Source organism: Triturus cristatus, chromosome 1_1 (genome assembly GCF_964204655.1).
Source record: "Triturus cristatus chromosome 1_1, aTriCri1.1, whole genome shotgun sequence".
Lineage (NCBI taxonomy): Eukaryota > Metazoa > Chordata > Amphibia > Caudata > Salamandridae > Triturus > Triturus cristatus.
Genome location: NC_140579.1, coordinates 514,493,620 through 514,636,140, shown reverse-complemented (window position 1 = coordinate 514,636,140; position 142,521 = coordinate 514,493,620).

Sequence of the window (142,521 nt, the reverse complement as noted above, 5' to 3'; positions counted from 1 at the left end):
CATTGTCCCTAAGGACAAAGATAGGGTCTTTGATAATAGGAACCTGTCTAAGGTTGTGCCCCCTACAAAAGTGGGGATGATATCCACAAATGGATAACTGCTCTTGAGAGAGCCTGCAAAGTGCAGCAGGTTCCTGAAGACCAGTGGGCAGCAATCCTCTGGCTCTCCTTTGAAGGAAGAGGCAGAGACAGACTCCTCACTGTTAGGGAGGAGGATGTCAGAAACTACAGAGTCCTGAAGAGTGTCCTAGTTGATGGGTTAGGCTTAACCACTGAACAGTACAGGTTAATGTTCAGAGACACCCAGAAGACACAGACTCAGGACTGGTCTGAATATGTTGAATGTGCCACTAAGGCTTTGGAGGGTTGGTTGCTGGGAAGTAAGGTATCTGATTATACAGGATTGTACAATTTGATGATGAGAGAACAGATTTTAAGTAACTGTCAAAACCAGCTCCTCCATCAACACCTGGTAGACTCAGATTTGACCTCTCCCCAAGAATTGGGAAAGAGGGCAGATAAATGGGTCAGGACCAGGACCAGGCCTAAGAATCAGGGTGGTGACCAAAAGAAAGATACCACCAAACCTCAAGAGAAGGGTGGGGATAAAGCAAAAGAGAAATCTTCCTCAGGGCCCCAAAACTCCACACAGGGTGGTGGGTCCCAAGCTCCCTCCTCTACCACAGTTAAAAAGCCTTACTGCCATGAGTGTAAAACTCCTGGGCATTGGAAAACTGACAGCAGTTGCCCAAGGGCTACAAACAAAACTGTTCCTCCAATTACTCCTGTCACACCACCTATTACTGTCAGCAGTAATCCCCCAGGTGGTGGGAGTGCCCCCAAAAATTTGGGTGGGTTTACTTGGGGAACTCAGGGGGACCCTGGCTTAGCCAATTCCCCTGCAGCAGATACTCTTGTCTGTGATGGTGGCATGGGGTTTGCCAACTTCACTGCCTGTCCCAACACTTTGGGTAGGTACAGACAGGAGCCCTACATCAATGGTACAAAAGCTGAGGCCTACAGAGACACTGGAGCTAGCATCACAATGGTGGCCCATTGGCTAGTTCCCTCTGAGCAGCTTTTGCCTGGTTTCTCCTACCAGGTGACCAACATTGATGGCAAACAGAACAGTCATCCCATGGCAGAGGTATGTCTCAGCTGGGGAGGTGTCACTGGCCCTAAAAGGGTGGCAGTGTCCCCAACCTTGCCTGTAGACTGCTTACTGGGGAATGACTTAGAACTCTCAGCTTGGGCTGGAGTTGAACAAGACACCCATTCTAAAATGGTAGGCCTTTCACAAAAGGGTAGTGGGGTTGTGCCATTCACAACCCCTGTCCAAATAGATTTCCTCCCTGGAAAGGTTGGAAGGGCAGTGGTAGCCACAGCCCAGGCGCAGACAGACTTCCCTGTAGAGACTGGCAGAGCTGTGACAGTCACAGCTCAAACACAAACTGAGTGCCCCCCTGAAAAGGTTGGCAAGGCTGTAATGGTCTCAGCCTAAACTCAGACTGACATAGGTGTAGTGAAGCCTGAAACTATGGATCACTCCACACAAACAGAGAGTAGTGGGGAGGAAGAAAAGTCTCCCTCTCCCCAGACATTAGGAAAAAGTCAGCCTCCTCAGGGAGCTGACCTCACCCCTTGTGAAGGAACTGCCCCAGAGGTAGCCAGGCCTGGCCTGGCAGAGCCTCTGATGTCAGTGGCCCCTTCCAAGGTGGGACCCAGTCTGGTGCAGGTAGCCTGCCTCTCTCTACCCTGCCTCAGTCAGCCCAGGGCTGCAGAGGTCAGGGAGGCCAGTGGACCCCCAGAGGGCCCCTGTCCACAAGAACCCCCCCATCAAAAGAATGAGGATTGCCTGGCTAGTAGCCCTAGTCAGGTGATGGGTAAAAACATTCCTGAGGGATCTCCTTTACAGGTAGTTAGGGACCTCCCCCAGAGGGATTCTGTTGGGCACGGGCAAACATGGGACCTTAGGGCCCCAAACCTGAACTGTCCCTCCAGTAAGCCCACAAAAGGGACCCAGCCTCCAGCTTTAGGTAGCCAGAGGCTGACCCTGAGAGCACAGTGCAACTCAGTTAAGGAAAGAAAGGCATCCATGGTGGAGAATGATTGGAGGAAGCTGAGGCCTCACTTTGAGGACACTCACTTCAGTACTCCATCTCAACACCAGCCTTTTACTTTGCCAAGACACACCAAAGGTAGAGATTCCCTATGGTGGAGACCCTCTGATACCCTTAGGGTGAGGGATTGCTTAGTGGACCATGAGACAGGGGGTAATCATGCCAGTGCTGGTTCCTCCTTATATGGCCACTTGGGCAATATAGGCTTACCTGGTCAAGGTCAGCCTTATCTCCCTTCGTCTGGGGGTGGGGGGGGGGGGTTGTGTAGGAAGGTGGATATCTGACTATGGTTACCCCCAAATTTTTGCCTAGTGTCTAGCTGGTTTTTCGACTTAGTTGGCCTGAGATCCTGCTATTCAGGATCTCAGCCTGGCTGTTCTCTCTTTACAATGGACTCCATGTACCCTAGGTACATACCCAATTGGTTGCATCACCCTGTCAGCCCCTGTACCAGTGTACACTAGGTACCCAGGGCATTGGTGTACCCAAGGCCTGCCAGGGGCTGAAGCATGTATTATGCCACCCCAGGCTTGGCCTAACAATTTGACACAACTGGCTGATCACTCAGCTGGGGTAAGTTGGTGTAATCACCTCTTACTTAGGTGTAGTATACCTATACCTAACCTTAAATGGGACACATGTTAACCTATAAGTCACTCCTATGGCAGGCCTTAACAATCCTGAAGGCAGAGTGCTTGGTTCCATGTGAGATGGTGCTCTGGCATGAGCTGAGCCTGTCTGCAGTGGTCGGAACAACTTCCTTCTACTGTTTCCAGATATCGTCATACCATATACTCTTAAGTGCATTATGAACCTCGCGGTTAAATGCTATCTTTGGTTTGGCTTTATCAAAACATGTCGAGTAAGGTGTCATACGAATTGGAATACTAACCCCTCGCCAATTCTGGCGATGGGGTTAGCATTCCACCCTTCTAGAGGGACACGACATGTACAGTACCTGAAACCCGGGTAAAATCAGACATAGCCTCAGCTCCACAAAATGGATGCTGCCACCACAGACACAAGTCTGCCCTCCTGCTGCTGGGAGTCCTTCCAGCTTGGGAGGTGTGGACAAAGGGTTTCCTGCCAGGGGAGGTGCATGCACCACCCCAGACAGGATTTTGTGTATTGGTCAGGTAGGGCTTGAAAGAAACCAGACATGCCTGTGGCTCACAAGGAGCCTCGGTGCATATGCCAGTTCAAACCGGTCCTGGGGCACACCAATCCCGGGCCTGGGGTGAGCTGGACAAAGGATTGGGGGTGTAACCACCCCCCTTCCTGGTCCCACCCATAGGGAGGGACCTAGCAGGTAGTCCGGCACCTAGAATCCGCTTAAAGGTAGGAGCTGTGTCCTAAGACTTCAGACATCCTGGAATCAACTTGAAACTAAGAAGAAGACGGGAACTTCGACATTCTGCTGCACAGAAGACTGAAGGAAATCTCCCCTGTGGTCAGGGAGTGACCACCTTGCTAACGCAAGCACCATCCAGCGAATCAACGTCTGCTTTGCCACCGCCTCCCGCCGGAGCCGGAGCCCAGAGACTGACAAGACCTGGACCTCCAGACCTCTCACCGCCCGATCCACAGTCCCTGAAAAGAGGAGACCCGTGGAGGCAACGAGACACGTGGAGCCAGCCATCTTGGAACGACGACCACAAGCTGCAAGCGCAACAACCGAGGCTCCCTCCAAGTTGTGCTTTGGGATCTGAGAAGCCCAACCCTCGAGCAGCATCTGCACCAAAGGTGAGCCCTCCAGCATCTCCACGATCTGCGTGGGGCCCTTCTGCATTTTGCCACTCCACGCGCCTAACCGGTTGCTGGCCCGCTGGCTAGTGGCCATCTTGGCAACGAACTTCAAGAAATACACCGCTGGTCTGATTGCTCCAGACTGGCCCTTGCTCCCCTCCAAAGGAGCAGTCCCTCTGACCTTGCTGGTCAGAACAATCAGCTTATCTTGTTCTCCACAACAATTGCTTTTGCCAAGGCTTGTTTGCTTCGATCAAGTCGCCAACACCGCCAACAGCGAGAGCCTGCGTGGGACAGCTCGTGAACCGACTCCTGGGCGTCGTCAACCTCCAGGGACCACGTGGCTGCAGAGACAAGCTACACCTTTCTTCCTGTTTGCACCCGACATTACCTGGTACCCACCTGGTGCCACGCTGGTCACTGGCTAGTGACTGTGAACACTGTCCCCTCTGCTTACAGGTCTTCAACATCTCCGATCCACTCTTGGATCCACCGCATCTCTCCCGGACCGACCGCCTGCAGCATCTTTGTCTTCAGGCTCCACGGAACAGATAGAAGAAACCCGACGCACTTCGAGGCCTATGCACCCGCTTCCTGTGGGTGAGGTAAAGCTGGCACTCCTGTGCCCAAGTGTAGTATTACATCTCTAGTGCCTGTGTTCCAAATCTTGAGTTCCTAGTCCATCCGGAAGATCCTCTTTGCAGTAACTTTGTACTTTTTACGCACCCATTGAAACCCATGGGAGCACGCGTGTGACTATTTGCTCTGCACACGCCACCCGTGGACCTCCTGGTCACTAACTGAAGTTAGCTCCTTGTAGGCCCAGCGATTCTAGAGGCCCTAGGCCTTTTCCCTTTTCTGTTCGTGGTACTTATACCACTATTTTAGTATATGGTTCGAGCGGCCACCAGGGCCTATCCATATAAAGTGCAACTTCTGTGTATTCTACTGTAATCTTGTTTGACGATTTGTGCTCCTGTGCTCATAAAGAGACTAGGAGTTACTTTGAGAAATAAATACATATATATTTTGAATATATATCTGTGTGGTGTCCTTTCATTGGTATAAAAGGGGGTTACGTTTGGTAAAACAGCTGGCTTAACACGCTTCACGAGTTTAGCCTCAAAGACTGCTTAGCCTACGCTACCACTAGGGCAGCTAGTCCGAAAAGGTTGACTTACAACCACACCATAAGGGTTGCTTGGCATGGTACAAGGTGGTCACTTTAACTAGTGAACATCATATACCAGGCCAACTTCTCACACTGGGTGTGAGTGTTTGATTGGTTCTGATGCTCCGTCCATCGCCACCCCCTTTTGTACCGCTTTGTTCGCCATAAGTTGGCAGGGTATGCTCAGACGTGAGTCCCTTGCTCACTTTGCCACTGGATTCAAGCAAGCCTGGCTGAAGATGGCTGAAATGCCAGAAACCGGTCCTAGGAAGCTTGTTTCCGGTCCAGGGAAGGCATGGCTCGGCAATTTGGGCTGGACTGTTCCCATGAGGCACAGGGTCAGACTGATTTGCATATGGCCATGTCTGAACTGGGGTGGCAGAGTGGGCTAAAGAACGGTGATGGATCAAACCCAGATCTGTTGACTGGGTGTGAGTGTTTGATTGGTTCTGATGCTCCGTCCATCACCACCCCCTTTTGTACCGCTTTGTTTGCCATAAGTTGGCAGGGTATGCTCAGACGTGAGACCCTTGCTCACTTTGCCACTGGATTCAAGCAAGCCTGGCTGAAGACGGCTGAAATGCCAGAAACCGGTCCTAGGAAGCTTGTTTCCGGTCCAGGGAAGGCATGGCTTGGTAGTTCGAGCTGTGTCCTGTTCCCATGAGGCACAGGGTCAGACTGATTTGCATATGGCCATGTCTGAACTGGGGTGGCAGAGTGGGCTAAAGAATGGTGATTGATCAAATCCAGATCTGTTGACTGGGTGTGAGTGTTTGATTGGTTCTGATGCTCCGTCCATCGCCACCCCCTTTTTTAACGCTTTGCTCGCCATAAGTTGGCAGGGTATGCTCAGACGTGAGTCCCTTGCTCACTTTGCCACTGGATTCAAGCAAGCCTGGCTGAAGATGGCTGAAATGCCAGAAACCGGTCCTAGGAAGCTTGTTTCCGGTCCAGGGAAGGCATGGCTTGGCAGTTCTAGCTGTGTACTGTTCCCATGAGGCACAGGGTCAGACTGATTTGCATATGGCTATGTCTGAACTGGGGTGGCAGAGTGGGCTAAAGAACGGTGATGGATCAAACCCAGATCTGTTGACTGGGTGTGAGTGTTTGATTGGTTCTGATGCTCCGTCCATCGCCACCCCCTTTTTTAACGCTTTGCTCGCCATAAGTTGGCAGGGTATGCTCAGACGTGAGTCCCTTGCTCACTTTGCCACTGGATTCAAGCAAGCCTGGCTGAAGATGGCTGAAATGCCAGAAACCGGTCCTAGGAAGCTTGTTTCCGGTCCAGGGAAGGCATGGCTTGGCAGTTCTAGCTGTGTACTGTTCCCATGAGGCACAGGGTCAGACTGATTTGCATATGGCTATGTCTGAACTGGGGTGGCAGAGTGGGCTAAAGAACGGTGATGGATCAAACCCAGATCTGTTGACTGGGTGTGAGTGTATGATTGGTTCTGATGCTCCGTCCATCGCCGCCCCTTTTGAACCGCTTTGTTCGCCATAAGTTGGCAGGGTATGCTCAGACGTGAGTCCCTTGCTCACTTTGCCACTGGATTCAAGCAAGCCTGGCTGTAGACGGCTGAAATGCCAGAAACCAGTCCTAGGAAGCTTGTTTCCGGTCCAGGGAAGGCATGGCTTGGCAGTTCGGGCTGGACTGTTCCCATGAGGCACAGGGTCAGACTGATTTGCATATGGCCATGTCTGAACTGGGGTGGCAGAGTGGGCTAAAGAACGGTGATGGATCAAACCCGGATCTGTTGACTGGGTGTGAGTGTTTGATTGGTTCTGATGCTCCGTCCATCGCCACCCCCTTTTGTACCGCTTTGTTCGCCATAAGTTGGCAGGGTATGCTCAGACGTGAGTCCCTTGCTCACTTTGCCACTGGATTCAAGCAAGCCTGGCTGAAGACAGCTGAATTGCCAGAAACCGGTCCTAGGAAGATGGTTTCCGGTCCAGGGAAGGCATGGCTTGGCAGTTCGGGCTGGACTGTTCCCATGAGGCACAGGGTCAGACTGATATGCATATGGCCATGTCTGAACTGGGATGGCAGAGTGGGCTAAAGAACGGTGATGGATCAAACCCAGATCTGTTGACTGGGTGTGAGTGTTTGATTGGTTCTGCTGCTCCGTCCATCGCCACCCCCTTTTGTACCGCTTTGTTCGCCATAAGTTGGCAGCGTATGCTCAGACGTGAGTCCCTTGCTCACTTTGCCACTGGATTCAAGCAAGCCTGGCTGAAGACGGCTGAAATGCTAGAAACCGGTCCTAGGAAGCTTGTTTCCGGTCCAGGGAAGGCATGGCTTGGCAGTTTGAGCTGTGTACTGTTCCCATGAGGCACAGGGTCAGACTGATTTGCATATGGCTATGTCTGAACTGAGGTGGCAGAGTGGGCTAAAGAACGGTGATGGATCAAACCCAGATCTGTTGACTGGGTGTGAGTGTTTGATTGGTTCTGATGCTTCGTCCATCGCCACCCCCTTTTGTACCGCTTTGTTCGCCATAAGTTGGCAGCGTATGCTCAGACGTGAGTCCCTTGCTCACTTTGCCACTGGATTCAAGCAAGCCTGGCTGAAGATGGCTGAAATGCCAGAAACCGGTCCTAGGAAGCTTGTTTCCGGTCCAGGGAAGGCATGGCTTGGCAGTTCTAGCTGTGTACTGTTCCCATGAGGCACAGGGTCAGACTGATTTGCATATGGCTATGTCTGAACTGGGGTGGCAGAGTGGGCTAAAGAACGGTGATGGATCAAACCCAGATCTGTTGACTGGGTGTGAGTGTATGATTGGTTCTGATGCTCCGTCCATCGCCGCCCCTTTTGAACCGCTTTGTTCGCCATAAGTTGGCAGGGTATGCTCAGACGTGAGTCCCTTGCTCACTTTGCCACTGGATTCAAGCAAGCCTGGCTGTAGACGGCTGAAATGCCAGAAACCAGTCCTAGGAAGCTTGTTTCCGGTCCAGGGAAGGCATGGCTTGGCAGTTCGGGCTGGACTGTTCCCATGAGGCACAGGGTCAGACTGATTTGCATATGGCCATGTCTGAACTGGGGTGGCAGAGTGGGCTAAAGAACGGTGATGGATCAAACCCAGATCTGTTGACTGGGTGTGAGTGTTTGATTGGTTCTGATGCTCCGTCCATCGCCACCCCCTTTTTTAACGCTTTGCTCGCCATAAGTTGGCAGGGTATGCTCAGACGTGAGTCCCTTGCTCACTTTGCCACTGGATTCAAGCAAGCCTGGCTGAAGATGGCTGAAATGCCAGAAACCGGTCCTAGGAAGCTTGTTTCCGGTCCAGGGAAGGCATGGCTTGGCAGTTCTAGCTGTGTACTGTTCCCATGAGGCACAGGGTCAGACTGATTTGCATATGGCTATGTCTGAACTGGGGTGGCAGAGTGGGCTAAAGAACGGTGATGGATCAAACCCAGATCTGTTGACTGGGTGTGAGTGTATGATTGGTTCTGATGCTCCGTCCATCGCCGCCCCTTTTGAACCGCTTTGTTCGCCATAAGTTGGCAGGGTATGCTCAGACGTGAGTCCCTTGCTCACTTTGCCACTGGATTCAAGCAAGCCTGGCTGTAGACGGCTGAAATGCCAGAAACCAGTCCTAGGAAGCTTGTTTCCGGTCCAGGGAAGGCATGGCTTGGCAGTTCGGGCTGGACTGTTCCCATGAGGCACAGGGTCAGACTGATTTGCATATGGCCATGTCTGAACTGGGGTGGCAGAGTGGGCTAAAGAACGGTGATGGATCAAACCCGGATCTGTTGACTGGGTGTGAGTGTTTGATTGGTTCTGATGCTCCGTCCATCGCCACCCCCTTTTGTACCGCTTTGTTCGCCATAAGTTGGCAGGGTATGCTCAGACGTGAGTCCCTTGCTCACTTTGCCACTGGATTCAAGCAAGCCTGGCTGAAGACAGCTGAATTGCCAGAAACCGGTCCTAGGAAGATGGTTTCCGGTCCAGGGAAGGCATGGCTTGGCAGTTCGGGCTGGACTCTTCCCATGAGGCACAGGGTCAGACTGATTTGCATATGGCCATGTCTGAACTGGGATGGCAGAGTGGGCTAAAGAACGGTGATGGATCAAACCCAGATCTGTTGACTGGGTGTGAGTGTTTGATTGGTTCTGCTGCTCCGTCCATCGCCACCCCCTTTTGTACCGCTTTGTTCGCCATAAGTTGGCAGCGTATGCTCAGACGTGAGTCCCTTGCTCACTTTGCCACTGGATTCAAGCAAGCCTGGCTGAAGACGGCTGAAATGCTAGAAACCGGTCCTAGGAAGCTTGTTTCCGGTCCAGGGAAGGCATGGCTTGGCAGTTCGAGCTGTGTACTGTTCCCATGAGGCACAGGGTCAGACTGATTTGCATATGGCTATGTCTGAACTGAGGTGGCAGAGTGGGCTAAAGAACGGTGATGGATCAAACCCAGATCTGTTGACTGGGTGTGAGTGTTTGATTGGTTCTGATGCTTCGTCCATCGCCACCCCCTTTTGTACCGCTTTGTTCGCCATAAGTTGGCAGCGTATGCTCAGACGTGAGTCCCTTGCTCACTTTGCCACTGGATTCAAGCAAGCCTGGCTGAAGACGGCTGAAATGCCAGAAACCGGTACTGGGTAGCTTGTTTCCAGTCCAGGGAAGGCATGGCTTGGCAGTTCGGGCTGGACTGTTCCCATGAGGCACAGGGTCAGACTGATTTGCATATGGCCATGTCTGAACTGGGGTGGCAGAGTGAGCTAAAGAACGGTGATGGATCAAACCCAGATCTGTTGACTGGGTGTGAGTGTTTGATTGGTTCTGATGCTCCGTCCATCGCCACCCCCTTTTGTACCGCTTTGTTCGTCATAAGTTGGCAGGGTATGCTCAGACGTGAGTCCCTTGCTCACTTTGCCACTGGATTCAAGCAAGCCTGGCTGAAGACGGCTGAAATGCCAGAAAGTGGTCCTAGGAAGCTTGTTTCCGGTCCAGGGAAGGCATGGCTTGACAGTTCGGGCTGGACTGTTCCCATGAGGCACAGGGTCAGACTGATTTGCATATGGCCATGTCTGAACTGGGGTGGCAGAGTGGGCTAAAGAAGGTGATGGATCAAACCCAGATCTGTTGACTGGGTGTGAGTGTTTGATTGGTTCTGATGCTCCGTCCATCGCCACCCCCTTTTGTACCGCTTTGTTCGCCATAAGTTGGCAGGGTATGCTCAGACGTGAGTCCCTTGCTCACTTTGCCACTTGATTCAAGCAAGCCTCGCTGAAGACGGCTCAAATGCCAGAAACCGGTCCTAGGAAGCTTGTTTCCGGTCCAGGGAAGGCATGGCTTGGCAGTTCGAGCTGTGTACTGTTCCCATGAGGCACAGGGTCAGACTGATTTGCATATGGCTATGTCCGAACTGGGGTGGCAGAGTGGGCTAAAGAACGGTGATGGATCAAACCCAGATCTGTTGACTGGGTGTGAGTGTTTGATTGGTTCTGATGCTCTGTCCATCGCCACCCCCTTTTGTACCGCTTTGTTCGCCATAAGTTGGCAGGGTATGCTCAGACATGAGTCCCTTGCTCACTTTGCCACTGGATTCAAGCAAGCCTGGCTGAAGACGGCTGAAATGCCAGAAACCGGTCCTAGGAAGCTTGTTTCCGGTCCTTGGAAGGCATGGCTTGGCAGTTCGGGCTGGACTGTTCCCATGAGGCACAGGGTCAGACTGATTTGCATATGGCCATGTCTGAACTGGGGTGGCAGAGTGGGCTAAAGAACGGTGATGGATCAAACCCAGATCTGTTGACTGGGTGTGAGTGTTTGATTGGTTCTGATGCTCCGTCCATCGCCACCCCCTTTTGAACCGCTTTTTTCGCCATAAGTTGGCAGGGTATGCTCAGACGTGAGTCCCTTGCTCACTTTGCCACTGGATTCAAGCAAGCCTGGCTGTAGACGGCTGAAATGCCAGAAACCAGTCCTAGGAAGCTTGTTTCCGGTCCAGGGAAGGCATGGCTTGGCAGTTCAGGCTGGACTGTTCCCATGAGGCACAGGGTCAGCTGATTTGCATATGGCCATGTCTGAACTGGGGTGGCAGAGTGGGCTAAAGAATGGTGATGGATCAAACCCAGATCTGTTGACTGGGTGTGAGTGTTTGATTGGTTCTGATGCTCCGTCCATCGCCACCCCCTTTTGTACCGCTTTGTTTGCCATAAGTTGGCAGGTTATGCTCAGACGTGAGTCCCTTGCTCACTTCGCCACTGGATTCAAGCAAGCCTGGTTGAAGACGGCTGAAATGCCAGAAACCGGTCCTAGGAAGCATGTTTCCGGTCCAGGGAAGGCATGGATTGGCAGTTCGGGCTGGACTGTTCCCATGAGGCACAGGGTCAGACTGATGTGCATATGGCCGTGTCTGAACTGGGGTGGCAGAGTGGGCTAAAGAACGGTGATGAATCAAACCCAGATCTGTTGACTGGGTGTGAGTGTTTGATTGGTTCTGATGCTCCGTCCAGCGCCACCCCCTTTTGTACCACTTTGTTCGCCATAAGTTGGCAGGGTATGCTCAGACGTGAGTCCCTTGCTCACTTTGCCACTGGATTCAAGCAAGCCTGGCTGAAGACGGCTGAAATGCCAGAAACCGGTCCTAGGAAGCTTGTTTCCGGTACAGGGAAGGCATGGCTTCGCAGTTCGGGCTGGACTGTTCCCATGAAGCACAGGGTCAGACTGATTTGCATATGGTGATATATGGCTATGTCTGAACTGGGGAGGCAGAGTGGGCTAAAGAACGGTGATGGAGCAAACCCAGATCTGTTGACGGGGTGTGAGTGTTTGATTGGTTCTGATGCTCCGTCCATCGCCACCCCCTTTTGTACCACTTTGTTCGCCATAAGTTGGCAGGGTATGCTCAGACGTGAGTCCCTTGCTCACTTTGCCAATGGATTCAAGCAAGCCTGGCTGAAGACGGCTGAAATGCCAGAAACCGATCCTAGGAAGCTTGTTTCCGGTCCAGGGAAGGCATGGCTTGGCAGTTCGGGCTGGGCTGTTCCCATGAGGCACAGGGTCAGACTGATTTGCATATGGCCATGTCTGAACTGGGGTGGCAGAGTGGGCAAAAGAACAGTGATGGATCAAACCCAGATCTGTTGACTGGGTGTGAGTGTTTGATTGGTTCTGATGCTCCGTCCATCGCCACCCCCTTTTGTACCGCTTGGTTCGCCATAAGTTGGCAGGTTATGCTCAGACGTGAGTCTCTTGCTCACTTTGCCACTGGATTCAAGCAAGCCTGGCTGAAGACGGCTGAAATGCCAGAAACCGGTCCTAGGAAGCTTGTTTCCGGTCCAGGGAAGGCATGGCTTGGCAGTTCGGCCTGGACTGCTCCCATGAGGCACAGGGTCAGACTGTTTTGCATATGGCCATGTCTGAACTGGGGTGGCATTGTGGGCTAAAGAACGGTGATGGATCAAACCCAGATCTGTTGACTGGGTGTGAGTGTTTGATTGGTTCTGATTCTCCGTCCATCGCCACCCCCTTTTGTACAGCTTTGTTTGCCATAAGTTGGCAGGGTATGCTCAGACGTGAGTCCCTTGTTCACTTTGCCACTGGATTCAAGCAAGCCTGGCTGAAGACGGCTGAAATGCCAGAAACCGGTCCTAGGAAGCTTGTTTCCGGTCCAGGGAAGGCATGGCTTGGTAGTTCAAGCCGTGTACTGTTCCCATGAGGCACAGGGTCAGACTGATTTGCATATGGCAATGTCTGAACTGGGTTGGCAGAGTGGGCTAAAGAAAAGTGATGGATCAAACCCAGATCTGTGAACTGGGTGTGAGTGTTTGATTGGTTCTGATGCTCCGTCCATCGCCACCCCCTTTTGAACCGCTTTTTTCGCCATAAGTTGGCAGGGTATGCTCAGACGTGAGTCCCTTGCTCACTTTGCCACTGGATTCAAGCAAGCCTGGCTGTAGACGGCTGAAATGCCAGAAACCAGTCCTAGGAAGCTTGTTTCCGGTCAAGGGAAGGCATGGCTTGGCAGTTCAGGCTGGACTGTTCCCATGAGGCACAGGGTGAGACTGATTTGCATATGGCCATGTCTGAACTGGGGTGGCAGAGTGGGCTAAAGAATGGTGATGGATCAAACCCAGATCTGTTGACTCGGTGTGAGTGTTTGATTGGTTCTGATGCTCCGTCCATCGCCACCCCCTTTTGTACCGCTTTGTTCGCCATAAGTTGGCAGGGTATGCTCAGACGTGAGTCCCTTGCTCACTTTGCCACTGGATTCAAGCAAGCCTGGCTGAAGATGGCTGAAATGCCAGAAACCGGTCCTAGGAAGCTTGTTTCTGGTCCAGGGAAGGCATGGCTTGGCAATTTGGGCTGGACTGTTCCCATGAAGCACAGGGTCAGACTGATTTGCCTATGGCTATGTCTGAACTGGGGTGGCAGAGTGGGCTAAAGAACGGTGATGGATCAAACCCAGATCTGTTGACTGGGTGTGAGTGTTTGATTGGTTCTGATGCTCCGTCCATCGCCACCCCCTTTTGTACCGCTTTGTTCGCCATAAGTTGGCAGGGTATGCTCAGACGTGAGTCCCTTGCTCACTTTCCCACTGGATTCAAGCAAGCCTGGCTGAAGACGGCTGAAATGCCAGAAACCGGTCCTAGGAAGCTTGTTTCCGGTCCAGGGAAGGCATGGCTTGGCAGTTCGGGCTGAGCTGTTCCCATGAGGCACAGGGTCAGACTGATTTGCATATGGCCATGTCTGAACTGGGGTGGCAGAGTGCGCTAAAGAACGGTGATGGATCAAACCCAGATCTGTTGACTGGGTGTGAGTGTTTGATTGGTTCTGATGCTCCGTCAATTGCCACCCCCTTTTGTACTGCTTTGTTCTCCATAAGTTGGCAGGGTATGCTCAGACGTGAGTCCCTTGCTCACTTTGCCACTGGATTCAAGCAAGCCTGGCTGAAGACGGCTGAAATGCCAGAAACTGGTCCTAGGTAGCCTGTTTCCGGTCCAGGGAAGGCATGGCTTGGCAGTTCGGGCTAGACTGTTCCCATGAGGCACAGGGTCAGACTGATTTGCATATAGCCATGTCTGAACTGGGGTGGCAGAGTGGGCTAAAGAACGGTGATGGATCAAACCCAGATCTGTTGACTGGGTGTGAGTGTTTGATTGGTTCTGATGCTCCGTCCATCGCCACCCCCTTTTGTACCGCTTTGTTCGCCATAAGTTGGCAGGGTATGCTCAGACGTGAGTCCCTTGCTCACTTTGCCACTGGATTCAAGCAAGCCTGGCTGAAGATGGCTGAAATGCCAGAAACCGGTCCTAGGAAGCTTGTTTCCGGTCCAGGGAAGGCATGGCTCGGCAATTTGGGCTGGACTGTTCCCATGAGGCACAGGGTCAGACTGATTTGCATGTGGCCATGTCTGAACTGGGGTGGCAGAGTGGGCTAAAGAACTGTGATGGATCAAACCCAGATCTGTTGACTGGGTGTGAGTGTTTGATTGGTTCTGATGCTCCGTCCATCGCCACCCCCTTTTTTTACCGCTTTGCTCGCCATAAGCTGGCAGGGTATGCTCAGACGTGAGTCCCTTGCTCACTTTGCCACTGGATTCAAGCAAGCCTGGCTGAAATGCCAGAAACCAGTCCTAGGAAGCTTGTTTCCGGTCCAGGGAAGGCATGGCTTGGCAATTCGGGCTGGACTGTTCCCATGAGGCACAGGGTCAGACTGATTTGCATATGGCCATGTCTGAACTGGGGTGGCAGAGTGGGCTAAAGAACGGTGATGGATCAAACCCGGATCTGTTGACTGGGTGTGAGTGTTTGATTGGTTCTGATGCTCCGTCCATCGCCACCCCCTTTTGTACCGCTTTGTTCGCCATAAGTTGGCAGGGTATGCTCAGACGTGAGTCCCTTGCTCACTTTGCCACTGGATTCGAGCAAGCCTGGCTGAAGACAGCTGAATTGCCAGAAACCGTTCCTAGGAAGATTGTTTCCGGTCCAGGGAAGGCATGGCTTGGCAGTTCGGGCTGGACTGTTCCCATGAGGCACAGGGTCAGACTGATTTGCATATGGCCATGTCTGAACTGGAATGGCAGAGTGGGCTAAAGAACGGTGATGGATCAAACCCAGATCTGTTGACTGGGTGTGAGTGTTTGATTGGTTCTGATGCTCCGTCCATCGCCACCCCCTTTTGTACCGCTTTGTTCGCCATAAGTTGGCAGCGTATGCTCAGACGTGAGTCCCTTGCTCACTTTGCCACTGGATTCAAGCAAGCCTGGCTGAAGACGGCTGAAATGCCGGAAACCGGTCCTAGGAAGCTTGTTTCCGGTCCAGGGAAGGCATGGCTTGGCAGTTCGAGCTGTGTACTGTTCCCATGAGGCACAGGGTCAGACTGATTTGCATATGGCTATGTCTGAACTGAGGTGGCAGAGTGGGCTAAAGAACGGTGATGGATCAAACCCAGATCTGTTGACTGGGTGTGAGTGTTTGATTGGTTCTGATGCTCCGTCCATCGCCACCCCCTTTTGTACCGCTTTGTTCGCCATAAGTTGGCAGCGTATGCTCAGACGTGAGTCCCTTGCTCACTTTGCCACTGGATTCAAGCAAGCCTGGCTGAAGACGGCTGAAATGCCAGAAACCGGTACTAGGTAGCTTGTTTCTGGTCCAGGGAAGGCATGGCTTGGCAGTTCGGGCTGGACTGTTCCCATGAGGCACAGGGTCAGACTGATTTGCATATGGCCATGTCTGAACTGGGGTGGCAGAGTGGGCTAAAGAACGGTGATGGATCAAACCCAGATCTGTTGACTGGGTGTGAGTGTTTGATTGGTTCTGATGCTCCGTCCATCGCCACCCCCTTTTATACCGCTTTGTTCGTCATAAGTTGGCAGGGTATGCTCAGACGTGAGTCCCTTGCTCACTTTGCCACTGGATTCAAGCAAGCCTGGCTGAAGACGGCTGAAATGCCAGAAAGTGGTCCTAGGAAGCTTGTTTCCGGTCCAGGGAAGGCATGGCTTGACAGTTCGGGCTGGACTGTTCCCATGAGGCACAGGGTCAGACTGATTTGCATATGGCCATGTCTGAACTGGGGTGGCAGAGTGGGCTAAAGAACGGTGATGGATCAAACCCAGATCTGTTGACTGGGTGTGAGTGTTTGATTGGTTCTGATGCTCCGTCCATCGCCACCCCCTTTTGTACCGCTTTGTTCGCCATAAGTTGGCAGGGTATGCTCAGACGTGAGTCCCTTGCTCACTTTGCCACTGGATTCAAGCAAGCCTGGCTGAAGATGGCTGAAATGCCAGAAACCGGTCCTAGGAAGCTTGTTTCCGGTCCAGGGAAGGCATGGCTCGGCAGTTTGGGCTGGACTGTTCCCATGAGGCACAGGGTCAGACTGATTTGCATATGGCCATGTCTGAACTGGGGTGGCAGAGTGGGCTAAAGAACGGTGATGGATCAAACCCAGATCTGTTGACTGGGTGTGAGTGTTTGATTGGTTCTGATGCTCCGTCCATCGCCACCCCCTTTTTTACCGCTTTGCTCGCCATAAGCTGGCAGGGTATGCTCAGACGTGAGTCCCTTGTTCACTTTGCCACTGGATTCAAGCAAGCCTGGCTGAAGATGGCTGAAATGCCAGAAACCGGTCCTAGGAAGCTTGTTTCCGGTCCAGGGAAGGCATGGCTTGGCAGTTCGGGCTGGACTGTTCCCATGAGGCACAGGGTCTGACTGATTTGCATATGGCCATGTCTGAACTGGGGTGGCAGAGTGGGCTAAAGAACGGTGATGGATCAAACCCAGATCTGTTGACTGGGTGTGAGTGTTTGATTGGTTCTGATGCTCCGTCCATCGCCACCCCCTTTTTTAACGCTTTGCTCGCCATAAGTTGGCAGGGTATGCTCAGACGTGAGTCCCTTGCTCACTTTGCCACTGGATTCAAGCAAGCCTGGCTGAAGATGGCTGAAATGCCAGAAACCGGTCCTAGGAAGCTTGTTTCCGTTCCAGGGAAGGCATGGCTTGGCAGTTCTAGCTGTGTACTGTTCCCATGAGGCACAGGGTCAGACTGATTTGCATATGGCTAAGTCTGAACTGGGGTGGCAGAGTGGGCTAAAGAACGGTGATGGATCAAACCCAGATCTGTTGACTGGGTGTGAGTGTTTGATTGGTTCTGATGCTCCGTCCATCGCCACCCCCTTTTGAACCGCTTTGTTCGCCATAAGTTGGCAGGGTATGCTCAGACGTGAGTCCCTTGCTCACTTTGCCACTGGATTCAAGCAAGCCTGGCTGTAGACGGCTGAAATGCCAGAAACCAGTCCTAGGAAGCTTGTTTCCGGTCCAGGGAAGGCATGGCTTGGCAGTTCGGGCTGGACTGTTCCCATGAGGCACAGGGTCAGACTGATTTGCATGTGGCCATGTCTGAACTGGGGTGGCAGAGTGGGCTAAAGAACGGTGATGGATCAAACCCGGATCTGTTGACTGGGTGTGAGTGTTTGATTGGTTCTGATGCTCCGTCCATCGCCACCCCCTTTTGTACCGCTTTGTTCGCCATAAGTTCGCAGGGTATGCTCAGACGTGAGTCCCTTGCTCACTTTGCCACTGGATTCAAGCAAGCCTGGCTGAAGACAGCTGAATTGCCAGAAACCGGTCCTAGGAAGATTGTTTCCGGTCCAGGGAAGGCATGGCTTGGCAGTTCGGGCTGGACTGTTCCCATGAGGCACAGGGTCAGACTGATTTGCATATGGCCATGTCTGAACTAGGATGGCAGAGTGGGCTAAAGAACGGTGATGGATCAAACCCAGATCTGTTGACTGGGTGTGAGTGTTTGATTGGTTCTGATGCTCCGTCCATCGCCACCCCCTTTTGTACCGCTTTGTTCGCCATAAGTTGGCAGCGTATGCTCAGACGTGAGTCCCTTGCTCACTTTGCCACTGGATTCAAGCAAGCCTGGCTGAAGACGGCTGAAATGCCAGAAACCGGTCCTAGGAAGCTTGTTTCCGGTCCAGGGAAGGCATGGCTTGGCAGTTCGAGCTGTGTACTGTTCCCATGAGGCACAGGGTCAGACTGATTTGCATATGGCTATGTCTGAACTGAGGTGGCAGAGTGGGCTAAAGAACGGTGATGGATCAAACCCAGATCTGTTGACTGGGTGTGAGTGTTTGATTGGTTCTGATGCTCCGTCCATCGCCACCCCCTTTTGTACCGCTTTGTTCGCCATAAGTTGGCAGCGTATGCTCAGACGTGAGTCCCTTGCTCACTTTGCCATTGGATTCAAGCAAGCCTGGCTGAAGACGGCTGAAATGCCAGAAACCGGTACTAGGTAGCTTGTTTCCGGTCCAGGGAAGGCATGGCTTGGCAGTTCGGGCTGGACTGTTCCCATGAGGCACAGGGTCAGACTGATTTGCATATGGCCATGTCTGAACTGGGGTGGCAGAGTGGGCTAAAGAACGGTGATGGATCAAACCCAGATCTGTTGACTGGGTGTGAGTGTTTGATTGGTTCTGATGCTCCGTCCATCGCCACCCCCTTTTGTACCGCTTTGTTCGTCATAAGTTGGCAGGGTATGCTCAGACGTGAGTCCCTTGCTCACTTTGCCACTGGATTCAAGCAAGCCTGGCTGAAGACGGCTGAAATGCCAGAAAGTGGTCCTAGGAAGCTTGTTTCCGGTCCAGGGAAGGCATGGCTTGACAGTCCGGGCTGGACTGTTCCCATGAGGCACAGGGTCAGACTGATTTGCATATGCCATGTCTGAACTGGGGTGGCAGAGTGGGCTAAAGAAGGTGATGGATCAAACCCAGATCTGTTGACTGGGTGTGAGTGTTTGATTGGTTCTGATGCTCCGTCCATCGCCACCCCCTTTTGTACCGCTTTGTTCGCCATAAGTTGGCAGGGTATGCTCAGACGTGAGTCCCTTGCTCACTTTGCCACTTGATTCAAGCAAGCCTCGCTGAAGACGGCTCAAATGCCAGAAACCGGTCCTAGGAAGCTTGTTTCCGGTCCAGGGAAGGCATGGCTTGGCAGTTCGAGCTGTGTACTGTTCCCATGAGGCACAGGGTCAGACTGATTTGCATATGGCTATGTCCGAACTGGGGTGGCAGAGTGGGCTAAAGAACGGTGATGGATCAAACCCAGATCTGTTGACTGGGTGTGAGTGTTTGATTGTTTCTGATGCTCTGTCCATCGCCACCCCCTTTTGTACCGCTTTGTTCGCCATAAGTTGGCAGGGTATGCTCAGACATGAGTCCCTTGCTCACTTTGCCACTGGATTCAAGCAAGCCTGGCTGAAGACGGCTGAAATGCCAGAAACCGGTCCTAGGAAGCTTGTTTCCGGTCCACGGAAGGCATGGCTTGGCAGTTCGGGCTGGACTGTTCCCATGAGGCACAGGGTCAGACTGATTTGCATATGGCCATGTCTGAACTGGGGTGGCAGAGTGGGCTAAAGAACGGTGATGGATCAAACCCAGATCTGTTGACTGGGTGTGAGTGTTTGATTGGTTCTGATGCTCCGTCCATCGCCACCCCCTTTTGTACCGCTTTGTTCGTCATAAGTTGGCAGGGTATGCTCAGACGTGAGTCCCTTGCTCACTTTGCCACTGGATTCAAGCAAGCCTGGCTGAAGACGGCTGAAATGCCAGAAAGTGGTCCTAGGAAGCTTGTTTCCGGTCCAGGGAAGGCATGGCTTGACAGTTCGGGCTGGACTGTTCCCATGAGGCACAGGGTCAGACTGATTTGCATATGGCCATGTCTGAACTGGGGTGGCAGAGTGGGCTAAAGAAGGTGATGGATCAAACCCAGATCTGTTGACTGGGTGTGAGTGTTTGATTGGTTCTGATGCTCCGTCAATTGCCACCCCCTTTTGTACTGCTTTGTTCTCCATAAGTTGGCAGGGTATGCTCAGACGTGAGTCCCTTGCTCACTTTGCCACTGGATTCAAGCAAGCCTGGCTGAAGACGGCTGAAATGCCAGAAACCGGTCCTAGGTAGCTTGTTTCCGGTCCAGGGAAGGCATGGCTTGGCAGTTCGGGCTGGACTGTTCCCATGAGGCACAGGGTCAGACTGATTTGCATATAGCCATGTCTGAACTGGGGTGGCAGAGTGGGCTAAAGAACGGTGATGGATCAAACCCAGATCTGTTGACTGGGTGTGAGTGTTTGATTGGTTCTGATGCTCCGTCCATCGCCACCCCCTTTTGTACCGCTTTGTTCGCCATAAGTTGGCAGGGTATGCTCAGACGTGAGTCCCTTGCTCACTTTGCCACTGGATTCAAGCAAGCCTGGCTGAAGATGGCTGAAATGCCAGAAACCGGTCCTAGGAAGCTTGTTTCCGGTCCAGGGAAGGCATGGCTCGGCAATTTGGGCTGGACTGTTCCCATGAGGCACAGGGTCAGACTGATTTGCATATGGCCATGTCTGAACTGGGGTGGCAGAGTGGGCTAAAGAACGGTGATGGATCAAACCCAGATCTGTTGACTGGGTGTGAGTGTTTGATTGGTTCTGATGCTCCGTCCATCGCCACCCCCTTTTTTACCGCTTTGCTCGCCATAAGCTGGCAGGGTATGCTCAGACGTGAGTCCCTTGTTCACTTTGCCACTGGATTCAAGCAAGCCTGGCTGAAGATGGCTGAAATGCCAGAAACCGGACCTAGGAAGCTTGTTTCCGGTCCAGGGAAGGCATGGCTTTGCAGTTCGGGCTGGACTGTTCCCATGAGGCACAGGGTCTGACTGATTTGCATATGGCCATGTCTGAACTGGGGTGGCAGAGTGGGCTAAAGAACGGTGATGGATCAAACCCAGATCTGTTGACTGGGTGTGAGTGTTTGATTGGTTCTGATGCTCCGTCCATCGCCACCCCCTTTTTTAATGCTTTGCTCGCCATAAGTTGGCAGGGTATGCTCAGACGTGAGTCCCTTGCTCACTTTGCCACTGGATTCAAGCAAGCCTGGCTGAAGATGGCTGAAATGCCAGAAACTGGTCCTAGGAAGCTTGTTTCCGTTACAGGGAAGGCATGGCTTGGCAGTTCTAGCTGTGTACTGTTCCCATGAGGCACAGGGTCAGACTGATTTGCATATGGCTATGTCTGAACTGGGGTGGCAGAGTGGGCTAAAGAACGGTGATGGATCAAACCCAGATCTGTTGACTGGGTGTGAGTGTTTGATTGGTTCTGATGCTCCGTCCATCGCCACCCCCTTTTGAACCGCTTTGTTCGCCATAAGTTGGCAGGGTATGCTCAGACGTGAGTCCCTTGCTCACTTTGCCACTGGATTCAAGCAAGCCTGGCTGTAGACGGCTGAAATGCCAGAAACCAGTCCTAGGAAGCTTGTTTCCGGTCCAGGGAAGGCATGGCTTGGCAATTCGGGCTGGACTGTTCCCATGAGGCACAGGGTCAGACTGATTTGCATATGGCCATGTCTGAACTGGGGTGGCAGAGTGGGCTAAAGAACGGTGATGGATCAAACCCGGATCTGTTGACTGGGTGTGAGTGTTTGATTGGTTCTGATGCTCCGTCCATCGCCACCCCCTTTTGTACCGCTTTGTTCGCCATAAGTTGGCAGGGTATGCTCAGACGTGAGTCCCTTGCTCACTTTGCCACTGGATTCGAGCAAGCCTGGCTGAAGACAGTTGAATTGCCAGAAACCGTTCCTAGGAAGATTGTTTCCGGTCCAGGGAAGGCATGGCTTGGCAGTTCGGGCTGGACTGTTCCCATGAGGCACAGGGTCAGACTGATTTGCATATAGCCATGTCTGAACTGGGGTGGCAGAGTGGGCTAAAGAACGGTGATGGATCAAACCCAGATCTGTTGACTGGGTGTGAGTGTTTGATTGGTTCTGATGCTCCGTCCATCGCCACCCCCTTTTGAACCGCTTTTTTCACCATAAGTTGGCAGGGTATGCTCAGACGTGAGTCCCTTGCTCACTTTGCCACTGGATTCAAGCAAGCCTGGCTGTAGACGGCTGAAATGGCAGAAACCAGTCCTATGAAGCTTGTTTCCGGTCCAGGGAAGGCATGGCTTGGCAGTTCAGGCTGGACTGTTCCCATGAGGCACAGGGTGAGACTGATTTGCATATGGCCATGTCTGAACTGGGGTGGCAGAGTGGGCTAAAGAATGGTGATGGATCAAACCCAGATCTGTTGACTGGGTGTGAGTGTTTGATTGGTTCTGATGCTCCGTCCATCGCCACCCCCTTTTGTACCGCTTTGTTTGCCATAAGTTGGCAGGTTATGCTCAGACGTGAGTCCCTTGCTCACTTCGCCACTGGATTCAAGCAAGCCTGGTTGAAGACGGCTGAAATGCCAGAAACCGGTCCTAGGAAGCATGTTTCCGGTCCAGGGAAGGCATGGATTGGCAGTTCGGGCTGGACTGTTCCCATGAGGCACAGGGTCAGACTGATGTGCATATGGCCATGTCTGAACTGGGGTGGCAGAGTGGGCTAAAGAACGGTGATGAATCAAACCCAGATCTGTTGACTGGGTGTGAGTGTTTGATTGGTTCTGATGCTCCGTCCAGCGCCACACCCTTTTGTACCACTTTGTTCGCCATAAGTTGGCAGGGTATGCTCAGACGTGAGTCCCTTGCTCACTTTGCCACTGGATTCAAGCAAGCCTGGCTGAAGACGGCTGAAATGCCAGAAACCGGTCCTAGGAAGCTTGTTTCCGGTACAGGGAAGGCATGGCTTCGCAGTTCGGGCTGGACTGTTCCCATGAAGCACAGGGTCAGACTGATTTGCATATGGCGATATATGGCTATGTCTGAACTGGGGAGGCAGAGTGGGCTAAAGAACGGTGATGGAGCAAACCCAGATCTGTTGACGGGATGTGAGTGTTTGATTGGTTCTGATGCTCCGTCCATCGCCACCCCCTTTTTTACCGCTTTGCTCGCCATAAGCTGGCAGGGTATGCTCAGACGTGAGTCCCTTGTTCACTTTGCCACTGGATTCAAGCAAGCCTGGCTGAAGATGGCTGAAATGCCAGAAACCGGTCCTAGGAAGCTTGTTTCCGGTCCAGGGAAGGCATGGCTTGGCAGTTCGGGCTGGACTGTTCCTATGAGGCACAGGGTCAGACTGATTTGCATATGGCCATGTCTGAACTGGGGTGGCAGAGTGGGCTAAAGAACGGTGATGGATCAAACCCGGATCTGTTGACTGGGTGTGAGTGTTTGATTGGTTCTGATGCTCCGTCCATCGCCACCCCCTTTTGTACCGCTTTGTTCGCCATAAGTTGGCAAGGTATGCTCAGACGTGAGTCCCTTGCTCACTTTGCCACTGGATTCGAGCAAGCCTGGCTGAAAACAGTTGAATTGCCAGAAACCGTTCCTAGGAAGATTGTTTCCGGTCCAGGGAAGGCATGGCTTGGCAGTTCGGGCTGGACTGTTCCCATGAGGCACAGGGTCAGACTGATTTGCATATGGCCATGTCTGAACTGGGGTGGCAGAGTGGGCTAAAGAACGGTGATGGATCAAACCCAGATCTGTTGACTGGGTGTGAGTGTTTGATTGGTTCTGATGCTCCGTCCATCGCCACCCCCTTTTGAACCGCTTTTTTCGCCATAAGTTGGCAGGGTATGCTCAGACGTGAGTCCCTTGCTCACTTTGCCACTGGATTCAAGCAAGCCTGGCTGTAGACGGCTGAAATGCCAGAAACCAGTCCTAGGAAGCTTGTTTCCGGTCCAGGGAAGGCATGGCTTGGCAGTTCAGGCTGGACTGTTCCCATGAGGCACAGGGTGAGACTGATTTGCATATGGCCATGTCTGAACTGGGGTGGCAGAGTGGGCTAAAGAATGGTGATGGATCAAACCCAGATCTGTTGACTGGGTGTGAGTGTTTGATTGGTTCTGATGCTCCGTCCATCGCCACCCCCTTTTGTACCGCTTTGTTTGCCATAAGTTGGCAGGTTATGCTCAGACGTGAGTCCCTTGCTCACTTCGCCACTGGATTCAAGCAAGCCTGGTTGAAGACGGCTGAAATGCCAGAAACCGGTCCTAGGAAGCATGTTTCCGGTCCAGGGAAGGCATGGATTGGCAGTTCGGGCTGGACTGTTCCCATGAGGCACAGGGTCAGACTGATGTGCATATGGCCATGTCTGAACTGGGGTGGCAGAGTGGGCTAAAGAACGGTGATGAATCAAACCCAGATCTGTTGACTGGGTGTGAGTGTTTGATTGGTTCTGATGCTCCGTCCAGCGCCACCCCCTTTTGTACCACTTTGTTCGCCATAAGTTGGCAGGGTATGCTCAGACGTGAGTCCCTTGCTCACTTTGCCACTGGATTCAAGCAAGCCTGGCTGAAGACGGCTGAAATGCCAGAAACCGGTCCTAGGAAGCTTGTTTCCGGTACAGGGAAGGCATGGCTTCGCAGTTCGGGCTGGACTGTTCCCATGAAGCACAGGGTCAGACTGATTTGCATATGGCGATATATGGCTATGTCTGAACTGGGGAGGCAGAGTGGGCTAAAGAACGGTGATGGAGCAAACCCAGATCTGTTGACGGGGTGTGAGTGTTTGATTGGTTCTGATGCTCCGTCCATCGCCACCCCCTTTTGTACCACTTTGTTCGCCATAAGTTGGCAGGGTATGCTCAGACGTGAGTCCCTTGCTCACTTTGCCAATGGATTCAAGCAAGCCTGGCTGAAGACGGCTGAAATGCCAGAAACCGATCCTAGGAAGCTTGTTTCCGGTCCAGGGAAGGCATGGCTTGGCAGTTCGGGCTGGGCTGTTCCCATGAGGCCAGAGAAAAGAAAGTGATTCCCTTAACTAGTCAATATGACAGTTCAGTGGATATTTGTGATTTGATAGAAAGACTGAATACTAAATCAATAGTTCTATATTATTACAACATTTTATTAAAAGATATATATATATATATACATTGTATTTAGTCATATACTAAACACATACAATAAAATACAATCACATAAAAATTAATCACAATATTAAAAAACAATCGTTTACACTAATTTACATTTCGTATTCCACAACCATATAAGTGTATAATACATCACAATTATGACCAAAAAAAAGAAAAAAAAATTTAAAAAAAAATATATAGAGACAGACATATACGTAAGACACAAAGAAAGTTACTATTCTTTACGAATACACATCCGATTTGGACTTCAAAACATAGTTCCTTGATCCATTGTATCAAGGAACTATGTTTTGAAGTCCAAATCGGATGTGTATTCGTAAAGAATAGTAACTTTCTTTGTGTCTTACGTATATGTCTGTCTCTATATATTTTTTTAAAAAATTTTTTTTCTTTTTTTTGGTCATAATTGTGATGTATTATACACTTATATGGTTGTGGAATACGAAATGTAAATTAGTGTAAACGATTGTTTTTTAATATTGTGATTAATTTTTATGTGATTGTATTTTATTGTATGTGTTTAGTATATGACTAAATACAATGTATATATATATATATATCTTTTAATAAAATGTTGTAATAATATAGAACTATTGATTTAGTATTCAGTCTTTCTATCAAATCACAAATATCCACTGAACTGTCATATTGACTAGTTAAGGGAATCACTTTCTTTTCTCTGGTTGCAAGAACCTCATTTCCCTTGACATTTTAAGGGGTCCCTCTTATTTTCCTTTGCTGTTCCCATGAGGCACAGGGTCAGACTGATTTGCATATGGCCATGTCTGAACTGGGGTGGCAGAGTGGGCAAAAGAACAGTGATGGATCAAACCCAGATCTGTTGACTGGGTGTGAGTGTTTGATTGGTTCTGATGCTCCGTCCATCGCCACCCCCTTTTGTACCGCTTGGTTCGCCATAAGTTGGCAGGGTATGCTCAGACGTGAGTCCCTTGCTCACTTTGCCACTGGATTCAAGCAAGCCTGGCTGAAGACGGCTGAAATGCCAGAAACCGGTCCTAGGAAGCTTGTTTCCGGTCCAGGGAAGGCATGGCTTGGCAGTTCGGCCTGGACTGCTCCCATGAGGCACAGGGTCAGACTGTTTTGCATATGGCCGTGTCTGAACTGGGGTGGCATTGTGGGCTAAAGAACGGTGATGGATCAAACCCAGATCTGTTGACTGGGTGTGAGTGTTTGATTGGTTCTGATTCTCCGTCCATCGCCACCCCCTTTTGTACAGCTTTGTTTGCCATAAGTTGGCAGGGTATGCTCAGCCGTGAGTCCCTTGTTCACTTTGCCACTGGATTCAAGCAAGCCTGGCTGAAGACGGCTGAAATGTCAGAAACCGGTCCTAGGAAGCTTGTTTCCGGTCCAGGGAAGGCATGGCTTGGTAGTTCGAGCCGTGTACTGTTCCCATGAGGCACAGGGTCAGACTGATTTGCATATGGCAATGTCTGAACTGGGTTGGCAGAGTGGGCTAAAGAACGGTGATGGATCAAACCCAGATCTGTTAACTGGGTGTGAGTGTTTGATTGGTTCTGATGCTCCGTCCATCGCCACCCCCTTTTGAACCGCTTTTTTCACCATAAGTTGGCAGGGTATGCTCAGACGTGAGTCCCTTGCTCACTTTGCCACTGGATTCAAGCAAGCCTGGCTGTAGACGGCTGAAATGCCAGAAACCAGTCCTAGGAAGCTTGTTTCCGGTCAAGGGAAGGCATGGCTTGGCAGTTCAGGCTGGACTGTTCCCATGAGGCACAGGGTGAGACTGATTTGCATATGGCCATGTCTGAACTGGGGTGGCAGAGTGGGCTAAAGAATGGTGATGGATCAAACCCAGATCTGTTGACTGGGTGTGAGTGTTTGATTGGTTCTGATGCTCCGTCCATCGCCACCCCCTTTTGTACCGCTTTGTTCGCCATAAGTTGGCAGGGTATGCTCAGACGTGAGTCCCTTGCTCACTTTGCCACTGGATTCAAGCAAGCCTGGCTGAAGATGGCTGAAATGCCAGAAACCGGTCCTAGGAAGCTTGTTTCTGGTCCAGGGAAGGCATGGCTTGGCAATTTGGGCTGGACTGTTCCCATGAAGCACAGGGTCAGACTGATTTGCCTATGGCTATGTCTGAACTGGGGTGGCAGAGTGCGCTAAAGAACGGTGATGGATTCAAACCTAGATCTGTTGACTGGGTGTGAGTGTTTGATTGGTTCTGATGCTCCGTCCATCGCCACCCCCTTTTGTACCGCTTTGTTCGCCATAAGTTGGCAGGGTATGCTCAGACGTGAGTCCCTTGCTCACTTTGCCACTGGATTCAAGCAAGCCTGGCTGAAGATGGCTGAAATGCCAGAAACCGGTCCTAGGAAGCTTGTTTCCGGTCCAGGGAAGGCATGGCTCGGCAATTTGGGCTGGACTGTTCCCATGAGGCACAGGGTCAGACTGATTTGCATATGGCCATGTCTGAACTGGGGTGGCAGAGTGGGCTAAAGAACTGTGATGGATCAAACCCAGATCTGTTGACTGGGTGTGAGTGTTTGATTGGTTCTGATGCTCCGTCCATCGCCACCCCCTTTTTTACCGCTTTGCTCGCCATAAGCTGGCAGGGTATGCTCAGACGTGAGTCCCTTGCTCACTTTGCCACTGGATTCAAGCAAGCCTGGCTGAAGATGGCTGAAATGCCAGAAACCGGTCCTAGGAAGCTTGTTTCCGGTCCAGGGAAGGCATGGCTTGGCAGTTCGGGCTGGACTGTTCCCATGAGGCACAGGGTCTGACTGATTTGCATATGGCCATGTCTGAACTGGGGTGGCAGAGTGGGCTAAAGAACGGTGATGGATCAAACCCAGATCTGTTGACTGGGTGTGAGTGTTTGATTGGTTCTGATGCTCCGTCCATCGCCACCCCCTTTTTTAACGCTTTGCTCGCCATAAGTTGGCAGGGTATGCTCAGACGTGAGTCCCTTGCTCACTTTGCCACTGGATTCAAGCAAGCCTGGCTGAAGATGGCTGAAATGCCAGAAACCGGTCCTAGGAAGCTTGTTTCCGTTCCAGGGAAGGCATGGCTTGGCAGTTCTAGCTGTGTACTGTTCCCATGAGGCACAGGGTCAGACTGATTTGCATATGGCTATGTCTGAACTGGGGTGGCAGAGTGGGCTAAAGAACGGTGATGGATTAAACCCAGATCTGTTGACTGGGTGTGAGTGTTTGATTGGTTCTGATGCTCCGTCCATCGCCACCCCCTTTTGAACCGCTTTGTTCGCCATAAGTTGGCAGGGTATGCTCAGACGTGAGTCCCTTGCTCACTTTGCCACTGGATTCAAGCAAGCCTGGCTGTAGACGGCTGAAATGCCAGAAACCAGTCCTAGGAAGCTTGTTTCCGGTCCAGGGAAGGCATGGCTTGGCAATTCGGGCTGGACTGTTCCCATGAGGCACAGGGTCAGACTGATTTGCATATGGCCATGTCTGAACTGGGGTGGCAGAGTGGGCTAAAGAACGGTGATGGATCAAACCCGGATCTGTTGACTGGGTGTGAGTGTTTGATTGGTTCTGATGCTCCGTCCATCGCCACCCCCTTTTGTACCGCTTTGTTCGCCATAAGTTGGCAGGGTATGCTCAGACGTGAGTCCCTTGCTCACTTTGCCACTGGATTCGAGCAAGCCTGGCTGAAGACAGCTGAATTGCCAGAAACCGTTCCTAGGAAGATTGTTTCCGGTCCAGGGAAGGCATGGCTTGGTAGTTCGGGCTGGACTGTTCCCATGAGGCACAGGGTCAGACTGATTTGCATATGGCCATGTCTGAACTGGGATGGCAGAGTGGGCTAAAGAACGGTGATGGATCAAACCCAGATCTGTTGACTGGGTGTGAGTGTTTGATTGGTTCTGATGCTCCGTCCATCGCCACCCCCTTTTGTACCGCTTTGTTCGCCATAAGTTGGCAGCGTATGCTCAGACGTGAGTCCCTTGCTCACTTTGCCACTGGATTCAAGCAAGCCTGGCTGAAGACGGCTGAAATGCCAGAAACCGGTCCTAGGAAGCTTGTTTCCGGTCCAGGGAAGGCATGGCTTGGCAGTTCGAGCTGTGTACTGTTCCCATAAGGCACAGGGTCAGACTGATTTGCATATGGCTATGTCTGAACTGAGGTGGCAGAGTGGGCTAAAGAACGGTGATGGATCAAACCCAGATCTGTTGACTGGGTGTGAGTGTTTGATTGGTTCTGATGCTCCGTCCATCGCCACCCCCTTTTGTACCGCTTTGTTCGCCATAAGTTGGCAGCGTATGCTCAGACGTGAGTCCCTTGCTCACTTTGCCACTGGATTCAAGCAAGCCTGGCTGAAGACGGCTGAAATGCCAGAAACCGGTACTAGGTAGCTTGTTTCCGGTCCAGGGAAGGCATGGCTTGGCAGTTCGGGCTGGACTGTTCCCATGAGGCACAGGGTCAGACTGATTTGCATATGGCCATGTCTGAACTGGGGTGGCAGAGTGGGCTAAAGAACGGTGATGGATCAAACCCAGATCTGTTGACTGGGTGTGAGTGTTTGATTGGTTCTGATGCTCCGTCCATCGCCACCCCCTTTTGTACCGCTTTGTTCGTCATAAGTTGGCAGGGTATGCTCAGACGTGAGTCCCTTGCTCACTTTGCCACTGGATTCAAGCAAGCCTGGCTGAAGACGGCTGAAATGCCAGAAACCGGTCCTAGGTAGCTTGTTTCCGGTCCAGGGAAGGCATGGCTTGGCAGTTTGGGCTGGACTGTTCCCATGAGGCACAGGGTCAGACTGATTTGCATATAGCCATGTCTGAACTGGGGTGGCAGAGTGGGCTAAAGAACGGTGATGGATCAAACCCAGATCTGTTGACTGGGTGTGAGTGTTTGATTGGTTCTGATGCTCCGTCCATCGCCACCCCCTTTTGTACCGCTTTGTTCACCATAAGTTGGCAGGGTATGCTCAGACGTGAGTCCCTTGCTCACTTTGCCACTGGATTCAAGCAAGCCTGGCTGAAGATGGCTGAAATGCCAGAAACCGGTCCTAGGAAGCTTGTTTCCGGTCCAGGGAAGGCATGGCTCGGCAATTTGGGCTGGACTGTTCCCATGAGGCACAGGGTCAGACTGATTTGCATATGGCCATGTCTGAACTGGGGTGGCAGAGTGGGCTAAACAACGGTAATGGATCAAACCCAGATCTGTTGACTGGGTGTGAGTGTTTGATTGGTTCTGATGCTCCGTCCATCGCCACCCCCTTTTTTACCGCTTTGCTCGCCATAAGCTGGCAGGGTATGCTCAGACGTGAGTCCCTTGTTCACTTTGCCACTGGATTCAAGCAAGCCTGGCTGAAGATGGCTGAAATGCCAGAAACCGGTCCTAGGAAGCTTGTTTCCGGTCCAGGGAAGGCATGGCTTGGCAGTTCGGGCTGGACTGTTCCCATGAGGCACAGGGTCTGACTGATTTGCATATGGCCATGTCTGAACTGGGGTGGCAGAGTGGGCTAAAGAACGGTGATGGATCAAACCCAGATCTGTTGACTGGGTGTGAGTGTTTGATTGGTTCTGATGCTCCGTCCATCGCCACCCCCTTTTTTAACGCTTTGCTGGCCATAAGTTGGCAGGGTATGCTCAGACGTGAGTCCCTTGCTCACTTTGCCACTGGATTCAAGCAAGCCTGGCTGAAGATGGCTGAAATGCCAGAAACCGGTCCTAGGAAGCTTGTTTCCGTTCCAGGGAAGGCATGGCTTGGCAGTTCTAGCTGTGTACTGTTCCCATGAGGCACAGGGTCAGACTGATTTGCATATGGCCATGTCTGAACTGGGGTGGCAGAGTGGGCTAAAGAACGGTGATGGATCAAACCCGGATCTGTTGACTGGGTGTGAGTGTTTGATTGGTTCTGATGCTCCGTCCATCGCCACCCCCTTTTGTACCGCTTTGTTCGCCATAAGTTGGCAGCGTATGCTCAGACGTGAGTCCCTTGCTCACTTTGCCACTGGATTCAAGCAAGCCTGGCTGAAGACGGCTGAAATGCCAGAAACCGGTCCTAGGAAGCTTGTTTCCGGTCCAGGGAAGGCATGGCTTGGCAGTTCGAGCTGTGTACTGTTCCCATGAGGCACAGGGTCAGACTGATTTGCATATGGCTATGTCTGAACTGAGGTGGCAGAGTGGGCTAAAGAACGGTGATGGATCAAACCCAGATCTGTTGACTGGGTGTGAGTGTTTGATTGGTTCTGATGCTCCGTCCATCGCCACCCCCTTTTGTACCGCTTTGTTCGCCATAAGTTGGCAGCGTATGCTCAGACGAGAGTCCCTTGCTTACTTTGCCACTGGATTCAAGCAAGCCTGGCTGAAGACGGCTGAAATGCCAGAAACCGGTACTAGGTAGCTTGTTTCCGGTCCAGGGAAGGCATGGCTTGGCAGTTCGGGCTGGACTGTTCCCATGAGGCACAGGGTCAGACTGATTTGCATATGGCCATGTCTGAACTGGGGTGGCAGAGTGGGCTAAAGAACGGTGATGGATCAAACCCAGATCTGTTGACTGGGTGTGAGTGTTTGATTGGTTCTGATGCTCCGTCCATCGCCACCCCCTTTTGTACCGCTTTGTTCGTCATAAGTTGGCAGGGTATGCTCAGACGTGAGTCCCTTGCTCACTTTGCCACTGGATTCAAGCAAGCCTGGCTGAAGACGGCTGAAATGCCAGAAAGTGGTCCTAGGAAGCTTGTTTCCGGTCCATGGAAGGCATGGCTTGACAGTTCGGGCTGGACTGTTCCCATGAGGCACAGGGTCAGACTGATTTGCATATGGCCATGTCTGAACTGGGGTGGCAGAGTGGGCTAAAGAAGGTGATGGATCAAACCCAGATCCGTTGACTGGGTGTGAGTGTTTGATTGGTTCTGATGCTCCGTCCATCGCCACCCCCTTTTGTACCGCTTTGTTAGCCATAAGTTGGCAGGGTATGCTCAGACGTGAGTCCCTTGCTCACTTTGCCACTTGATTCAAGCAAGCCTCGCTGAAGACGGCTCAAATGCCAGAAACCGGTCCTAGGAAGCTTGTTTCCGGTCCAGGGAAGGCATGGCTTGGCAGTTCGAGCTGTGTACTGTTCCCATGAGGCACAGGGTCAGACTGATTTGCATATGGCTATGTCCGAACTGGGGTGGCAGAGTGGGCTAAAGAACGGTGATGGATCAAACCCAGATCTGTTGACTGGGTGTGAGTGTTTGATTGGTTCTGATGCTCTGTCCATCGCCACCCCCTTTTGTACCGCTTTGTTCGCCATAAGTTGGCAGGGTATGCTCAGACATGAGTCCCTTGCTCACTTTGCCACTGGATTCAAGCAAGCCTGGCTGAAGACGGCTGAAATGCCAGAAACCGGTCCTAGGAAGCTTGTTTCCGGTCCACGGAAGGCATGGCTTGGCAGTTCGGGCTGGACTGTTCCCATGAGGCACAGGATCAGACTGATTTGCATATGGCCATGTCTGAACTGGGGTGGCAGAGTGGGCTAAAGAACGGTGATGGATCAAACCCAGATCTGTTGACTGGGTGTGAGTGTTTGATTGGTTCTGATGCTCCGTCCATCGCCACCCCCTTTTGTACCGCTTTGTTCGTCATAAGTTGGCAGGGTATGCTCAGACGTGAGTCCCTTGCTCACTTTGCCACTGGATTCAAGCAAGCCTGGCTGAAGACGGCTGAAATGCCAGAAAGTGGTCCTAGGAAGCTTGTTTCCGGTCCAGGGAAGGCATGGCTTGACAGTTCGGGCTGGACTGTTCCCATGAGGCACAGGGTCAGACTGATTTGCATATGGCCATGTCTGAACTGGGGTGGCAGAGTGGGCTAAAGAAGGTGATGGATCAAACCCAGATCTGTTGACTGGGTGTGAGTGTTTGATTGGTTCTGATGCTCCGTCAATTGCCACCCCCTTTTGTACTGCTTTGTTCTCCATAAGTTGGCAGGGTATGCTCAGACGTGAGTCCCTTGCTCACTTTGCCACTGGATTCAAGCAAGCCTGGCTGAAGACGGCTGAAATGCCAGAAACCGGTCCTAGGTAGCTTGTTTCCGGTCCAGGGAAGGCATGGCTTGGCAGTTCGGGCTGGACTGTTCCCATGAGGCACAGGGTCAGACTGATTTGCATATAGCCATGTCTGAACTGGGGTGGCAGAGTGGGCTAAAGAACGGTGATGGATCAAACCCAGATCTGTTGACTGGGTGTGAGTGTTTGATTGGTTCTGATGCTCCGTCCAGCGCCACCCCCTTTTGTACCACTTTGTTCGCCATAAGTTGGCAGGGTATGCTCAGACGTGAGTCCCTTGCTCACTTTGCCACTGGATTCAAGCAAGCCTGGCTGAAGACGGCTGAAATGCCAGAAACCGGTCCTAGGAAGCTTGTTTCCGGTACAGGGAAGGCATGGCTTCGCAGTTCGGGCTGCACTGTTCCCATGAAGCACAGGGTCAGACTGATTTGCATATGGCGATATATGGCTATGTCTGAACTGGGGAGGCAGAGTGGGCTAAAGAACGGTGATGGAGCAAACCCAGATCTGTTGACGGGGTGTGAGTGTTTGATTGGTTCTGATGCTCCGTCCATCGCCACCCCCTTTTGTACCACTTTGTTCGCCATAAGTTGGCAGGGTATGCTCAGACGTGAGTCCCTTGCTCACTTTGCCAATGGATTCAAGCAAGCCTGGCTGAAGACGGCTGAAATGCCAGAAACCGATCCTAGGAAGCTTGTTTCCGGTCCAGGGAAGGCATGGCTTGGCAGTTCGGGCTGGGCTGTTCCCATGAGGCACAGGGTCAGACTGATTTGCATATGGCCATGTCTGAACTGGGGTGGCAGAGTGGGCAAAAGAACAGTGATGGATCAAACCCAGATCTGTTGACTGGGTGTGAGTGTTTGATTGGTTCTGATGCTCCGTCCATCGCCACCCCCTTTTGTACCGCTTGGTTCGCCATAAGTTGGCAGGGTATGCTCAGACGTGAGTCCCTTGCTCACTTTGCCACTGGATTCAAGCAAGCCTGGCTGAAGACGGCTGAAATGCCAGAAACCGGTCCTAGGAAGCTTGTTTCCGGTCCAGGGAAGGCATGGCTTGGCAGTTCGGCCTGGACTGCTCCCATGAGGCACAGGGTCAGACTGTTTTGCATATGGCCGTGTCTGAACTGGGGTGGCATTGTGGGCTAAAGAACGGTGATGGATCAAACCCAGATCTGTTGACTGGGTGTGAGTGTTTGATTGGTTCTGATTCTCCGTCCATCGCCACCCCCTTTTGTACAGCTTTGTTTGCCATAAGTTGGCAGGGTATGCTCAGACGTGAGTCCCTTGTTCACTTTGCCACTGGATTCAAGCAAGCCTGGCTGAAGACGGCTGAAATGTCAGAAACCGGTCCTAGGAAGCTTGTTTCCGGTCCAGGGAAGGCATGGCTTGGTAGTTCGAGCCGTGTACTGTTCCCATGAGGCACAGGGTCAGACTGATTTGCATATGGCAATGTCTGAACTGGGTTGGCAGAGTGGGCTAAAGAACGGTGATGGATCAAACCCAGATCTGTTAACTGGGTGTGAGTGTTTGATTGGTTCTGATGCTCCGTCCATCGCCACCCCCTTTTGAACCGCTTTTTTCGCCATAAGTTGGCAGGGTATGCTCAGACGTGAGTCCCTTGCTCACTTTGCCACTGGATTCAAGCAAGCCTGGCTGTAGACGGCTGAAATGCCAGAAACCAGTCCTAGGAAGCTTGTTTCCGGTCAAGGGAAGGCATGGCTTGGCAGTTCAGGCTGGACTGTTCCCATGAGGCACAGGGTGAGACTGATTTGCATATGGCCATGTCTGAACTGGGGTGGCAGAGTGGGCTAAAGAATGGTGATGGATCAAACCCAGATCTGTTGACTGGGTGTGAGTGTTTGATTGGTTCTGATGCTCCGTCCATCGCCACCCCCTTTTGTACCGCTTTGTTCGCCATAAGTTGGCAGGGTATGCTCAGACGTGAGTCCCTTGCTCACTTTGCCACTGGATTCAAGCAAGCCTGGCTGAAGATGGCTGAAATGCCAGAAACCGGTCCTAGGAAGCTTGTTTCTGGTCCAGGGAAGGCATGGCTTGGCAATTTGGGCTGGACTGTTCCCATGAAGCACAGGGTCAGACTGATTTGCCTATGGCTATGTCTGAACTGGGGTGGCAGAGTGCGCTAAAGAACGGTGATGGATCAAACCCAGATCTGTTGACTGGGTGTGAGTGTTTGATTGGTTCTGATGCTCCGTCAATTGCCACCCCCTTTTGTACTGCTTTGTTCTCCATAAGTTGGCAGGGTATGCTCAGACGTGAGTCCCTTGCTCACTTTGCCACTGGATTCAAGCAAGCCTGGCTGAAGACGGCTGAAATGCCAGAAACCGGTCCTAGGTAGCCTGTTTCCGGTCCAGGGAAGGCATGGCTTGGCAGTTCGGGCTAGACTGTTCCCATGAGGCACAGGGTCAGACTGATTTGCATATAGCCATGTCTGAACTGGGGTGGCAGAGTGGGCTGAAGAACGGTGATGGATTCAAACCCAGATCTGTTGACTGGGTGTGAGTGTTTGATTGGTTCTGATGCTCCGTCCATCGCCACCCCCTTTTGTACCGCTTTGTTCGCCATAAGTTGGCAGGGTATGCTCAGACGTGAGTCCCTTGCTCACTTTGCCACTGGATTCAAGCAAGCCTGGCTGAAGATGGCTGAAATGCCAGAAACCGGTCCTAGGAAGCTTGTTTCCGGTCCAGGGAAGGCATGGCTTGGCAATTTGGGCTGGACTGTTCCCATGAGGCACAGGGTCAGACTGATTTGCATATGGCCATGTCTGAACTGGGGTGGCAGAGTGGGCTAAAGAACTGTGATGGATCAAACCCAGATCTGTTGACTGGGTGTGAGTGTTTGATTGGTTCTGATGCTCCGTCCATCGCCACCCCCTTTTTTACCGCTTTGCTCGCCATAAGCTGGCAGGGTATGCTCAGACGTGAGTCCCTTGCTCACTTTGCCACTGGATTCAAGCAAGCCTGGCTGAAGATGGCTGAAATGCCAGAAACCGGTCCTAGGAAGCTTGTTTCCGGTCCAGGGAAGGCATGGCTTGGCAGTTCGGGCTGGACTGTTCCCATGAGGCACAGGGTCTGACTGATTTGCATATGTCCATGTCTGAACTGGGGTGGCAGAGTGGGCTAAAGAACGGTGATGGATCAAACCCAGATCTGTTGACTGGGTGTGAGTGTTTGATTGGTTCTGATGCTCCGTCCATCGCCACCCCCTTTTTTAACGCTTTGCTCGCCATAAGTTGGCAGGGTATGCTCAGACGTGAGTCCCTTGCTCACTTTGCCACTGGATTCAAGCAAGCTTGGCTGAAGATGGCTGAAATGCCAGAAACCGGTCCTAGGAAGCTTGTTTCCGTTCTAGGGAAGGCATGGCTTGGCAGTTCTAGCTGTGTACTGTTCCCATGAGGCACAGGGTCAGACTGATTTGCATATGGCTATGTCTGAACTGGGGTGGCAGAGTGGGCTAAAGAACGGTGATGGATTAAACCCAGATCTGTTGACTGGGTGTGAGTGTTTGATTGGTTCTGATGCTCCGTCCATCGCCACCCCCTTTTGAACCGCTTTGTTCGCCATAAGTTGGCAGGGTATGCTCAGACGTGAGTCCCTTGCTCACTTTGCCACTGGATTCAAGCAAGCCTGGCTGTAGACGGCTGAAATGCCAGAAACCAGTCCTAGGAAGCTTGTTTGCGGTCCAGGGAAGGCATGGCTTGGCAATTCGGGCTGGACTGTTCCCATGAGGCACAGGGTCAGACTGATTTGCATATGGCCATGTCTGAACTGGGGTGGCAGAGTGGGCTAAAGAACGGTGATGGATCAAACCCGGATCTGTTGACTGGGTGTGAGTGTTTGATTGGTTCTGATGCTCCGTCCATCGCCACCCCCTTTTGTACCGCTTTGTTCGCCATAAGTTGGCAGGGTATGCTCAGACGTGAGTCCCTTGCTCACTTTGCCACTGGATTCGAGCAAGTCTGGCTGAAGACAGCTGAATTGCCAGAAACCGTTCCTAGGAAGATTGTTTCCGGTCCAGGGAAGGCATGGCTTGGCAGTTCGGGCTGGACTGTTCCCATGAGGCACAGGGTCAGACTGATTTGCATATGGCCATGTCTGAACTGGGATGGCAGAGTGGGCTAAAGAACGGTGATGGATCAAACCCAGATCTGTTGACTGGGTGTGAGTGTTTGATTGGTTCTGATGCTCCGTCCATCGCCACCCCCTTTTGTATCGCTTTGTTCGCCATAAGGTGGCAGCGTATGCTCAGACGTGAGTCCCTTGCTCACTTTGCCACTGGATTCAAGCAAGCCTGGCTGAAGACGGCTGAAATGCCAGAAACCGGTCCTAGGAAGCTTGTTTCCGGTCCAGGGAAGGCATGGCTTGGCAGTTCGAGCTGTGTACTGTTCCCATGAGGCACAGGGTCAGACTGATTTGCATATGGCTATGTCTGAACTGAGGTGGCAGAGTGGGCTAAAGAACGGTGATGGATCAAACCCAGATCTGTTGACTGGGTGTGAGTGTTTGATTGGTTCTGATGCTCCGTCCATCGCCACCCCCTTTTGTACCGCTTTGTTCGCCATAAGTTGGCAGCGTATGCTCAGACGTGAGTCCCTTGCTCACTTTGCCACTGGATTCAAGCAAGCCTGGCTGAAGACAGCTGAAATGCCAGAAACCGGTACTAGGTAGCTTGTTTCCGGTCCAGGGAAGGCATTGCTTGGCAGTTCGGGCTGGACTGTTCCCATGAGGCACAGGGTCAGACTGATTTGCATATGGCCATGTCTGAACTGGGGTGGCAGAGTGGGCTAAAGAACGGTGATGGATCAAACCCAGATCTGTTGACTGGGTGTGAGTGTTTGATTGGTTCTGATGCTCCGTCCATCGCCACCCCCTTTTGTACCGCTTTGTTCGTCATAAGTTGGCAGGGTATGCTCAGACGTGAGTCCCTTGCTCACTTTGCCACTGGATTCAAGCAAGCCTGGCTGAAGACGGCTGAAATGCCAGAAAGTGGTCCTAGGAAGCTTGTTTCCGGTCCAGGGAAGGCATGGCTTGACAGTTCGGGCTGGACTGTTCCCATGAGGCACAGGGTCAGACTGATTTGCATATGGCCATGTCTGAACTGGGGTGGCAGAGTGGGCTAAAGAAGGTGATGGATCAAACCCAGATCTGTTGACTGGGTGTGAGTGTTTGATTGGTTCTGATGCTCCGTCAATTGCCACCCCCTTTTGTACTGCTTTGTTCTCCATAAGTTGGCAGGGTATGCTCAGACGTGAGTCCCTTGCTCACTTTGCCACTGGATTCAAGCAAGCCTGGCTGAAGACGGCTGAAATGCCAGAAACCGGTCCTAGGTAGCTTGTTTCCGGTCCAGGGAAGGCATGGCTTGGCAGTTTGGGCTGGACTGTTCCCATGAGGCACAGGGTCAGACTGATTTGCATGTAGCCATGTCTGAACTGGGGTGGCAGAGTGGGCTAAAGAACGGTGATGGATCAAACCCAGATCTGTTGACTGGGTGTGAGTGTTTGATTGGTTCTGATGCTCCGTCCATCGCCACCCCCTTTTGTACCGCTTTGTTCGCCATAAGTTGGCAGGGTATGCTCAGACGTGAGTCCCTTGCTCACTTTGCCACTGGATTCAAGCAAGCCTGGCTGAAGATGGCTGAAATGCCAGAAACCGGTCCTAGGAAGCTTGTTTCCGGTCCAGGGAAGGCATGGCTCGGCAATTTGGGCTGGACTGTTCCCATGAGGCACAGGGTCAGACTGATTTGCATATGGCCATGTCTGAACTGGGGTGGCAGAGTGGGCTAAACAACGGTGATGGATCAAACCCAGATCTGTTGACTGGGTGTGAGTGTTTGATTGGTTCTGATGCTCCGTCCATCGCCACCCCCTTTTTTACCGCTTTGCTCGCCATAAGCTGGCAGGGTATGCTCAGACGTGAGTCCCTTGTTCACTTTGTCACTGGATTCAAGCAAGCCTGGCTGAAGATGGCTGAAATGCCAGAAACCGGTCCTAGGAAGCTTGTTTCCGGTCCAGGGAAGGCATGGCTTGGCAGTTCGGGCTGGACTGTTCCCATGAGGCACAGGGTCTGACTGATTTGCATATGGCCATGTCTGAACTGGGGTGGCAGAGTGGGCTAAAGAACGGTGATGGATCAAACCCAGATCTGTTGACTGGGTGTGAGTGTTTGATTGGTTCTGATGCTCCGTCCATCGCCACCCCCTTTTTTAACGCTTTGCTGGCCATAAGTTGGCAGGGTATGCTCAGACGTGAGTCCCTTGCTCACTTTGCCACTGGATTCAAGCAAGCCTGGCTGAAGATGGCTGAAATGCCAGAAACCGGTCCTAGGAAGCTTGTTTCCGTTCCAGGGAAGGCATGGCTTGGCAGTTCTAGCTGTGTACTGTTCCCATGAGGCACAGGGTCAGACTGATTTGCATATGGCCATGTCTGAACTGAGGTGGCAGAGTGGGCTAAAGAACGGTGATGGATCAAACCCAGATCTGTTGACTGGGTGTGAGTGTTTGATTGGTTCTGATGCTCCGTCCATCGCCACCCCCTTTTGTACCGCTTTGTTCGCCATAAGTTGGCAGCGTATGCTCAGACGTGAGTCCCTTGCTTACTTTGCCACTGGATTCAAGCAAGCCTGGCTGAAGACGGCTGAAATGCCAGAAACCGGTACTAGGTAGCTTGTTTCCGGTCCAGGGAAGGCATGGCTTGGCAGTTCGGGCTGGACTGTTCCCATGAGGCACAGGGTCAGACTGATTTGCATATGGCCATGTCTGAACTGGGGTGGCAGAGTGGGCTAAAGAACGGTGATGGATCAAACCCAGATCTGTTGACTGGGTGTGAGTGTTTGATTGGTTCTGATGCTCCGTCCATCGCCACCCCCTTTTGTACCGCTTTGTTCGTCATAAGTTGGCAGGGTATGCTCAGACGTGAGTCCCTTGCTCACTTTGCCACTGGATTCAAGCAAGCCTGGCTGAAGACGGCTGAAATGCCAGAAAGTGGTCCTAGGAAGCTTGTTTCCGGTCCATGGAAGGCATGGCTTGACAGTTCGGGCTGGACTGTTCCCATGAGGCACAGGGTCAGACTGATTTGCATATGGCCATGTCTGAACTGGGGTGGCAGAGTGGGCTAAAGAAGGTGATGGATCAAACCCAGATCTGTTGACTGGGTGTGAGTGTTTGATTGGTTCTGATGCTCCGTCCATCGCCACCCCCTTTTGTACCGCTTTGTTAGCCATAAGTTGGCAGGGTATGCTCAGACGTGAGTCCCTTGCTCACTTTGCCACTTGATTCAAGCAAGCCTCGCTGAAGACGGCTCAAATGCCAGAAACCGGTCCTAGGAAGCTTGTTTCCGGTCCAGGGAAGGCATGGCTTGGCAGTTCGAGCTGTGTACTGTTCCCATGAGGCACAGGGTCAGACTGATTTGCATATGGCTATGTCCGAACTGGGGTGGCAGAGTGGGCTAAAGAACGGTGATGGATCAAACCCAGATCTGTTGACTGGGTGTGAGTGTTTGATTGGTTCTGATGCTCTGTCCATCGCCAACCCCTTTTGTACCGCTTTGTTCGCCATAAGTTGGCAGGGTATGCTCAGACATGAGTCCCTTGCTCACTTTGCCACTGGATTCAAGCAAGCCTGGCTGAAGACGGCTGAAATGCCAGAAACCAGTCCTAGGAAGCTTGTTTCCGGTCCACGGAAGGCATGGCTTGGCAGTTCGGGCTGGACTGTTCCCATGAGGCACAGGATCAGACTGATTTGCATATGGCCATGTCTGAACTGGGGTGGCAGAGTGGGCTAAAGAACGGTGATGGATCAAACCCAGATCTGTTGACTGGGTGTGAGTGTTTGATTGGTTCTGATGCTCCGTCCATCGCCACCCCCTTTTGTACCGCTTTGTTCGTCATAAGTTGGCAGGGTATGCTCAGACGTGAGTCCCTTGCTCACTTTGCCACTGGATTCAAGCAAGCCTGGCTGAAGACGGCTGAAATGCCAGAAAGTGGTCCTAGGAAGCTTGTTTCCGGTCCAGGGAAGGCATGGCTTGACAGTTCGGGCTGGACTGTTCCCATGAGGCACAGGGTCAGACTGATTTGCATATGGCCATGTCTGAACTGGGGTGGCAGAGTGGGCTAAAGAAGGTGATGGATCAAACCCAGATCTTTTGACTGGGTGTGAGTGTTTGATTTGGTTCTGATGCTCCGTCCATCGCCACCCCCTTTTTTACCGCTTTGCTCGCCATAAGCTGGCAGGGTATGCTCAGACGTGAGTCCCTTGGTCACTTTGCCACTGGATTCAAGCAAGCCTGGCTGAAGATGGCTGAAATGCCAGAAACCGGTCCTAGGAAGCTTGTTTCCGGTCCAGGGAAGGCATGGCTTGGCAGTTCGGGCTGGACTGTTCCCATGAGGCACAGGGTCTGACTGATTTGCATATGGCCATGTCTGAACTGGGGTGGCAGAGTGGGCTAAAGAACGGTGATGGATCAAACCCAGATCTGTTGACTGGGTGTGAGTGTTTGATTGGTTCTGATGCTCCGTCCATCGCCACCCCCTTTTTTAATGCTTTGCTCGCCATAAGTTGGCAGGGTATGCTCAGACGTGAGTCCCTTGCTCACTTTGCCACTGGATTCAAGCAAGCCTGGCTGAAGATGGCTGAAATGCCAGAAACCGGTCCTAGGAAGCTTGTTTCCGTTCCAGGGAAGGCATGGTTTGACAGTTCTAGCTGTGTACTGTTCCCATGAGGCACAGGGTCAGACTGATTTGCATATGGCTATGTCTGAACTGGGGTGGCAGAGTGGGCTAAAGAACGGTGATGGATCAAACCCAGATCTGTTGACTGGGTGTGAGTGTTTGATTGGTTCTGATGCTCCGTCCATCGCCACCCCCTTTTGAACCGCTTTGTTCGCCATAAGTTGGCAGGGTATGCTCAGATGTGAGTCCCTTGCTCACTTTGCCACTGGATTCAAGCAAGCCTGGCTGTAGACGGCTGAAATGCCAGAAACCAGTCCTAGGAAGCTTGTTTCCCGTCCAGGGAAGGCATGGCTTGGCAGTTCGGGCTGGACTGTTCCCATGAGGCACAGGGTCAGACTGATTTGCATATGGCCATGTCCGAACTGGGGTGGCAGAGTGGGCTAAAGAACGGTGATGGATCAAACCCGGATCTGTTGACTGGGTGTGAGTGTTTGATTGGTTCTGATGCTCCGTCCATCGCCACCCCCTTTTGTACCGCTTTGTTCGCCATAAGTTCGCAGGGTATGCTCAGACGTGAGTCCCTTGCTCACTTTGCCACTGGATTCAAGCAAGCCTGGCTGAAGACAGCTGAATTGCCAGAAACCGGTCCTAGGAAGATTGTTTCCGGTCCAGGGAAGGCATGGCTTGGCAGTTCGGGCTGGACTGTTCCCTAGAGGCACAGGGTCAGACTGATTTGCATATGGCCATGTCTGAACTAGGATGGCAGAGTGGGCTAAAGAACGGTGATGGATCAAACCCAGATCTGTTGACTGGGTGTGAGTGTTTGATTGGTTCTGATGCTCCGTCCATCGCCACCCCCTTTTGTACCACTTTGTTCGCCATAAGTTGGCAGCGTATGCTCAGACGTGAGTCCCTTGCTCACTTTGCCACTGGATTCAAGCAAGCCTGGCTGAAGACGGCTGAAATGCCAGAAACCGGTCCTAGGAAGCTTGTTTCCGGTCCAGGGAAGGCATGGCTTGGCAGTTCGAGCTGTGTACTGTTCCCATGAGGCACAGGGTCAGACTGATTTGCATATGGCTATGTCTGAACTGAGGTGGCAGAGTGGGCTAAAGAACGGTGATGGATCAAACCCAGATCTGTTGACTGGGTGTGAGTGTTTGATTGGTTCTGATGCTCCGTCCATCGCCACCCCCTTTTGTACCGCTTTGTTCGCCATAAGTTGGCAGCGTATGCTCAGACGTGAGTCCCTTGCTCACTTTGCCACTGGATTCAAGCAAGCCTGGCTGAAGACGGCTGAAATGCCAGAAACCGGTACTAGGTAGCTTGTTTCCGGTCCAGGGAAGGCATGGCTTGGCAGTTCGGGCTGGACTGTTCCCACGAGGCACAGGGTCAGACTGATTTGCATATGGCCATGTCTGAACTGGGGTGGCAGAGTGGGCTAAAGAACGGTGATGGATCAAACCCAGATCTGTTGACTGGGTGTGAGTGTTTGATTGGTTCTGATGCTCCGTCCATCGCCACCCCCTTTTGTACCGCTTTGTTCATCATAAGTTGGCAGGGTATGCTCAGACGTGAGTCCCTTGCTCACTTTGCCACTGGATTCAAGCAAGCCTGGCTGAAGACGGCTGAAATGCCAGAAAGTGGTCCTAGGAAGCTTGTTTCCGGTCCAGGGAAGGCATGGCTTGGCAGTTCGAGCTGTGTACTGTTCCCATGAGGCACAGGGTCAGACTGATTTGCATATGGCTACGTCCGAACTGGGGTGGCAGAGTGGGCTAAAGAACGGTGATGGATCAAACCCAGATCTGTTGACTGGGTGTGAGTGTTTGATTGGTTCTGATGCTCTGTCCATCGCCACCCCCTTTTGTACCGCTTTGTTCGCCATAAGTTGGCAGGGTATGCTCAGACATGAGTCCCTTGCTCACTTTGCCACTGGATTCAAGCAAGCCTGGCTGAAGACGGCTGAAATGCCAGAAACCGGTCCTAGGAAGCTTGTTTCCGGTCCACGGAAGGCATGGCTTGGCAGTTCGGGCTGGACTGTTCCCATGAGGCACAGGGTCAGACTGATTTGCATATGGCCATGTCTGAACTGGGGTGGCAGAGTGGGCTAAACAACGGTGATGGATCAAACCCAGATCTGTTGACTGGGTGTGAGTGTTTGATTGGTTCTGATGCTCCGTTCATCGCCACCCCCTTTTGTACCGCTTTGTTCGCCATAAGTTGGCAGGGTATGCTCAGACGTGAGTCCCTTGCTCACTTTGCCACTGGATTCAAGCAAGCCTGGCTGAAGAAGGATGAAATGCCAGAAACCGGTCCTAGGAAGCTTGTTTCCGGTCCAGGGAAGGCATGGCTTGGCAGTTCGGGCTGGACTGTTCCCATGAGGCACAGGGTCAGACTGATTTGCATATGGCCATGTCTGAACTGGGGTGGCAGAGTGGGCTAAAGAACGGTGATGGATCAAACCCAGATCTGTTGACTGGGTGTGAGTGTTTGATTGGTTCTGATTCTCCGTCCATCGCCACCCCCTTTTGTACCGCTTTGTTCGCCATAAGTTGGCAGGGTATGCTCAGACGTGAGTCCCTTGCTCACTTTGCCACTGGGTTCAAGCAAGCCTGGCTGAAGACAGCTGAAATGCCAGAAACCGGTCCTAGGAAGCTTGTTTCCAGTCCAGGGAAGGCATGGCTTGGCAGTTCGGGCTGGACTGTTCCCATGAGGCACAGGGTCAGACTGATGTGCATATGGCCATGTCTGAACTGGGGAGGCAGAGTGGGCTAAAGAACGGTGATGGAGCAAACCCAGATCTGTTGACTGGGGTGTGAGTGTTTGATTGGTTCTGATGCTCCGTCCATCGCCACCCCCTTTTGTACCACTTTGTTCGCCATAAGTTGGCAGGGTATGCTCAGACGTGAGTCCCTTGCTCACTTTGCCAATGGATTCAAGCAAGCCTGGCTGAAGACGGCTGAAATGCCAGAAACCGATCCTAGGAAGCTTGTTTCCGGTCCAGGGAAGGCATGGCTTGGCAGTTCGGGCTGGGCTGTTCCCATGAGGCACAGGGTCAGACTGATTTGCATATGGCGATATATGGCTATGTCTGAACTGGGGAGGCAGAGTGGGCTAAAGAACGGTGATGGAGCAAACCCAGATCTGTTGACGGGGTGTGAGTGTTTGATTGGTTCTGATGCTCCGTCCATCGCCACCCTCTTTTGTACCACTTTGTTCGCCATAAGTTGGCAGGGTATGCTCAGACGTGAGTCCCTTGCTCACTTTGCCAATGGATTCAAGCAAGCCTGGCTGAAGACGGCTGAAATGCCAGAAACCGATCCTAGGAAGCTTGTTTCCGGTCCAGGGAAGGCATGGCTTGGCAGTTCGGGCTGGGCTGTTCCCATGAGGCACAGGGTCAGACTGATTTGCATATGGCCATGTCTGAACTGGGGTGGCAGAGTGGGCAAAAGAACAGTGATGGATCAAACCCAGATCTGTTGACTGGTGTGAGTGTTTGATTGGTTCTGATGCTCCATCCATCGCCACCCCCTTTTGTACCGCTTTGTTCGCCATAAGTTGGCAGGGTATGCTCAGACGTGAGTCCCTTGCTCACTTTGCCACTGGGTTCAAGCAAGCCTGGCTGAAGACAGCTGAAATGCCAGAAACCGGTCCTAGGAAGCTTGTTTCCAGTCCAGGGAAGGCATGGCTTGGCAGTTCGGGCTGGACTGTTCCCATGAGGCACAGGGTCAGACTGATGTGCATATGGCCATGTCTGAACTGGGGTGGCAGAGTGGGCTAAAGAACGGTGATGAATCAAACCCAGATCTGTTGACTGGGTGTGAGTGTTTGATTGGTTCTGATGCTCCGTCCAGCGCCACCCCCTTTTGTACCACTTTGTTCGCCATAAGTTGGCAGGGTATGCTCAGACGTGAGTCCCTTGCTCACTTTGCCACTGGATTCAAGCAAGCCTGGCTGAAGACGGCTGAAATGCCAGAAACCGGTCCTAGGAAGCTTGTTTCCGGTACAGGGAAGGCATGGCTTGGCAGTTCGGGCTGGACTGTTCCCATGAAGCACAGGGTCAGACTGATTTGCATATGGCGATATATGGCTATGTCTGAACTGGGGAGGCAGAGTGGGCTAAAGAACGGTGATGGAGCAAACCCAGATATGTTGACTGGGGTGTGAGTGTTTGATTGGTTCTGATGCTCCGTCCATCGCCACCCCCTTTTGTACCACTTTGTTCGCCATAAGTTGGCAGGGTATGCTCAGACGTGAGTCCCTTGCTCACTTTGCCAATGGATTCAAGCAAGCCTGGCTGAAGACGGCTGAAATGCCAGAAACCGATCCTAGGAAGCTTGTTTCCGGTCCAGGGAAGGCATGGCTTGGCAGTTCGGGCTGGGCTGTTCCCATGAGGCACAGGGTCAGACTGATTTGCATATGGCCATGTCTGAACTGGGGTGGCAGAGTGGGCAAAAGAACAGTGATGGATCAAACCCAGATCTGTTGACTGGTGTGAGTGTTTGATTGGTTCTGATGCTCCGTCCATCGCCACCCCCTTTTGTACCGCTTGGTTCGCCATAAGTTGGCAGGGTATGCTCAGACGTGAGTCCCTTGCTCACTTTGCCACTGGATTCAAGCAAGCCTGGCTGAAGACGGCTGAAATGCCAGAAACCGGTCCTAGGAAGCTTGTTTCCGGTCCAGGGAAGGCATGGCTTGGCAGTTCGGCCTGGACTGCTCCCATGAGGCACAGGGTCAGACTGTTTTGCATATGGCCATGTCTGAACTGGGGTGGCATTGTGGGCTAAAGAACGGTGATGGATCAAACCCAGATCTGTTGACTGGGTGTGAGTGTTTGATTGGTTCTGATTCTCCGTCCATCGCCACCCCCTTTTGTACAGCTTTGTTTGCCATAAGTTGGCAGGGTATGCTCAGACGTGAGTCCCTTGCTGACTTTGCCACTGGATTCAAGCAAGCCTGGCTGAAGACGGCTGAAATGCCAGAAACCGGTCCTAGGAAGCTTGTTTCCAGTCCAGGGAAGGCATGGCTTGGTAGTTCGAGCTGTGTACTGTTCCCATGAGGCACAGGGTCAGACTGATTTGCATATGGCAATGTCTGAACTGGGTTGGCAGAGTGGGCTAAAGAACGGTGATGGATCAAACCCAGATCTGTTGACTGGGTGTGAGTGTTTGATTGGTTCTGATGCTCCGTCCATCGCCACCCCCTTTTGAACCGCTTTTTTCGCCATAAGTTGGCAGGGTATGCTCAGACGTGAGTCCCTTGCTCACTTTGCCACTGGATTCAAGCAAGCCTGGCTGTAGACGGCTGAAATGCCAGAAACCAGTCCTAGGAAGCTTGTTTCCGGTCCAGGGAAGGCATGGCTTGGCAGTTCAGGCTGGACTGTTCCCATGAGGCACAGGGTGAGACTGATTTGCATATGGCCATGTCTGAACTGGGGTGGCAGAGTGGGCTAAAGAATGGTGATGGATCAAACCCAGATCTGTTGACTGGGTGTGAGTGTTTGATTGGTTCTGATGCTCCGTCCATCGCCACCCCCTTTTGTACCGCTTTGTTTGCCATAAGTTGGCAGGTTATGCTCAGACGTGAGTCCCTTGCTCACTTTGCCACTGGATTCAAGCAAGCCTGGTTGAAGACGGCTGAAATGCCAGAAACCGGTCCTAGGAAGCATGTTTCCGGTCCAGGGAAGGCATGGCTTGGCAGTTCGGGCTGGACTGTTCCCATGAGGCACAGGGTCAGACTGATTTGCATATGGCCATGTCTGAACTGGGGTGGCAGAGTGGGCTAAAGAACGGTGATGGATCAATCCCAGATCTGTTGACTGGGTATGAGTGTTTGATTGGTTCTGATGCTCCGTCCATCGCCACCCCCTTTTGTACCGCTTTGTTCGCCATAAGTTGGCAGGGTATGCTCAGGCGTGAGTCCCTTGCTCACTTTGCCACTGGATTCAAGCAAGCCTGGCTGAAGATGGCTGAAATGCCAGAAACCGGTCCTAGGAAGCTTGTTTCTGGTCCAGGGAAGGCATGGCTTGGCAATTTGGGCTGGACTGTTCCCATGAAGCACAGGGTCAGACTGATTTGCCTATGGCCATGTCTGAACTGGGGTGGCAGAGTGGGCTAAAGAACGGTGATGGATCAAACCCAGATCTGTTGACTGGGTGTGAGTGTTTGATTGGTTCTGATGCTCCGTCCATCGCCACCCCCTTTTGTACCGCTTTGTTCGCCATAAGTTGGCAGGGTATGCTCAGACGTGAGTCCCTTGCTCACTTTCCCACTGGATTCAAGCAAGCCTGGCTGAAGGCGGCTGAAATGCCAGAAACCGGTCCTAGGAAGCTTGTTTCCGGTCCAGGGAAGGCATGGCTTGGCAGTTCGGGCTGAGCTGTTCCCATGAGGCACAGGGTCAGACTGATTTGCATATGGCCATGTCTGAACTGGGGTGGCAGAGTGCGCTAAAGAACGGTGATGGATCAAACCCAGATCTGTTGACTGGGTGTGAGTGTTTGATTGGTTCTGATGCTCCGTCAATTGCCACCCCCTTTTGTACTGCTTTGTTCTCCATAAGTTGGCAGGGTATGCTCAGACGTGAGTCCCTTGCTCACTTTGCCACTGGATTCAAGCAAGCCTGGCTGAAGACGGCTGAAATGCCAGAAACCGGTCCTAGGAGCTTGTTTCCGGTCCAGGGAAGGCATGGCTTGGCAGTTCGGGCTGGACTGTTCCCAGGAGGCACAGGGTCAGACTGATTTGCATATAGCCATGTCTGAACTGGGGTGGCAGAGTGGGCTAAAGAACGGTGATGGATCAAACCCAGATCTGTTGACTGGGTGTGAGTGTTTGATTGGTTCTGATGCTCCGTCCATCGCCACCCCCTTTTGTACCGCTTTGTTCGCCATAAGTTGGCAGGGTATGCTCAGACGTGAGTCCCTTGCTCACTTTGCCACTGGATTCAAGCAAGCCTGGCTGAAGATGGATGAAATGCCAGAAACCGGTCCTAGGAAGCTTGTTTCTGGTCCAGGGAAGGCATGGCTTGGCAGTTCGGGCTGAGCTGTTCCCATGAGGCACAGGGTCAGACTGATTTGCATATGGTCATGTCTGAACTGGGGTGGCAGAGTGCGCTAAAGAACGGTGATGTATCAAACCCAGATCTGTTGACTGGGTGTGAGTGTTTGATTGGTTCTGATGCTCCGTCCATCGCCACCCCCTTTTGTACCGCTTTGTTCGCCATAAGTTGGCAGGGTATGCTCAGACGTGAGTCCCTTGCTCACTTTGCCACTGGATTCAAGCAAGCCTGGCTGAAGATGGCTGAAATGCCAGAAACCGGTCCTAGGAAGCTTGTTTCCGGTCCAGGGAAGGCATGGCTCGGCAAGTTGGGCTGGACTGTTCCCATGAGGCACAGGGTCAGACTGATTTGCATATGGCCATGTCTGAACTGGGGTGGCAGAGTGGGCTAAAGAACGGTGATGGATCAAACCCAGATCTGTTGACTGGGTGTGAGTGTTTGATTGGTTCTGATGCTCCGTCACTCACCACCCCCTTTTGTACCGCTTTGTTTGCCATAAGTTGGCAGGGTATGCTCAGACGTGAGACCCTTGCTCACTTTGCCACTGGATTCAAGCAAGCCTGGCTGAAGACGGCTGAAATGCCAGAAACCGGTCCTAGGAAGCTTGTTTCCGGACCAGGGAAGGCATGGCTTGGTAGTTCGAGCTGTGTACTGTTCCCATGAGGCACAGGGTCAGACCGATTTGCATATGGCCATGTCTGAACTGGGGTGGCAGAGTGGGCTAAAGAATGGTGATTGATCAAATCCAGATCTGTTGACTGGGTGTGAGTGTTTGATTGGTTCTGATGCTCCGTCCATCGCCACCCCCTTTTGTACCGCTTTGTTTGCCATAAGTTGGCAGGTTATGCTCAGACGTGAGTTCTTTGCTCACTTTGCCACTGGATTCAAGCAAGCCTGGCTGAAGACGGCTGAAATGCCAGAAACCGGTCCTAGGAAGCTTGTTTCCGGTCCAGGGAAGGCATGGCTTGGCAGTTTGGGCTGGACTGTTCCCATGAGGCACAGGGTCAGACTGATTTGCATATGGCCATGTCTGAACTGGGGTGGCAGAGTGGGCTAAAGAACGGTGATGGATCAAACCCAGATCTGTTGACTGGGTGTGAGTGTTTGATTGGTTCTGATGCTCCGTCCATCGCCACCCCCTTTTGTACCGCTTTGTTCGCCATAAGTTGGCAGGGTATGCTCAGACGTGAGTCCCTTGCTCACTTTGCCACTGGATTCAAGCAAGTCTGGCTGAAGACGGCTGAAATGCCAGAAACCGGTCCTAGGAAGCTTGTTTCCGGTCCAGGGAAGGCATGGCTTGGCAGTTCGGGCTGGACTGTTCCCATGAGGCACAGGGTCAGACTGATTTGCATATGGCCATTTCTGAACTGTGGTGGCAGAGTGGGCTAAAGAATGGTGATGGATCAAACCCAGATTTGTTGACTGGGTGTGAGTGTTTGATTGGTTCTGATGCTCCGTCCATCGCCACCCCCTTTTGTACCGCTTTGTTTGCCATAAGTGGGCAGGTTATGCTCAGACGTGAGTCCCTTGCTCACTTTGCCACTGGATTCAAGCAAGCCTGGTTGAAGACGGCTGAAATGCCAGAAACCGGTCCTAGGAAGCATGTTTCCGGTCCAGGGAAGGCATGGATTGGCAGTTCGGGCTGGACTGTTCCCATGAGGCACAGGGTCAGACTGATTTGCAAATGGCCATGTCTGAACTGGGGTGGCAGAGTGGGCTAAAGAACGGTGATGGATCAAACCCAGATCTGTTGACTGGGTGTGAGTGTTTGATTGGTACTGATGCTCCGTCCATCACCACCCCCTTTTGTACCGCTTTGTTTGCCATAAGTTCGCAGGGTATGCTCAGACGTGAGTCCCTTGCTCACTTTGCCACTGGATTCAAGCAAGCCTGGCTGAAGACGGCTAAAATGCCAGAAACCGGTCCTAGGAAGCTTGTTTCCGGTCCAGGGAAGGCATGGCTTGGTAGTTCGAGCTGTGTACTGTTCCCATGAGGCACAGGGTCAGACTGATTTGCATATGGCCATGTCTGAACTGGGGTGGCAGAGTGGGCTAAAGAATGGTGATGGATCAAACCCAGATCTGTTGACTGGGTGTGAGTGTTTGATTGGTTCTGATGCTCCGTCCATCGCCACCCCCTTTTGTACCGCTTTGTTTGCCATAAGTTGGCAGGTTATGCTCAGACGTGAGTCGCTTGCTCACTTTGCCACTGGATTCAAGCAAGCCTGGCTGAAGACGGCTGAAATGCCAGAAACCAGTCCTAGGAAGCTTGTTTCCTGTCCAGGGAAGGCATGGCTTGGCAGTTTGGGCTGGACTGTTCCCATGAGGCACAGGGTCAGACTGATTTGCATATGGCCATGTCTGAACTGGGGTGGCAGAGTGGGCTAAAGAACGGTGATGGATCAAACCCAGATCTGTTGACTGGGTGTGAGTGTTTGATTGGTTCTGATGCTCCGTCCATCGCCACCCCCTTTTGTACCGCTTTGTTTGCCATAAGTTGGCAGGTTATGCTCAGACGTGAGTCCCTTGCTCACTTTGCCACTGGATTCAAGCAAGCCTGGCTGAAGACGGCTGAAATGCCAGAAACCGGTCCTAGGAAGCTTGTTTCCGGTCCAGGGAAGGCATGGCTTGGCAGTTTGGGCTGGACTGTTCCCATGAGGCACAGGGTCAGACTGATTTGCATATGGCCATGTCTGAACTGGGGTGGCAGAGTGGGCTAAAGAACGGTGATGGATCAAACCCAGATCTGTTGACTGGGTGTGAGTGTTTGATTGGTTCTGATGCTCCGTCCATCGCCACCCCCTTTTGTACCGCTTTGTTCGCCATAAGTTGGCAGGGTATGCTCAGACGTGAGTCCCTTGCTCACTTTGCCACTGGATTCAAGCAAGCCTGGCTGAAGACGGCTGAAATGCCAGAAACCGGTCCTAGGAAGCTTGTTTACGGTCCAGGGAAGGCATGGCTTGGTAGTTCGAGCTGTGTACTGTTCCCATGAGGCACAGGGTCAGACTGATTTGCATATGGCCATGTCTGAACTGGGTTGGCAGAGTGGGCTAAAGAACGGTGATGGATCAAACCCAGATCTGTTGACTGGGTGTGAGTGTTTGATTGGTTCTGATGCTCCGTCCATCGCCACCCCCTTTTGAACCGCTTTTTTCGCCATAAGTTGGCAGGGTATGCTCAGACGTGAGTCCCTTGCTCACTTTGCCACTGGATTCAAGCAAGCCTGGCTGAAGACGGCTGAAATGCCAGAAACCAGTCCTAGGAAGCTTGTTTCCGGTCCTGGGAAGGCATGGCTTGGCAGTTCGGGCTGGACTGTTCCCATGAGGCACAGGGTCAGACTGATTTGCATATGGCCATGTCTGAACTGGGGTGGCAGAGTGGGCTAAAGAACGGTGATGGATCAAACCCAGATCTGTTGACTGGGTGTGAGTGTTTGATTGGTTCTGATGCTCCGTCCATCGCCACCCCCTTTTGTACCGCTTTGTTCGCCATAAGTTGGCAGGGTATGCTCAGACGTGAGTCCCTTGCTCACTTTGCCACTGGATTCAAGTAAGCCTGGCTGAAGATGGCTGAAATGCCAGAAACCGGTCCTAGGAAGCTTGTTTCTGGTCCAGGGAAGGCATGGCTTGGCAATTTGGGCTAGACTGTTCCCATGAGGCACAGGGTCAGACTGATTTGCCTATGGCCATGTCTGAACTGGGGTGGCAGAGTGGGCTAAAGAACGGTGATGGATCAAACCCAGATCTGTTGACTGGGTGTGAGTGTTTGATTGGTACTGATGCTCCGTCCATCGCCACCCCCTTTTGTACCGCTTTGTTCGCCATAAGTTGGCAGGGTATGCTCAGACGTGAGTCTCTTGCTCACTTTCCCACTGGATTCAAGCAAGCCTGGCTGAAGACGGCTGAAATGCCAGAAACCGGTCCTAGGAAGCTTGTTTCCAGTCCAGGGAAGGCATGGCTTGGCAGTTCGGGCTGAGCTGTTCCCATGAGGCACAGGGTCAGACTGATTTGCATGTGGCCATGTCTGAACTGGGGTGGCAGAGTGCGCTAAAGAACGGTGATGGATCAAACCCAGATCTGTTGACTGGGTGTGAGTGTTTGATTGGTTCTGATGCTCCGTCCATCGCCACCCCCTTTTGTACCGCTTTGTTCGCCATAAGTTGGCAGGGTATGCTCAGACGTGAGTCCCTTGCTCACTTTGCCACTGGATTCAAGCAAGCCTGGCTGAAGACGGTTGAAATGCCAGAAACCGGTCCTAGGAAGCTTGTTTCCGGTCCAGGGAAGGCATGGCTTGGCAGTTCGGGCTGGACTGTTCCCATGAGGCACAGGGTCAGACTGATTTGCATATGGCCATGTCTGAACTGGGGTGGCAGAGTGGACTGAAGAACGGTGATGGATCAAACCCAGATCTGTTGACTGGGTGCGAGTGTTTGATTGGTTCTGATGCTCCGTCCATCGCCACCCCCTTTTGAACCGCTTTGTTCGCCATAAGTTGGCAGGGTATGCTCAGACGTGAGTCCCTTGCTCACTTTGCCACTGGATTCAAGCAAGCCTGGCTGAAGACGGCTGAAATGCCAGAAACCGGCCCTAGGAAACTTGTTTCCGGTCCAGGGAAGGCGTGGCTTGGCAGTTCGAGCTGTGTACTGTTCCCATGAGGCACAGGGTCAGACTGATTTGCATATGGCCATGTCTGAACTGGGGTGGCAGAGTGGGCTAAAGAACGGTGATGGATCAAACCCAGATCTGTTGACTGAGTGTGAGTGTTTGATTGGTTCTGATGCTCCGTCCATCGCCACCCCCTTTTGTACCGCTTTGTTCGCCATAAGTTGGCAGGGTATGCTCAGACGTGAGTCCCTTGCTCACTTTGCCACTGGATTCAAGCAAGCCTGGCTGAAGACTCCTGAAATGCCAAAAAACGGTCCTAGGAAGCTTGTTTCCGGTCCAGGGAAGGCATGGCTTGGCAGTTCGGGCTGGACTGTTCCCATGAGGCACAGGGTCAGACTGATTTGCATATGGCCATGTCTGAACTGGGGTGGCAGAGTGGGCTGAAGAACGGTGATGGATCAAACCCAGATCTGTTGACTGGGTGTGAGTGTTTGATTGGTTCTGATGCTTCGTCCATCGCCACCCCCTTTTGTACCGCTTTGTTCGCCATAAGTTGGCAGGGTATGCTCAGACGTGTGTCCCTTGCTCATTTTGCCACTGGATTCAAGAAAGCCTGGCTGAAGACGGCTGAAATGCCAGAAACCGGTCCTAGGAAGCTTGTTTCCGGTCCAGGGAAGGCATGGCTTGGCAGTTCGGGCTGGACTGGTCCCATGAGGCACAGGGTCAGACTGATTTGCATATGGCTATGTCTGAACTGGGATGGCAGAGTGGGCTAAAGAACGGTGATGGATCAAACCCAGATCTGTTGACTGGGTGTGAGTGTTTGATTGGTTCTGATGCTCCGTCCATCGCCACCCCCTTTTGTACCGCTTTGTTCGCCATAAGTTGGCAGCGTATGCTCAGACGTGAGTCCCTTGCTCACTTTGCCACTGGATTCAAGCAAGCCTGGCTGAAGACGGCTGAAATGCCAGAAACCGGTCCTAGGAAGCTTGTTTCCGGTCCAGGGAAGGCATGGCTTGGCAGTTCGAGCTGTGTACTGTTCCCTTGAGGCACAGGGTCAGACTGATTTGCATATGGCTATGTCTGAACTGAGGTGGCAGAGTGGGCTAAAGAACCGTGATGGATCAAACCCAGATCTGTTGACTGGGTGTGAGTGTTTGATTGGTTCTGATGCTCCGTCCATCGCCACCCCCTTTTGTACCGCTTTGTTCGCCATAAGTTGGCAGCGTATGCTCAGACGTGAGTCCCTTGCACACTTTGCCACTGGATTCAAGCAAGCCTGGCTGAAGACGGCTGAAATGCCAGAAACCGGTACTAGGTAGCTTGTTTCCGGTCCAGGGAAGGCATGGCTTGGCAGTTCGGGCTGGAATGTTCCCATGAGGCACAGGGTCAGACTGATTTGCATATGGCCATGTCTGAACTGGTGTGGCAGAGTGGGCTAAAGAACGGTGATGGATCAAACCCAGATCTGTTGACTGGGTGTGAGTGTTTGATTGTTTCTGATGCTCCGTCCATCGCCACCCCCTTTTGTACCGCTTTGTTCGTCATAAGTTGGCAGGGTATGCTCAGACGTGAGTCCCTTGCTCACTTTGCCACTGGATTCAAGCAAGCCTGGCTGAAGACGGCTGAAATGCCAGAAAGTGGTCTTAGGAAGCTTGTTTCCGGTCCAGGGAAGGCATGGCTTGACAGTTCGGGCTGGACTGTTCCCATGAGGCACAGGGTCAGACTGATTTGCATAGGGCCATGTCTGAACTGGGGTGGCAGAGTGGGCTAAAGAAGGTGATGGATCAAACCCAGATCTGTTGACTGGGTGTGAGTGTTTGATTGGTTCTGATGCTCCGTCCATCGCCACCACCTTTTGTACCGCTTTGTTCGCCATAAGTTGGCAGGGTATGCTCAGACATGAGTCCCTTGCTCACTTTGCCACTGGATTCAAACAAGCCTGGCTGAAGACGGCTGAAATGCCAGAAACCGGTCCTAGGAAGCTTGTTTCCGGTCCACGGAAGGCATGGCTTGGCAGTTCGGGCTGGACTGTTCCCATGAGGCACAGGGTCAGACTGATTTGCATATGGCCATGTCTGAACTGGGGTGGCAGAGTGGGCTAAACAACGGTGATGGATCAAACCCAGATCTGTTGACTGGGTGTGAGTGTTTGATTGGTTCTGATGCTCCGTTCATCGCCACCCCCTTTTGTACCGCTTTGTTTGCCATAAGTTGGCAGGGTATGCTCAGACGTGAGTCCCTTGCTCACTTTGCCACTGGATTCAAGCAAGCCTGGCTAAAGAAGGATGAAATGCCAGAAACCGGTCCTAGGAAGCTTGTTTCCGGTCCAGGGAAGGCATGGCTTGGCAGTTCGGGCTGGACTGTTCCCATGAGGCCCAGGGTCAGACTGATTTGCATATGGCCATGTCTGAACTGGGGTGGCAGAGTGGGCTAAAGAACGGTGATGGATCAAACCCAGATCTGTTGACTGGGTGTGAGTGTTTGATTGGTTCTGATGCTCCGTCCATCGCCACCCCCTTTTGTACCGCTTTGTTCGCCATAAGTTGGCAGGGTATGCTCAGACGTGAGTCCCTTGCTCACTTTGCCACTGGGTTCAAGCAAGCCTGGCTGAAGACAGCTGAAATGCCAGAAACCGGTCCTAGGAAGCTTGTTTCCAGTCCAGGGAAGGCATGGCTTGGCAGTTTGGGCTGGACTGTTCCCATGAGGCACAGGGTCAGACTGATGTGCATATGGCCATGTCTGAACTGGGGTGGCAGAGTGGGCTAAAGAACGGTGATGAATCAAACCCAGATCTGTTGACTGGGTGTGAGTGTTTGATTGGTTCTGATGCTCCGTCCAGCGCCACCCCCTTTTGTACCACTTTGTTCGCCATAAGTTGGCAGGGTATGCTCAGACGTGAGTCCCTTGCTCACTTTGCCACTGGATTCAAGCAAGCCTGGCTGAAGACGGCTGAAATGCCAGAAACCGGTCCTAGGAAGCTTGTTTCCGGTACAGGGAAGGCATGGCTTGGCAGTTCGGGCTGGACTGTTCCCATGAAGCACAGGGTCAGACTGATTTGCATATGGCGATATATGGCTATGTCTGAACTGGGGAGGCAGAGTGGGCTAAAGAACGGTGATGGAGCAAACCCAGATCTGTTGACGGGGTGTGAGTGTTTGATTGGTTCTGATGCTCCGTCCATCGCCACCCCCTTTTGTACCACTTTGTTCGCCATAAGTTGGCAGGGTATGCTCAGACGTGAGTCCCTTGCTCACTTTGCCAATGGATTCAAGCAAGCCTGGCTGAAGACGGCTGAAATGCCAGAAACCAGTCCTAGGAAGCTTGTTTCCGGTCCAGGGAAGGCATGGCTTGGCAGTTCAGGCTGGACTGTTCCCATGAGGCACAGGGTGAGACTGATTTGCATATGGCCATGTCTGAACTGGGGTGGCAGAGTGGGCTAAAGAACGGTGATGGATCAATCCCAGATCTGTTGACTGGGTGTGAGTGTTTGATTGGTTCTGATGCTCCGTCCATCGCCACCCCCTTTTGTACTGCTTTGTTCTCCATAAGTTGGCAGGGTATGCTCAGACGTGAGTCCCTTGCTCACTTTGCCACTGGATTCAAGCAAGCCTGGCTGAAGACGGCTGAAATGCCAGAAACCGGTCCTAGGTAGCTTGTTTCCGGTCCAGGGAAGGCATGGCTTGGCAGTTCGGGCTGGACTGTTCCCATGAGGCACAGGGTCAGACTGATTTGCATATAGCCATGTCTGAACTGGGGTGGCAGAGTGGGCTAAAGAACGGTGATGGATCAAACCCAGATCTGTTGACTGGGTGTGAGTGTTTGATTGGTTCTGATGCTCCGTCCATCGCCACCCCCTTTTGTACCGCTTTGTTCGCCATAAGTTGGCAGGGTATGCTCAGACGTGAGTCCCTTGCTCACTTTGCCACTGGATTCAAGCAAGCCTGGCTGAAGATGGATGAAATGCCAGAAACCGGTCCTAGGAAGCTTGTTTCCGGTCCAGGGAAGGCATGGCTCGGCAATTTGGGCTGGACTGTTCCCATGAGGCACAGGGTCAGACTGATTTGCAAATGGCCATGTCTGAACTGGGGTGGCAGAGTGGGCTAAAGAACGGTCATGGATCAAACCCAGATCTGTTGACTGGGTGTGAGTGTTTGATTGGTTCTGATGCTCCGTCCATCACCACCCTCTTTTGTACCGCTTTGTTTGCCATAAGTTGGCAGGGTATGCTCAGACGTGAGTCCCTTGCTCACTTTGCCACTGGATTCAAGCAAGCCTGGCTGAAGACGGCTGAAATGCCAGAAACCGGTCCTAGGAAGCTTGTTTCCGGACCAGGGAAGGCATGGCTTGGTAGTTTGAGCTGTGTACTGTTCCCATGAGGCACAGGGTCAGACTGATTTGCATATGGCCATGTCTGAACTGGGGTGGCAGAGTGGGCTAAAGAATGGTGATGGATCAAACCCAGATCTGTTGACTGGGTGGGAGTGTTTGATTGGTTCTGATGCTCCGTCCATCGCCACCCCCTTTTGTACCGCTTTGTTTGCCATAAGTTGGCAGGTTATGCTCAGACGTGAGTCGCTTGCTCACTTTGCCACTGGATTCAAGCAAGCCTGGCTGAAGATGGCTGAAATGCCAGAAACCGGTCCTAGGAAGCTTGTTTCCGGTCCAGGGAAGGCATGGCTCGGCAATTTGGGCTGGACTGTTCCCATGAGGCACAGGGTCAGACTGATTTGCATATGGCCATGTCTGAACTGGGGTGGCAGAGTGGGCTAAAGAACAGTGATGGATCAAACCCAGATCTGTTGACTGGGTGTGAGTGTTTGATTGGTTCTGATGCTCCGTCCATCGCCACCCCCTTTTGTACCGCTTTGGTCGCCATAAGTTGGCAGGGTATGCTCAGACGTGAGTCCCTTGCTCACTTTGCCACTGGATTCAAGCAAGCCTGGCTGAAGACGGCTGAAATGCCAGAAACCGGTCCTAGGAAGCTTGTTTCCGGTCCAGGGAAGGCATGGCTTGGCAGTTCGGGCTGGACTGTTCCCATGAGGCACAGGGTCAGAATGATTTGCATATGGCCATGTCTGAACTGGGGTGGCAGAGTGGGCTAAAGAATGGTGATGGATAAAACCCAGATCTGTTGACTGGGTGTGAGTGTTTGATTGGTTCTGATGCTCCGTCCATCGCCACCTCCTTTTGTACCGCTTTGTTTGCCATAAGTTGGCAGGTTATGCTCAGACGTGAGTCCCTTGCTCACTTTGCCACTGGATTCAAGCAAGCCTGGCTGAAGACGGCTGAAATGCCAGAAACCGGTCCTAGGAAGCTTGTTTCCGGTCCATGGAAGGCATGGCTTGGCAGTTTGGGCTGGACTGTTCCCATGAGGCACAGGGTCAGACTGATTTGCATATGGCCATGTCTGAACTGGGGTGGCAGAGTGGGCTAAAGAACGGTGATGGATCAAACCCAGATCTGTTGACTGGGTGTGAGTGTTTGATTGGTTCTGATGCTCCGTCCATCGCCACCCCCTTTTGTACCGCTTTGTTCGCCATACGTTGGCAGGGTATGCTCAGACATGAGTCCCTTGCTCACTTTGCCACTGGATTCAAGCAAGCCTGGCTGAAAATGGCTGAAATGCCAGAAACCGGTCCTAGGAAGCTTGTTTCCGGTCCAGGGAAGGCATGGCTTGGTAGTTCGAGCTGTGTACTGTTCCCATGAGGCACAGGGTCAGACTGATTTGCATATGGCCATGTCTGAACTTGGTTGACAGAGTGGGCTAAAGAACGGTGATGGATCAAACCCAGATCTGTTGACTGGGTGTGAGTGTTTGATTGGTTCTGATGCTCCGTCCATCGCCACCCCCTTTTGAACCGCTTTTTTCGCCATAAGTTGGCAGGGTATGCTCAGACGTGAGTCCCTTGCTCACTTTGCCACTGGATTCAAGCAAGCCTTGCTGAAGATGGCTGAAATGCCAGAAACCGGTCCTAGGAAGCTTGTTTCTGGTCCAGGGAAGGCATGGCTTGGCAATTTGGGCTGGACTGTTCCCATGAGGCACAGGGTCAGACTGATTTGCCTATGGCCATGTCTGAACTGGGGTGGCAGAGTGGGCTAAAGAACGGTGATGGATCAAACCCAGATCTGTTGACTGGGTGTGAGTGTTTGATTGGTACTGATGCTCCGTCCATCGCCACCCCCTTTTGTACCGCTTTGTTCGCCATAAGTTGGCAGGGTATGCTCAGACGTGAGTCTCTTGCTCACTTTCCCACTGGATTCAAGCAAGCCTGGCTGAAGACGGCTGAAATGCCAGAAACCGGTCCTAGGAAGCTTGTTTCCGGTCCAGGGAAGGCATGGCTTGGCAGTTCGGGCTGGACTGTTCCCATGAGGCACAGGGTCAGACTGATTTTCATATGGCCATGTCTGAACTGGGGTGGCAGAGTGGACTGAAGAACGGTGATGGATCAAACCCAGATCTGTTGACTGGGTGCGAGTGTTTGATTGGTTCTGATGCTCCGTCCATCGCCACCCCCTTTTGTACCGCTTTGTTCGCCATAAGTTGGCAGGGTATGCTCAGACGTGAGTCCCTTGCTCACTTTGCCACTGGATTCAAGCAAGCCTGGCCGAAGACGGCTGAAATGCCAGAAACCGGCCCTAGGAAACTTGTTTCCGGTCCAGGGAAGGCGTGGCTTGGCAGTTCGAGCTGTGTACTGTTCCCATGAGGCACAGGGTCAGACTGATTTGCATATGGCCATGTCTGAACTGGGGTGGCAGAGTGGGCTAAAGAACGGTGATGGATCAAACCCAGATCTGTTGATTGAGTGTGAGTGTGAGTGTTTGATTGGTTCTGATGCTCCGTCCATCGCCACCCCCTTTTGTACCGCTTTGTTCGCCATAAGTTGGCAGGGTATGCTCAGACGTGAGTCCCTTGCTCACTTTGCCACTGGATTCAAGCAAGCCTGGCTGAAGACTCCTGAAATGCCAAAAAACGGTCCTAGGAAGCTTGTTTCCGGTCCAGGGAAGGCATGGCTTGGCAGTTCGGGCTGGACTGTTCCCATGAGGCACAGGGTCAGACTGATGTGCATATGGCCATGTCTGAACTGGGGTGGCAGAGTGGGCTGAAGAACGGTGATGGATCAAACCCAGATCTGTTGACTGGGTGTGAGTGTTTGATTGGTTCTGATGCTCCGTCCATCGCCACCCCCTTTTGTACCGCTTTGTTCGCCATAAGTTGGCAGGGTATGCTCAGACGTGTGTCCCTTGCTCATTTTGCCACTGGATTCAAGCAAGCCTGGCTGAAGACGGCTGAAATGCCAGAAACCGGTCCTAGGAAGCTTGTTTCCGGTCCAGGGAAGGCATGGCTTGGCAGTTCGGGCTGGACTGGTCCCATGAGGCACAGGGTCAGACTGATTTGCATATGGCCATATCTGAACTGGGGTGGCAGAGTGGGCTAAAGAACGGTGATGGATCAAACCCAGATCTGTTGACTGGGTGTGAGTGTTTGATTGGTTATGATGCTCCGTCCATCGCCACCCCCTTTTGTACCGCTTTGTTCGCCATAAGTTGGCAGGGTATGCTCAGACGTGAGTCCCTTGCTCACTTTGCCACTGGATTCAAGCAAGCCTGGCTGAAGACGGCTGAAATGCCAGAAACCGGTCCTAGGAAGCTTGTTTCCGGTCCAGGGAAGGCATGGCTTGGCAGTTCGGGCTGGACTGTTCCCATGAGGCACAGGGTCAGACTGATTTGCATATGGCTATGTCTGAACTGGGATGGCAGAGTGGGCTAAAGAACGGTGATGGATCAAACCCAGATCTGTTGACTGGGTGTGAGTGTTTGATTGGTTCTGATGCTCCGTCCATCGCCACCCCCTTTTGTACCGCTTTGTTCGCCATAAGTTGGCAGCGTATGCTCAGACGTGAGTCCCTTGCTCACTTTGCCACTGGATTCAAGCAAGCCTGGCTGAAGACGGCTGAAATGCCAGAAACCGGTCCTAGGAAGCTTGTTTCCGGTCCAGGGAAGGCATGGCTTGGCAGTTCGAGCTGTGTACTGTTCCCATGAGGCACAGGGTCAGACTGATTTGCATATGGCTATGTCTGAACTGAGGTGGCAGAGTGGGCTAAAGAACGGTGATGGATCAAACCCAGATCTGTTGACTGGGTGTGAGTGTTTGATTGGTTCTGATGCTCCGTCCATCGCCACCCCCTTTTGTACCGCTTTGTTCGCCATAAGTTGGCAGCGTATGCTCAGACGTGAGTCCCTTGCACACTTTGCCACTGGATTCAAGCAAGCCTGGCTGAAGACGGCTGAAATGCCAGAAACCGGTACTAGGTAGCTTGTTTCCGGTCCAGGGAAGGCATGGCTTGGCAGTTCGGGCTGGAATGTTCCCATGAGGCACAGGGTCAGACTGATTTGCATATGGCCATGTCTGAACTGGGGTGGCAGAGTGGGCTAAAGAACGGTGATGGATCAAACCCAGATCTGTTGACTGGGTGTGAGTGTTTGATTGGTTCTGATGCTCCCTCCATCGCCACCCCCTTTTGTACCGCTTTGTTCGTCATAAGTTGGCAGGGTATGCTCAGACGTGAGTCCCTTGCTCACTTTGCCACTGGATTCAAGCAAGACTGGCTGAAGACGGCTGAAATGCCAGAAAGTGGTCCTAGGAAGCTTGTTTCCGGTCCAGGGAAGGCATGGCTTGACAGTTCGGGCTGGACTGTTCCCATGAGGCACAGGGTCAGACTGATTTGCATATGGCCATGTCTGAACTGGGGTGGCAGAGTGGGCTAAAGAAGGTGATGGATCAAACCCAGATCTGTTGACTGGGTGTGAGTGTTTGATTGGTTCTGATGCTCCGTCCATCGCCACCCCCTTTTGTACCGCTTTGTTCGCCATAAGTTGGCAGGGTATGCTCAGACATGAGTCCCTTGCTCACTTTGCCACTGGATTCAAGCAAGCCTGGCTGAAGACGGCTGAAATGCCAGAAACCGGTCCTAGGAAGCTTGTTTCCGGTCCACGGAAGGCATGGCTTGGCAGTTCGGGCTGGACTGTTCCCATGAGGCACAGGGTCAGACTGATTTGCATATGGCCATGTCTGAACTGGGGTGGCAGAGTGGGCTAAACAACGGTGATGGATCAAACCCAGATCTGTTGACTGGGTGTGAGTGTTTGATTGGTTCTGATGCTCCGTTCATCGCCACCCCCTTTTGTACCGCTTTGTTTGCCATAAGTTGGCAGGGTATGCTCAGACGTGAGTCCCTTGCTCACTTTGCCACTGGATTCAAGCAAGCCTGGCTAAAGAAGGATGAAATGCCAGAAACCGGTCCTAGGAAGCTTGTTTCCGGTCCAGGGAAGGCATGGCTTGGCAGTTCGGGCTGGACTGTTCCCATGAGGCACAGGGTCAGACTGATTTGCATATGGCCATGTCTGAACTGGGGTGGCAGAGTGGGCTAAAGAACGGTGATGGATCAAACCCAGATCTGTTGACTGGGTGTGAGTGTTTGATTGGTTCTGATGCTCCGTCCATCGCCACCCCCTTTTGTACCGCTTTGTTCGCCATAAGTTGGCAGGGTATGCTCAGACGTGAGTCCCTTGCTCACTTTGCCACTGGGTTCAAGCAAGCCTGGCTGAAGACAGCTGAAATGCCAGAAACCAGTCCTAGGAAGCTTGTTTCCAGTCCAGGGAAGGCATGGCTTGGCAGTTCGGGCTGGACTGTTCCCATGAGGCACAGGGTCAGACTGATGTGCATATGGCCATGTCTGAACTGGGGTGGCAGAGTGGGCTAAAGAACGGTGATGAATCAAACCCAGATCTGTTGACTGGGTGTGAGTGTTTGATTGGTTCTGATGCTCCGTCCAGCGCCACCCCCTTTTGTACCACTTTGTTCGCCATAAGTTGGCAGGGTATGCTCAGACGTGAGTCCCTTGCTCACTTTGCCACTGGATTCAAGCAAGCCTGGCTGAAGACGGCTGAAATGCCAGAAACCGGTCCTAGGAAGCTTGTTTCCGGTACAGGGAAGGCATGGCTTGGCAGTTCGGGCTGGACTGTTCCCATGAAGCACAGGGTCAGACTGATTTGCATATGGCGATATATGGCTATGTCTGAACTGGGGAGGCAGAGTGGGCTAAAGAACGGTGATGGAGCAAACCCAGATCTGTTGACGGGGTGTGAGTGTTTGATTGGTTCTGATGCTCCGTCCATCGCCACCCCCTTTTGTACCACTTTGTTCGCCATAAGTTGGCAGGGTATGCTCAGACGTGAGTCCCTTGCTCACTTTGCCAATGGATTCAAGCAAGCCTGGCTGAAGACGGCTGAAATGCCAGAAACCAGTCCTAGGAAGCTTGTTTCCGGTCCAGGGAAGGCATGGCTTGGCAGTTCAGGCTGGACTGTTCCCATGAGGCACAGGGTGAGACTGATTTGCATATGGCCATGTCTGAACTGGGGTGGCAGAGTGGGCTAAAGAATGGTGATGGATCAAACCCAGATCTGTTGACTGGGTGTGAGTGTTTGATTGGTTCTGATGCTCCGTCCATCGCCACCCCCTTTTGTACCGCTTTGTTTGCCATAAGTTGGCAGGTTATGCTCAGACGTGAGTCCCTTGCTCACTTTGCCACTGGATTCAAGCAAGCCTGGTTGAAGACGGCTGAAATGCCAGAAACCGGTCCTAGGAAGCATGTTTCCGGTCCAGGGAAGGCATGGATTGGCAGTTCGGGCTGGGCTGTTCCCATGAGGCACCGGGTCAGACTGATTTGCATATGGCCATGTCTGAACTGGGGTGGCAGAGTGGGCAAAAGAACAGTGATGGATCAAACCCAGATCTGTTGACTGGTGTGAGTGTTTGATTGGTTCTGATGCTCCGTCCATCGCCACCCCCTTTTGTACCGCTTGGTTCGCCATAAGTTGGCAGGGTATGCTCAGACGTGAGTCCCTTGCTCACTTTGCCACTGGATTCAAGCAAGCCTGGCTGTAGACTGCTGAAATGCCAGAAACCAGTCCTAGGAAGCTTGTTTCCGGTCCAGGGAAGGCATGGCTTGGCAGTTCAGGCTGGACTGTTCCCATGAGGCACAGGGTGAGACTGATTTGCATATGGCCATGTCTGAACTGGGGTGGCAGAGTGGGCTAAAGAATGGTGATGGATCAAACCCAGATCTGTTGACTGGGTGTGAGTGTTTGATTGGTTCTGATGCTCCGTCCATCGCCACCCCCTTTTGTACCGCTTTGTTTGCCATAAGTTGGCAGGTTATGCTCAGACGTGAGTCCCTTGCTCACTTTGCCACTGGATTCAAGCAAGCCTGGTTGAAGACGGCTGAAATGCCAGAAACCGGTCCTAGGAAGCATGTTTCCGGTCCAGGGAAGGCATGGATTGGCAGTTCGGGCTGGACTGTTCCCATGAGGCACAGGGTCAGACTGATTTGCATATGGCCATGTCTGAACTGGGGTGGCAGAGTGGGCTAAAGAACGGTGATGGTTCAATCCCAGGTCTGTTGACTGGGTGTGAGTGTTTGATTGGTTCTGATGCTCCGTCCATCGCCACCCCCTTTTGTACCGCTTTGTTCGCCATAAGTTGGCAGGGTATGCTCAGACGTGAGTCCCTTGCTCACTTTGCCACTGGATTCAAGTAAGCCTGGCTGAAGATGGCTGAAATGCCAGAAACCGGTCCTAGGAAGCTTGTTTCTGGTCCAGGGAAGGCATGGCTTGGAAATTTGGGCTGGACTGTTCCCATGAAGCACAGGGTCAGACTGATTTGCCTATGGCCATGTCTGAACTGGGGTGGCAGAGTGGGCTAAAGAACGGTGATGGATCAAACCCAGATCTGTTGACTGGGTGTGAGTGTTTGATTGGTTCTGATGCTCCGTCCATCGCCACCCCCTTTTGTACCGCTTTGTTCGCCATAAGTTGGCAGGGTATGCTCAGACGTGAGTCCATTGCTCACTTTCCCACTGGATTCAAGCAAGCCTGGCTGAAGGCGGCTGAAATGCCAGAAACCGGTCCTAGGAAGCTTGTTTCCGGTCCAGGGAAGGCATGGCTTGGCAGTTCGGGCTGAGCTGTTCCCATGAGGCACAGGGTCAGACTGATTTGCATATGGCCATGTCTGAACTGGGGTGGCAGAATGCGCTAAAGAACGGTGATGGATCAAACCCAGATCTGTTGACTGGGTGTGAGTGTTTGATTGGTTCTGATGCTCCGTCAATTGCCACCCCCTTTTGTACTGCTTTGTTCTCCATAAGTTGGCAGGGTATGCTCAGACGTGAGTCCCTTGCTCACTTTGCCACTGGATTCAAGCAAGCCTGGCTGAAGACGGCTGAAATGCCAGAAACCGGTCCTAGGTAGCTTGTTTCCGGTCCAGGGAAGGCATGGCTTGGCAGTTCGGGCTGGACTGTTCCCATGAGGCACAGGGTCAGACTGATTTGCATATAGCCATGTCTGAACTGGGGTGGCAGAGTGGGCTAAAGAACGGTGATGGATCAAACCCAGATCTGTTGACTGGGTGTGAGTGTTTGATTGGTTCTGATGCTCCGTCCATCGCCACCCCCTTTTGTACCGCTTTGTTCGCCATAAGTTGGCAGGGTATGCTCAGACGTGAGTCCCTTGCTCACTTTGCCACTGGATTCAAGCAAGCCTGGCTGAAGATGGATGAAATGCCAGAAACCGGTCCTAGGAAGCTTGTTTCCGGTCCAGGGAAGGCATGGCTCGGCAATTTGGGCTGGACTGTTCCCATGAGGCACAGGGTCAGACTGATTTGCATATGGCCATGTCTGAACTGGGGTGGCAGAGTGGGCTAAAGAACGGTGATGGATCAAACCCAGATCTGTTGACTGGGTGTGAGTGTTTGATTGGTTCTGATGCTCCGTCCATCGCCACCCCCTTTTGTCCCGCTTTGGTCGCCATAAGTTGGCAGGGTATGCTCAGACGTGAGTCCCTTGCTCACTTTGCCACTGGATTCAAGCAAGCCTGGCTGAAGACGGCCTAAATGCCAGAAACCGGTCCTAGGAAGCTTGTTTCCGGTCCAGGGAAGGCATGGCTTGGCAGTTTGGGCTGGACTGTTCCCATGAGGCACAGGGTCAGACTGATTTGCATATGGCCATGTCTGAACTGGGGTGGCAGAGTGGGCTAAAGAACAGTGATGGATCAAACCCAGATCTGTTGACTGGGTGTGAGTGTTTGATTGGTTCTGATGCTCCGTCCATCGCCACCCCCTTTTGTCCCGCTTTGGTCGCCATAAGTTGGCAGGGTATGCTCAGACGTGAGTCCCTTGCTCACTTTGCCACTGGATTCAAGCAAGCCTGGCTGAAGACGGCTGAAATGCCAGAAACCGGTCCTAGGAAGCTTGTTTCCGGTCCAGGGAAGGCATGGCTTGGCAGTTCGGGCTGGACTGTTCCCATGAGGCACAGGGTCAGAATGATTTGCATATGGCCATGTCTGAACTGGGGTGGCAGAGTGGGCTAAAGAATGGTGATGGATAAAACCCAGATCTGTTGACTGGGTGTGAGTGTTTGATTGGTTCTGATGCTCCGTCCATCGCCACCTCCTTTTGTACCGCTTTGTTTGCCATAAGTTGGCAGGTTATGCTCAGACGTGAGTCCCTTGCTCACTTTGCCACTGGGTTCAAGCAAGCCTGGCTGAAGACGGCTGAAATGCCAGAAACCGGTCCTAGGAAGCTTGTTTCCGGTCCAGGGAAGGCATGGCTTGGCAGTTTGGGCTGGACTGTTCCCATGAGGCACAGGGTCAGACTGATTTGCATATGGCCATGTCTGAACTGGGATGGCAGAGTGGGCTAAAGAACGGTGATGGATCAAACCCAGATCTGTTGACTGGGTGTGAGTGTTTGATTGGTTCTGATGCTCCGTCCATCGCCACCCCCTTTTGTACCGCTTTGTTCGCCATAAGTTGGCAGGGTATGCTCAGACGTGAGTCCCTTGCTCACTTTCCCACTGGATTCAAGCAAGCCTGGCTGAAGGCGGCTGAAATGCCAGAAACCGGTCCTAGGAAGCTTGTTTCCGGTCCAGGGAAGGCATGGCTTGGCAGTTCGGGCTGAGCTGTTCCCATGAGGCACAGGGTCAGACTGATTTGCATATGGCCATGTCTGAACTGGGGTGGCAGAATGCGCTAAAGAACGGTGATGGATCAAACCCAGATCTGTTGACTGGGTGTGAGTGTTTGATTGGTTCTGATGCTCCGTCAATTGCCACCCCCTTTTGTACTGCTTTGTTCTCCATAAGTTGGCAGGGTATGCTCAGACGTGAGTCCCTTGCTCACTTTGCCACTGGATTCAAGCAAGCCTGGCTGAAGACGGCTGAAATGCCAGAAACCGGTCCTAGGTAGCTTGTTTCCGGTCCAGGGAAGGCATGGCTTGGCAGTTCGGGCTGGACTGTTTCCATGAGGCACAGGGACAGACTGATTTGCATATAGCCATGTCTGAACTGGGGTGGCAGAGTGGGCTAAAGAACGGTGATGGATCAAACCCAGATCTGTTGACTGGGTGTGAGTGTTTGATTGGTTCTGATGCTCCGTCCATCGCCACCCCCTTTTGTACCGCTTTGTTCGCCATAAGTTGGCAGGGTATGCTCAGACGTGAGTCCCTTGCTCACTTTGCCACTGGATTCAAGCAAGCCTGGCTGAAGATGGATGAAATGCCAGAAACCGGTCCTAGGAAGCTTGTTTCCGGTCCAGGGAAGGCATGGCTCGGCAATTTGGGCTGGACTGTTCCCATGAGGCACAGGGTCAGACTGATTTGCAAATGGCCATGTCTGAACTGGGGTGGCAGAGTGGGCTAAAGAACGGTGATGGATCAAACCCAGATCTGTTGACTGGGTGTGAGTGTTTGATTGGTTCTGATGCTCCGTCCATCACCACCCCCTTTTGTACCGCTTTGTTTGCCATAAGTTGGCAGGGTATGCTCAGACGTGAGTCCCTTGCTCACTTTGCCACTGGATTCAAGCAAGCCTGGCTGAAGACGGCTGAAATGCCAGAAACCGGTCCTAGGAAGCTTGTTTCCGGACCAGGGAAGGCATGGCTTGGTAGTTTGAGCTGTGTACTGTTCCCATGAGGCACAGGGTCAGACTGATTTGCATATGGCCATGTCTGAACTGGGGTGGCAGAGTGGGCTAAAGAATGGTGATGGATCAAACCCAGATCTGTTGACTGGGTGTGAGTGTTTGATTGGTTCTGATGCTCCGTCCATCGCCACCCCCTTTTGTACCGCTTTGTTTGCCATAAGTTGGCAGGTTATGCTCAGACGTGAGTCGCTTGCTCACTTTGCCACTGGATTCAAGCAAGCCTGGCTGAAGACGGCTGAAATGCCAGAAACCGGTCCTAGGAAGCTTGTTTCCGGTCCAGGGAAGGCATGGCTTGGCAGTTTGGGCTGGACTGTTCCCATGAGGCACAGGGTCAGACTGATTTGCATATGGCCATGTCTGAACTGGGGTGGCAGAGTGGGCTAAAGAACAGTGATGGATCAAACCCAGATCTGTTGACTGGGTGTGAGTGTTTGATTGGTTCTGATGCTCCGTCCATCGCCACCCCCTTTTGTCCCGCTTTGGTCGCCATAAGTTGGCAGGGTATGCTCAGACGTGAGTCCCTTGCTCACTTTGCCACTGGATTCAAGCAAGCCTGGCCGAAGACGGCTGAAATGCCAGAAACCGGTCCTAGGAAGCTTGTTTCCGGTCCAGGGAAGGCATGGCTTGGCAGTTCGGGCTGGACTGTTCCCATGAGGCACAGGGTCAGAATGATTTGCATATGGCCATGTCTGAACTGGGGTGGCAGAGTGGGCTAAAGAATGGTGATGGATAAAACCCAGATATGTTGACTGGGTGTGAGTGTTTGATTGGTTCTGATGCTCCGTCCATCGCCACCTCCTTTTGTACCGCTTTGTTTGCCATAAGTTGGTAGGTTATGCTCAGACGTGAGTCCCTTGCTCACTTTGCCACTGGATTCAAGCAAGCCTGGCTGAAGACGGCTGAAATGCCAGAAACCGGTCCTAGGAAGCTTGTTTCCGGTCCAGGGAAGGCATGGCTTGGCAGTTTGGGCTGGACTGTTCCCATGAGGCACAGGGTCAGACTGATTTGCATATGGCCATGTCTGAACTGGGGTGGCAGAGTGGGCTAAAGAACGGTGATGGATCAAACCCAGATCTGTTGACTGGGTGTGAGTGTTTGATTGGTTCTGATGCTCCGTCCATCGCCACCCCCTTTTGTACCGCTTTGTTCGCCATAAGTTGGCAGGGTATGCTCAGACGTGAGTCCCTTGCTCACTTTCCCACTGGATTCAAGCAAGCCTGGCTGAAGGCGGCTGAAATGCCAGAAACCGGTCCTAGGAAGCTTGTTTCCGGTCCAGGGAAGGCATGGCTTGGCAGTTCGGGCTGAGCTGTTCCCATGAGGCACAGGGTCAGACTGATTTGCATATGGCCATGTCTGAACTGGGGTGGCAGAATGCGCTAAAGAACGGTGATGGATCAAACCCAGATCTGTTGACTGGGTGTGAGTGTTTGATTGGTTCTGATGCTCCGTCAATTGCCACCCCCTTTTGTACTGCTTTGTTCTCCATAAGTTGGCAGGGTATGCTCAGACGTGAGTCCCTTGCTCACTTTGCCACTGGATTCAAGCAAGCCTGGCTGAAGACGGCTGAAATGCCAGAAACCGGTCCTAGGTAGTTTGTTTCCGGTCCAGGGAAGGCATGGCTTGGCAGTTCGGGCTGGACTGTTCCCATGAGGCACAGGGACAGACTGATTTGCATATAGCCATGTCTGAACTGGGGTGGCAGAGTGGGCTAAAGAACGGTGATGGATCAAACCCAGATCTGTTGACTGGGTGTGAGTGTTTGATTGGTTCTGATGCTCCGTCCATCGCCACCCCCTTTTGTACCGCTTTGTTCGCCATAAGTTGGCAGGGTATGCTCAGACGTGAGTCCCTTGCTCACTTTGCCACTGGATTCAAGCAAGCCTGGCTGAAGATGGATGAAATGCCAGAAACCGGTCCTAGGAAGCTTGTTTCCGGTCCAGGGAAGGCATGGCTCGGCAATTTGGGCTGGACTGTTCCCATGAGGCACAGGGTCAGACTGATTTGCAAATGGCCATGTCTGAACTGGGGTGGCAGAGTGGGCTAAAGAACGGTGATGGATCAAACCCAGATCTGTTGACTGGGTGTGAGTGTTTGATTGGTTCTGATGCTCCGTCCATCACCACCCCCTTTTGTACCGCTTTGTTTGCCATAAGTTGGCAGGGTATGCTCAGACGTGAGTCCCTTGCTCACTTTGCCACTGGATTCAAGCAAGCCTGGCTGAAGACGGCTGAAATGCCAGAAACCGGTCCTAGGAAGCTTGTTTCCGGACCAGGGAAGGCATGGCTTGGTAGTTTGAGCTGTGTACTGTTCCCATGAGGCACAGGGTCAGACTGATTTGCATATGGCCATGTCTGAACTGGGGTGGCAGAGTGGGCTAAAGAATGGTGATGGATCAAACCCAGATCTGTTGACTGGGTGTGAGTGTTTGATTGGTTCTGATGCTCCGTCCATCGCCACCCCCTTTTGTACCGCTTTGTTTGCCATAAGTTGGCAGGTTATACTCAGACGTGAGTCGCTTGCTCACTTTGCCACTGGATTCAAGCAAGCCTGGCTGAAGACGGCTGAAATGCCAGAAACCGGTCCTAGGAAGCTTGTTTCCGGTCCAGGGAAGGCATGGCTTGGCAGTTTGGGCTGGACTGTTCCCATGAGGCACAGGGTCAGACTGATTTGCATATGGCCATGTCTGAACTGGGGTGGCAGAGTGGGCTAAAGAACAGTGATGGATCAAACCCAGATCTGTTGACTGGGTGTGAGTGTTTGATTGGTTCTGATGCTCCGTCCATCGCCACCCCCTTTTGTCCCGCTTTGGTCGCCATAAGTTGGCAGGGTATGCTCAGACGTGAGTCCCTTGCTCACTTTGCCACTGGATTCAAGCAAGCCTGGCTGAAGACGGCTGAAATGCCAGAAACCGGTCCTAGGAAGCTTGTTTCCGGTCCAGGGAAGGCATGGCTTGGCAGTTCGGGCTGGACTGTTCCCATGAGGCACAGGGTCAGAATGATTTGCATATGGCCATGTCTGAACTGGGGTGGCAGAGTGGGCTAAAGAATGGTGATGGATAAAACCCAGATATGTTGACTGGGTGTGAGTGTTTGATTGGTTCTGATGCTCCGTCCATCGCCACCTCCTTTTGTACCGCTTTGTTTGCCATAAGTTGGCAGGTTATGCTCAGACGTGAGTCCCTTGCTCACTTTGCCACTGGATTCAAGCAAGCCTGGCTGAAGACGGCTGAAATGCCAGAAACCGGTCCTAGGAAGCTTGTTTCCGGTCCAGGGAAGGCATGGCTTGGCAGTTTGGGCTGGACTGTTCCCATGAGGCACAGGGTCAGACTGATTTGCATATGGCCATGTCTGAACTGGGGTGGCAGAGTGGGCTAAAGAACGGTGATGGATCAAACCCAGATCTGTTGACTGGGTGTGAGTGTTTGATTGGTTCTGATGCTCCGTCCATCGCCACCCCCTTTTGTAACGCTTTGTTCGCCATAAGTTGGCAGGGTATGCTCAGACGTGAGTCCCTTGCTCACTTTGCCACTGGATTCAAGCAAGCCTGGCTGAAGATGGCTGAAATGCCAGAAACCGGTCCTAGGAAGCTTGTTTCTGGTCCAGGGAAGGCATGGCTTGGCAATTTGGGCTGGACTGTTCCCATGAGGCACAGGGTCAGACTGATTTGCCTATGGCCATGTCTGAACTGGGGTGGCAGAGTGGGCTAAAGAACGGTGATGGATCACACCCAGATCTGTTGACTGGGTGTGAGTGTTTGATTGGTACTGATGCTCCGTCCATCGCCACCCCCTTTTGTACCACTTTGTTCGCCATAAGTTGGCAGGGTATGCTCAGACGTGAGTCTCTTGCTCACTTTCCCACTGGATTCAAGCAAGCCTGGCTGAAGACGGCTGAAATGCCAGAAACCGGTCCTAGGAAGCTTGTTTCCGGTCCAGGGAAGGCATGGCTTGGCAGTTCGGGCTGAGCTGTTCCCATGAGGCACAGGGTCAGACTGATTTGCATATGGCCATGTCTGAACCGGGGTGGCAGAGTGCGCTAAAGAACGGTGATGGATCAAACCCAGATCTGTTGACTGGGTGTGAGTGTTTGATTGGTTCTGATGCTCCGTCCATCGCCACCCCCTTTTGTACCGCTTTGTTCGCCATAAGTTGGCAGGGTATGCTCAGACGTGAGCCCCTTGCTCACTTTGCCACTGGATTCAAGCAAGCCTGGATGAAGACGGCTGAAATGCCAGAAACCGGTCCTAGGAAGCTTGTTTCCGGTCCAGGGAAGGCATGGCTTGGCAGTTTGGGCTGGACTGTTCCCATGAGGCACAGGGTCAGACTGATTTGCATATGGCCATGTCTGAACTGGGGTGGCAGAGTGGGCTAAAGAACGGTGATGGATCAAACCCAGATCTGTTGACTGGGTGTGAGTGTTTGATTGGTTCTGATGCTCCGTCCATCGCCACCCCCTTTTGTACCGCTTTGTTCGCCATAAGTTGGCAGGGTATGCTCAGACATGAGTCCCTTGCTCACTTTGCCACTGGATTCAAGCAAGCCTGGCTGAAGATAGCTGAAATGCCAGAAACCGGTCCTAGGAAGCTTGTTTCCGGTCCAGGGAAGGCATGGCTTGGTAGTTCGAGCTGTGTACTGTTCCCATGAGGCACAGGGTCAGACTGATTTGCATATGGCCATGTCTGAACTTGGTTGACAGAGTGGGCTAAAGAACGGTGATGGATCAAACCCAGATCTGTTGACTGGGTGTGAGTGTTTGATTGGTTCTGATGCTCCGTCCATCGCCACCCCCTTTTGAACCGCTTTTTTCGCCATAAGTTGGCAGGGTATGCTCAGACGTGAGTCCCTTGCTCACTTTGCCACTGGATTCAAGCAAGCCTGGCTGAAGACGGCTGAAATGCCAGAAACCGGTCCTAGGAAGCTTGTTTCCGGTCCAGGGAAGGCATGGCTTGGCAGTTCGGGCTGGACTGTTCCCATGAGGCACAGGGTCAGAATGATTTGCATATGGCCATGTCTGAACTGGGGTGGCAGAGTGGGCTAAAGAATGGTGATGGATAAAACCCAGATATGTTGACTGGGTGTGAGTGTTTGATTGGTTCTGATGCTCCGTCCATCGCCACCTCCTTTTGTACCGCTTTGTTTGCCATAAGTTGGCAGGTTATGCTCAGACGTGAGTCCCTTGCTCACTTTGCCACTGGATTCAAGCAAGCCTGGCTGAAGACGGCTGAAATGCCAGAAACCGGTCCTAGGAAGCTTGTTTCCGGTCCAGGGAAGGCATGGCTTGGCAGTTTGGGCTGGACTGTTCCCATGAGGCACAGGGTCAGACTGATTTGCATATGGCCATGTCTGAACTGGGGTGGCAGAGTGGGCTAAAGAACGGTGATGGATCAAACCCAGATCTGTTGACTGGGTGTGAGTGTTTGATTGGTTCTGATGCTCCGTCCATCGCCACCCCCTTTTGTACCGCTTTGTTCGCCATAAGTTGGCAGGGTATGCTCAGACGTGAGTCCCTTGCTCACTTTGCCACTGGATTCAAGCAAGCCTGGCTGAAGATGGCTGAAATGCCAGAAACCGGTCCTAGGAAGCTTGTTTCTGGTCCAGGGAAGGCATGGCTTGGCAATTTGGGCTGGACTGTTCCCATGAGGCACAGGGTCAGACTGATTTGCCTATGGCCATGTCTGAACTGGGGTGGCAGAGTGGGCTAAAGAACGGTGATGGATCACACCCAGATCTGTTGACTGGGTGTGAGTGTTTGATTGGTACTGATGCTCCGTCCATCGCCACCCCCTTTTGTACCACTTTGTTCGCCATAAGTTGGCAGGGTATGCTCAGACGTGAGTCTCTTGCTCACTTTCCCACTGGATTCAAGCAAGCCTGGCTGAAGACGGCTGAAATGCCAGAAACCGGTCCTAGGAAGCTTGTTTCCGGTCCAGGGAAGGCATGGCTTGGCAGTTCGGGCTGAGCTGTTCCCATGAGGCACAGGGTCAGACTGATTTGCATATGGCCATGTCTGAACCGGGGTGGCAGAGTGCGCTAAAGAACGGTGATGGATCAAACCCAGATCTGTTGACTGGGTGTGAGTGTTTGATTGGTTCTGATGCTCCGTCCATCGCCACCCCCTTTTGTACCGCTTTGTTCGCCATAAGTTGGCAGGGTATGCTCAGACGTGAGCCCCTTGCTCACTTTGCCACTGGATTCAAGCAAGCCTGGATGAAGACGGCTGAAATGCCAGAAACCGGTCCTAGGAAGCTTGTTTCCGGTCCAGGGAAGGCATGGCTTGGCAGTTTGGGCTGGAATGTTCCCATGAGGCACAGGGTGAGACTGATTTGCATATGGCCATGTCTGAACTGGGGTGGCAGAGTGGGCTAAAGAATGGTGATGGATCAAACCCAGATCTGTTGACTGGGTGTGAGTGTTTGATTGGTTCTGATGCTCCGTCCATCGCCACCCCCTTTTGTACCTCTTTGTTTGCCATAAGTTGGCAGGTTATGCTCAGACGTGAGTCCCTTGCTCACTTTGCCACTGGATTCAAGCAAGCCTGGCTGAAGACGGCTGAAATGCCAGAAACCGGTCCTAGGAAGCATGTTTCCGGTCCAGGGAAGGCATGGATTGGCAGTTCGGGCTGGACTGTTCCCATGAGGCACAGGGTCAGACTGATTTGCATATGGCCATGTCTGAACTGGGGTGGCAGAGTGGGCTAAAGAACGGTGATGGATCAATCCCAGATCTGTTGACTGGATGTGAGTGTTTGATTGGTTCTGATGCTCCGTCCATCGCCACCCCCTTTTGTACCGCTTTGTTCGCCATAAGTTGGCAGGGTATGCTCAGACGTGAGTCCCTTGCTCACTTTGCCACTGGATTCAAGCAAGCCTGGCTGAAGATGGCTGAAATGCCAGAAACCGGTCCTAGGAAGCTTGTTTCTGGTCCAGGGAAGGCATGGCTTGGCAATTTGGGCTGGACTGTTCCCATGAGGCACAGGGTCAGACTGATTTGCCTATGGCCATGTCTGAACTGCGGTGGCAGAGTGGGCTAAAGAACGGTGATGGATCAAACCCAGATCTGTTGACTGGGTGTGAGTGTTTGATTGGTACTGATGCTCCGTCCATCGCCACCCCCTTTTGTACCGCTTTGTTCGCCATAATTTGGCAGGGTATGCTCAGACGTGAGTCTCTTGCTCACTTTCCCACTGGATTCAAGCAAGCCTGGCTGAAGACGGCTGAAATGCCAGAAACCGGTCCTAGGAAGCTTGTTTCTGGTCCAGGGAAGGCATGGCTTGGCAGTTCGGGCTGAGCTGTTCCCATGAGGCACAGGGTCAGACTGATTTGCATATGGTCATGTCTGAACTGGGGTGGCAGAGCGCGCTAAAGAACGGTGATGTATCAAACCCAGATCTGTTGACTGGGTGTGAGTGTTTGATTGGTTCTGATGCTCCGTCCATCGCCACCCCCTTTTGTACCGCTTTGTTCGCCATAAGTTGGCAGGGTATGCTCAGACGTGAGTCCCTTGCTCACTTTGCCACTGGATTCAAGCAAGCCTGGCTGAAGATGGCTGAAATGCCAGAAACCGGTCCTAGGAAGCTTGTTTCCGGTCCAGGGAAGGCATGGCTCGGCAATTTGGGCTGGACTGTTCCCATGAGGCACAGGGTCAGACTGATTTGCATATGGCCATGTCTGAACTGGGGTGGCAGAGTGGGCTAAAGAACGGTGATGGATCAAACCCAGATCTGTTGACTGGGTGTGAGTGTTTGATTGGTTCTGATGCTCCGTCCATCACCACCCCCTTTTGTACCGCTTTGTTTGCCATAAGTTGGCAGGGTATGCTCAGACGTGAGACCCTTGCTCACTTTGCCACTGGATTCAAGCAAGCCTGGCTGAAGACGGCTGAAATGCCAGAAACCAGTCCTAGGAAGCTTGTTTCCGGTCCAGGGAAGGCATGGCTTGGTAGTTCGAGCTGTGTCCTGTTCCCATGAGGCACAGGGTCAGACTGATTTGCATATGGCCATGTCTGAACTGGGGTGGCAGAGTGGGCTAAAGAACGGTGATGGATCAAACCCAGATCTGTTGACTGGGTGTGAGTGTTTGATTGGTTCTGATGCTCCGTCAATTGCCACCCCCTTTTGTACTGCTTTGTTCTCCATAAGTTGGCAGGGTATGCTCAGACGTGAGTCCCTTGCTCACTTTGCCACTGGATTCAAGCAAGCCTGGCTGAAGACGGCTGAAATGCCAGAAACCGGTCCTAGGTAGCTTGTTTCCGGTCCAGGGAAGGCATGGCTTGGCAGTTCGGGCTGGACTCTTCCCATGAGGCACAGGGTCAGACTGATTTGCATATAGCCATGTCTGAACTGGGGTGGCAGAGTGGGCTAAAGAACGGTGATGGATCAAACCCAGATCTGTTGACTGGGTGTGAGTGTTTGATTGGTTCTGATGCTCCGTCCATCGCCACCCCCTTTTGTACCGCTTTGTTCGCCATAAGTTGGCAGGGTATGCTCAGACGTGAGTCCCTTGCTCACTTTGCCACTGGATTCAAGCAAGCCTGGCTGAAGATGGATGAAATGCCAGAAACCGGTCCTAGGAAGCTTGTTTCCGGTCCAGGGAAGGCATGGCTCGGCAATTTGGGCTGGACTGTTCCCATGAGGCACAGGGTCAGACTGATTTGCAAATGGCCATGTCTGAACTGGGGTGGCAGAGTGGGCTAAAGAACGGTGATGGATCAAACCCAGATCTGTTGACTGGGTGTGAGTGTTTGATTGGTTCTGATGCTCCGTCCATCACCACCCCCTTTTGTACCGCTTTGTTTGCCATAAGTTGGCAGGGTATGCTCAGACGTGAGTCCCTTGCTCACTTTGCCACTGGATTCAAGCTAGCCTGGCTGAAGACGGCTGAAATGCCAGAAACTGGTCCTAGGAAGCTTGTTTCCGGACCAGGGAAGGCATGGCTTGGTAGTTTGAGCTGTGTACTGTTCCCATGAGGCACAGGGTCAGACTGATTTGCATATGGCCATGTCTGAACTGGGGTGGCAGAGTGGGCTAAATAATGGTGATGGATCAAACCCAGATCTGTTGACTGGGTGTGAGTGTTTGATTGGTTCTGATGCTCCGTCCATCGCCACCCCCTTTTGTACCGCTTTGTTTGCCATAAGTTGGCAGGTTATGCTCAGACGTGAGTCGCTTGCTCACTTTGCCACTGGATTCAAGCAAGCCTGGCTGAAGACGGCTGAAATGCCAGAAACCGGTCCTAGGAAGCTTGTTTCCGGTCCAGGGAAGGAATGGCTTGGCAGTTTGGGCTGGACTGTTCCCATGAGGCACAGGGTCAGACTGATTTGCATATGGCCATGTCTGAACTGGGGTGGCAGAGTGGGCTAAAGAACAGTGATGGATCAAACCCAGATCTGTTGACTGGGTGTGAGTGTTTGATTGGTTCTGATGCTCCGTCCATCGCCACCCCCTTTTGTACCGCTTTGGTCGCCATAAGTTGGCAGGGTATGCTCAGACGTGAGTCCCTTGCTCACTTTGCCACTGGATTCAAGCAAGCCTGGCTGAAGACGGCTGAAATGCCAGAAACCGGTCCTAGGAAGCTTGTTTCCGGTCCAGGGAAGGCATGGCTTGGCAGTTCGGGCTGGACTGTTCCCATGAGGCACAGGGTCAGAATGATTTGCATATGGCCATGTCTGAACTGGGGTGGCAGAGTGGGCTAAAGAATGGTGATGGATAAAACCCAGATCTGTTGACTGGGTGTGAGTGTTTGATTGGTTCTGATGCTCCGTCCATCGCCACCTCCTTTTGTACCGCTTTGTTTGCCATAAGTTGGCAGGTTATGCTCAGACGTGAGTCCCTTGCTCACTTTGCCACTGGATTCAAGCAAGCCTGGCTGAAGACGGCTGAAATGCCAGAAACCGGTCCTAGGAAGCTTGTTTCCGGTCCAGGGAAGGCATGGCTTGGCAGTTTGGGCTGGACTGTTCCCATGAGGCACAGGGTCAGACTGATTTGCATATGGCCATGTCTGAACTGGGGTGGCAGAGTGAGCTAAAGAACGGTGATGGATCAAACCCAGATCTGTTGACTGGGTGTGAGTGTTTGATTGGTTCTGATGCTCCGTCCATCGCCACCCCCTTTTGTACCGCTTTGTTCGCCATAAGTTGGCAGGGTGCTCAGACGTGAGTCCCTTGCTCACTTTGCCACTGGATTCAAGCAAGCCTGGCTGAAGATGGCTGAAATGCCAGAAACCGGTCCTAGGAAGCTTGTTTCTGGTCCAGGGAAGGCATGGCTTGGCAATTTGGGCTGGACTGTTCCCATGAGGCACAGGGTCAGACTGATTTGCCTATGGCCATGTCTGAACTGGGGTGGCAGAGTGGGCTAAAGAACGGTGATGGATCAAACCCAGATCTGTTGACTGGGTGTGAGTGTTTGATTGGTACTGATGCTCCGTCCATCGCCACCCCCTTTTGTACCGCTTTGTTCGCCATAAGTTGGCAGGGTATGCTCAGACGTGAGTCTCTTGCTCACTTTCCCACTGGATTCAAGCAAGCCTGGCTGAAGACGGCTGAAATGCCAGAAACCGGTCCTAGGAAGCTTGTTTCCGGTCCAGGGAAGGCATGGCTTGGCAGTTCGGGCTGAGCTGTTCCCATGAGGCACAGGGTCAGACTGATTTGCATATGGCCATGTCTGAACCGGGGTGGCAGAGTGCGCTAAAGAACGGTGATGGATCAAACCCAGATCTGTTGACTGGGTGTGAGTGTTTGATTGGTTCTGATGCTCCGTCCATCGCCACCCCCTTTTGTATCGCTTTGTTCGCCATAAGTTGGCAGGGTATGCTCAGACGTGAGTCCCTTGCTCACTTTGCCACTGGATTCAAGCAAGCCTGGCTGAAGACGGCTGAAATGCCAGAAAGCGGTCCTAGGAAGCTTGTTTCCGGTCCAGGGAAGGCATGGCTTGGCAGTTTGGGCTGGACTGTTCCCATGAGGCACAGGGTCAGACTGATTTGCATATGGCCATGTCTGAACTGGGGTGGCAGAGTGGGCTAAAGAACGGTGATGGATCAAACCCAGATCTGTTGACTGGGTGTGAGTGTTTGATTGGTTCTGATGCTCCGTCCATCGCCACCCCCTTTTGTACCGCTTTGTTCGCCATAAGTTGGCAGGGTATGCTCAGACATGAGTCCCTTGCTCACTTTGCCACTGGATTCAAGCAAGCCTGGCTGAAGATAGCTGAAATGCCAGAAACCGGTCCTAGGAAGCTTGTTTCCGGTCCAGGGAAGGCATGGCTTGGTAGTTCGAGCTGTGTACTGTTCCCATGAGGCACAGGGTCAGACTGATTTGCATATGGCCATGTCTGAACTTGGTTGACAGAGTCGGCTAAAGAACGGTGATGGATCAAACCCAGATCTGTTGACTGGGTGTGAGTGTTTGATTGGTTCTGATGCTCCGTCCATCGCCACCCCCTTTTGAACCGCTTTTTTCGCCATAAGTTGGCAGGGTATGCTCAGACGTGAGTCCCTTGCTCACTTTGCCACTGGATTCAAGCAAGCCTGGCTGTAGACGGCTGAAATGCCAGAAACCAGTCCTAGGAAGCTTGTTTCCGGTCCAGGGAAGGCATGGCTTGGCAGTTCGGGCTGGAATGTTCCCATGAGGCACAGGGTGAGACTGATTTGCATATGGCCATGTCTGAACTGGGGTGGCAGAGTGGGCTAAAGAATGGTGATGGATCAAACCCAGATCTGTTGACTGGGTGTGAGTGTTTGATTGGTTCTGATGCTCCGTCCATCGCCACCCCCTTTTGTACCGCTTTGTTTGCCATAAGTTGTCAGGTTATGCTCAGACGTGAGTCCCTTGCTCACTTTGCCACTGGATTCAAGCAAGCCTGGCTGAAGACGGCTGAAATGCCAGAAACCGGTCCTAGGAAGCATGTTTCCAGTCCAGGGAAGGCATGGATTGGCAGTTCGGGCTGGACTGTTCCCATGAGGCACAGGGTCAGACTGATTTGCATATGGCCATGTCTGAACTGGGGTGGCAGAGTGGGCTAAAGAACGGTGATGGATCAATCCCAGATCTGTTGACTGGATGTGAGTGTTTGATTGGTTCTGATGCTCCGTCCATCGCCACCCCCTTTTGTACCGCTTTGTTCGCCATAAGTTGGCAGGGTATGCTCAGACGTGAGTCCCTTGCTCACTTTGCCACTGGATTCAAGCAAGCCTGGCTGAAGATGGCTGAAATGCCAGAAACCGGTCCTAGGAAGCTTGTTTCTGGTCCAGGGAAGGCATGGCTTGGCAATTTGGGCTGGACTGTTCCCATGAGGCACAGGGTCAGACTGATTTGCCTATGGCCATGTCTGAACTGGGGTGGCAGAGTGGGCTAAAGAACGGTGATGGATCAAACCCAGATCTGTTGACTGGGTGTGAGTGTTTGATTGGTACTGATGCTCCGTCCATCGCCACCCCCTTTTGTACCGCTTTGTTCGCCATAATTTGGCAGGGTATGCTCAGACGTGAGTCTCTTGCTCACTTTCCCACTGGATTCAAGCAAGCCTGGCTGAAGACGGCTGAAATGCCAGAAACCGGTCCTAGGAAGCTTGTTTCTGGTCCAGGGAAGGCATGGCTTGGCAGTTCGGGCTGAGCTGTTCCCATGAGGCACAGGGTCAGACTGATTTGCATATGGTCATGTCTGAACTGGGGTGGCAGAGCGCGCTAAAGAACGGTGATGTATCAAACCCAGATCTGTTGACTGGGTGTGAGTGTTTGATTGGTTCTGATGCTCCGTCCATCGCCACCCCCTTTTGTACCGCTTTGTTCGCCATAAGTTGGCAGGGTATGCTCAGACGTGAGTCCCTTGCTCACTTTGCCACTGGATTCAAGCAAGCCTGGCTGAAGATGGCTGAAATGCCAGAAACCGGTCCTAGGAAGCTTGTTTCCGGTCCAGGGAAGGCATGGCTCGGCAATTTGGGCTGGACTGTTCCCATGAGGCACAGGGTCAGACTGATTTGCATATGGCCATGTCTGAACTGGGGTGGCAGAGTGGGCTAAAGAACGGTGATGGATCAAACCCAGATCTGTTGACTGGGTGTGAGTGTTTGATTGGTTCTGATGCTCCGTCCATCACCACCCCCTTTTGTACCGCTTTGTTTGCCATAAGTTGGCAGGGTATGCTCAGACGTGAGACCCTTGCTCACTTTGCCACTGGATTCAAGCAAGCCTGGCTGAAGACGGCTGAAATGCCAGAAACCGGTCCTAGGAAGCTTGTTTCCGGTCCAGGGAAGGCATGGCTTGGTAGTTCGAGCTGTGTCCTGTTCCCATGAGGCACAGGGTCAGACTGATTTGCATATGGCCATGTCTGAACTGGGGTGGCAGAGTGGGCTAAAGAATGGTGATTGATCAAATCCAGATCTGTTGACTGAGTGTGAGTGTTTGATTGGTTCTGATGCTCCGTCCATCGCCACCCCCTTTTGTACCGCTTTGTTTGCCATAAGTTGGCAGGTTATGCTCAGACGTGAGTTCTTTGCTCACTTTGCCACTGGATTCAAGCAAGCCTGGCTGAAGACGGCTGAAATGCCAGAAACCGGTCCTAGGAAGCTTGTTTCCGGTCCAGGGAAGGCATGGCTTGGCAGTTTGGGCTGGACTGTTCCCATGAGGCACAGGGTCAGACTGATTTGCATATGGCCATGTCTGAACTGGGGTGGCAGAGTGGGCTAAAGAACGGTGATGGATCAAACCCAGATCTGTTGACTGGGTGTGAGTGTTTGATTGGTCCTGATGCTCCGTCCATCGCCACCCCCTTTTGTACCGATTTGTTTGCCATAAGTTGGCAGGTTATGCTCAGACGTGAGTCCCTTGCTCACTTTGCCACTGGATTCAAGCAAGCCTGGCTGAAGACGGCTGAAATGCCAGAAACCGGTCCTAGGAAGCTTGTTTCCGGTCCAGGGAAGGCATGGCTTGGCAGTTTGGGCTGGACTGTTCCCATGAGGCACAGGGTCAGACTGATTTGCATATGGCCATGTCTGAACTGGGGTGGCAGAGTGGGCTAAAGAACGGTGATGGATCAAACCCAGATCTGTTGACTGGGTGTGAGTGTTTGATTGGTTCTGATGCTCCGTCAATTGCCACCCCCTTTTGTACTGCTTTGTTCTCCATAAGTTGGCAGGGTATGCTCAGACGTGAGTCCCTTGCTCACTTTGCCACTGGATTCAAGCAAGCCTGGCTGAAGACGGCTGAAATGCCAGAAACCGGTCCTAGGTAGCTTGTTTCCGGTCCAGGGAAGGCATGGCTTGGCAGTTCGGGCTGGACTGTTCCCATGAGGCACAGGGTCAGACTGATTTGCATATATACCCATGTCTGAACTGTGGTGGCAGAGTGGGCTAAAGAACGGTGATGGATCAAACCCAGATCTGTTGACTGGGTGTGAGTGTTTGATTGGTTCTGATGCTCCGTCCATCGCCACCCCCTTTTGTACCGCTTTGTTCGCCATAAGTTGGCAGGGTATGCTCAGACGTGAGTCCCTTGCTCACTTTGCCACTGGATTCAAGCAAGCCTAGCTGAAGATGGATGAAATGCCAGAAACCGGTCCTAGGAAGCTTGTTTCCGGTCCAGGGAAGGCATGGCTCGGCAATTTGGGCTGGACTGTTCCCATGAGGCACAGGGTCAGACTGATTTGCAAATGGCCATGTCTGAACTGGGGTGGCAGAGTAGGCTAAAGAACGGTGATGGATCAAACCCAGATCTGTTGACTGGGTGTGAGTGTTTGATTGGTTCTGATGCTCCGTCCATCACCACCCCCTTTTGTACAGCTTTGTTTGCCATAAGTTGGCAGGGTATGCTCAGACGTGAGTCCCTTGCTCACTTTGCCACTGGATTCAAGCAAGCCTGGCTGAAGACGGCTGAAATGCCAGAAACCGGTCCTAGGAAGCTTGTTTCCGGACCAGGGAAGGCATGGCTTGGTAGTTTGAGCTGTGTACTGTTCCCATGAGGCACAGGGTCAGACTGATTTGCATATGGCCATGTCTGAACTGGGGTGGCAGAGTGGGCTAAAGAATGGTGATGGATCAAACCCAGATCTGTTGACTGGGTGTGAGTGTTTGATTGGTTCTGATGCTCCGTCCATCGCCACCCCCTTTTGTACCGCTTTGTTTGCCATAAGTTGGCAGGTTATGCTCAGACGTGAGTCGCTTGCTCACTTTGCCACTGGATTCAAGCAAGCCTGGCTGAAGACGGCTGAAATGCCAGAAACCGGTCCTAGGAAGCTTGTTTCCGGTCCAGGGAAGGCATGGCTTGGCAGTTTGGGCTGGACTGTTCCCATGAGGCACAGGGTCAGACTGATTTGCATATGGCCATGTCTGAACTGGGGTGGCAGAGTGGGCTAAAGAACAGTCATGGATCAAACCCAGATCTGTTGACTGGGTGTGAGTGTTTGATTGGTTCTGATGCTCCGTCCATCGCCACCCCCTTTTGTACCGCTTTGGTCACCATAAGTTGACAGGGTATGCTCAGACGTGAGTCCCTTGCTCACTTTGCCACTGGATTCAAGCAAGCCTGGCTGAAGACGGCTGAAATGCCAGAAACCGGTCCTAGGAAGCTTGTTTCCGGTCCAGGGAAGGCATGGCTTGGCAGTTCGGGCTGGACTGTTCCCATGAGGCACAGGGTCAGAATGATTTGCATATGGCCATGTCTGAACTGGGGTGGCAGAGTGGGCTAAAGAATGGTGATGGATAAAACCCAGATCTGTTGACTGGGTGTGAGTGTTTGATTGGTTCTGATGCTCCGTCCATCGCCACCTCCTTTTGTACCGCTTTGTTTGCCATAAGTTGGCAGGTTATGCTCAGACGTGAGTCGCTTGCTCACTTTGCCACTGGATTCAAGCAAGCCTGGCTGAAGACGGCTGAAATGCCAGAAACTGGTCCTAGGAAGCTTGTTTCCGGTCCAGGGAAGGCATGGCTTGGCAGTTTGGGCTGGACTGTTCCCATGAGGCACAGGGTCAGACTGATTTGCATATGGCCATGTCTGAACTGGGGTGGCAGAGTGGGCTAAAGAACGGTGATGGATCAAACCCAGATCTGTTGACTGGGTGTGAGTGTTTGATTGGTTCTGATGCTCCGTCAATTGCCACCCCCTTTTGTACTGCTTTGTTCTCCATAAGTTGGCAGGGTATGCTCAGACGTGAGTCCCTTGCTCACTTTGCCACTGGATTCAAGCAAGCCTGGCTGAAGACGGCTGAAATGCCAGAAACCGGTCCTAGGTAGCTTGTTTCCGGTCCAGGGAAGGCATGGCTTGGCAGTTCGGGCTGGACTGTTCCCATGAGGCACAGGGTCAGACTGATTTGCATATAGCCATGTCTGAACTGGGGTGGCAGAGTGGGCTAAAGAACGGTGATGGATCAAACCCAGATCTGTTGACTGGGTGTGAGTGTTTGATTGGTTCTGATGCTCCGTCCATCGCCACCCCCTTTTGTACCGCTTTGTTCGCCATAAGTTGGCAGGGTATGCTCAGACGTGAGTCCCTTGCTCACTTTGCCACTGGATTCAAGCAAGCCTGGCTGAAGATGGATGAAATGCCAGAAACCGGTCCTAGGAAGCTTGTTTCCGGTCCAGGGAAGGCATGGCTCGGCAATTTGGGCTGGACTGTTCCCATGAGGCACAGGGTCAGACTGATTTGCAAATGGCCATGTCTGAACTGGGGTGGCAGAGTGGGCTAAAGAACGGTGATGGATCAAACCCAGATCTGTTGACTGGGTGTGAGTGTTTGATTGGTTCTGATGCTCCGTCCATCACCACCCCCTTTTGTACCGCTTTGTTTGCCATAAGTTGGCAGGGTATGCTCAGACGTGAGTCCCTTGCTCACTTTGCCACTGGATTCAAGCAAGCCTGGCTGAAGACGGCTGAAATGCCAGAAACCGGTCCTAGGAAGCTTGTTTCCGGACCAGGGAAGGCATGGCTTGGTAGTTTGAGCTGTGTACTGTTCCCATGAGGCACAGGGTCAGACTGATTTGCATATGGCCATGTCTGAACTGGGGTGGCAGAGTGGGCTAAAGAATGGTGATGGATCAAACCCAGATCTGTTGACTGGGTGTGAGTGTTTGATTGGTTCTGATGCTCCGTCCATCGCCACCCCCTTTTGTACCGCTTTGTTTGCCATAAGTTGGCAGGTTATGCTCAGACGTGAGTCGCTTGCTCACTTTGCCACTGGATTCAAGCAAGCCTGGCTGAAGACGGCTGAAATGCCAGAAACCGGTCCTAGGAAGCTTGTTTCCGGTCCAGGGAAGGCATGGCTTGGCAGTTTGGGCTGGACTGTTCCCATGAGGCACAGGGTCAGACTGATTTGCATATGGCCATGTCTGAACTGGGGTGGCAGAGTGGGCTAAAGAACAGTCATGGATCAAACCCAGATCTGTTGACTGGGTGTGAGTGTTTGATTGGTTCTGATGCTCCGTCCATCGCCACCCCCTTTTGTACCACTTTGGTCACCATAAGTTGACAGGGTATGCTCAGACGTGAGTCCCTTGCTCACTTTGCCACTGGATTCAAGCAAGCCTGGCTGAAGATGGCTGAAATGCCAGAAACCGGTCCTAGGAAGCTTGTTTCCGGTCCAGGGAAGGCATGGCTTGGCAGTTCGGGCTGGACTGTTCCCATGAGGCACAGGGTCAGAATGATTTGCATATGGCCATGTCTGAACTGGGGTGGCAGAGTGGGCTAAAGAATGGTGATGGATAAAACCCAGATCTGTTGACTGGGTGTGAGTGTTTGATTGGTTCTGATGCTCCGTCCATCGCCACCTCCTTTTGTACCGCTTTGTTTGCCATAAGTTGGCAGGTTATGCTCAGACGTGAGTCGCTTGCTCACTTTGCCACTGGATTCAAGCAAGCCTGGCTGAAGACGGCTGAAATGCCAGAAACTGGTCCTAGGAAGCTTGTTTCCGGTCCAGGGAAGGCATGGCTTGGCAGTTTGGGCTGGACTGTTCCCATGAGGCACAGGGTCATACTGATTTGCATATGGCCATGTCTGAACTGGGGTGGCAGAGTGGGCTAAAGAACGGTGATGGATCAAACCCAGATCTGTTGACTGGGTGTGAGTGTTTGATTGGTTCTGATGCTCCGTCAATTGCCACCCCCTTTTGTACTGCTTTGTTCTCCATAAGTTGGCAGGGTATGCTCAGACGTGAGTCCCTTGCTCACTTTGCCACTGGATTCAAGCAAGCCTGGCTGAAGACGGCTGAAATGCCAGAAACCGGTCCTAGGTAGCTTGTTTCCGGTCCAGGGAAGGCATGGCTTGGCAGTTCGGGCTGGACTGTTCCCATGAGGCACAGGGTCAGACTGATTTGCATATAGCCATGTCTGAACTGGGGTGGCAGAGTGGGCTAAAGAACGGTGATGGATCAAACCCAGATCTGTTGACTGGGTGTGAGTGTTTGATTGGTTCTGATGCTCCGTCCATCGCCACCCCCTTTTGTACCGCTTTGTTCGCCATAAGTTGGCAGGATATGCTCAGACGTGAGTCCCTTGCTCACTTTGCCACTGGATTCAAGCAAGCCTGGCTGAAGATGGATGAAATGCCAGAAACCGGTCCTAGGAAGCTTGTTTCCGGTCCAGGGAAGGCATGGCTCGGCAATTTGGGCTGGACTGTTCCCATGAGGCACAGGGTCAGACTGATTTGCAAATGGCCATGTCTGAACTGGGGTGGCAGAGTGGGCTAAAGAACGGTGATGGATCAAACCCAGATCTGTTGACTGGGTGTGAGTGTTTGATTGGTTCTGATGCTCCGTCCATCACCACCCCCTTTTGTACCGCTTTGTTTGCCATAAGTTGGCAGGGTATGCTCAGACGTGAGTCCCTTGCTCACTTTGCCACTGGATTCAAGCAAGCCTGGCTGAAGACGGCTGAAATGCCAGAAACCGGTCCTAGGAAGCTTGTTTCCGGACCAGGGAAGGCATGGCTTGGTAGTTTGAGCTGTGTACTGTTCCCATGAGGCACAGGGTCAGACTGATTTGCATATGGCCATGTCTGAACTGGGGTGGCAGAGTGGGCTAAAGAATGGTGATGGATCAAACCCAGATCTGTTGACTGGGTGTGAGTGTTTGATTGGTTCTGATGCTCCGTCCATCGCCACCCCCTTTTGTACCGCTTTGTTTGCCATAAGTTGGCAGGTTATGCTCAGACGTGAGTCGCTTGCTCACTTTGCCACTGGATTCAAGCAAGCCTGGCTGAAGACGGCTGAAATGCCAGAAACCGGTCCTAGGAAGCTTGTTTCCGGTCCAGGGAAGGCATGGCTTGGCAGTTTGGGCTGGACTGTTCCCATGAGGCACAGGGTCAGACTGATTTGCATATGGCCATGTCTGAACTGGGGTGGCAGAGTGGGCTAAAGAACAGTGATGGATCAAACCCACATCTGTTGACTGGGTGTGAGTGTTTGATTGGTTCTGATGCTCCGTCCATCGCCACCCCCTTTTGTACCGCTTTGGTCGCCATAAGTTGGCAGGGTATGCTCAGACGTGAGTCCCTTGCTCACTTTGCCACTGGATTCAAGCAAGCCTGGCTAAAGACGGCTGAAATGCCAGAAACCGGTCCTAGGAAGCTTGTTTCCGGTCCAGGGAAGGCATGGCTTGGCAGTTCGGGCTGGACTGTTCCCATGAGGCACAGGGTCAGAATGATTTGCATATGGCCATGTCTGAACTGGGGTGGCAGAGTGGGCTAAAGAACGGTGATGGATCAATCCCAGATCTGTTGACTGGGTGTGAGTGTTTGATTGGTTCTGATGCTCCGTCCATCGCCACCCCCTTTTGTACCGCTTTGTTCGCCATAAGTTGGCAGGGTATGCTCAGACGTGAGTCTCTTGCTCACTTTCCCACTGGATTCAAGCAAGCCTGGCTGAAGACGGCTGAAATGCCAGAAACCGGTCCTAGGAAGCTTGTTTCCGGTCCAGGGAAGGCATGGCTTGGCAGTTCGGGCTGAGCTGTTCCCATGAGGCACAGGGTCAGACTGATTTGCATATGGCCATGTCTGAACTGGGGTGGCAGAGTGCGCTAAAGAACGGTGATGGATCAAACCCAGATCTGTTGACTGGGTGTGAGTGTTTGATTGGTTCTGATGCTCCGTCCATCGCCACCCCCTTTTGTACCGCTTTGTTCGCCATAAGTTGGCAGGGTATGCTCAGACGTGAGTCCCTTGCTCACTTTGCCACTGGATTCAAGCAAGCCTGGCTGAAGACGGTTGAAATGCCAGAAACCGGTCCTAGGAAGCTTGTTTCCGGTCCAGGGAAGGCATGGCTTGGCAGTTCGGGCTGGACTGTTCCCATGAGGCACAGGGTCAGACTGACTTGCATATGGCCATGTCTGAACTGGGGTGGCAGAGTGGACTGAAGAACGGTGATGGATCAAACCCAGATCTGTTGACTGAGTGCGAGTGTTTGATTGGTTCTGATGCTCCGTCCATCGCCACCCCCTTTTGTACCGCTTTGTTCGCCATAAGTTGGCAGGGTATGCTCAGACGTGAGTCCCTTGCTCACTTTGCCACTGGATTCAAGCAAGCCTGGCTGAAGACGGCTGAAATGCCAGAAACCGGCCCTAGGAAACTTGTTTCCGGTCCAGGGAAGGCGTGGCTTGGCAGTTCGAGCTGTGTACTGTTCCCATGAGGCACAGGGTCAGACTGATTTGCATATGGCCATGTCTGAACTGGGGTGGCAGAGTGGGCTAAAGAACGGTGATGGATCAAACCCAGATCTGTTGACTGAGTGTGAGTGTTTGATTGGTTCTGATGCTCCGTCCATCGCCACCCCCTTTTGTACCGCTTTGTTCGCCATAAGTTGGCAGGGTTTGCTCAGACGTGAGTCCCTTGCTCACTTTGTCACTGGATTCAAGCAAGCCTGGCTGAAGATGGCTGAAATGCCAGAAACCGGTCCTAGGAAGCTTGTTTCCGGTCCAGGGAAGGCATGGCTTGGCAGTTCGGGCTGGACTGTTCCCATGAGGCACAGGGTCAGACTGATTTGCATATGGCCATGTCTGAACTGGGGTGGCAGAGAGGGCTAAAGAATGGTGATGGATCAAACCCAGATCTGTTGACTGGGTGTGAGTGTTTGATTGGTTCTGATGCTCCGTCCATCGCCACCCCCTTTTGTACCGCTTTGTTCGCCATAAGTTGGCAGAGTATGCTCAGACGTGAGTCCCTTGCTCACTTTGCCACTGGATTCAAGCAAGCCTGGCTGAAGACTCCTGAAATGCCAAAAACCGGTCCTAGGAAGCTTGTTTCCGGTCCAGGGAAGGCATGGCTTGGCAGTTCGGGCTGGACTGTTCCCATGAGGCACAGGGTCAGACTGATTTGCATATGGCCATGTCTGAACTGGGGTGGCAGAGTGGGCTGAAGAACGGTGATGGATCAAACCCAGATCTGTTGACTGGGTGTGAGTGTTTGATTGGTTCTGATGCTCCGTCCATCGCCACCCCCTTTTGTACCGCTTCGTTCGCCATAAGTTGGCAGGGTATGCTCAGACGTGTGTCCCTTGCTCATTTTGCCACTGGATTCAAGCAAGCCTGGCTGAAGACGGCTGAAATGCCAGAAACCGGTCCTAGGAAGCTTGTTTCCGGTCCAGGGAAGGCATGGCTTGGCAGTTCGGGCTGGACTTGTCCCATGAGGCACAGGGTCAGACTGATTTGCATATGGCCATGTCTGAACTGGGGTGGTAGAGTGGGCTAAAGAACGGTGATGGATCAAACCCAGATATGTTGACTGGGTGTGAGTGTTTGATTGGTTATGATGCTCCGTCCATCGCCACCCCCTTTTGTACCGCTTTGTTCGCCATAAGTTGGCAGGGTATGCTCAGACGTGAGTCCCTTGCTCACTTTGCCACTGGATTCAAGCAAGCCTGGCTGAAGACGGCTGAAATGCCAGAAACCGGTCCTAGGAAGCTTGTTTCCGGTCCAGGGAAGGCATGGCTTGGCAGTTCGGGCTGGACTGTTCCCATGAAGCACAGGGTCAGACTGATTTGCATATGGCTATGTCTGAACTGGGGTGGCAGAGTGGGCTAAAGAACGGTGATGGTTCAAACCCAGATCTGTTGACTGAGTGTGAGTGTTTGATTGGTTCTGATGCTCCGTCCTTCGCCACCCCCTTTTGTTCCGCTATGTTCGCCATAAGTTGTCAGGGTATGCCCAGATGTGAGTCCCTTGCTCACTTTGCCACTGGATTCAAGCAAGCCTGGCTGAAGACGGCTGAAATGCCAGAAACCGGTCCTAGGAAGCTTGTTTCCGGTCCAGGGAAGGCATGGCTTGGCAGTTCGCGCTATGTACTGTTCCCATGAGGCACAGGGTCAGACTGATTTGCATATGGTCATGTCTGAACTGGGGTGGCAGAGTGGGCTAAAGAACGGTGATGGATCAAACCCAGATCTGTTGACTGGGTGTGAGTGTTTGATTGGTTCTGATGCTCCGTCCATCGCCACCCCCTTTTGTACAGCTTTGTTCGCCATAAGTTAGCAGGGTATGCTCAGACGTGAGTCCCTTGCTCACTTTGCCACTGGATTCAAGCAAGCCTGGCTGAAGACGGCTGAAATGCCAGAAACCGGTCCTAGGAAGCTTGTTTCCGGTTCAGGGAAGGCATGGCTTGGCAGTTCGGGCTGGACTGTTCCCATGAGGCACAGGGTCAGACTGATTTGCATATGGCCATGTCTGAACTGGGGTGGCAGAGTGGGCTAAAGAACGGTGATGGATCAAACCCAGATCTGTTGACTGGGTGTGAGTGTTTGATTGGTTCTGATGCTCCGTCCATCGCCACCCCCTTTTGTACCGCTTTGTTCGCCATAAGTTGGCAGGGTATGCTCAGACGTGAGTCCCTTGCTCACTTTGCCACTGGATTCAAGCAAGCCTGGCTGAAGACTCCTGAAATGCCAGAAACCGGTCCTAGGAAGCTTGTTTCCGGTCCAGGGAAGGCATGGCTCTGCAGTTCGGGCTGGACTGTTCCCATGAGACACAGGGTCAGACTGATTTGCATATGGCCATGTCTGAACTGGGGTGGCAGAGTGGGCTAAAGAACGGTGATGGATCAAACCCAGATCTGTTGACGGGGTGTGAGTGTTTGATTGGTTCTGATGCTCCGTCCATCGCCACCCCCTTTTGTACCGCTTTGTTCGCCATAAGTTGGCAGGGTATGCTCAGACGTGAGTCCCTTGCTCACTTTGCCACTGGATTCAAGCAAGCCTGGCTGAAGACGGCTGAAATGCCATAAACCAGTCCTAGGTAGCTTGTTTCCGGTCCAGGGAAGGCATGGCTTGGCAGTTCGGGCTGGACTGTTCCCATGAGGCACAGGGTCAGACTGATTTGCATATAGCCATGTCTGAACTGGGGTGGCAGAGTGGGCTAAAGAACGGTGATGGATCAAACCCAGATTTGTTGACTGGGTGTGAGTGTTTGATTGGTTCTGATGCTCCGTCCATCGCCACCCCCTTTTGTACCGCTTTGTTCGCCATAAGTTGGCAGGGTATGCTCAGACGTGAGTCCCTTGCTCACTTTGCCACTGGATTCAAGCAAGCCTGGCTGAAGACGGCTGAAATGCCAGAAACCGGTCCTAGGAAGCTTGTTTCCGGTCCAGGGAAGGCATGGCTTGGCAGTTCGGGCTGTGTACTGTTCCCATGAGGCACAGGGTCAGACTGATTTGCATATGGCCATGTCTGAACTGGGGTGGCAGAGTGGGCAAAAGAACGGTGATGGATCGAACCCAGATCTGTTGACTGGGTGTGAGTGTTTGATTGGTTCTGATGCTCTGTCCATCGCCACCCCCTTTTGTACCGCTTTGTTCGCCATAAGTTGGCAGGGTATGCTCAGACGTGTGTCCCTTGCTCATTTTGCCACTGGATTCAAGCAAGCCTGGCTGAAGACGGCTGAAATGCCAGAAACCGGTCCTAGGAAGCTTGTTTCTGGTCCAGGGAAGGCATGGCTTGGCAGTTTGGGCTGGACTGTTCCCATGAGGCACAGGGTCAGACTGATTTGCATATGGCCATGTCTGAACTGGGGTGGCAGAGTGGGCTAAAGAACGGTGATGGATCAAACCCAGATCTGTTGACTGGGTGTGAGTGTTTGATTGGTTCTGATGCTCCGTCCATCACCACCCCCTTTTGTACCGCTATGTTCGCCATAAGTTGGCAGGGTATGCTCAGACGTGTGTTCCTTGCTCATTTTGCCACTCGATTCAAGCAAGCCTGGCTGAAGACGGCTGAAATGCCAGAAACCGGTCCTAGAAAGCTTGTTTCCGGTCCAGGGAAGGCATGGCTTGGCAGTTCGGGCTGGACTGTTCCCATGAGGCACAGGGTCAGACTGATTTGCATATGGCCATGTCTGAACTGGGGTGGCAGAGTGGGCTAAAGAACGGTGATGGATCAAACCCAGATCTGTTGACTGGGTGTGAGTGTTTGATTGGTTCTGATGCTCGGTCCATCGCCACCCCCTTTTGTACCGCTTTGTTCGTCATAAGTTGGCAGGGTATGCTCAGACGTGTGTTCCTTGCTCATTTTGCCACTGGATTCAAGCAAGCCTGGCTGAAGACGGCTGAAATGCCAGAAACCGGTCCTAGGAAGCTTGTTTCCGGTCCAGGGAAGGCATGGCTTGGCAGTTCGGGCTGGACTGTTCCCATGAGGCACAGGGTCAGACTGATTTGCATATGGCCATGTCTGAACTGGGGTGGCAGAGTGGGCTAAAGAACGGTGATGGATCAAACCCAGATCTGTTGACTGGGTGTGAGTGTTTGATTGGTTATGATGCTCTGTCCATCGCCACCCCCTTTTGTACCGCTTTGTTCGCCATAAGTTGGCAGGGTATGCTCAGACGTGAGTCCCTTGCTCACTTTGCCACTGGATTCAAGCAAGCCTGGCTGAAGACGGCTGAAATGCCAGAAACCGGTCCTAGGAAGCTTGTTTCCGGTCCAGGGAAGGCATGGCTTGGCAGTTCGGGCTGGACTGTTCCCATGAGGCACAGGGTCAGACTGATTTGCATAAGGCTATGTCTGAACTGGGGTGGCAGAGTGGGCTAAAGAACGGTGATGGTTCAAACACAGATCTGTTGACTGAGTGTGAGTGTTTGATTGGTTCTGATGCTCCGTCCATCGCCACCCCCTTTTGTACCGCTATGTTCGCCATAAGTTGTAAGGGTATGCCCAGATGTGAGTCCCTTGCTCACTTTGCCACTGGATTCAAGCAAGCCTGGCTGAAGACGGCTGAAATGCCAGAAACCGGTCCTAGGAAGCTTGTTTCCGGTCCAGGGAAGGCATGGCTTGGCAGTTCGGGCTGTGTACTATTCCCATGAGGCACAGGGTCAGACTGATTTGCATATGGCCATGTCTGAACTGGGGTGGCAGAGTGGGCTAAAGAACGGTGATGGATCAAACCCAGATCTGTTGACTGGGTGTGAGTGTTTGATTAGTTCTGATGCTCCGTCCATCGCCACCCCCTTTTGTACCGCTTTGTTCGCCATAAGTTGGCAGGGTATGCTCAGACGTGTGTCCCTTGCTCATTTTGCCACTGGATTCAAGCAAGCCTGGCTGAAGACTGCTGAAATGCCAGAAACCGGTCCTAGGAAGCTTGTTTCCGGTCCAGGAAAGGCATGGCTTGGCAGTTCGGGCTGGACTATTCCCATGAGGCACAGGGTCAGACTGATTTGCATATGGCCATGTCTGAACTGGGGTGGCAGAGTGGGCTAAAGAACGGTGATGGATCAAACCCAGATCTGTTGACTGGGTGTGAGTGTTTGATTGGTTCTGATGCTCCGTCCATCGCCACCCCCTTTTGTACTGCTTTGTTCGCCATAAGTTGGCAGGGTATGCTCAGACATGAGTCCCTTGCTCACTTTGCCCCTGGATTCAAGCAAGCCTGGCTGAAGACGGCTGAAATGCCAGAAACCGGTCCTAGGAAGCTTGGTTATGGTCCAGGGAAGGCATGGCTTGGCAGTTCGGGCTGGACTGTTCCCATGAGGCACAGGGTCAGACTGATTTGCATATGGCCATGTCTGAACTGGGGTGGATCAAACCCAGATCTGTTGACTGGGTGTGAGTGTTTGATTGGTTCTGATGCTCCGTCCATCGCCACCCCCTTTTGTACCGCTTTGTTCGCCATAAGTTGGCAGGGTATGCTCTGACGTGAGTCCCTTGCTCACTTTGCCACTGGATTCAAGCAAGCCTGGCTGAAGACGGCTGAAATGCCAGAAACCGGTCCTAGGAAGCTTGTTTCCGGTCCAGGGAAGGCATGGCTAGGCAGTTCGGGCTGGACTGTTCCCATGAGGCACAGGGTCAGCCTGATTTGCATATGGCCATGTCTGAACTGGGGTGGCAGAGTGGGCTAAAGAACGGTGATGGATCAAACCCAGATCTGTTGACTGAGTGTGAGTGTTTGATTGGTTCTGATGCTCCGTCCATCGCCACCCCCTTTTGTACCGCTTTGTTCGCCATAAGTTGGCAGGGTATGCTCAGACGTGAGTCCCTTGCTCACTTTGCCACTGGATTCAAGCAAGCCTGGCTGAAGACGGCTGAAATGGCAGAAACCGGTCCTAGGAAGCTTGTTTCTGGTCCAGAGAAGGCATGGCTTGGCAGTTCGGGCTGTGTACTGTTCCCATGAGGCACAGGGTCAGACTGATTTGCATATGGCCATGTCTGAACTGGGGTGGTAGAGTGGGCTAAAGAAAGGTGATGGATCAAACCCAGATTTGTTGACTGGGTGTGAGTGTTTGATTGGTTCTGATGCTCCGTCCATCGCCACCCCCTTTTGTACCGCTTTGTTTGCCATAAGTTGGCAGGTTATGCTCAGACGTGAGTCCCTTGCTCACTTTGCCACTGGATTCAAGCAAGCCTGGCTGAAGACGGCTGAAATGCCAGAAACCGGTCCTAGGAAGCATGTTTCCGGTCCAGGGAAGACATGGATTGGCAGTTCGGGCTGGACTGTTCCCATGAGGCACAGGGTCAGACTGATTTGCATATGGCCATGTCTGAACTGGGGTGGCAGAGTGGGCTAAAGAACGGTGATGGATCAATCCCAGATCTGTTGACTGGATTTGAGTGTTTGATTGGTTCTGATGCTCCGTCCATCGCCACCCCCTTTTGTACCGCTTTGTAAGCCATAAGTTGGCAGGGTATGCTCAGACGTGAGTCCCTTGCTCACTTTGCCACTGGATTCAAGCAAGCCTGGCTGAAGATGGCTGAAATGCCAGAAACCGGTCCTAGGAAGCTTGTTTCTGGTCCAGGGAAGGCATGGCTTGGCAATTTGGGCTGGACTGTTTCCATGAGGCACAGGGTCAGACTGATTTGCCTATGGCCATGTCTGAACTGGGGTGGCAGAGTGGGCTAAAGAACGGTGATGGATCAAACCCAGATCTGTTGACTGGGTGTGAGTGTTTGATTGGTTCTGATGCTCCGTCCATCGCCACCCCCTTTTGTACCGCTTTGTTCGCCATAAGTTGGCAGGGTATGCTCAGACGTGAGTCCCTTGCTCACTTTGCCACTGGATTCAAGCAAGCCTGGCTGAAGATGGCTGAAATGCCAGAAACCGGTCCTAGGAAGCTTGTTTCCGGTCCAGGGAAGGCATGGCTCGGCAATTTGGGCTGGACTGTTCCCATGAGGCACAGGGTCAGACTGATTTGCATATGGCCATGTCTGAACTGGGGTGGCAGAGTGGGCTAAAGAACGGTGATGGATCAAACCCAGATCTGTTGACTGGGTGTGAGTGTTTGATTGGTTCTGATGCTCCGTCCATCACCACCCCCTTTTGTACCGCTTTGTTTGCCATAAGTTGGCAGGGTATGCTCAGACGTGAGACCCTTGCTCACTTTGCCACTGGATTCAAGCAAGCCTGGCTGAAGACGGCTGAAATGCCAGAAACCGGTCCTAGGAAGCTTGTTTCCGGTCCAGGGAAGGCATGGCTTGGTAGTTCGAGCTGTGTCCTGTTCCCATGAGGCACAGGGTCAGACTGATTTGCATATGGCCATGTCTGAACTGGGGTGGCAGAGTGGGCTAAAGAATGGTGATTGATCAAATCCAGATCTGTTGACTGGGTGTGAGTGTTTGATTGGTTCTGATGCTCCGTCCATCGCCACCCCCTTTTGTACCGCTTTGTTTGCCATAAGTTGGCAGGTTATGCTCAGACGTGAGTTCTTTGCTCACTTTGCCACTGGATTCAAGCAAGCCTGGCTGAAGACGGCTGAAATGCCAGAAACCGGTCCTAGGAAGCTTGTTTCCGGTCAAGGGAAGGCATGGCTTGGCAGTTTGGGCTGGACTGTTCCCATGAGGCACAGGGTCAGACTGATTTGCATATGGCCATGTCTGAACTGGGGTGGCAGAGTGGGCTAAAGAACGGTGATGGATCAAACCCAGATCTGTTGACTGGGTGTGAGTGTTTGATTGGTCCTGATGCTCCGTCCATCGCCACCCCCTTTTGTACCGATTTATTTGCCATAAGTTGGCAGGTTATGCTCAGACGTGAGTCCCTTGCTCACTTTGCCACTGGATTCAAGCAAGCCTGGCTGAAGACGGCTGAAATGCCAGAAACCGGTCCTAGGAAGCTTGTTTCCGGTCCAGGGAAGGCATGGCTTGGCAGTTTGGGCTGGACTGTTCCCATGAGGCACAGGGTCGGACTGATTTGCATATGGCCATGTCTGAACTGGGGTGGCAGAGTGGGCTAAAGAACGGTGATGGATGAAACCCAGATCTGTTGACTGGGTGTGAGTGTTTGATTGGTTCTGATGCTCCGTCCATCGCCACCCCCTTTTGTACCGCTTTGTTCGCCATAAGTTGGCAGGGTATGCTCAGACGTGAGTCCCTTGCTCACTTTGCCACTGGATTCAAGCAAGCCTGGCTGAAGACGGCTGAAATGCCAGAAACCGGTCCTAGGAAGCTTGTTTCCGGTCCAGGGAAGGCATGGCTTGGCAGTTCGGGCTGGACTGTTCCCATGAGGCACAGGGTGAGACTGATTTGCATATGGCCATGTCTGAACTGTGGTGGCAGAGTGGGCTAAAGAATGGTGATGGATCAAACCCAGATCTGTTGACTGGGTGTGTGTGTTTGATTGGTTCTGATGCTCCGTCCATCGCCACCCCCTTTTGTACCGCTTTGTTTGCCATAAGTGGGCAGGTTATGCTCAGACGTGAGTCCCTTGCTCACTTTGCCACTGGATTCAAGCAAGCCTGGTTGAAGACGGCTGAAATGCCATAAACCGGTCCTAGGAAGCATGTTTCCGGGCCAGGGAAGGCATGGATTGGCAGTTCGGGCTGGACTGTTCCCATGAGGCACAGGGTCAGACTGATTTGCAAATGGCCATGTCTGAACTGGGGTGGCAGAGTGGGCTAAAGAACGGTGATGGATCAAACCCAGATCTGTTGACTGGGTGTGAGTGTTTGATTGGTTCTGATGCTCCGTCCATCACCACCCCCTTTTGTACCGCTTTGTTTGCCATAAGTTGGCAGGGTATGCTCAGACGTGAGTCCCTTGCTCACTTTGCCACTGGATTCAAGCAAGCCTGGCTGAAGACGGCTAAAATGCCAGAAACCGGTCCTAGGAAGCTTGTTTCCGGTCCAGGGAAGGCATGGCTTGGTAGTTCGAGCTGTGTACTGTTCCCATGAGGCACAGGGTCAGACTGATTTGCATATGGCCATGTCTGAACTGGGGTGGCAGAGTGGGCTAAAGAATGGTGATGGATCAAACCCAGATCTGTTGACTGGGTGTGAGTGTTTGATTGGTTCTGATGCTCCGTCCATCGCCACCCCCTTTTGTACCGCTTTGTTCGCCATAAGTTCGCAGGGTATGCTCAGACGTGAGTCCCTTGCTCACTTTGCCACTGGATTCAAGCAAGCCTGGCTGAAGACGGCTGAAATGCCAGAAACCGGTCCTAGGAAGCTTGTTTCCGGTCCAGGGAAGGCATGGCTTGGCAGTTCGGGCTGGACTGTTCCCATGAGGCACAGGGTCAGACTGATTTGCATATGGCCATATCTGAACTGGGGTGGCAGAGTGGGCTAAAGAATGGTGATGGATAAAACCCAGATCTGTTGACTCGGTGTGAGTGTTTGATTGGTTCTGATGCTCCGTCCATCGCCACCCCCGTTTGTACCGCTTTGTTTGCCATAAGTTGGCAGGTTATGCTCAGACGTGAGTCACTTGCTCACTTTGCCACTGGATTCAAGCAAGCCTGGCTGAAGACGGCTGAAATGCCAGAAACCGGTCCTAGGAAGCTTGTTTCCGGTCCAGGGAAGGCATGGCTTGGCAGTTTGGGCTGGACTGTTCCCATGAGGCACAGGGTCAGACTGATTTTCATATGGCAATGTCTGAACTGGGGTGGCAGAGTGGGCTAAAGAACGGTGATGGATCAAACCCAGATCTGTTGACTGGGTGTGAGTGTTTGATTGGTTCTGATGCTCCGTCCATCGCCAACCCCTTTTGTACCGCTTTGTTCGCCATAAGTTGGCAGGGTATGCTCAGACGTGAGTCCCTTGCTCACTTTGCCACTGGATTCAAGCAAGCCTGGCTGAAGACGGCTGAAATGCCAGAAACTGGTCCTAGGAAGCTTGTTTCCGGTCCAGTGAAGGCATGGCTTGGTAGTTCGAGCTGTGTACTGTTCCCATGAGGCACAGGGTCAGACTGATTTGCATATGGCCATGTCTGAACTGGGTTGGCAGAGTGGGCTAAAGAACGGTGATGGATCAAACCCAGATCTGTTGACTGGGTGTGAGTGTTTGATTGGTTCTGATGCTCCGTCCATCGCCACCCCCTTTTGAACCGCTTTTTTCGCCATAAGTTGGCAGGGTATGCTCAGACGTGAGTCCCTTGCTCACTTTGCCACTGGATTCAAGCAAGCCTGGCTGAAGACGGCTGAAATGCCAGAAACCAGTCCTAGGAAGCTTGTTTCCGGTCCAGGGAAGGCATGGCTTGGCAGTTCGGGCTGGAATGTTCCCATGAGGCACAGGGTGAGACTGATTTGCATATGGCCATGTCTGAACTGGGGTGGCAGAGTGGGCTAAAGAATGGTGATGGATCAAACCCAGATCTGTTGACTGGGTGTGAGTGTTTGATTGGTTCTGATGCTCCGTCCATAGCCACCCCCTTTTGTACCGCTTTGTTTGCCATAAGTTGGCAGGTTATGCTCAGACGTGAGTCCCTTGCTCACTTTGCCACTGGATTCAAGCAAGCCTGGCTAAAGACGGCTGAAATGCCAGAAACCGGTCCTAGGAAGCATGTTTCCGGTCCAGGGAAGGCATGGATTGGCAGTTCGGGCTGGACTGTTCCCATGAGGCACAGGGTCAGACTGATTTGCATATGGCCATGTCTGAACTGGGGTGGCAGAGTGCGCTAAAGAACGGTGATGGATCAAACCCAGATCTGTTGACTGGGTGTGAGTGTTTGATTGGTTCTGATGCTCCGTCCATCGCCAACCCCTTTTGTACCGCTTTGTTCGCCATAAGTTGGCAGGGTATGCTCAGACGTGAGTCTCTTGCTCACTTTCCCACTGGATTCAAGCAAGCCTGGCTGAAGACGGCTGAAATGCCAGAAACCGGTCCTAGGAAGCTTGTTTCCGGTCCAGGGAAGGCATGGCTTGGCAGTTCGGGCTGAGCTGTTCCCATGAGGCACAGGGTCAGACTGATTTGCATATGGCCATGTCTGAACTGGGGTGGCAGAGTGCGCTAAAGAACGGTGATGGATCAAACCCAGATCTGTTGACTGGGTGTGAGTGTTTGATTGGTTCTGATGCTCCGTCCATCGCCACCCCCTTTTGTACCGCTTTGTTCGCCATAAGTTGGCAGGGTATGCTCAGACGTGAGTCCCTTGCTCACTTTGCCACTGGATTCAAGCAAGCCTGGCTGAAGACGGTTGAAATGCCAGAAACCGGTCCTAGGAAGCTTGTTTCCGGTCCAGGGAAGGCATGGCTTGGCAGTTCGGGCTGGACTGTTCCCATGAGGCACAGGGTCAGACTGATTTGCATATGGCCATGTCTGAACTGGGGTGGCAGAGTGGACTGAAGAACGGTGATGGATCAAACCCAGATCTGTTGACTGGGTGCGAGTGTTTGATTGGTTCTGATGCTCCGTCCATCGCCACCCCCTTTTGTACAGCTTTGTTCGCCATAAGTTGGCAGGGTATGCTCAGACGTGAGTCCCTTGCTCACTTTGCCACTGGATTCAAGCAAGCCTGGCTGAAGACGGCTGAAATGCCAGAAACCGGCCCTAGGAAACTTGTTTCCGGTCCAGGGAAGGCGTGGCTTGGCAGTTCGAGCTGTGTACTGTTCCCATGAGGCACAGGGTCAGACTGATTTGCATATGGCCATGTCTGAACTGGGGTGGCAGAGTGGGCTAAAGAACGGTGATGGATCAAACCCAGATCTGTTGACTGAGTGTGAGTGTTTGATTGGTTCTGATGCTCCGTCCATCGCCACCCCCTTTTGTACCGCTTTGTTCACCATAAGTTGGCAGGGTTTGCTCAGACGTGAGTCCCTTGCTCACTTTGTCACTGGATTCAAGCAAGCCTGGCTGAAGATGGCTGAAATGCCAGAAACCGGTCCTAGGAAGCTTGTTTCCGGTCCAGGGAAGGCATGGCTTGGCAGTTCGGGCTGGACTGTTCCCATGAGGCACAGGGTCAGACTGATTTGCATATGGCCATGTCTGAACTGGGGTGGCAGAGAGGGCTAAAGAATGGTGATGGATCAAATCCAGATCTGTTGACTGGGTGTGAGTGTTTGATTGGTTCTGATGCTCCGTCCATCGCCACCCCCTTTTGTACCGCTTTGTTCGCCATAAGTTGGCAGGGTATGCTCAGACGTGAGTCCCTTGCTCACTTTGCCACTGGATTCAAGCAAGCCTGGCTGAAGACTCCTGAAATGCCAGAAACCGGTCCTAGGAAGCTTGTTTCCGGTCCAGGGAAGGCATGGCTTGGCAGTTCGGGCTGGACTGTTCCCATGAGGCACAGGGTCAGACTGATTTGCATATGGCCATGTCTGAACTGGGGTGGCAGAGTGGGCTAAAGAACGGTGATGGATCAAACCCAGATCTGTTGACTGGGTGTGAGTGTTTGATTGGTTCTGATGCTCCGTCCATCGCCACCCCCTTTTGTACCGCTTTGTTCGCCATAAGTTGGCAGGGTATGCTCAGACGTGAGTCCCTTGCTCACTTTGCCACTGGATTCAAGCAAGCCTGGCTGAAGACTCCTGAAATGCCAGAAACCGGTCCTAGGAAGCTTGTTTCCGGTCCAGGGAAGGCATGGCTCTGCAGTTCGGGCTGGACTGTTCCCATGAGGCACAGGGTCAGACTGATTTGCATATGGCCATGTCTGAACTGGGGTGGCAGAGTGGGCTAAAGAACGGTGATGGATCAAACCCAGATCTGTTGACGGGGTGTGAGTGTTTGATTGGTTCTGATGCTCCGTCCATCGCCACCCCCTTTTGTACCGCTTTGTTCGCCATAAGTTGGCAGGGTATGCTCAGACGTGAGTCCCTTGCTCACTTTGCCACTGGATTCAAGCAAGCCTGGCTGAAGACGGCTGAAATGCCATAAACCAGTCCTAGGTAGCTTGTTTCCGGTCTAGGGAAGGCATGGCTTGGCAGTTCGGGCTGGACTGTTCCCATGAGGCACAGGGTCAGACTGATTTGCATATAGCCATGTCTGAACTGGGGTGGCAGAGTGGGCTAAAGAACGGTGATGGATCAAACCCAGATTTGTTGACTGGGTGTGAGTGTTTGATTGGTTCTGATGCTCCGTCCATCCCCACCCCCTTTTGTACCGCTTTGTTCGCCATAAGTTGGCAGGGTATGCTCAGACGTGAGTCCCTTGCTCACTTTGCCACTGGATTCAAGCAAGCCTGGCTGAAGACGGCTGAAATGCCAGAAACCGGTCCTAGGAAGCTTGTTTCCGGTCCAGGGAAGGCATGGCTTGGCAGTTCGGGCTGTGTACTGTTCCCATGAGGCACAGGGTCAGACTGATTTGCATATGGCCATGTCTGAACTGGGGTGGCAGAGTGGGCAAAAGAACGGTGATGGATCGAACCCAGATCTGTTGACTGGGTGTGAGTGTTTGATTGGTTCTGATGCTCTGTCCATCGCCACCCCCTTTTGTACCGCTTTGTTCGCCATAAGTTGGCAGGGTATGCTCAGACGTGTGTCCCTTGCTCATTTTGCCACTGGATTCAAGCAAGCCTGGCTGAAGACGGCTGAAATGCCAGAAACCGGTCCTAGGAAGCTTGTTTCTGGTCCAGGGAAGGCATGGCTTGGCAGTTCGGGCTGGACTGTTCCCATGAGGCACAGGGTCAGACTGATTTGCATATGGCCATGTCTGAACTGGGGTGGCAGAGTGGACTGAAGAACGGTGATGGATCAAACCCAGATCTGTTGACTGGGTGTGAGTGTTTGATTGGTTCTGATGCTCGGTCCATCGCCACCCCCTTTTGTACCGCTTTGTTCGTCATAAGTTGGCAGGGTATGCTCAGACGTGTGTTCCTTGCTCATTTTGCCACTGGATTCAAGCAAGCCTGGCTGAAGACGGCTGAAATGCCAGAAACCGGTCCTAGGAAGCTTGTTTCCGGTCCAGGGAAGGCATGGCTTGGCAGTTCGGGCTGGACTGTTCCCAGGAGGCACAGGGTCAGACTGATTTGCATATGGCCATGTCTGAACTGGGGTGGCAGAGTGGGCTAAAGAACGGTGATGGATCAAACCCAGATCTGTTGACTGGGTGTGAGTGTTTGATTGGTTCTGATGCTCCGTCCATCGTCACCCCCTTTTGTACCGCTTTGTTCGCCATAAGTTGGCAGGGTATGCTCAGACGTGAGTCCCTTGCTCACTTTGCCACTGGATTCAAGCAAGCCTGGCTGAAGACGGCTGAAATGCCAGAAACCGGTCCTAGGAAGCTTGTTTCCGGTCCAGGGAAGGCATGGCTTGGCAGTTCGGGCTGGACTGTTCCCATGAGGCACAGGGTCAGACTGATTTGCATATGGCTATGTCTGAACTGGGGTGGCAGAGTGGGCTAAAGAACGGTGATGGTTCAAACACAGATCTGTTGACTGAGTGTGAGTGTTTGATTGGTTCTGATGCTCCGTCCATCGCCACCCCCTTTTGTACCGCTATGTTCGCCATAAGTTGTCAGGGTATGCCCAGATGTGAGTCCCTTGCTCACTTTGCCACTGGATTCAAGCAAGCCTGGCTGAAGACGGCTGAAATGCCAGAAACCGGTCCTAGGAAGCTTGTTTCCGGTCCAGGGAAGGCATGGCTTGGCAGTTCGGGCTGTGTACTATTCCCATGAGGCACAGGGTCAGACTGATTTGCATATGGCCATGTCTGAACTGGGGTGGCAGAGTGGGCTAAAGAACGGTGATGGATCAAACCCAGATCTGTTGACTGGGTGTGAGTGTTTGATTGGTTATGATGCTCTGTCCATCGCCACCCCCTTTTGTACCGCTTTGTTCGCCATAAGTTGGCAGGGTATGCTCAGACGTGTGTCCCTTGCTCATTTTGCCACTGGATTCAAGCAAGCCTGGCTGAAGACTGCTGAAATGCCAGAAACCGGTCCTAGGAAGCTTGTTTCCGGTCCAGGGAAGGCATGGCTTGGCAGTTCGGGCTGGACTATTCCCATGAGGCACAGGGTCAGACTGATTTGCATATGGCCATGTCTGAACTGGGGTGGCAGAGTGGGCTAAAGAACGGTGATGGATCAAACCCAGATCTGTTGACTGGGTGTGAGTGTTTGATTGGTTCTGATGCTCCGTCCATCGCCACCCCCTTTTGTACTGCTTTGTTCGCCATAAGTTGGCAGGGTATGCTCAGACGTGAGTCCCTTGCTCACTTTGCCCCTGGATTCAAGCAAGCCTGGCTGAAGACGGCTGAAATGCCAGAAACCGGTCCTAGGAAGCTTGGTTACGGTCCAGGGAAGGCATGGCTTGGCAGTTCGGGCTGGACTGTTCCCATGAGGCACAGGGTCAGACTGATTTGCATATGGCCATGTCTGAACTGGGGTGGATCAAACCCAGATCTGTTGACTGAGTGTGAGTGTTTGATTGGTTCTGATGCTCCGTCCATCGCCACCCCCTTTTGTACCGCTATGTTCGCCATAAGTTGGCAGGGTATGCTCTGACGTGAGTCCCTTGCTCACTTTGCCACTGGATTCAAGCAAGCCTGGCTGAAGACGGCTGAAATGCCAGAAACCGGTCCTAGGAAGCTTGTTTCCGGTCCAGGGAAGGCATGGCTAGGCAGTTCGGGCTGGACTGTTCCCATGAGGCACAGGGTCAGACTGATTTGCATATGGCCATGTCTGAACTGGGGTGGCAGAGTGGGCTAAAGAACGGTGATGGATCAAACCCAGATCTGTTGACTGAGTGTGAGTGTTTGATTGGTTCTGATGCTCCGTCCATCGCCACCCCCTTTTGTACCGCTTTGTTCGCCATAAGTTGGCAGGGTATGCTCAGACGTGTGTCCCTTGCTCATTTTGCCACTGGATTCAAGCATGCCTGGCTGAAGACTGCTGAAATGCCAGAAACCGGTCCTAGGAAGCTTGTTTCCGGTCCAGGGAAGGCATGGCTTGGCAGTTCGGGCTGGACTATTCCCATGAGGCACAGGGTCAGACTGATTTGCATATGGCCATGTCTGAACTGGGGTGGCAGAGTGGGCTAAAGAACGGTGATGGATCAAACCCAGATCTGTTGACTGGGTGTGAGTGTTTGATTGGTTCTGATGCTCCGTCCATCGCCACCCCCTTTTGTACTGCTTTGTTCGCCATAAGTTGGCAGGGTATGCTCAGACGTGAGTCCCTTGCTCACTTTGCCCCTGGATTCAAGCAAGCCTGGCTGAAGACGGCTGAAATGCCAGAAACCGGTCCTAGGAAGCTTGGTTACGGTCCAGGGAAGGCATGGCTTGGCAGTTCGGGCTGGACTGTTCCCATGAGGCACAGGGTCAGACTGATTTGCATATGGCCATGTCTGAACTGGGGTGGATCAAACCCAGATCTGTTGACTGGGTGTGAGTGTTTGATTGGTTCTGATGCTCCGTCCATCGCCACCCCCTTTTGTACCGCTTTGTTCGCCATAAGTTGGCAGGGTATGCTCTGACGTGAGTCCCTTGCTCACTTTGCCACTGGATTCAAGCAAGCCTGGCTGAAGACGGCTGAAATGCCAGAAACCGGTCCTAGGAAGCTTGTTTCCGGTCCAGGGAAGGCATGGCTAGGCAGTTCGGGCTGGACTGTTCCCATGAGGCACAGGGTCAGCCTGATTTGCATATGGCCATGTCTGAACTGGGGTGGCAGAGTGGGCTAAAGAACGGTGATGGATCAAACCCAGATCTGTTGACTGAGTGTGAGTGTTTGATTGGTTCTGATGCTCCGTCCATCGCCACCCCCTTTTGTACCGCTTTGTTCGCCATAAGTTGGCAGGGTATGCTCAGACGTCAGTCCCTTGCTCACTTTGCCACTGGATTCAAGCAAGCCTGGCTGAAGACGGCTGAAATGGCAGAAACCGGTCCTAGGAAGCTTGTTTCTGGTCCAGAGAAGACATGGCTTGGCAGTTCGGGCTGTGTACTGTTCCCATGAGGCACAGGGTCAGACTGATTTGCATATGGCCATGTCTGAACTGGGGTGGTAGAGTGGGCTAAAGAAAGGTGATGGATCAAACCCAGATCTGTTGACTGGGTGTGAGTGTTTGAATGGTTCTGATGCTCCGTCCATCGCCACCCCCTTTTCTACCGCTTTGTTCGCCATAAGTTGGCAGGGTATGCTCAGACGTGTGTCCCTTGCTCATTTTGCCACTGGATTCAAGCAAGCCTGGCTGAAGACGGCTGAAATGCCAGAAACCGGTCCTAGGAAGCTTGTTTCCGGTTCAGGGAAGTCATGGCTTGGCAGTTCGGGCTGGACTGTTCCCATGACGCACAGGGTCAGACTGATTTGCATATGGCCTTGTTTGAACTGGGGTGGCAGAGTGGGCTAAAGAACGGTGATAGATCAAACCCAGATCTGTTGACTGAGTGTGAGTGTTTGCTTGGTTCTGATGCTCCGTCCATCGCCACCCCCTTTTGTACCGCTTTATTCGCCATAAGTTGGCAGGGTATGCTCAGACGTGCGTCCCTTGCTCACTTTGCCACTGGATTCAAGCAAGCCTGGCTGGAGACAGCTGAAATGCCAGAAACCGGTCCTAGGAAGCTTGTTTCCGGTCCAGGGAAGGCATGGCTTGGCAGTTCGGGCTGGACTGTTCCCATGAGGCGCAGGGTCAGACTGATTTGCATATGGCCATGTCTGAACTGGGGTGGCAGAATGGGCTAAAGAACGGTGATGGATCAAACCCAGATCTGTTGACTGGGTGTGAGTGTTTGATTGGTTCTGATGCTCCGTCCATCGCCACCCCCTTTTGTACCGCTTTGTTCGCCATAAATTGGCAGGGTATGCTCAGACGTGAGTCCCTTGCTCACTTTGCCACTGGATTTAAGCAAGCCTGGCTGAAGACGGCTGAAATGCCAGAAACCGGTCCTAGGAAGCTTGTTTCCGGTCCAGGGAAGGCATGGCTTGGCAGTTCGGGCTGTGTACTGTTCCCATGAGGCACAGGGTCAGACTGATTTGCATATGGCCATGTCTGAACTTGGGTGGCAGAGTGGGCTAAAGAACGGTGATGGATCAAACCCAGATCTGTTGACTGGGTGTGAGTGTTTGATTGGTTCTGATGCTCCGTCCATCGCCACCCCCTTTTGTACCGCTTTGTTCGCCATAAGTTGGCTGGGTATGCTCAGACGTGTGTCCCTTGCTCATTTTGCCACTGGATTCAAGCAAGCCTGGCTGAAGACGGCTGAAATGCCAGAAACCGGTCCTAGGAAGCTTGTTTCCGGTCCAGGGAAGGCATGGCTTGGCAGTTCGGGCTGGACTGTTCCCATGAGGCACAGGGTCAAACTGATTTGCTTATGGCCATGTCTGATTACTGGGGTGGCAGAGTAGGCTAAAGAACGGTGATGGATCAAAACCAGATCTGTTGACTGGGTGTGAGTGTTTGATTGGTTCTGATGCTCCGTCCATCGCCACCCCCTTTTGTACCGCTTTGTTCGCCATAAGTTGGCAGGGTATGCTCAGACGTGTGTCCCTTGCTCATTTTGCCACTGGATTCAAGCAAGCCTGGCTGAAGACTGCTGAAATGCCAGAAACCGGTCCTAGGAAGCTTGTTTCTGGTCCAGGGAAGGCATGGCTTGGCAGTTCGGGCTGGACTGTTCCCATGAGGCACAGGGTCAGACTGATTTGCATATGGCCATGTCTGAACTGGTGTGGCAGAGTGGGCTAAAGAACGGTGATGGATCAAACCCAGATCTGTTGACTGGGTGTGAGTGTTTGATTGGTTCTGATGCTCCGTCCATCGCCACCCCCTTTTGTACTGCTTTGTTCGCCATAAGTTGGCAGGGTATGCTCAGACGTGAGTCCCTTGCTCACTTTGTCGCTGGATTCAAGCAAGCCTGGCTGAAGACGGCTGAAATGCCAGAAACCGGTCCTAGGAAGCTTGTTTACGGTCAAGGGAAGGCATGGCTTGGCAGTTCGGGCTGGACTGTTCCCATGAGGCACAGGGTCAGACTGATTTGCATATTGCCTTGTTTGAACTGGGGTGGCACAGTGGGCTAAAGAACGGTGATGGATCAAACCCAGATCTGTTGACTGAGTGTGAGTGTTTGCTTGGTTCTGATGCTCCGTCCATCGCCACCCCCTTTTGTACCGCTTTGTTCGCCATAAGTTGGCAGGGTATGCTCAGACGTGTGTCCCTTGCTCATTTTGCCACTGGATTCAAGCAAGCCTGGCTGAAGACGGCTGACATGCCAGAAACCGGTCCTAGGAAGCTTGTTTCCGGTCCAGGGAAGGCATGGCTTGGCAGTTCGGGCTGGACTGTTCCCATGAGGCACAGGGTCAGACTGATTTGCATATGGGTATGTCTGAACTGGGGTGGCAGAGTGGGCTAAAGAACGGTGATGGTTCAAACCCAGATCTGTTGCCTGGGTGTGAGTGTTTGATTGGTTCTGATGCTCCGTCCATCGCCACCCTCTTTTGTACCGCTTTGTTCGCCATAAGTTGTCAGGGTATGCTCAGACGTGAGTCCCTTGCTCACTTTGCCACTGGATTCAAGCAAGCCTGGCTGAAGACGGCTGAAATGCCAAAAACCGGTCCTAGGAAGCTTGTTTCCGGTCCAGGGAAGGCATGGCTTGGCAGTTCGGGCTGGACTGTTCCCATGAGGCACAGGGTCAGACTGATGTGCATATGGCCATGTCTGAACTGGGGTGGCAGAGTGGGCTAAAGAACGGTGATGGATCAAAGCCAGATCTGTTGACTGGGTGTGAGTGTTTTAATTGGTTCTGATGCTCTGTCCATCGCCACCCCCTTTTGTACCGCTTTGTTCGCCATAAGTTGGCAGGGTATGCTCAGACGTGAGTCCCTTGCTCACTTTGCCACTGGATTCAAGCAAGCCTGGCTGAAGACGGCTGAAATGCCAGAAACAGGTCCTAGGAAGCTTGTTTCCGGTCCAGAGAAGGCATGGCTTGGCAGTTCGGGCTGGACTGTTCCCATGAGGCACAGGGTCAGACTGATTTGCATATGGCCATGTCTGACCTGGGGTGGCAGAGTGGGCTAAAGGACAGTGATGGATCAAACACAGATCTGTTGACTGGATGTGAGTGTTTGATTGGTTCTGATGCTCCGTCCATCGCCACCCCCTTTTGTACCGCTTTGTTCGCCATAAGTTGGCAGGGTATGCTCAGACGTGAGTCCCTTGCTGACTTTGCCACTGGATTCAAACAAGCCTGGCTGAAGACGGATGAAATGCCAGAAACCGGTCCTAGGAAGCTTGTTTCCGGTCCAGGGAAGGCATGGCTTGGCAGTTCGGGCTGAACTGTTCCCATGAGGCACAGGGTCAGACTGATTTGCATATGGCCATGTCTGAACTGGGTTGGCAGAGTGGGCTAAAGAACGGTGATGGATCAAACCCAGATCTGTTGACTGGGTGTGAGTGTTTGATTGGTTCTGATGCTCCGTCCATCGCCACCCCCTTTTGTACCGCTTTGTTCGCCATAAGTTGGCAGGGTATGCTCAGACGTGAGTCCCTTGCTCACTTTGCCACTGGATTCAAGCAAGCCTGGCTGAAGACGGCTATAATGCCAGAAACCGGTCCTAGGAAGCTTGTTTCCGGTCCAGGGAAGGCATGGCTTGGCAGTTCGAGCTGAGTACTGTTCCCATGAGGCACAGGGTCAGACTGATTTGCATATGGCCATGTCTGAATTGGGGTGGCAGAGTGGGCTAAAGAATGGTGATGGATCAAACCCAGATCTGTTGACTGGGTGCGAGTGTTTGATTGGTTCTGATGGTCCGTCCATCGCCACCCCCTTTTGTACCGCTTTGTTCGCCATAAGTTAGCAGGGTATGCTCAGACGTGAGTCCCTTGCTCACTTTGCCACTGGATTCAAGCAAGCCTGGCTGAAGACGGTTGAAATGCCAGAAACCGGTCCTAGGAAGCTTGTTTCCGGTCCAGGGAAGGCATGGCTTGGCAGTTCGCGCTGTGTACTGTTCCCATGAGGCACAGGGTCAGACTGATTTGCATATGGCCATGTCTGAACTGGGGTGGCAGAGTGGGCTAAAGAACGGTGATGGATCAAACCCAGATCTGTTGACTGGGTGTGAGTGTTTGATTGGTTCTGATGCTCCGTCCATCGCCACCCCCTTTTGTACCGCTTTGTTCGCCATAAGTTGGCAGGGTATGCTCAGACGTGAGTCCCTTGCTCACTTTGCCACTGGATTCAAGCAAGCCTGGCTGAAGACGGCTGAAATGCCAGAAACCGGTCCTAGGAAGCTTGTTTCCGGTCCAGGGAAGGCATGGCTTGGCAGTTCGGGCTGGACTGTTCCCATGAGGCATAGGGTCAGACTGATTTGCATATGGCTATGTCTGAACTGGGGTGGCAGAGTGGGCTAAAGAACGGAGATGGTTAAAACCCAGATCTGTTGACTGGGTGTGAGTGTTTGATTGGTTCTGATGCTCCGTCCATCGCCACCCCCTTTTGTACCGCTTTGTTCGCCATAAGTTGTCAGGGTATGTTCAGACGTGAGCCCCTTGCTCACTTTGCCACTGGATTCAAGCAAGCCTGGCTGAAGACAGCTGAAATGCCAGAAACCGGTCCTAGGAAGCTTGTTTCCGGTCCAGGGAAGGCATGGCTTGGCAGTTCGGGCTGGACTGTTCCCATGAGGCACAGGGTTAGACTGATGTGCATATGGCCAGGTCTGAACTGGGGTGGCAGAGTGGGCTAAAGAACGGAGATGGTTAAAACCCAGATCTGTTGACTGGGTGTGAGTGTTTGATTGGTTCTGATGCTCCGTCCATCGCCACCCCCTTTTGTACCGCTTTGTTCGCCATAAGTTGGCAGGGTATGCTCAGACGTGAGTCCCTTGCTCACTTTGCCACTGGATTCAAGCAAGCCTGGCTGAAGACGGCTATAATGCCAGAAACCGGTCCTAGGAAGCTTGTTTCCGGTCCAGGGAAGGCATGGCTTGGCAGTTCGAGCTGAGTACTGTTCCCATGAGGCACAGGGTCAGACTGATTTGCATATGGCCATGTCTGAATTGGGGTGGCAGAGTGGGCTAAAGAATGGTGATGGATCAAACCCAGATCTGTTGACTGGGTGCGAGTGTTTGATTGGTTCTGATGGTCCGTCCATCGCCACCCCCTTTTGTACCGCTTTGTTCGCCATAAGTTAGCAGGGTATGCTCAGACGTGAGTCCCTTGCTCACTTTGCCACTGGATTCAAGCAAGCCTGGCTGAAGACGGTTGAAATGCCAGAAACCGGTCCTAGGAAGCTTGTTTCCGGTCCAGGGAAGGCATGGCTTGGCAGTTCGCGCTGTGTACTGTTCCCATGAGGCACAGGGTCAGACTGATTTGCATATGGCCATGTCTGAACTGGGGTGGCAGAGTGGGCTAAAGAACGGTGATGGATCAAACCCAGATCTGTTGACTGGGTGTGAGTGTTTGATTGGTTCTGATGCTCCGTCCATCGCCACCCCCTTTTGTACCGCTTTGTTCGCCATAAGTTGGCAGGGTATGCTCAGACGTGAGTCCCTTGCTCACTTTGCCACTGGATTCAAGCAAGCCTGGCTGAAGACGGCTGAAATGCCAGAAACCGGTCCTAGGAAGCTTGTTTCCGGTCCAGGGAAGGCATGGCTTGGCAGTTCGGGCTGGACTGTTCCCATGAGGCATAGGGTCAGACTGATTTGCATATGGCTATGTCTGAACTGGGGTGGCAGAGTGGGCTAAAGAACGGAGATGGTTAAAACCCAGATCTGTTGACTGGGTGTGAGTGTTTGATTGGTTCTGATGCTCCGTCCATCGCCACCCCCTTTTGTACCGCTTTGTTCGCCATAAGTTGTCAGGGTATGTTCAGACGTGAGCCCCTTGCTCACTTTGCCACTGGATTCAAGCAAGCCTGGCTGAAGACAGCTGAAATGCCAGAAACCGGTCCTAGGAAGCTTGTTTCCGGTCCAGGGAAGGCATGGCTTGGCAGTTCGGGCTGGACTGTTCCCATGAGGCACAGGGTTAGACTGATGTGCATATGGCCAGGTCTGAACTGGGGTGGCAGAGTGGGCTAAAGAACGGTGATGGATCAAACCCAGATCTGTTGACTGGGTGTGAGTGTTTGATTGGTTCTGATGCTCCATCCATCGCCACCCCCTTTTGTTCCGCTTTGATCGCCATAAGTTGGCAGGGTATGCTTAGACGTGAGTCCCTTGCTCACTTTGCCACTGGATTCAAGCAAGCCTGGCTGAAGACGGCTGAAATGCCAGAAACCGGTCCTAGGAAGCTTGTTTCCGGTCCAGGGAAGGCATGGCTTGGCAGTTCGAGCTGGACTGTTCCCATGAGGCACAGGGTCCGACTGATTTGCATATGGCCATGTCTGAACTGGGGTGGCAGAGTGGGCTAAAGGACGGTGATGGATCAAACCCAGATCTGTTGACTGGGTGTGAGTGTTTGATTGGTTCTGATGCTCCGTCCATCCCCACCCCCTTTTGTACCGCTTTGTTCGCCATAAGTTGGCAGGGTATGCTCAGACGTGAGTCCCTTGCTCACTTTGCCACTGGATTCAAGCAAGCATGGCTGAAAACGGCTGAAATGCCAGAAACCGGTCCTAGGAAGCTTGTTTCCGGTCCAGGGAAGGCATGGTTTGGCAGTTCGGGCTGGGCTGTTCCCATGAGGCACAGGGTCAAACTGATTTGCATATGGCCATATCTGAACTGGGGTGGCAGAGTGGGCTAAAGAAAGGTGATGGATCAAACCCAGATCTGTTGACTGGGTTTGAGTGTTTGATTGGTTCTGATGCTCCGTCCATCGCCACCCACTTTTGTACCGCTTTGTTCGCCATAAGTTGGCAGGGTATGCTCAGACGTGAGTCCCTTGCTCACTTTGCCACTGGATTCAAGCAAGCCTGGCTGAAGACGGATGAAATGCCAGAAACCGGTCCTAGGAAGCTTGTTTCCGGTCCAGGGAAGGCATGGCTTGGCAATTCGGGCTGGACTGTTCCCATGAGGCACAGGGTCAGACTGATTTGCATATGGCCATTTCTGAACTGGGTTGGCAGAGTGGGCTAAAGAACGGTAATGGATCAAACCCAGATCTGTTGACTGGGTGTGAGTGTTTGATTGGTTCTGATGCTCCGTCCATCGCCACCTTCTTTTGTACCGCTTTGTTCGCCATAAGTTGGCAGGGTATGCTCAGACGTGAGTCCCTTGCTCACTTTGCCACTGGATTCAAGCAAGCCTGGCAGAAGACGGCTGAAATGCCAGAAACCGGTCATAGGAAGCTTGTTTCCAGTCCAGGGAAGGCCTGGCTTGGCAGTTCGGGCTGGACTGTTCCCATGAGGCACAGGGTCAGACTGATTTGCATATGGCCATGTCTGAACTGGGGTGGCAGAGTGGGCTAAAGAACGGTGATGGATCAAACCCAGATCTGTTGACTGGGTGTGAGTGTTTGATTGGTTCTGATGCTCCGTCCATCGCCACCCCCTTTTGTACCGCTTTGTTCGCCATAAGTTGGCAGGGTATGCTCAGACGTGAGTCCCTTGCTCACTTTGCCACTGGATTCAAGCAAGCCTGGCTGAAGACGGCTGAAATGCCAGAAACCGGTCCTAGGAAGCTTGTTTCCGGTCCAGGGAAGGCATGGCTTGGCAGTTCAGGCTGTGTACTGTTCCTATGAGGCACAGGGTCAGACTGATTTGCATATGGCCATCTCTGAACTGGGGTGGCAGAGTGGGCTAAAGAACAATGATGGATCAAACCCAGATATGTTGACTGGGTGTGAGTGTTTGATTGGTTCTGATGCTCCGTCCATCGCCACCCCCTTTTGTACCGCTTTGTTCACCATAAGTTGGCAGGGTATGCTCAGACGTGTGTCCCTTGCTCATTTTGCCACAGGATTCAAGCAAGCCTGGCTGAAGACGGCTGAAATGCCAGAAACCGGTCCTAGAAAGCTTGTTTCCGGTCCAGGGAAGGCATGGCTTGGCAGTTCGGGCTGGACTGTTCCCATGAGGCACAGGGTCAGACTGATTTGCATATGGCCATGTCTGAACTGGGGTGGCAGAGTGGGCTAAAGAACGGTGATGGATCAAACCCAGATCTGTTGACTGGGTGTGAGTGTTTGATTGGTTCTGATGCTCCGTCCATCGCCACCCCCTTTTGTACCGCTTTGTTCGCCATAAGTTGGCAGGGTATGCTCAGACGTGTGTTCCTTGCTCATTTTGCCACTGGAATCAAGCAAGCCTGGCTGAAGACGGCTGAAATGCCAGAAACCGGTCCTAGGAAGCTTGTTTCCGGTCCAGGGAAGGCATGGCTTGGCAGTTCGGGCTGGACTGTTCCCATGACGCACAGGGTCAGACTGATTTGCATCTGGCCATGTCTGAACTGGGGTGGCAGAGTGGGCTAAAGAACGGTGATGGATCAAACCCAGATCTGTTGACTGGGTGTGAGTGTTTGATTGGTTCTGATGCTCCGTCCATCGCCACCCCCTTTTGTACCGCTTTGTTCGCCATAAGTTGGCAGGGTATGCTCAGACGTGAATCCCTTGCTCACTTTGCCACTGGATTCAAGCAAGCCTGGCTGAAGACTCCTGAAATGCCAGAAACCGGTCCTAGGAAGCTTGTTTCCGGTCCAGGGAAGGCATGGCTCTGCAGTTCGGGCTGGACTGTTCCCATGAGGCACAGGGTCAGACTGATTTGCATATGGCCATGTCTGAACTGGGGTGGCAGAGTGGGCTAAAGAACGGTGATGGATCAAACCCAGATCTGTTGACGGGGTGTGAGTGTTTGATTGGTTATGATGCTCCGTCCATCGCCACCCCCTTTTGTACCGCTTTGTTCGCCATAAGTTGGCAGGGTATGCTCAGACGTGAGTCCCTTGCTCACTTTGCCACTGGATTCAAGCAAGCCTGGCTGAAGACGGCTGAAATGCCAGAAACCGGTCCTAGGAAGCTTGTTTCCGGTCCAGGGAAGGCATGGCTTGGCAGTTCGGGCTGGACTGTTCCCATGAAGGACAGGGTCAGACTGATTTGCATATGGCTATGTCTGAACTGGGGTGGCAGAGTGGGCTAAAGAACGGTGATGGTTCAAACCCAGATCTGTTGACTGAGTGTGAGTGTTTGATTGGTTCTGATGCTCCGTCCTTCGCCACCCCCTTTTGTTCCGCTATGTTCGCCATAAGTTGTCAGGGTATGCCCAGATGTGAGTCCCTTGCTCACTTTGCCACTGGATTCAAGCAAGCCTGGCTGAAGACGGCTGAAATGCCAGAAACCGGTCCTAGGAAGCTTGTTTCCGGTCCAGGGAAGGCATGGCTTGGCAGTTCGCGCTGTGTACTGTTCCCATGATGCACAGGGTCAGACTGATTTGCATATGGTCATGTCTGAACTGGGGTGGCAGAGTGGGCTAAAGAACGGTGATGGATCAAACCCAGATCTGTTGACTGGGTGTGAGTGTTTGATTGGTTCTGATGCTCCGTCCATCGCCACCCCCTTTTGTACAGCTTTGTTCGCCATAAGTTAGCAGTGTATGCTCAGACGTGAGTCCCTTGCTCACTTTGCCACTGGATTCAAGCAAGCCTGGCTGAAGACGGCTGAAATGCCAGAAACCGGTCCTAGGAAGCTTGTTTCCGGTTCAGGGAAGGCATGGCTTGGCAGTTCAGGCTGGACTGTTCCCATGAGGCACAGGGTCAGACTGATTTGCATATGGCCATGTCTGAACTGGGGTGGCAGAGTGGGCTAAAGAACGGTGATGGATCAAACCCAGATCTGTTGACTGGGTGTGAGTGTTTGATTGGTTCTGATGCTCCGTCCATCGCCACCCCCTTTTGTACCGCTTTGTTCGCCATAAGTTGGCAGGGTATGCTCAGACGTGAGTCCCTTGCTCACTTTGCCACTGGATTCAAGCAAGCCTGGCTGAAGACTCCTGAAATGCCAGAAACCGGTCCTAGGAAGCTTGTTTCCGGTCCAGGGAAGGCATGGCTCTGCAGTTCGGGCTGGACTGTTCCCATGAGGCACAGGGTCAGACTGATTTGCATATGGCCATGTCTGAACTGGGGTGGCAGAGTGGGCTAAAGAACGGTGATGGATCAAACCCAGATCTGTTGACGGGGTGTGAGTGTTTGATTGGTTCTGATGCTCCGTCCATCGCCATCCCCTTTTGTACCGCTTTGTTCGCCATAAGTTGGCAGGGTATGCTCAGACGTGTGTCCCTTGCTCATTTTGCCACTGGATTCAAGCAAGCCTGGCTGAAGACGGCTGAAATGCCAGAAACCGGTCCTAGGAAGCTTGTTTCCGGTCCAGGGAAGGCATGGCTTGGCAGTTCGGGCTGGACTGGTCCCATGAGGCACAGGGTCAGACTGATTTGCATATGGCCATGTCTGAACTGGGGTGGTAGAGTGGGCTAAAGAACGGTGATGGATCAAACCCAGATATGTTGACTGGGTGTGAGTGTTTGATTGGTTATGATGCTCCGTCCATCGCCACCCCCTTTTGTACCGCTTTGTTCGCCATAAGTTGGCAGGGTATGCTCAGACGTGAGTCCCTTGCTCACTTTGCCACTGGATTCAAGCAAGCCTGGCTGAAGACGGCTGAAATGCCAGAAACCGGTCCTAGGAAGCTTGTTTCCGGTCCAGGGAAGGCATGGCTTGGCAGTTCGGGCAGGACTGTTCCCATGAAGCACAGGGTCAGACTGATTTGCATATGGCTATGTCTGAACTGGGGTGGCAGAGTGGGCTAAAGAACGGTGATGGTTCAAACCCAGATCTGTTGACTGAGTGTGAGTGTTTGATTGGTTCTGATGCTCCGTCCTTCGCCACCCCCTTTTGTTCCGCTATGTTCGCCATAAGTTGTCAGGGTATGCCCAGATGTGAGTCCCTTGCTCACTTTGCCACTGGATTCAAGCAAGCCTGGCTGAAGACGGCTGAAATGCCAGAAACCGGTCCTAGGAAGCTTGTTTCCGGTCCAGGGAAGGCATGGCTTGGCAGTTCGCGCTGTGTACTGTTCCCATGAGGCACAGGGTCAGACTGATTTGCATATGGTCATGTCTGAACTGGGGTGGCAGAGTGGGCTAAAGAACGGTGATGGATCAAACCCAGATCTGTTGACTGGGTGTGAGTGTTTGATTGGTTCTGATGCTCCGTCCATCGCCACCCCCTTTTGTACAGCTTTGTTCGCCATAAGTTAGCAGGGTATGCTCAGACGTGAGTCCCTTGCTCACTTTGCCACTGGATTCAAGCAAGCCTGGCTGAAGACGGCTGAAATGCCAGAAACCGGTCCTAGGAAGCTTGTTTCCGGTTCAGGGAAGGCATGGCTTGGCAGTTCGGGCTGGACTGTTCCCATGAGGCACAGGGTCAGACTGATTTGCATATGGCCATGTCTGAACTGGGGTGGCAGAGTGGGCTAAAGAACGGTGATGGATCAAACCCAGATCTGTTGACTGGGTGTGAGTGTTTGATTGGTTCTGATGCTCCGTCCATCGCCACCCCCTTTTGTACCGCTTTGTTCGCCATAAGTTGGCAGGGTATGCTCAGACGTGAGTCCCTTGCTCACTTTGCCACTGGATTCAAGCAAGCCTGGCTGAAGACTCCTGAAATGCCAGAAACCGGTCCTAGGAAGCTTGTTTCCGGTCCAGGGAAGGCATGGCTCTGCAGTTCGGGCTGGACTGTTCCCATGAGGCACAGGGTCAGACTGATTTGCATATGGCCATGTCTGAACTGGGGTGGCAGAGTGGGCTAAAGAACGGTGATGGATCAAACCCAGATCTGTTGACGGGGTTTGAGTGTTTGATTGGTTCTGATGCTCCGTCCATCGCCACCCACTTTTGTACCGCTTTGTTCGCCATAAGTTGGCAGGGTATGCTCAGACGTGAGTCCCTTGCTCACTTTGCCACTGGATTCAAGCAAGCCTGGCTGAAGACGGCTGAAATGCCAGAAACCGGTCCTAGGAAGCTTGTTTCCGGTCCAGGGAAGGCATGGCTTGGCAGTTCGGGCTGTGTACTGTTCCTATGAGGCACAGGGTCAGACTGATTTGCATATGGCCATCTCTGAACTGGGGTGGCAGAGTGGGCTAAAGAACAATGATGGATCAAACCCAGATCTGTTGACTGGGTGTGAGTGTTTGATTGGTTCTGATGCTCCGTCCATCGCCACCCCCTTTTGTACCGCTTTGTTCACCATAAGTTGGCAGGGTATGCTCAGACGTGAGTCCCTTGCTCACTTTGCCACTGGATTCAAGCAAGCCTGGCAGAAGACGGCTGAAATGCCAGAAACCGGTCATAGGAAGCTTGTTTCCAGTCCAGGGAAGGCCTGGCTTGGCAGTTCGGGCTGGACTGTTCCCATGAGGCACAGGGTCAGACTGATTTGCATATGGCCATGTCTGAACTGGGGTGGCAGAGTGGGCTAAAGAACGGTGATGGATCAAACCCAGATCTGTTGACTGGGTGTGAGTGTTTGATTGGTTCTGATGCTCCGTCCATCGCCACCCCCTTTTGTACCGCTTTGTTCGCCATAAGTTGGCAGGGTATGCTCAGACGTGTGTCCCTTGCTCATTTTGCCACAGGATTCAAGCAAGCCTGGCTGAAGACGGCTGAAATGCCAGAAACCGGTCCTAGAAAGCTTGTTTCCGGTCCAGGGAAGGCATGGCTTGGCAGTTCGGGCTGGACTGTTCCCATGAGGCACAGGGTCAGACTGATTTGCATATGGCCATGTCTGAACTGGGGTGGCAGAGTGGGCTAAAGAACGGTGATGGATCAAACCCAGATCTGTTGACTGGGTGTGAGTGTTTGATTGGTTCTGATGCTCCGTCCATCGCCACCCCCTTTTGTACCGCTTTGTTCGCCATAAGTTGGCAGGGTATGCTCAGACGTGTGTTCCTTGCTCATTTTGCCACTGGATTCAAGCAAGCCTGGCTGAAGACGGCTGAAATGCCAGAAACCGGTCCTAGGAAGCTTGTTTCCGGTCCAGGGAAGGCATGGCTTGGCAGTTCGGGCTGGACTGTTCCCATGACGCACAGGGTCAGACTGATTTGCATCTGGCCATGTCTGAACTGGGGTGGCAGAGTGGGCTAAAGAACGGTGATGGATCAAACCCAGATCTGTTGACTGGGTGTGAGTATTTGATTGGTTCTGATGCTCCGTCCATCGCCACCCCCTTTTGTACCGCTTTGTTCGCCATAAGTTGGCAGGGTATGCTCAGACGTGAGTCCCTTGCTCACTTTGCCACTGGATTCAAGCAAGCCTGGCTGAAGACTCCTGAAATGCCAGAAACCGGTCCTAGGAAGCTTGTTTCCGGTCCAGGGAAGGCATGGCTCTGCAGTTCGGGCTGGACTGTTCCCATGAGGCACAGGGTCAGACTGATTTGCATATGGCCATGTCTGAACTGGGGTGGCAGAGTGGGCTAAAGAACGGTGATGGATCAAACCCAGATCTGTTGACGGGGTGTGAGTGTTTGATTGGTTATGATGCTCCGTCCATCGCCACCCCCTTTTGTACCGCTTTGTTCGCCATAAGTTGGCAGGGTATGCTCAGACGTGAGTCCCTTGCTCACTTTGCCACTGGATTCAAGCAAGCCTGGCTGAAGACGGCTGAAATGCCAGAAACCGGTCCTAGGAAGCTTGTTTCCGGTCCAGGGAAGGCATGGCTTGGCAGTTCGGGCTGGACTGTTCCCATGAAGCACAGGGTCAGACTGATTTGCATATGGCTATGTCTGAACTGGGGTGGCAGAGTGGGCTAAAGAACGGTGATGGTTCAAACCCAGATCTGTTGACTGAGTGTGAGTGTTTGATTGGTTCTGATGCTCCGTCCTTCGCCACCCCCTTTTGTTCCACTATGTTCGCCATAAGTTGTCAGGGTATGCCCAGATGTGAGTCCCTTGCTCACTTTGCCACTGGATTCAAGCAAGCCTGGCTGAAGACGGCTGAAATGCCAGAAACCGGTCCTAGGAAGCTTGTTTCCGGTCCAGGGAAGGCATGGCTTGGCAGTTCGCGCTGTGTACTGTTCCCATGAGGCACAGGGTCAGACTGATTTGCATATGGTCATGTCTGAACTGGGGTGGCAGAGTGGGCTAAAGAACGGTGATGGATCAAACCCAGATCTGTTGACTGGATGTGAGTGTTTGATTGGTTCTGATGCTCCGTCCATCGCCACCCCCTTTTGTACAGCTTTGTTCGCCATAAGTTAGCAGGGTATGCTCAGACGTGAGTCCCTTGCTCACTTTGCCACTGGATTCAAGCAAGCTTGGCTGAAGACGGCTGAAATGCCAGAAACCGGTCCTAGGAAGCTTGTTTCCGGTTCAGGGAAGGCATGGCTTGGCAGTTCAGGCTGGACTGTTCCCATGAGGCACAGGGTCAGACTGATTTGCATATGGCCATGTCTGAACTGGGGTGGCAGAGTGGGCTAAAGAACGGTGATGGATCAAACCCAGATCTGTTGACTGGGTGTGAGTGTTTGATTGGTTCTGATGCTCCGTCCATCGCCACCCCCTTTTGTACCGCTTTGTTCGCCATAAGTTGGCAGGGTATGCTCAGACGTGAGTCCCTTGCTCACTTTGCCACTGGATTCAAGCAAGCCTGGCTGAAGACTCCTGAAATGCCAGAAACCGGTCCTAGGAAGCTTGTTTCCGGTCCAGGGAAGGCATGGCTCTGCAGTTCGGGCTGGACTGTTCCCATGAGGCACAGGGTCAGACTGATTTGCATATGGCCATGTCTGAACTGGGGTGGCAGAGTGGGCTAAAGAACGGTGATGGATCAAACCCAGATCTGTTGATGGGGTGTGAGTGTTTGATTGGTTCTGATGCTCCGTCCATCGCCATCCCCTTTTGTACCGCTTTGTTCGCCATAAGTTGGCAGGGTATGCTCAGACGTGTGTCCCTTGCTCATTTTGCCACTGGATTCAAGCAAGCCTGGCTGAAGACGGCTGAAATGCCAGAAACCGGTCCTAGGAAGCTTGTTTCCGGTCCAGGGAAGGCATGGCTTGGCAGTTCGGGCTGGACTGGTCCCATGAGGCACAGGGTCAGACTGATTTGCATATGGCCATGTCTGAACTGGGGTGGTAGAGTGGGCTAAAGAACGGTGATGGATCAAACCCAGATATGTTGACTGGGTGTGAGTGTTTGATTGGTTATGATGCTCCGTCCATCGCCACCCCCTTTTGTACCGCTTTGTTCGCCATAAGTTGGCAGGGTATGCTCAGACGTGAGTCCCTTGCTCACTTTGCCACTGGATTCAAGCAAGCCTGGCTGAAGACGGCTGAAATGCCAGAAACCGGTCCTAGGAAGCTTGTTTCCGGTCCAGGGAAGGCATGGCTTGGCAGTTCGGGCTGGACTGTTCCCATGAAGCACAGGGTCAGACTGATTTGCATATGGCTATGTCTGAACTGGGGTGGCAGAGTGGGCTAAAGAACGGTGATGGTTCAAACCCAGATCTGTTGACTGAGTGTGAGTGTTTGATTGGTTCTGATGCTCCGTCCTTCGCCACCCCCTTTTGTTCCGCTATGTTCGCCATAAGTTGTCAGGGTATGCCCAGATGTGAGTCCCTTGCTCACTTTGCCACTGGATTCAAGCAAGCCTGGCTGAAGACGGCTGAAATGCCAGAAACCGGTCCTAGGAAGCTTGTTTCCGGTCCAGGGAAGGCATGGCTTGGCAGTTCGCGCTGTGTACTGTTCCCATGAGGCACAGGGTCAGACTGATTTGCATATGGTCATGTCTGAACTGGGGTGGCAGAGTGGGCTAAAGAACGGTGATGGATCAAACCCAGATCTGTTGACTGGGTGTGAGTGTTTGATTGGTTCTGATGCTCCGTCCATCGCCACCCCCTTTTGTACAGCTTTGTTCGCCATAAGTTAGCAGGGTATGCTCAGACGTGAGTCCCTTGCTCACTTTGCCACTGGATTCAAGCAAGCCTGGCTGAAGACGGCTGAAATGCCAGAAACCGGTCCTAGGAAGCTTGTTTCCGGTTCAGGGAAGGCATGGCTTGGCAGTTCGGGCTGGACTGTTCCCATGAGGCACAGGGTCAGACTGATTTGCATATGGCCATGTCTGAACTGGGGTGGCAGAGTGGGCTAAAGAACGGTGATGGATCAAACCCAGATCTGTTGACTGGGTGTGAGTGTTTGATTGGTTCTGATGCTCCGTCCATCGCCACCCCCTTTTGTACCGCTTTGTTCGCCATAAGTTGGCAGGGTATGCTCAGACGTGAGTCCCTTGCTCACTTTGCCACTGGATTCAAGCAAGCCTGGCTGAAGACTCCTGAAATGCCAGAAACCGGTCCTAGGAAGCTTGTTTCCGGTCCAGGGAAGGCATGGCTCTGCAGTTCGGGCTGGACTGTTCCCATGAGGCACAGGGTCAGACTGATTTGCATATGGCCATGTCTGAACTGGGGTGGCAGAGTGGGCTAAAGAACGGTGATGGATCAAACCCAGATCTGTTGACGGGGTTTGAGTGTTTGATTGGTTCTGATGCTCCGTCCATCGCCACCCACTTTTGTACCGCTTTGTTCGCCATAAGTTGGCAGGGTATGCTCAGACGTGAGTCCCTTGCTCACTTTGCCACTGGATTCAAGCAAGCCTGGCTGAAGACGGCTGAAATGCCAGAAACCGGTCCTAGGAAGCTTGTTTCCGGTCCAGGGAAGGCATGGCTTGGCAGTTCGGGCTGTGTACTGTTCCTATGAGGCACAGGGTCAGACTGATTTGCATATGGCCATCTCTGAACTGGGGTGGCAGAGTGGGCTAAAGAACAATGATGGATCAAACCCAGATCTGTTGACTGGGTGTGAGTGTTTGATTGGTTCTGATGCTCCGTCCATCGCCACCCCCTTTTGTACCGCTTTGTTCACCATAAGTTGGCAGGGTATGCTCAGACGTGTGTCCCTTGCTCATTTTGCCACAGGATTCAAGCAAGCCTGGCTGAAGACGGCTGAAATGCCAGAAACCGGTCCTAGAAAGCTTGTTTCCGGTCCAGGGAAGGCATGGCTTGGCAGTTCGGGCTGGACTGTTCCCATGAGGCACAGGGTCAGACTGATTTGCATATGGCCATGTCTGAACTGGGGTGGTAGAGTGGGCTAAAGAACGGTGATGGATCAAACCCAGATATGTTGACTGGGTGTGAGTGTTTGATTGGTTATGATGCTCCGTCCATCGCCACCCCCTTTTGTACCGCTTTGTTCGCCATAAGTTGGCAGGGTATGCTCAGACGTGAGTCCCTTGCTCACTTTGCCACTGGATTCAAGCAAGCCTGGCTGAAGACGGCTGAAATGCCAGAAACCGGTCCTAGGAAGCTTGTTTCCGGTCCAGGGAAGGCATGGCTTGGCAGTTCGGGCTGGACTGTTCCCATGAAGCACAGGGTCAGACTGATTTGCATATGGCTATGTCTGAACTGGGGTGGCAGAGTGGGCTAAAGAACGGTGATGGTTCAAACCCAGATCTGTTGACTGAGTGTGAGTGTTTGATTGGTTCTGATGCTCCATCCTTCGCCACCCCCTTTTGTTCCGCTATGTTCGCCATAAGTTGTCAGGGTATGCCCAGATGTGAGTCCCTTGCTCACTTTGCCACTGGATTCAAGCAAGCCTGGCTGAAGACGGCTGAAATGCCAGAAACCGGTCCTAGGAAGCTTGTTTCCGGTCCAGGGAAGGCATGGCTTGGCAGTTCGCGCTGTGTACTGTTCCCATGAGGCACAGGGTCAGACTGATTTGCATATGGTCATGTCTGAACTGGGGTGGCAGAGTGGGCTAAAGAACGGTGATGGATCAAACCCAGATCTGTTGACTGGGTGTGAGTGTTTGATTGGTTCTGATGCTCCGTCCATCGCCACCCCCTTTTGTACAGCTTTGTTCGCCATAAGTTAGCAGGGTATGCTCAGACGTGAGTCCCTTGCTCACTTTGCCACTGGATTCAAGCAAGCCTGGCTGAAGACGGCTGAAATGCCAGAAACCGGTCCTAGGAAGCTTGTTTCCGGTTCAGGGAAGGCATGGCTTGGCAGTTCGGGCTGGACTGTTCCCATGAGGCACAGGGTCAGACTGATTTGCATATGGCCATGTCTGAACTGGGGTGGCAGAGTGGGCTAAAGAACGGTGATGGATCAAACCCAGATCTGTTGACTGGGTGTGAGTGTTTGATTGGTTCTGATGCTCCGTCCATCGCCACCCCCTTTTGTACCGCTTTGTTCGCCATAAGTTGGCAGGGTATTCTCAGACGTGAGTCCCTTGCTCACTTTGCCACTGGATTCAAGCAAGCCTGGCTGAAGACTCCTGAAATGCCAGAAACCGGTCCTAGGAAGCTTGTTTCCGGTCCAGGGAAGGCATGGCTCTGCAGTTCGGGCTGGACTGTTCCCATGAGGCACAGGGTCAGACTGATTTGCATATGGCCATGTCTGAACTGGGGTGGCAGAGTGGGCTTAAGAACGGTGATGGATCAAACCCAGATCTGTTGACGGGGTTTGAGTGTTTGATTGGTTCTGATGCTCCGTCCATCGCCACCCACTTTTGTACCGCTTTGTTCGCCATGAGTTGGCAGGGTATGCTCAGACGTGAGTCCCTTGCTCACTTTGCCACTGGATTCAAGCAAGCCTGGCTGAAGACGGCTGAAATGCCAGAAACCGGTCCTAGGAAGCTTGTTTCCGGTCCAGGGAAGGCATGGCTTGGCAGTTCGGGCTGTGTACTGTTCCTATGAGGCACAGGGTCAGACTGATTTGCATATGGCCATCTCTGAACTGGGGTGGCAGAGTGGGCTAAAGAACAATGATGGATCAAACCCAGATCTGTTGACTGGGTGTGAGTGTTTGATTGGTTCTGATGCTCCGTCCATCGCCACCCCCTTTTGTACCGCTTTGTTCACCATAAGTTGGCAGGGTATGCTCAGACGTGTGTCCCTTGCTCATTTTGCCACAGGATTCAAGCAAGCCTGGCTGAAGACGGCTGAAATGCCAGAAACCGGTCCTAGAAAGCTTGTTTCCGGTCCAGGGAAGGCATGGCTTGGCAGTTCGGGCTGGACTGTTCCCATGAGGCACAGGGTCAGACTGATTTGCATATGGCCATGTCTGAACTGGGGTGGCAGAGTGGGCTAAAGAACGGTGATGGATCAAACCCAGATCTGTTGACTGGGTGTGAGTGTTTGATTGGTTCTGATGCTCCGTCCATCGCCACCCCCTTTTGTACCGCTTTGTTCGCCATAAGTTGGCAGGGTATGCTCAGACGTGTGTTCCTTGCTCATTTTGCCACTGGATTCAAGCAAGCCTGGCTGAAGACGGCTGAAATGCCAGAAACCGGTCCTAGGAAGCTTGTTTCCGGTCCAGGGAAGGCATGGCTTGGCAGTTCGGGCTGGACTGTTCCCATGACGCACAGGGTCAGACTGATTTGCATCTGGCCATGTCTGAACTGGGGTGGCAGAGTGGGCTAAAGAACGGTGATGGATCAAACCCAGATCTGTTGACTGGGTGTGAGTGTTTGATTGGTTCTGATGCTCCGTCCATCGCCACCCCCTTTTGTACCGCTTTGTTCGCCATAAGTTGGCAGGGTATGCTCAGACGTGAGTCCCTTGCTCACTTTGCCACTGGAATTAAGCAAGCCTGGCTGAAGACTCCTGAAATGCCAGAAACCGGTCCTAGGAAGCTTGTTTCCGGTCCAGGGAAGGCATGGCTCTGCAGTTCGGGCTGGACTGTTCCCATGAGGCACAGGGTCAGACTGATTTGCATATGGCCATGTCTGAACTGGGGTGGCAGAGTGGGCTAAAGAACGGTGATGGATCAAACCCAGATCTGTTGACGGGGTGTGAGTGTTTGATTGGTTATGATGCTCCGTCCATCGCCACCCCCTTTTGTACCGCTTTGTTCGCCATAAGTTGGCAGGGTATGCTCAGACGTGAGTCCCTTGCTCACTTTGCCACTGGATTCAAGCAAGCCTGGCTGAAGACGGCTGAAATGCCAGAAACCGGTCCTAGGAAGCTTGTTTCCGGTCCAGGGAAGGCATGGCTTGGCAGTTCGGGCTGGACTGTTCCCATGAAGCACAGGGTCAGACTGATTTGCATATGGCTATGTCTGAACTGGGGTGGCAGAGTGGGCTAAAGAACGGTGATGGTTCAAACCCAGATCTGTTGACTGAGTGTGAGTGTTTGATTGGTTCTGATGCTCCGTCCTTCGCCACCCCCTTTTGTTCCGCTATGTTCGCCATAAGTTGTCAGGGTATGCCCAGATGTGAGTCCCTTGCTCACTTTGCCACTGGATTCAAGCAAGCCTGGCTGAAGACGGCTGAAATGCCAGAAACCGGTCCTAGGAAGCTTGTTTCCGGTCCAGGGAAGGCATGGCTTGGCAGTTCGCGCTGTGTACTGTTCCCATGAGGCACAGGGTCAGACTGATTTGCATATGGTCATGTCTGAACTGGGGTGGCAGAGTGGGCTAAAGAACGGTGATGGATCAAACCCAGATCTGTTGACTGGGTGTGAGTGTTTGATTGGTTCTGATGCTCCGTCCATCGCCACCCCCTTTTGTACAGCTTTGTTCGCCATAAGTTAGCAGGGTATGCTCAGACGTGAGTCCCTTGCTCACTTTGCCACTGGATTCAAGCAAGCCTGGCTGAAGACGGCTGAAATGCCAGAAACCGGTCCTAGGAAGCTTGTTTCCGGTTCAGGGAAGGCATGGCTTGGCAGTTCAGGCTGGACTGTTCCCATGAGGCACAGGGTCAGACTGATTTGCATATGGCCATGTCTGAACTGGGGTGGCAGAGTGGGCTAAAGAACGGTGATGGATCAAACCCAGATCTGTTGACTGGGTGTGAGTGTTTGATTGGTTCTGATGCTCCGTCCATCGCCACCCCCTTTTGTACCGCTTTGTTCGCCATAAGTTGGCAGGGTATGCTCAGACGTGAGTCCCTTGCTCACTTTGCCACTGGATTCAAGCAAGCCTGGCTGAAGACTCCTGAAATGCCAGAAACCGGTCCTAGGAAGCTTGTTTCCGGTCCAGGGAAGGCATGGCTCTGCAGTTCGGGCTGGACTGTTCCCATGAGGCACAGGGTCAGACTGATTTGCATATGGCCATGTCTGAACTGGGGTGGCAGAGTGGGCTAAAGAACGGTGATGGATCAAACCCAGATCTGTTGACGGGGTGTGAGTGTTTGATTGGTTCTGATGCTCCGTCCATCGCCACCCCCTTTTGTACCGCTTTGTTCGCCATAAGTTGGCAGGGTATGCTCAGACGTGTGTCCCTTGCTCATTTTGCCACTGGATTCAAGCAAGCCTGGCTGAAGACGGCTGAAATGCCAGAAACCGGTCCTAGGAAGCTTGTTTCCGGTCCAGGGAAGGCATGGCTTGGCAGTTCAGGCTGGACTGTTCCCATGAGGCACAGGGTCAGACTGATTTGCATATGGCCATGTCTGAACTGGGGTGGCAGAGTGGGCTAAAGAACGGTGATGGATCAAACCCAGATCTGTTGACGGGGTGTGAGTGTTTGATTGGTTCTGATGCTCCGTCCATCGCCACCCCCTTTTGTACCGCTTTGTTCGCCATAAGTTGGCAGGGTATGCTCAGACGTGTGTCCCTTGCTCATTTTGCCACTGGATTCAAGCAAGCCTGGCTGAAGACGGCTGAAATGCCAGAAACCGGTCCTAGGAAGCTTGTTTCCGGTCCAGGGAAGGCATGGCTTGGCAGTTCAGGCTGGACTGTTCCCATGAGGCACAGGGTCAGACTGATTTGCATATGGCCATGTCTGAACTGGGGTGGCAGAGTGGGCTAAAGAACGGTGATGGATCAAACCCAGATCTGTTGACTGAGTGTGAGTGTTTGATTGGTTCTGATGCTCCGTCCTTCGCCACCCCCTTTTGTTCCGCTATGTTCGCCATAAGTTGTCAGGGTATGCCCAGATGTGAGTCCCTTGCTCACTTTGCCACTGGATTCAAGCAAGCCTGGCTTAAGACGGCTGAAATGCCAGAAACCGGTCCTAGAAAGCTTGTTTCCGGTCCAGGGAAGGCATGGCTTGGCAGTTCAGGCTGGACTGTTCCCATGAGGCACAGGGTCAGACTGATTTGCATATGGCCATGTCTGAACTGGGGTGGCAGAGTGGGCTAAAGAACGGTGATGGATCAAACCCAGATCTGTTGACGGGGTGTGAGTGTTTGATTGGTTATGATGCTCCGTCCATCGCCACCCCCTTTTGTACCGCTTTGTTCGCCATAAGTTGGCAGGGTATGCTCAGACGTGAGTTCCTTGCTCACTTTGCCACTGGATTCAAGCAAGCCTGGCTGAAGACGGATGAAATGCCAGAAACCGGTCCTAGGAAGCTTGTTTCCGGTCCAGGGAAGGCATGGCTTGGCAGTTCGGGCTGGACTGTTCCCATGAAGCACAGGGTCAGACTGATTTGCATATGGCTATGTCTGAACTGGGGTGGCAGAGTGGGCTAAAGAACGGTGATGGTTCAAACCCAGATCTGTTGACTGAGTGTGAGTGTTTGATTGGTTCTGATGCTCCGTCCTTCGCCACCCCCTTTTGTTCCGCTATGTTCGCCATAAGTTGTCAGGGTATGCCCAGATGTGAGTCCCTTGCTCACTTTGCCACTGGATTCAAGCAAGCCTGGCTGAAGACGGCTGAAATGCCAGAAACCGGTCCTAGGAAGCTTGTTTCCGTTCCAGGGAAGGCATGGCTTGGCAGTTCGCGCTGTGTACTGTTCCCATGAGGCACAGGGTCAGACTGATTTGCATATGGTCATGTCTGAACTGGGGTGGCAGAGTGGGCTAAAGAACGGTGATGGATCAAACCCAGATCTGTTGACTGGGTGTGAGTGTTTGATTGGTTCTGATGCTCCGTCCATCGCCACCCCCTTTTGTACAGCTTTGTTCGCCATAAGTTAGCAGGGTATGCTCAGACGTGAGTCCCTTGCTCACTTTGCCACTGGATTCAAGCAAGCCTGGCTGAAGACGGCTGAAATGCCAGAAACCGGTCCTAGGAAGCTTGTTTCTGGTTCAGGGAAGGCATGGCTTGGCAGTTCAGGCTGGACTGTTCCCATGAGGCACAGGGTCAGACTGATTTGCATATGGCCATGTCTGAACTGGGGTGGCAGAGTGGGCTAAAGAACGGTGATGGATCAAACCCAGATCTGTTGACTGGGTGTGAGTGTTTGATTGGTTCTGATGCTCCGTCCATCGCCACCCCCTTTTGTACCGCTTTGTTCGCCATAAGTTGGCAGGGTATGCTCAGACGTGAGTCCCTTGCTCACTTTGCCACTGGATTCAAGCAAGCCTGGCTGAAGACTCCTGAAATGCCAGAAACCGGTCCTAGGAAGCTTGTTTCCGGTCCAGGGAAGGCATGGCTCTGCAGTTCGGGCTGGACTGTTCCCATGAGGCACAGGGTCAGACTGATTTGCATATGGCCATGTCTGAACTGGGGTGGCAGAGTGGGCTAAAGAACGGTGATGGATCAAACCCAGATCTGTTGACGGGGTGTGAGTGTTTGATTGGTTCTGATGCTCCGTCCATCGCCACCCCCTTTTGTACCGCTTTGTTCGCCATAAGTTGGCAGGGTATGCTCAGACGTGTGTCCCTTGCTCATTTTGCCACTGGATTCAAGCAAGCCTGGCTGAAGACAGCTGAAATGCCATAAACCAGTCCTAGGAAGCTTGTTTCCGGTCCAGGGAAGGCATGGCTTGGCAGTTCGGGCTGGACTGGTCCCATGAGGCACAGGGTCAGACTGATTTGCATATGGCCATGTCTGAACTGGGGTGGTAGAGTGGGCTAAAGAACGGTGATGGATCAAACCCAGATATGTTGACTGGGTGTGAGTGTTTGATTGGTTATGATGCTCCGTCCATCACAACCCCCTTTTGTACCGCTTTGTTCGCCATAAGTTGGCAGGGTATGCTCAGACGTGAGTCCCTTGCTCACTTTGCCACTGGATTCAAGCAAGCCTGGCTGAAGACGGCTGAAATGCCAGACACCGGTCCTAGGAAGCTTGTTTCCGGTCCAGGGAAGGCATGGCTTGGCAGTTCGGGCTGGACTGTTCCCATGAAGCACAGGGTCAGACTGATTTGCATATGGCTATGTCTGAACTGGGGTGGCAGAGTGGGCTAAAGAACGGTGATGGTTCAAACCCAGGTCTGTTGACTGAGTGTGAGTGTTTGATTGGTTCTGATGCTCCGTCCTTCGCCACCCCCTTTTGTTCCGCTATGTTCGCCATAAGTTGTCAGGGTATGCCCAGATGTGAGTCCATTGCTCACTTTGCCACTGGATTCAAGCAAGCCTGGCTGAAGACGGCTGAAATGCCAGAAACCGGTCCTAGGAAGCTTGTTTCCGGTCCAGGGAAGGCATGGCTTGGCAGTTCGCGCTGTGTACTGTTCCCATGAGGCACAGGGTCAGACTGATTTGCATATGGCCATGTCTGAACTGGGGTGGCAGAGTGGGCTAAAGAACGGTGATGGATAAAACCCAGATCTGTTGACTGGGTGTGAGTGTTTGATTGGTTCTGATGCTCCGTCCATCGCCACCCCCTTTTGTACCGCTTTGTTCGCCATAAGTTGGCAGGGTATGCTCAGACGTGAGTCCCTTGCTCACTTTGCCACTGGATTCAAGCAAGCCTGGCTGAAGACGGCTGAAATGCCAGAAACCGGTCCTAGGAAGCTTGTTTCCGGTCCAGGGAAGGCATGGCTTGGCAGTTCGGGCTGTGTACTGTTCCTATGAGGCACAGGGTCAGACTGATTTGCATATGGCCATCTCTGAACTGGGGTGGCAGAGTGGGCTAAAGAACAATGATGGATCAAACCCAGATCTGTTGACTGGGTGTGAGTGTTTGATTGGTTCTGATGCTCCGTCCATCGCCACCCCCTTTTGTACCGCTTTGTTCACCATAAGTTGGCAGGGTATGCTCAGACGTGTGTCCCTTGCTCATTTTGCCACAGGATTCAAGCAAGCCTGGCTTAAGACGGCTGAAATGCCAGAAACCGGTCCTAGAAAGCTTGTTTCCGGTCCAGGGAAGGCATGGCTTGGCAGTTCAGGCTGGACTGTTCCCATGAGGCACAGGGTCAGACTGATTTGCATATGGCCATGTCTGAACTGGGGTGGCAGAGTGGGCTAAAGAACGGTGATGGATCAAACCCAGATCTGTTGACTGGGTGTGAGTGTTTGATTGGTTCTGATGCTCCGTCCATCGCCACCCCCTTTTGTACCGCTTTGTTCGCCATAAGTTGGCAGGGTATGCTCAGACGTGTGTTCCTTGCTCATTTTGCCACTGGATTCAAGCAAGCCTGGCTGAAGACGGCTGAAATGCCAGAAACCGGTCCTAGGAAGCTTGTTTCCGGTCCAGGGAAGGCATGGCTTAGCAGTTCGGGCTGGACTGTTCCCATGACGCACAGGGTCAGACTGATTTGCATCTGGCCATGTCTGAACTGGGGTGGCAGAGTGGGCTAAAGAACGGTGATGGATCAAACCCAGATCTGTTGACTGGGTGTGAGTGTTTGATTGGTTCTGATGCTCCGTCCTTCGCCACCCCCTTTTGTTCCGCTATGTTCGCCATAAGTTGTCAGGGTATGCCCAGATGTGAGTCCCTTGCTCACTTTGCCTCTGGATTCAAGCAAGCCTGGCTGAAGACGGCTGAAATGCCAGAAACCGGTCCTAGGAAGCTTGTTTCCGGTCCAGGGAAGGCATGGCTTGGCAGTTCGCGCTGTGTACTGTTCCCATGAGGCACAGGGTCAGACTGATTTGCATATGGTCATGTCTGAACTGGGGTGGCAGAGTGGGCTAAAGAACGGTGATGGATCAAACCCAGATCTGTTGACTGGGTGTGAGTGTTTGATTGGTTCTGATGCTCCGTCCATCGCCACCCCCTTTTGTACAGCTTTGTTCGCCATAAGTTAGCAGGGTATGCTCAGACGTGAGTCCCTTGCTCACTTTGCCACTGGATTCAAGCAAGCCTGGCTGAAGACGGCTGAAATGCCAGAAACCGGTCCTAGGAAGCTTGTTTCCGGTTCAGGGAAGGCATGGCTTGGCAGTTCAGGCTGGACTGTTCCCATGAGGCACAGGGTCAGACTGATTTGCATATGGCCATGTCTGAACTGGGGTGGCAGAGTGGGCTAAAGAACGGTGATGGATCAAACCCAGATCTGTTGACTGGGTGTGAGTGTTTGATTGGTTCTGATGCTCCGTCCATCGCCACCCCCTTTTGTACCGCTTTGTTCGCCATAAGTTGGCAGGGTATGCTCAGACGTGAGTCCCTTGCTCACTTTGCCACTGGATTCAAGCAAGCCTGGCTGAAGACGGCTGAAATGCCAGAAACCGGTCCTAGGAAGCTTGTTTCCGGTCCAGGGAAGGCATGGCTTGGCAGTTCGGGCTGGACTGTTCCCATGAAGCACAGGGTCAGACTGATTTGCATATGGCTATGTCTGAACTGGGGTGGCAGAGTGGGCTAAAGAACGGTGATGGTTCAAACCCAGATCTGTTGACTGAGTGTGAGTGTTTGATTGGTTCTGATGCTCCGTCCTTCGCCACCCCCTTTTGTTCCGCTATGTTCGCCATAAGTTGTCAGGGTATGCCCAGATGTGAGTCCCTTGCTCACTTTGCCACTGGATTCAAGCAAGCCTGGCTGAAGACGGCTGAAATGCCAGAAACCGGTCCTAGGAAGCTTGTTTCCGGTCCAGGGAAGGCATGGCTTGGCAGTTCGCGCTGTGTACTGTTCCCATGAGGCACAGGGTCAGACTGATTTGCATATGGTCATGTCTGAACTGGGGTGGCAGAGTGGGCTAAAGAACGGTGATGGATCAAACCCAGATCTGTTGACTGGGTGTGAGTGTTTGATTGGTTCTGATGCTCCGTCCATCGCCACCCCCTTTTGTACAGCTTTGTTCGCCATAAGTTAGCAGGGTATACTCAGACGTGAGTCCCTTGCTCACTTTGCCACTGGATTCAAGCAAGCCTGGCTGAAGACGGCTGAAATGCCATAAACCAGTCCTAGGTAGCTTGTTTCCGGTCTAGGGAAGGCATGGCTTGGCAGTTCGGGCTGGACTGTTCCCATGAGGCACAGGGTCAGACTGATTTGCATATAGCCATGTCTGAACTGGGGTGGCAGAGTGGGCTAAAGAACGGTGATGGATCAAACCCAGATTTGTTGACTGGGTGTGAGTGTTTGATTGGTTCTGATGCTCCGTCCATCGCCACCCCCTTTTGTACCGCTTTGTTCGCCATAAGTTGGCAGGGTATGCTCAGACGTGAGTCCCTTGCTCACTTTGCCACTGGATTCAAGCAAGCCTGGCTGAAGACGGCTGAAATGCCAGAAACCGGTCCTAGGAAGCTTGTTTCCGGTCCAGGGAAGGCATGGCTTGGCAGTTCGGGCTGTGTACTGTTCCCATGAGGCACAGGATCAGACTGATTTGCATATGGCCATGTCTGAACTGGGGTGGCAGAGTGGGCAAAAGAACGGTGATGGATCGAACCCAGATCTGTTGACTGGGTGTGAGTGTTTGATTGGTTCTGATGCTCTGTCCATCGCCACCCCCTTTTGTACCGCTTTGTTCGCCATAAGTTGGCAGGGTATGCTCAGACGTGTGTCCCTTGCTCATTTTGCCACTGGATTCAAGCAAGCCTGGCTGAAGACGGCTGAAATGCCAGAAACCGGTCCTAGGAAGCTTGTTTCTGGTCCAGGGAAGGCATGGCTTGGCAGTTCGGGCTGGACTGTTCCCATGAGGCACAGGGTCAGACTGATTTGCATATGGCCATGTCTGAACTGGGGTGGCAGAGTGGACTGAAGAACGGTGATGGATCAAACCCAGATCTGTTGACTGGGTGTGAGTGTTTGATTGGTTCTGATGCTCGGTCCATCGCCACCCCCTTTTGTACCGCTTTGTTCGTCATAAGTTGGCAGGGTATGCTCAGACGTGTGTTCCTTGCTCATTTTGCCACTGGATTCAAGCAAGCCTGGCTGAAGACGGCTGAAATGCCAGAAACCGGTCCTAGGAAGCTTGTTTCCGGTCCAGGGAAGGCATGGCTTGGCAGTTCGGGCTGGACTGTACCCAGGAGGCACAGGGTCAGACTGATTTGCATATGGCCATGTCTGAACTGGGGTGGCAGAGTGGGCTAAAGAACGGTGATGGATCAAACCCAGATCTGTTGACTGGGTGTGAGTGTTTGATTGGTTCTGATGCTCCGTCCATCGCCACCCCCTTTTGTACCGCTTTGTTCGCCATAAGTTGGCAGGGTATGCTCAGACGTGAGTCCCTTGCTCACTTTGCCACTGGATTCAAGCAAGCCTGGCTGAAGATGGCTGAAATGCCAGAAACCGGTCCTAGGAAGCTTGTTTCCGGTCCAGGGAAGGCATGGCTTGGCAGTTCGGGCTGGACTGTTCCCATGAGGCACAGGGTCAGACTGATTTGCATATGGCTATGTCTGAACTGGGGTGGCAGAGTGGGCTAAAGAACGGTGATGGTTCAAACACAGATCTGTTGACTGAGTGTGAGTGTTTGATTGGTTCTGATTTTCCGTCCATCGCCACCCCCTTTTGTACCGCTATGTTCGCCATAAGTTGTCAGGGTATGCCCAGATGTGAGTCCCTTGCTCACTTTGCCACTGGATTCAAGCAAGCCTGGCTGAAGACGGCTGAAATGCCAGAAACCGGTCCTAGGAAGCTTGTTTCCGGTCCAGGGAAGGCATGGCTTGGCAGTTCGGGCTGTGTACTATTCCCATGAGGCACAGGGTCAGACTGATTTGCATATGGCCATGTCTGAACTGGGGTGGCAGAGTGGGCTAAAGAACGGTGATGGATCAAACCCAGATCTGTTGACTGGGTGTGAGTGTTTGATTGGTTATGATGCTCTGTCCATCGCCACCCCCTTTTGTACCGCTTTGTTCGCCATAAGTTGGCAGGGTATGCTCAGACGTGTGTCCCTTGCTCATTTTGCCACTGGATTCAAGCAAGCCTGGCTGAAGACTGCTGAAATGCCAGAAACCGGTCCTAGGAAGCTTGTTTCCGGTCCAGGGAAGGCATGGCTTGGCAGTTCGGGCTGGACTATTCCCATGAGGCACAGGGTCAGACTGATTTGCATATGGCCATGTCTGAACTGGGGTGGCAGAGTGGGCTAAAGAACGGTGATGGATCAAACCCAGATCTGTTGACTGGGTGTGAGTGTTTGATTGGTTCTGATGCTCCGTCCATCGCCACCCCCTTTTGTACTGCTTTGTTCGCCATAAGTTGGCAGGGTATGCTCAGACGTGAGTCCCTTGCTCACTTTGCCCCTGGATTCAAGCAAGCCTGGCTGAAGACGGCTGAAATGCCAGAAACCGGTCCTAGGAAGCTTGGTTACGGTCCAGGGAAGGCATGGCTTGGCAGTTCGGGCTGGACTGTTCCCATGAGGCACAGGGTCAGACTGATTTGCATATGGCCATGTCTGAACTGGGGTGGATCAAACCCAGATCTGTTGACTGAGTGTGAGTGTTTGATTGGTTCTGATGCTCCGTCCATCGCCACCCCCTTTTGTACCGCTATGTTCGCCATAAGTTGGCAGGGTATGCTCTGACGTGAGTCCCTTGCTCACTTTGCCACTGGATTCAAGCAAGCCTGGCTGAAGACGGCTGAAATGCCAGAAACCGGTCCGAGGAAGCTTGTTTCCGGTCCAGGGAAGGCATGGCTAGGCAGTTCGGGCTGGACTGTTCCCATGAGGCACAGGGTCAGACTGATTTGCATATGGCCATGTCTGAACTGGGGTGGCAGAGTGGGCTAAAGAACGGTGATGGATCAAACCCAGATCTGTTGACTGAGTGTGAGTGTTTGATTGGTTCTGATGCTCCGTCCATCGCCACCCCCTTTTGTACCGCTTTGTTCGCCATAAGTTGGCAGGGTATGCTCAGACGTGTGTCCCTTGCTCATTTTGCCACTGGATTCAAGCAAGCCTGGCTGAAGACTGCTGAAATGCCAGAAACCGGTCCTAGGAAGCTTGTTAACGGTCCAGGGAAGGCATGGCTTGGCAGTTCGGGCTGGACTATTCCCATGAGGCACAGGGTCAGACTGATTTGCATATGGCCATGTCTGAACTGGGGTGGCAGAGTGGGCTAAAGAACGGTGATGGATCAAACCCAGATCTGTTGACTGGGTGTGAGTGTTTGATTGGTTCTGATGCTCCGTCCATCGCCACCCCCTTTTGTACTGCTTTGTTCGCCATAAGTTGGCAGGGTATGCTCAGACGTGAGTCCCTTGCTCACTTTGCCCCTGGATTCAAGCAAGCCTGGCTGAAGACGGCTGAAATACCAGAAACCGGTCCTAGGAAGCTTGGTTACGGTCCAGGGAAGGCATGGCTTGGCAGTTCGGGCTGGACTGTTCCCATGAGGCACAGGGTCAGACTGATTTGCATATGGCCATGTCTGAACTGGGGTGGATCAAACCCAGATCTGTTGACTGGGTGTGAGTGTTTGATTGGTTCTGATGCTCCGTCCATCGCCACCCCCTTTTGTACCGCTTTGTTCGCCCTAAGTTGGCAGGGTATGCTCTGACGTGAGTCCCTTGCTCACTTTGCCACTGGATTCAAGCAAGCCTGGCTGAAGACGGCTGAAATGCCAGAAACCGGTCCTAGGAAGCTTGTTTCCGGTCCAGGGAAGGCATGGCTAGGCAGTTCGGGCTGGACTGTTCCCATGAGGCACAGGGTCAGCCTGATTTGCATATGGCCATGTCTGAACTGGGGTGGCAGAGTGGGCTAAAGAACGGTGATGGATCAAACCCAGATCTGTTGACTGAGTGTGAGTGTTTGATTGGTTCTGATGCTCCGTCCATCGCCACCCCCTTTTGTACCGCTTTGTTCGCCATAAGTTGGCAGGGTATGCTCAGACGTGAGTCCCTTGCTCACTTTGCCACTGGATTCAAGCAAGCCTGGCTGAAGACGGCTGAAATGCCAGAAACCGGTCCTAGGAAGCTTGTTTCTGGTCCAGAGAAGGCATGGCTTGGCAGTTCGGGCTGTGTACTGTTCCCATGAGGCACAGGGTCAGACTGATTTGCATATGGCCATGTCTGAACTGGGGTGGTAGAGTGGGCTAAAGAAAGGTGATGGATCAAACCCAGATCTGTTGACTGGGTGTGAGTGTTTGATTGGTTCTGATGCTCCGTCCATCGCCACCCCCTTTTCTACCGCTTTGTTCGCCATAAGTTGGCAGGGTATGCTCAGACGTGTGTCCCTTGCTCATTTTGCCACTGGATTCAAGCAAGCCTGGCTGAAGACGGCTGAAATGCCAGAAACCGGTCCTAGGAAGCTTGTTTCCGGTCCAGGGAAGGCATGGCTTGGCAGTTCGGGCTGTGTACTGTTCCCATGAGGCACAGGGTCAGACTGATTTGCATATGGCCATGTCTGAACTTGGGTGGCAGAGTGGGCTAAAGAACGGTGATGGATCAAACCCAGATCTGTTGACTGGGTGTGAGTGTTTGATTGGTTCTGATGCTCCGTCCATCGCCACCCCCTTTTGTACCGCTTTGTTCGCCATAAGTTGGCAGGGTATGCTCAGACGTGAGTCCCTTGCTCACTTTGCCACTGGATTTAAGCAAGCCTGGCTGAAGACGGCTGAAATGCCAGAAACCGGTCCTAGGAAGCTTGTTTCCGGTCCAGGGAAGGCATGGCTTGGCAGTTCGGGCTGTGTACTGTTCCCATGAGGCACAGGGTCAGACTGATTTGCATATGGCCATGTCTGAACTTGGGTGGCAGAGTGGGCTAAAGAACGGTGATGGATCAAACCCAGATCTGTTGACTGGGTGTGAGTGTTTGATTGGTTCTGATGCTCCGTCCATCGCCACCCCCTTTTGTACCGCTTTGTTCGCCATAAGTTGGCTGGGTATGCTCAGACGTGTGTCCCTTGCTCATTTTGCCACTGGATTCAAGCAAGCCTGGCTGAAGACGGCTGAAATGCCAGAAACCGGTCCTAGGAAGCTTGTTTCCGGTCCAGGGAAGGCATGGCTTGGCAGTTCGGGCTGGACTGTTCCCATGAGGCACAGGGTCAAACTGATTTGCTTATGGCCATGTCTGATTACTGGGGTGGCAGAGTAGGCTAAAGAACGGTGATGGATCAAAACCAGATCTGTTGACTGGGTGTGAGTGTTTGATTGGTTCTGATGCTCCGTCCATCGCCACCCCCTTTTGTACCGCTTTGTTCGCCATAAGTTGGCAGGGTATGCTCAGACGTGTGTCCCTTGCTCATTTTGCCACTGGATTCAAGCAAGCCTGGCTGAAGACTGCTGAAATGCCAGAAACCGGTCCTAGGAAGCTTGTTTCTGGTCCAGGGAAGGCATGGCTTGGCAGTTCGGGCTGGACTGTTCCCATGAGGCACAGGGTCAGACTGATTTGCATATGGCCATGTCTGAACTGGTGTGGCAGAGTGGGCTAAAGAACGGTGATGGATCAAACCCAGATCTGTTGACTGGGTGTGAGTGTTTGATTGGTTCTGATGCTCCGTCCATCGCCACCCCCTTTTGTACTGCTTTGTTCGCCATAAGTTGGCAGGGTATGCTCAGACGTGAGTCCCTTGCTCACTTTGTCGCTGGATTCAAGCAAGCCTGGCTGAAGACGGCTGAAATGCCAGAAACCGGTCCTAGGAAGCTTGTTTACGGTCAAGGGAAGGCATGGCTTGGCAGTTCGGGCTGGACTGTTCCCATGAGGCACAGGGTCAGACTGATTTGCATATGGCCATGTCTGAACTGGGGTGGATCAAACGCAGATCTGTTGACTGGGTGTGAGTGTTTGATTGGTTCTGATGCTCCGTCCATCGCCACCCCCTTTTGTACCGCTTTGTTCGCCATAAGTTGGCAGGGTATGCTCTGACGTGAGTCCCTTGCTCACTTTGCCACTGGATTCAAGCAAGCCTGGCTGAAGACGGCTGAAATGCCAGAAACCGGTCCTAGGAAGTTTGTTTCCGGTCCAGGGAAGGCATGGCTAGGCAGTTCGGGCTGGACTGTTCCCATGAGGCACAGGGTCAGACTGATTTGCATATGGCCATGTCTGAACTGGGGTGGCAGAGTGGGCTAAAGAACTTTGATGGATCAAACCCAGATCTGTTGACTGAGTGTGAGTGTTTGATTGGTTCTGATGCTCCGTCCATCGCCACCCCCTTTTGTACCGCTTTGTTCGCCATAAGTTGGCAGGGTATGCTCAGACGTGAGTCCCTTGCTCACTTTGCCACTGGATTCAAGCAAGCCTGGCTGAAGACGGCTGAAATGCCAGAAACCGGTCCTAGGAAGCTTGTTTCTGGTCCAGGGAAGGCATGGCTTGGCAGTTCGGGCTGTGTACTGTTCCCATGAGGCACAGGGTCAGACTGATTTGCATATGGCCATGTCTGAACTGGGGTGGCAGAGTGGGCTAAATAAAGGTGATGGATCAAACCCAGATCTGTTGACTGGGTGTGAGTGTTTGATTGGTTCTGATGCTCCGTCCATCGCCACCCCCTTTTCTACCGCTTTGTTCGCCATAAGTTGGCAGGGTATGCTCAGACGTGTGTCCCTTGCTCATTTTACCACTGGATTCAAGCAAGCCTGGCTGAAGACGGCTGAAATGCCAGAAACCGGTCCTAGGAAGCTTGTTTCCGGTCCAGGGAAGTCATGGCTTGGCAGTTCGGGCTGGACTGTTCCCATGAGGCACAGGGTCAGACTGATTTGCATATTGCCTTGTTTGAACTGGGGTGGCAGAGTGGGCTAAAGAACGGTGATGGATCAAACCCAGATCTGTTGACTGAGTGTGAGTGTTTGCTTGGTTCTGATGCTCCGTCCATCGCCACCCCCTTTTGTACCGCTTTGTTCGCCATAAGTTGGCAGGGTATGCTCAGACGTGTGTCCCTTGCTCATTTTGCCACTGGATTCAAGCAAGCCTGGCTGAAGACGGCTGAAATGCCAGAAACCGGTCCTAGGAAGCTTGTTTCCGGTCCAGGGAAGGCATGGCTTGGCAGTTCGGGCTGGACTGTTCCCATGAGGCACAGGGTCAGACTGATTTGCATATGGGTATGTCTGAACTGGGGTGGCAGAGTGGGCTAAAGAACGGTGATGGTTCAAACCCAGATCTGTTGCCTGGGTGTGAGTGTTTGATTGGTTCTGATGCTCCGTCCATCGCCACCCCCTTTTGTACCGCTTTGTTCGCCATAAGTTGTCAGGGTATGCTCAGACGTGAGTCCCTTGCTCACTTTGCCACTGGATTCTAGCAAGCCTGGCTGAAGACGGCTGAAATGCCAAAAACCGGTCCTAGGAAGCTTGTTTCCGGTCCAGGGAAGGCATGGCTTGGCAGTTCGGGCTGGACTGTTCCCATGAGGCACAGGGTCAGACTGATGTGCATATGGCCATGTCTGAACTGGGGTGGCAGAGTGGGCTAAAGAACGGTGATGGATCAAAGCCAGATCTGTTGACTGGGTGTGAGTGTTTTAATTGGTTCTGATGCTCTGTCCATCGCCACCCCCTTTTGTACCGCTTTGTTCGCCATAAGTTGGCAGGGTATGCTCAGACGTGAGTCCCTTGCTCACTTTGCCACTGGATTCAAGCAAGCCTGGCTGAAGACGGCTGAAATGCCAGAAACAGGTCCTAGGAAGCTTGTTTCCGGTCCAGAGAAGGCATGGCTTGGCAGTTCGGGCTGGACTGTTCCCATGAGGCACAGGGTCAGACTGATTTGCATATGGCCATGTCTGACCTGGGGTGGCAGAGTGGGCTAAAGGACGGTGATGGATCAAACACAGATCTGTTGACTGGATGTGAGTGTTTGATTGGTTCTGATGCTCCGTCCATCGCCACCCCCTTTTGTACCGCTTTGTTTGCCATAAGTTGGCAGGGTATGCTCAGACGTGAGTCCCTTGCTCACTTTGCCACTGGATTCAAGCAAGCCTGGCTGAAGACGGATGAAATGCCAGAAACCGGTCCTAGGAAGCTTGTTTCCGGTCCAGGGAAGGCATGGCTTGGCAGTTCGGGCTGAACTGTTCCCATGAGGCACAGGGTCAGACTGATTTGCATATGGCCATGTCTGAACTGGGTTGGCAGAGTGGGCTAAAGAACGGTGATGGATCAAACCCAGATCTGTTGACTGGGTGTGAGTGTTTGATTGGTTCTGATGCTCCGTCCATCGCCACCCCCTTTTGTACCGCTTTGTTCGCCATAAGTTGGCAGGGTATGCTCAGACGTGAGTCCCTTGCTCACTTTGCCACTGGATTCAAGCAAGCCTGGCTGAAGACGGCTATAATGCCAGAAACCGGTCCTAGGAAGCTTGTTTCCGGTCCAGGGAAGGCATGGCTTGGCAGTTCGAGCTGAGTACTGTTCCCATGAGGCACAGGGTCAGACTGATTTGCATATGGCCATGTCTGAATTGGGGTGGCAGAGTGGGCTAAAGAATGGTGATGGATCAAACCCAGATCTGTTGACTGAGTGCGAGTGTTTGATTGGTTCTGATGGTCCGTCCATCGCCACCCCCTTTTGTACCGCTTTGTTCGCCATAAGTTGGCAGGGTATGCTCAGACGTGAGTCCCTTGCTCACTTTGCCACTGGATTCAAGCAAGCCTGGCTGAAGACGGTTGAAATGCCAGAAACCGGTCCTAGGAAGCTTGTTTCCGGTCCAGGGAAGGCATGGCTTGGCAGTTCGCGCTGTGTACTGTTCCCATGAGGCACAGGGTCAGACTGATTTGCATATGGCCATGTCTGAACTGGGGTGGCAGAGTGGGCTAAAGAACGGTGATGGATCAAACCCAGATCTGTTGACTGGGTGTGAGTGTTTGATTGGTTCTGATGCTCCGTCCATCGCCACCCCCTTTTGTACCGCTTTGTTCGCCATAAGTTGGCAGGGTATGCTCAGACGTGAGTCCCTTGCTCACTTTGCCACTGGATTCAAGCAAGCCTGGCTGAAGACGGCTGAAATGCCAGAAACCGGTCCTAGGAAGCTTGTTTCTGGTCCAGGGAAGGCATGGCTTGGCAGTTCGGGCTGGACTGTTCCCATGAGGCACAGGGTCAGACTGATTTGCATATGGCTATGTCTGAACTGGGGTGGCAGAGTGGGCTAAAGAACGGTGATGGTTAAAACCCAGATCTGTTGACTGGGTGTGAGTGTTTGATTGGTTCTGATGCTCCGTCCATCGCCACCCCCTTTTGTACCGCTTTGTTTGCCATAAGTTGGCAGGGTATGCTCAGAAGCGAGTCCCTTGCTCACTTTGCCACTGGATTCAAGCAAGCCTGGCTGAAGACGGATGAAATGCCAGAAACCGGTCCTAGGAAGCTTGTTTCCGGTCCAGGGAAGGCATGGCTTGGCAGTTCGGGCTGAACTGTTCCCATGAGGCACAGGGTCAGACTGATTTGCATATGGCCATGTCTGAACTGGGTTGGCAGAGTGGGCTAAAGAACGGTGATGGATCAAACCCAGATCTGTTGACTGGGTGTGAGTGTTTGATTGGTTCTGATGCTCCGTCCATCGCCACCCCCTTTTGTACCGCTTTGTTCGCCATAAGTTGGCAGGGTATGCTCAGACGTGAGTCCCTTGCTCACTTTGCCACTGGATTCAAGCAAGCCTGGCTGAAGACGGCTATAATGCCAGAAACCGGTCCTAGGAAGCTTGTTTCCGGTCCAGGGAAGGCATGGCTTGGCAGTTCGAGCTGAGTACTGTTCCCATGAGGCACAGGGTCAGACTGATTTGCATATGGCCATGTCTGAATTGGGGTGGCAGAGTGGGCTAAAGAATGGTGATGGATCAAACCCAGATCTGTTGACTGGGTGCGAGTGTTTGATTGGTTCTGATGGTCCGTCCATCGCCACCCCCTTTTGTACCGCTTTGTTCGCCATAAGTTGGCAGGGTATGCTCAGACGTGAGTCCCTTGCTCACTTTGCCACTGGATTCAAGCAAGCCTGGCTGAAGACGGTTGAAATGCCAGAAACCGGTCCTAGGAAGCTTGTTTCCGGTCCAGGGAAGGCATGGCTTGGCAGTTCGCGCTGTGTACTGTTCCCATGAGGCACAGGGTCAGACTGATTTGCATATGGCCATGTCTGAACTGGGGTG